Below are 144,179 nucleotides of genomic sequence, written 5' to 3'. Positions count from 1 at the left end.
AATCAACCTGTACTGTAAAGGGACAAATTTAATTTGTTTTACAGTGGGATCACCCTTTTTTTTGCATGACAATGCTAATGAATTGTGGGCGACCCATATGTTGATGCTGGCACATTTGCCATATGTGGTGTCAGACAGCAAATCACGCAGGGGAAGTGTTTTGCACGGCACACAGAGGCCTGCACGGCAGCAGTGCTGCGCACACATCATCGCAATCAAGGATGAGCGCTACTGTTCCTTTTGTTTCCGTTAAGTTAATGGCGTAGATGCATATTAGCTCCTTACTCATCTACATAACAACAACAAGGTCAAGATTTTCGCTGGTTACTACAGAGAGCATCTCTGCATTGATTGATTTGGCACTAAAAAGGGGACGGAGCTCTGCTGTTTTACTCAGATGCAGATGGCTACTGAAGACTACAGAAAAACAAACCCTCATCTCTGATGGTGTTTAGAAGAATGTTTGATCTCAGGTGAATGGTAATAATCTCTTCATGTCTGTAACATAATGCTATAATTGAACTGCAATTGAATTTTTTGTAGCTATAACAAAGAAAGCAATAAAAAAAAAATACATACAAGTATTTTTACAGGGTGCTGCAGGTACTCTACATTTTTTTCTTGCAAAGCTTACATTTATTTTCTCTCTGTCTTTAAGGACAGTGATTTGTCTTTTGTCACATTTGCATTTGACTGACTTCCATTGACCGAGCTTGGTGACACTTCAAGGGCACCTCATCAGGACTTGTGACTGCTAAACGTACAATCTTTCCATTTATCTCTAGATTATCCTGCCACCTGATGACATGCAAGAAAAACAGACGCATCCAAAACAGTAATATTTGCATTGTTTTCAGTGTAAACCTTTATTACTATTCCAACACAGTTTTGCATACAAAGGCACATGTGGTGAGCTCTCATTCGCAGCAATTAGACTGCATGACGCAGATATTGCTGCTCATACAAAACAACAAGCTAATCGACAAAACTTAATAGATATATTTCATCTGCATTTAAGTATATAAAAAAAAAGATTTAGTGCAACTGATTTAATTATTACAGACCAGAATTCATGGTTTTTTATGCCTCTGGACTGATATCAGAAAAGTGACTCTTTTGCTAGAGATTAAAAACATAATTTCAAGCTTATCCAGGCAGATAAGTAATTGTCTTGAGCACTGGGATGTGCATGATTATCAAAAGAATACATTTTCTAAATTAGGCGAAGATAGTCTCCCTTGAATCAATCGCAAAAGCACTGCATAGATTGTTTAAAGTATTATTTAAAAGATTTGCATAGATTATCAATCGTAATAAAAAAAATTTGCCACTTCCCGAAAATTAATATAGAATGAATTAGGCTGCGATAGTAGTTGCCTTATTGCATGTGTGTGTGTGTGTGTGTGTGTGTGTGTGTGCGTGTGTGTGTGTCAAAGTCAAGAACAGGAAATTAAGGCAGTGTTTGAAGCCAATGTATTTGTAATGTCTCAGCCAAAGATGTATCATTACAGTGAAGCAGGAAACTGTTATGAAGCAAACTGTGTCTCAACGCCTGCTGGGAAGCAGGTTTTGATAGCATGGGGTATTCTGTATTCTGGCCTCTATAAGCTACTTCTTGCTGATCAAACACACTCCGTCCTTCAGAAATATTAAATGCTTGAGTCCACATTTATTCAGCCTGGTTCATGGCTGCACAGTAAAATCAAAGTCTGTTATGCCTGCAAATATGAGATTTAATCCATCCACTGATGAAACTGAGCTATACTTTGTCATCTGTCACGCACTCCCACACACGCTGACAGTAATATCTCTTTCTGTATATTAACCATGAGAATGCAGGCTCCTCAAAAGAACAATTTTCTTGATGATGTCTAAAATAATATCTATAAACCGCTAGCCCCAAATGGAAAAAAAAAGACAGAAAAGCTCTGCCAACACAAAAACAAGAACAGTTGCATAGAGTATAAAGACAACAGCTCACTCCTTCGCCATTGTGCCATCTGACACACGGAGCTGTCCAATCGCAGTGCAGTATTATTCACTGCTGTCGTGGGTCTGACATTCACATGTCTTTTGAGTCCTAGCAACTATTACAAAAGATAACATGAAAAAACATGGGCTACAACTCATCAAATTCATTCTACACTAAGTGGAGCCTGTACATTAGCTCAAGACATATATACTGCATCATGTCAACAGAATGCTGTTTACAGGCAAATACACAAGGTGAAATTAAAGAAAATGAAATCACACACCTTTTTATAAGAAAAACATAAAAAATAGTTGTAATTCTGGACCATTGTGTCTAGCTCTTGAGCTGTCGATCATCCATCCAAGCCCACTGGTTCCCTCAATCGTAGTCCATCATGATATTTACTCAACTAAAACACAAAGAGGTGTTTGCGAACAATCCACGATGACTGGCGGATCAAATAATTCACAACCGGTGTCCCACAGCCATGGGAAGAATCCCCACTGACTCATGTGCAGACAGCAGCGCCTTCATCGTTGTTTACTCCAACTGAAAGGCAGCAAACAGCCAGCCAAGGAGGAGTCCTGCTGTCCCCCCATTGTGTGTTCTGTCCATTCTGCAGCCCCCTGACCACCAGCGTTTATCTGTGAAAGAAAAATTACATTAGGATACAGCTTTGATTCTTTTGAGTCAAAGCACTCTGTGAGGCCAATCATGTGAATGTCAAAACAATTATTTAAGACAGTGGACTGAGAATTCCAATTTAAGAGTATCAAAAGAAGGCTTGTCTTCTTCCCTCTTTTAACATGGAAAAAATCACTTATTGGGTTATTTCTTGTGTGACCTAAATCGGGCTGAGGTAAGCGCAGCTCCGTGTACCAGCTGAGAGGATTGAGGCTGAAGTTGAAAGGCCTTAACAGGAGCCTGGTACGCTACAAGCTGCTAATACAAAGAGGAAGCATGTGACACGCCCTAAGCTAGGCCTATTTGGACTTCAGAAGGCTACCAAACCTTTTTTCTTTTTTTTATTACATTTTCATGCAGCTCAGACAAGCAACTTAAACTATTACTGGGGGTCACCAAGTTCAGCATGAACTAAACTTGCAGCCATTGGGCTTAGCAGCAGAAATCAACAATCATCATGCTAACTGATATCACCTGAGCCATTAGCAAATGTCACGTTAGCATTGGCATTTAGCATTGCCATGCTGCCTTAGTGTGTACAACCAGGGGAGGAAAAAGTGTGTAGGTGTGTGTGTGTATGGGGGTAATGGTTGTCAGCAACCAATGGTGGTACAAAAGGTAGTTTTGGGTATTGGTGTCACTTTGAGTTATTGGCATTGTGGTCTTGTTTTGTTGAGAGGACTACAGTGAATACGCTTGTTAATGGTAAATTTACAACCCCAGCATGTGGCCCAATAAAACCAGGGAATAGAGAGGATGATGAGAACGATTGCCTATGCTACTTTCTGTGTGTGTTCAGGAGTGTTTGTGCACTGAGGATGAGGAGGAGGAGGAGGAGGAGGGGGGGGCGAAGTTACAAAAAGGGAAGAGAAACTTGGAAGGCGCCAGTAATTAAGAGTCTAAAAGAGTGTGAGAGAGGCGCACACCCCTCAAAGCAAACTTTGTGCCGAGATTCCTCACTTTTTATCTATGCACCCCAACTCGCGCCCCCATCCCTTTTTACTCTCTCCCACTCTTTACTTGTCTCCACTTGCTGAATGAATAGCTATCACAGTGCTATGGTGTCCCATCTAGCAACAACCCCCCCCTACCGCTTCAGTATGGCTCTGAAAAGGGAGCCGAATTGAGCAAACAGTCAGGCTGTCAACTCAATAGGAGGTCTGGCCATGAACTTGAAGTCCTTCCCAGGCCCCCAGTTTCACATTAGGGTAGGAGGGGTGGTGGTGTTTGGGTAGACAAGAAGAAGGAGGGGATGTGGTGATGGGGGTTTGAAGCCAGACTTTTGGGGGGCCCCTATGTGCCAGTGTTTGGGGGACCCCCTGACACAGAGTTTCCCAAGGCTGGCGCTCTGGCTGGAGCAATGGGGGCAGGGTGCCCCAGCTGCTTGAAAACCCTCCCCTCCCTTTGCAACACTCAGTCTGGGCAGGAGGGGTGCTGATGGTGGGGTTTGTGACAGACAGAACACTGTCTGCACCTTTGCCAAAGCACCACTAGACCCTCACACACACATGCAGATCCAGACACAAGCTGCTGGCCGTGCCCACCCCCCTCTCCTCGATCAGCTCCCAGCCCTCCCAGGCTTCTCATCATCTCATTAGCCAACGCCAGCCACTCCACTGTCTACTGTTTGCATTGTTTTGGGCTCTACATAATTTACACAGTAAATTCAGAACTGCCCCAGCCCCTTTTTGCTCAATCTACCACCTGTTTATAGAAGCCCAGCAGTGATTAGTGCCACTGCTCGACACAGTAAAAACAGAACTTATTAGTAAAGCCAAGCTACGTCTTCGCTTTTAAAAGATGCTTCAAATGCAGCATGACCTCATTTAAAAAACTGGTATTACTCAAAGTTTAGTTTATTTAAATGTAGAAATTTGGGATTTTTTTTCAAAGTAAAACTAAGATTTGTTTGTTTTATTTAAGTCAATTTATTTATTTACTTATTTATTTACTTTAACTTTCTCCTGTTTTTGGTTTTCTCCACTCATTTTAACTGAGAAGTCATTCTTCGATAAACATTATGGACACCATACTGTAAGTTAATATTAGCATAGTCTATCTGACCTCCACACCAAACACAACAATAAAGAAAGGTCTATGCAATGAGGACAATGGTGGACATTGTTTACTGGCTGCATTACTTAATCACGCCAGGCTGATGCTAATTGGTGTTTTGGTTTAAGCGGTTTTCAAAGTTGCGAGCAGCCCCTTTGAAATAATGCTTCATTACAGCCAGCTCACACAGGGAGAACAATACTCGACTTGTCTGAGCATCAACTGCACTCCAGTACTCATCAGTTGCTTAGAGAGGTTTTCTATGACTGAAACTCTGCCTATCAAGGTTTCACCTCTTTACCATCTCTTTGCCATTGTTTCACTCTGTCTTTTTCCCATTTTGTGTTGGTATTCCTACAGTGTCCTTGTAAAAGACAGTTCATATGTATATCTACACCCTACAATCGACTGATGTTCCAACTGTGGCATTCCATATATCGTGTGTGTTTATATTATTACAAAAGGTAGATATCTTCAGGGTCTATGAAAAAATCGGAGCTTTTACGTATGACACATAAATTTATATGCATGTGTGTATACAATAATAGTCTAGCATATTTCACAAGTCGTAACCTGCCAAATTACAAGTTATGGACAGTGCCTCTGTTTTATCTATTCACATTGTATCTCCAAAATGGCAGCCGCCGCCATGTCAGCGTGCACAAGTGAGGATGGCATGAGAAATCCCAAATGGAAAGAAAACCTGGTGCTTCAAGGACAGATGCCCACAGAAAGCCTCCTGAGAGAGGCATTGAGAGCAGAGTGATTTAATGCAAGCACACATACAAAACTCGCTTTCACCCACATCAACTCGCACACCCCCTCCCATCAGTGCATCTTGCAATTAACAAATATATCCGAGATGATTAAAACGCAGGCTGTAGCCCGCTAGAGGAGATGACCCACTGCTCGGGGAGATGGCGGAGGAGAGGATGGAGAGTCTGGGTGGTGCCGGTAGAGAAATGCAGTGCGGTGGGCGCAGTCGGTTTAATGCTCTTTTACCTGGACTGACTGGTCTTCCCACTTCCATTTCATGCCAGCGTTGCTCTAAGATGGTGGCGCGGGCTGCATTTCGCTGTACAGGAAAAAGGGGCAGTCTGCTGAGGATGGAGTGGAGGAGGAAGGGAAGAGGAGGAGGGAAGAGGCGATGCAGAAGAGGGCGAAGAGAGAGGGAGGGCAGAATCAACAGCAACCCCTCCTCCTCCTTCTTCTCTGTTTTTCAGTCTTTTTTTGCCAGCTTTCCTTCACTGGTGTGGTACCCTGCACAGACAACAGGCACACAAAAATCAGGGCGTTAAACAAATAATTTTAAGAATGTAGTTTAACCATCAAAATGGACACAGACACTTCACAGAAGCGAGCATGGCATACACATGAATGCATGTATACACACAGACCCACACACACACACACACACACACCTTTTCATGTCTGTTCTCATGGTACAGTCTGCCCCTGAGCATGCAAATGACTTTCATTATGCAAATGCATGCAAATCAGATCCAACCATCTGAGAATCAAGGGTGGGAAAGGAAAAAAAAAACTCGACACAGAGATTGAATGAAAGAATGGAAGAGAAAAAAGGACAAGAGAAAAAAATCCCTTTGAGTGGCAGGAGGCTGTAAGTTAGGTAAACGTTCTGTGGAAGACAACGACCGCTTGATTGGGCCAGCACAGTTATTCTCTTTTATTTAGTCTATAAGTTTACTTCTAGAATTTGACTTCATGGTTTATGTCAGGAAGCAAATTTACCTTTTGTATTCAATATCAAAGCCTTTCCTGGGATAAACAGTATGTTACATCATACACGCAGATGATCCTCTAAATTCCTGTCACCACATACCTTGCACCTGACAGCAATACTTAAGCATTAGTGACAATAATGCTGAATTTTTAACATCTGAAGAATTGTAAACACTTCTTTCGTTCTGTTGAAAATCATAATCTAAGCTAACCTGGTTTTCATGCAGCTTGTGTAAATAAAACTGTGTTTCTTTTGCAGCATCACAAGCTGACTAAAAGCATCCACTCACTGTTTAAATAATCTGACTACAACCTGTCTCCTAACAGTATGCAGTGTATTCACATATGCATCAGGGCAAAATAACAAGTGTGACTAGCTAAAAGGGATCCATTAGGTTGCAAAATGTCATCAACACTGATACACATTCATCAGATGAAAGGATGTCATTCTTAGTTGTTTGAAATCAGCATGTCTTTTTATTGTTCTCAGTTACCCACATCTGCACATGCAAACCTGTGAATCTAAGCTCATACAAGCACAGTTCACCCAGCTTCATACGTTCAATATTCAAAAGCAGGTGGAGCCTTTATCACACAGGTTTAGCTGCATAGTTCCTGAACCCTTCCATTCAGAGTAATCAACAAAGAAAGCTGACTAATCAGTGAAGGGAGCACACTGTCTGATTTCACTAATACTCTAAGCCCAGCAGAAAGGATCCTCCATTAGCCAGCAGAGGAGGGAGGCAGCTTTTGTCTTTGGGTGTCAGTAGGGGAAGGCTGCATTTGAAACTGGAATAAGGTGGAAAAACCAGAGGTGACTTGGAGTGTGAGAGAGTTGGGGTGGATAAGCAGGGAGAGGAAGAACTACAGGGGTGGGGTACTGCTGAATGGTGGCAAACCTCTCCTAATTGGCACTTGACATTTTTTTGCCATTGGCACTGGAGTGGGCCAGCTTTCAAGCCCTCTCTGGGTCCTTGTTGGAAAAGTGCCTTATGCAAATATGGGGAATGGGCTCTATTGTGAAGCCTCCGATATTAACAGCTCACACAACAATGAAATTGTGTGCTTACGCTGGACACGTAGGTGTGTGAGAGAGAGGGCTAGACAATGGCAGTCAGAGCAGCTTCATCTGAACAGACCCTCCATCGGATGCTTTGCCAAGTCATTTCACCAGAATGGGCTTTTCTGAGGACTGAGGCTCTTGGTAAAAGCTTTATTAATGACTGAAACAAACAAATGCACACACTGTTTTGCTCTAGCTCTGATAGTGTCTCTGTTTGTACTGTTACTGAATGGCTTGATTTATTGTGGTTGAAAATACGGAAGGTATTAACAGAAAAGGCTTCACTCGTACTCTTTGAAAACTAGTCTTCCTCCTCGAACATCATTGTCTCAGTTCTAAATGTGAATATCTATTCATGCTACAATGCAGCGCTGCATTCTCTTTGATATTTCTTTTAGTTTCTTTTAGCTTCTGTGTGCCTTCTTTGTTTACCCTTAACTTGCTCCCTTGGGTAAGCACTGCTTGAGATCTAAAGATATCTGCAGAATCCCTTTGGAGAAAATTCAGCAAATCATGGTAGAAATGTGGATAAACTGAGCAACACTGTCAGCTCAGATCAACCACAGAAAATATATAAGAAGGCCAGTGCTGGAGAGCTATAGCACACACACCTTTTACCAAAACTCCAATGTCACAAGAGTTTGAAGTTTTCTTGTTGTCTATAAAAACAAACTTGTGTAAAAGAAAACAATCCTTATATCTGTATGACTGAAAATCATCAGGAAAGCAAACAGAACATCAGGTCAGACAACAGCAGTCACCCTCCGTGTGGTCTGAGCACAAAGTACACCTGTTACTGCAGAGTTGCAAAACTTAATCTCTTTTGTCTGATGAGGCCCATTGACTTTGCAACTGCCTAAGTTACATTCATTTCTCTGTAAGCATGGAGGGGGTTGTAGAGGGGCTGCCAGTGTTGTAGAAAATAACATAGTCTGGCTTTGCCTTCTCGCCCAACAGTGAAGCCATTTTCCAAGCCCTGTTGGTGTGTTCCGACTAGAGAAAGAGAGGCAGAGAAAAGGGGACAAGAATCACTGGGTCTTATTCAGAAAACTGTCTGGCTGCTCGGACCCGACAAGGCTGAAAGGAAGGAAAAGGGACGCATTGTCCCTTGGTGACAAGTGGACTAGCTCTATTGACTGTAAAGTCTACTGGTGGGGGGGCGAGCAGGACCCAACCACAATGGCTGTTTTTCTATTTGACACTGGGGGTCTAAATCTGCTTGCCTATTGCATGAAAACTAAGACAAACCCACCACCCTCATCCGACTCTTTCCTCCCCCCTGCCTTTCCTTCTACACCATTTCTCTACACGCCTTCCTTCTATTTCAAACACTGCCGTGGGACACAAAAAAGAGAGAGCAAAGGCCCTAAGGTGGTTTTTAGGAACTCTCCAATCTCCATGCCATTTTCAGGCAGGCATAAGCTAAGACGGTCTCTTCTCTGGTGTCCCTTGTGTGAAGTGTTTGTGATATAACTGTGCCACACACTAAGCCAGAACAAAGCATTTGCACCATGACATGTGTCTCCTAAGGCACTGCTTGGGGTGTAAACACAATCTGTCCAAGGTTTCAGTCCCTATTTAACCCAAAAACTGTAACTCACAAAAAACTGAGTGAAATAAACAACTTATCTCTAGAATGGTAAGAATCAGTGTACCTTGTGCCTGCTGAATTCATCATGATTGGTCAGATTTACACCTGCTTGGATATGATCAGACATACTCATCATCACTCATTTTAGATATTAGATCAAAGCCCTGCTATATGATTATTTGTAGGCAAGGTCTGTACTGATAAAGAATAATTATAGCACAAACACACCTACATAGTAGTGGTGATCGTAACAACAAAACCGATACAGAACCAGGCACTACTCCACCATCCAAGAAGGTGACATCTCTGGCTGTCACTTCCTGTCAAGGCCCTCGTTCCTCTCTCTTACTAGCTGAGCTCAGGGCTCAAATGTCACACTCAGCACCTGCAATGCAGCAGGAAGACAGGCACAACTGCAGGACTTGACGAGATTGACATTGCGAGGTAAGGCTGCCACACCAGCTTTTTAGAATTTCACTTCTCTGTACAACTATTAATAATTTGTGCCATGTCGAGCTGAATAAATCCAAGCCCAAGGGAGATCTCTTAGCCGAACCATGTTGCGACAGCAAACCGGCAAGTGGAATATGTATTACAAATGGAGTTCACTTCTAGCCTTGCAGCACCACAGCCGTGAGACCTTGGGAACAATCCTTAGCAGGACTCTCTCAGCAGGAGTGACCCTCTAGCTTTGATGGGCAGAACAGAAATCACACCTTCAATCAGCCATCAGAGGCCTTTACGATGAAGATCTGATTGACCAATTACTCCTCACCATGAGCTCCAGCAAAGAACCTAAAGGCTGAGATTGTTCTCCTTCTCTGTCTCATGGATCTTGTCACTGGGGGTACTTTCTGCTTGATTGCCCCTGGACCACTCCCCCTCCGAGCCTTGCATGCACACACATCAGCATTCAGTAGGATCCCATCAGGCCTTTCCACATGGTAGCACCTCCTGCAATGGAGGCTTTGCCACGGCCCATTCAGAACCAAGCCAACTGTCACGTCAAATCAAACAACAGCCAAAACCCCAAATCAAACATCTTTTTATGCAAAAGGGTGAAAAGGGTAGGTAGGATGGAGGGGGGAAAAAACGGCTAACTTAACAAAACTGGCCCCAAATAAATTCTTGTCTTTTCGCTTAGGTACCAGCAGGGCGTTGGGACGCCAGATTAACTCAGAGGGAGCATTCTTAACTCACACAATTGCATCCATGTTGAAAACATATGTATAATTCATAGCACCGTATGTAGCTCCCATGATATGAAAGGCCCACATTCTTTTCACATTGCATGTCCTCTTAATGCCAAAGATGTAAGGTGTAGAGCTAAAATATTTATGGAGGCAAGTAAAGAGTGTTTACCAACCTGGCTAACAAAACTGATTAGCCAAAAGAGAGTAGTTAAAGGACTTTTGAATCAGAAAAGGCCTTTTTCTCTCAGCCATGTGATACTAAGACTAAGCTCCTGCATGCAGCCTCACACACAGGGATCATGGGGCTTATTAGATTAAAAGTTATCCTGTTGCACCCACCTTACTGTTATGGATCACTGCCACTGGATGCAGAAATATGTGTGGCAATGCCTCATTTTTTAAAAATTATTTTTATTTTACACGTTTGATATCTGTAACCCATTTTAGGATGTTGAGTGATCAAAATAATAGAAAACACCACAGTAAAATTAACATCATCAGTAGACACAGCCATGTACTTACATGATACAGAACAAATGCAAATGTTCACCTTACCTTTTTCTGTTTTATGATCCCATTTCTTTCATAGCGTTGTCCATTTTCTTTCATATAAGGGTTCTTCTAGCAGATAGTTTCTTTTTTTCTTTCTTTTAAAAGGAGGTGCATTTGGGGTCTTGATGCCTTTCCAGGAGTGTAATGGGATTCTTGTTACTTTCGGTTATCTAGCTTTATGAAGAATGTACATCACTCATACAGCTAGATAACCAAAGATAACAATCAACCCCTAAGGCTACCCATCCTCTCAAGCCGTAGGAAAAGAAACATGTAGCAAGTTCTGACCTACAAGCAAAGAAGAAGACCATTATAAAAAAAAGAAAACTATCTAAATATTTAGTGTCCATCATCTTTGACTTTTTAAAAATTATTTAGAGGCACATTAAATAGTTTTTAATTGACTAAAATAGTCTGACTAGAACATAGCATAGCATCCTGAAACAAAGCTGTGACTCCATTGGCTCCAGGCCTTTTTCCTTCACTCAACCCACATGGCCGTCAAACGTCCTGACCCCTCATTTTATGATGTTACCATCTTATCCCCCCACCCAAACACCATCTCGACCAATCAAAATCCTTTCGTTGCCCAGTAAAAGCTTTAATTGGCTTGTGGCTTATATCAAAAGCTCCACCTGTCAAGCATTCGGCAAAATGACACAATTTAAAAAAAAATGCGGACAAGTTGTCAAACCAGTCCAAGCCAGTTATGGCACCAACCTTCCCTTCTCTAGCCTGGCGCCCATCCCTACAGCGAACCCGCTCTACCCACTGACTGGCTCCATGGGAGGATGATGGCTTCAAACACCGCCCCCCGCCATGACCCAAATGCATTTCTAAATTAAAAGAAGATCCTTGCTGTTTGACTACAAAAGAAACTGGTTTGTCTTAATTTACATTATCTGATGCCAAAGCAGTCGGCCAACGCTTGAGGTTGGCACCAAAGCAAAGATATTAGGGTTTTAAGACGCACATGCACACATATAAAGAGAAAAATATGTCACACAGAATGAAGAAAGATGCACTCGATACTTCCTTGTAACACCAAAAAAAAATGTGCAAAAAGTTAACACACGGAACGCTTTGTCACATGTTCGGATGTGGACAAAGCTGCAGCACACATAGATACACACACTCCCTTTCACACATGCCGTGGCGGCACATGGCACGAGGCCCCATCTAATTAAAGCTGCTCTGTGTGCCCAGATCCCTGTTGTGGCAGGCTCCTCCCTCACAAACGCCACCGCCAAGTACAGCTCTACTGACTGAAAGCAGAGACACAGAGATGGAGAGATATTGAGACAGAGGAGGGCGAGGCACACGCTCCTTTCACCCTCCATCACACAAACCTCAACATTCAAAGCTTGACTGGCAACATGCAGGTGTTCGCAGAGACGGCAACATCCCAGCAAGTCTCTCTGGCATTGTTCTCCCTCCAGGTTAGAATAAGCAGCGGGTGTTCTTCTTCTGCAGACCGAATGCTTGTAGAGTTTATTTAAAAAGGTGTTCTGCTGCTGTTTAGAAAGCTGTCAGCATGACACAGATCTTCTTCAAGGTGCTTTGTTTCCATCCACAAGGACACAGCAAGGCCTTATTAAAAACAAAATCATGCCTCTAGTCCCTGAATGCTGCACACACACACACACACACACACACACATGCCACACACTGTTTGAGTAATTTCACATGTTTAGCACATAATTGCAGACAGTATTAGACTACACACACTCATCCAGACATAAGCTCACTCTAATAAACGTAGCCACACACACACGCACACACGCTGCTGTAAAAAAAGAACAAATATCTCAGCAAAATGCATTGGTGATTTAAACAATTCACATATAAAAATTGTTGAACTTTCTCATTTATGTCTTTGTAATTGCCCTTTAATATTTTAATATTTAAAAATACAATGGCAAAAGGTATGCAAAAGGGCCGCAGTGTGTTTTTCTTTTGTCTTTTGTTTGAATGGGAACGATGCAATATTAACGATAAAGCATTAAATTCACGCTGTGAGCTTTATGACTCCTTTTATGCAGATATATTTTCAAAGCTAGAAAAATGAGGAAAATAATGAGATGCAGATTGTACTTATTTCCTCATTATCATTAATAGTTCCTTCATTAAACACTGGCTTATTCATGGGTGTGCTGGAGTTCAAATGAAAGCTTTTAAACTTCAGTATTTCTCAGACGGCTTTTGCTCTTTTAATTTTATTTTTGTTTTTATTTTTTCCCTTTACCTCTTTAAATGTATTTCACTATATTGAGAAAATTAATTGAGGAAATCAAGTTTGTGGAGATTTTGAATTTTGTTCTACAAAAGTTTAATACAGCACATATCTGCTGTCACAGCCTTTTTCTACCCATTCAGAGTTCAAAGTCCAAAATCACGTTTTTAAAAAATGAATGGAGGTCGAGCATCTTGCTTTTCACCATTTAAACAAACCTCATCAAGCAGTGCCATTGGCCAAGATGTGTATGACGTCAACAAATCCGCCCCTTTCTAATGGGGAACAAATTATATGCAAAGATGCAGGAACGACTGGTTAAGACTTGAACTTATCCAGGTCTGATTTAAAACAGACGATTTGATTATTTTACTCAAATGAATCGCATAGGTGGACATTCTCACAATAAATGCTACATTTAGAGGCAACAAAAAGCTTAACTGACACACACACACACACACACACACACACACACACACACACACACACACAATATAATATGTTCACGTTAAAGCCGCATTTAAATGTGAATACACAGATTAGCAGGGAGGGCACGGAAGTGAAGTAAGTGTGTTGGCAACACACTTTGGACTTGTGTGTGGTGAGATGTGTGACAGTCTGTGTGTGGGCTTGTACAACTACTGTAAAAACCCTGCAAACTAATGTTTTGTTTTGTTTTTTGTTTTTGTTTTTTCCAATCAACGTGTTTTTATCGTGACATGACGTTTGTCTTTTCTTTATATTATATTTTTAAATTACCATTTTAGCAATTCTCTTCTTTTTTTTTCTTTGTATATAATTTCTATTATATGGATTGTAATTATATAACTTCTATCAAAGCTTCACTAACAATACAAAACTAAATGAATAATATAAAACATTCAGTTAAATTAATATTTTTTTTTTTAAAAAGTTCCAGAAATGTCCAACTTGAGACTGGAAACCTGTGCGTAATGATAATGGGAACTACAGGAACCACGTTGCGACGCCGCTGAACGTCTCTTCGTGAATCCCTGGTAAAAAGAGACGATCATATTATTTTTCAAACGGGGTGCAAAACCAAAGTTACCCCAATTTTCAGACAGCAAATACTTTCTAAACAGCATTTCCCTTAATCTGAATTAGAAAAGTGCCTTAAAACGCATCATGCTGATGAGTGCAAAAGATTCAGCAGCTCGTTAATGAGCGCGAGGCTTTGCTGCTGTTGTGGATTTTTCACAGCTTCAACATTATGCATAACGCACAGTCGGTGTCGCAATACACTCGTCATAAACACACATTTATTCATCCGTTTATCTGTGTATACACCCAGGCGACACATCTGTGTTTTATGAAGGTGTTTGAGGTGCAACTAATTCTATCAATAAGTTGCTAAATTGTGTTAAATTGTGCAATTTAATTATAACCTAAATTGAGCCACAAATGTACACATTTTTACTCTGATTTGAATTTTGAGCAAGTGTTGCTTTTCTTTTGCAGATTCAGCCTCTGCTTCTCTTCATGCATGCTGATGAACACTCGTGTTAATCATGAAACGCTTCATAACAACCCAAACACCAACCCCCACTTTTTTTTTTTTTCCTTTTCTCCCAGTGGATTTCTACAACTACCCCTTTCAAAGCTTCTGAGTTTCAGTTTTCTGTCCCGGTGAGTTTGTCGAACCACACGTGTTACAGTCACAGGCCTATACTCGGCCTATACACGTGCGCACTGGATATTTGGCCTTGTGATCCCTTTATCCGCCAACTATGAATGTGAACGCCACTACTTTGTGTTATTACGCATGCATGCTATTAATCCTCATATCTGAGCTACATGGACAGAGCTCACATACTCCTGCAAGGGCTTAATTTGGTAAGAAAGAAGGAAAAGAGAAAGGATGTCTCCTATTTTCTCTCAGATGACGTTTGTTAGGTTTGGATTTCATGTGTTGCCTGTTCCCGCTGTGGCGACATGCAAAGCTGTAGAAATGACCCTGCTAAGTGTCTGGGGTGTGAGAAATGAAATCAGGACTGGCAACGCGTTTTTGGCCTTCGTGGCTCCGTTGAATGACGCATAGGAAGCCTAAGTACAATGCGTCACTGAGAGGGAAAAATAGGAACTTTCCTTTTAAAGCAGACCCACATCAGGTCCAATTAGAAGTTGGTCTTTTCACTGATTCATTCAATCACTCACCCAGACAGTGCAGGTTCGTTCCTCCATGCTGCACATGTGACCTTTCCCTGCACCTGCGCTTAAAACCCCATTCACCCCGAAGAGACTAACACAGCTCTTTTACCCCGTCTCTGGAGCATTACATGCAGATTAAAAATAGAACATCAAATCTGGAGCAATTTTGCAAAGCACGGTGATGGTGCCACCTCGCAGTGACTCTCATCACTCTTTGGCTTTTATTTTAAAAATCACCACCTGCTTCACTCTTCAGAACATCCGCACAGAGCAGACAGGGAAATAAGAAACAATACATTTAAACCCTATTAGGGATGCTCAAGCAGCGCCCATATATTCGCCTGCTGCTACAACCCATTTACATGCATCCAGCTCCGTTATTCCGTGCAGGATGGCGGCAAAAGGAGGCGAGGATGCAAACGCGCCGTTCATTTTAGCCAATATCCTGCAAATGTATTTCCCTTAACGCATATCTTGAGAGGGGAGTGGGGAAAAAAAAAGCAAAGATTATATGTGATACTCACGCCGTTGCTTGCGAGTCGCTGCGGCATTCGGTGTCCAAACGCGAGAAGCGAGCGTGTCGGGAGGCTGGGAGCGACTGACTCGCCGGAGGCTGGAGCGCACGCTCTTCATGGCTGCGGCTGCTTGTGACGTCTCTCTCTCTCCATCCATTCAGCTTCCCTCTGATGGGTTTTCCCCCTGTTTTATTATCATCCCCATTATTTCTCTCGGAGGTGGATCTTGCCAGCCCCCCTTCCTGCTGCCCGCTCCGTCCCTCGCGCTCGCCATTCCTCGCGTCAGATGCAATATGAACTTAAAACATGCCTGCTGTAAAAACATATAACACCTCCAAGGCCCTCCCCCTTTATGACACGATGCAGGTCTGTTTTTTTTTTTTGTTTTTTTTTTAATGTCTCCACCCTCTAAGAAATGTGAAAGCATGCGTGAATAAACATGGAAGCTCAAGTTTATCTGCATTAAAGGATCAGAATCCTGGAAACTAATAACCTGAATCCAGATCAGATCTTTTTATGTTTATATGTTAAAATACAAGAGTTGTAAAGGAATCTTGCTTTTCAGTGTGTGCGGGATAGAATCTGATGGGTAGAATCAATAATCATTCAGTAAATACTCATCATTAACGCCTCCGCACCTGCCAGCTTGTAGGTATACCCAGGAGTTTAACACATTCACTATATTAAGTGTGGCGTTTTCAGACACGTTTTTTGGTCCATGTGGGATTATTTCAAGAAAAAGAAAGAAAAAAGTTTCATGTAATCTTGTCTGGCTACTAGTATTCGTTTGACACAAAGCCCCCCGGAGGAGGCTGCGGCCTCCGCTCATGCGCCTGGATCAAGTGAGCACATCCACTATTCTTATTGTCTGCGTCTTTGATACAGAGGAGTCCAGGAATGTGACCAAGGGGCGGGGGGAGGGGGGGTGAAGACCGTGCAAATCAGCTTTTACTGTCACCGCCGAGCCCGGAGTCCGCAGACAAGAGCCAAGAAAGGGGGTCTGGGTCACTTGATTATCATAATAATCAGATCGCGGGGATAAAAATCTCCTTTGAATAAATTACTGCTTGAATAGGAGGCGCGACTGCCAAAGAGACAACTTTGTCAGCCGCCGGTTTGTTGTCGGGGGGCTCTCTCTAGCCTACCAATGTCCCGGGTTCCCCTTTTCTTTCTCTCCAAATTTTGGACGCTTTCCTGGAGATCAAACTCTAAATACAGCTACTGTTTCTCTCCTCCCCTCCTCTCGCCCTCGCCGATGCTTGGTTACCGGCTCCGGGCAGGCAGGCAGGCAGGCCTCGAGCTCCTCTTGGGAAAGCGAAGTGGTTGTTGGTGGCTAATGGGCTAAGGACCGGGCACAATAGACCGTGCACCATCCAGCCGCCCCCCTCCCCTCCCCTCCTTGTCCCCATCACCTCTCCCCCTCCTCCTCCTCCTCCTCCTCCTCCTCCCCTCATCAACCCTCTCTCTTATTCCATCGGCTGCATGGGAACCTGGGCACTGTGGTGCTCCAGGGGCCGCTCGGCATTGTGGTGGCACATCCCAAGTTCATAAGCACCCATCAGGCCATTACTGCTGGCGGGCAGGGCGGCAAAACGCCTCTAACCCCCCCCCCCCCCCCCCCCCCCCCCCCCCCCCCCCTCCCCACTACCCCCCTCCACCACCACCATGCTGTTAACTTTGCAGTGACATGAGTTTTGAATTTTAGCTAAACTTATAGAGATTAGTTTTGTAAACAAATATGTAAACACGTAATGCTGCAAAAACTGATTTAGTACATTTAACAAATGAACTCTAATCCATAAATTGTCATATGAATCTTACACCTTAAAGGGGCAAAATATTGGAACTAAAATGTCAATGTGTGTTCATACCGTCGCTGTCATTTTAACTGTGAGTGGATGGAAACTGTTCTGGACTGCAGCACCTGCTTAAACTTATAGTTTGGGAATACAAGTTTGTTTCTTTTCTTTTCTTTTTTTTATTATTTTGTTTGTTTTAGTCAAAAATACATAATTGCATGTACATTTCGTGGTGACCTTTTTGTGGTTTTTGTTTGCAAGGAGAGAAATCCAAATGCCTCACCCTGAACTTGCACCTTTTTAAAGATACTGTTTGTCTGCATTTAAAATCAAAGTTGAATACAAAATTATTATCAGCAACAGCATCATTATAGCAACTGCATTCGTTTGTAAACAGAATTTTCATGTTGCATCTTAATAAAGTTGTAAATCCAATAAATCTCACCAAACCTAAAACTGCAAAATATTACAACTCAGAAGACCGTTTCTGCTCATTTTAACTCTAGCTGCAACAATGCTGGCACAACTAAATATCAAGCAAACAACAAAAGAATTGATACTATCTTAGTTTTTGTGGAATTTTCTGGGTAAATGTTGAGCAGATATGCTTTAGATTCTTTACATGTGAGCTGTTTCAGCTTTAAAGGGTTAAATATGATATGTTCTACAGAGATGGAGAAATTCTGAATTGTTCTTTGACAAGAAAAATGATCATAGATTATTACTGCACCCTGATATTTTAGGACATTGATATATGGGATTAAGAAAATCCAACTGAAGTTATTCCAGTTACAAGCATTACCAGATTCAGACAGGTGGGAAATAAAAATAAAAAAAATCAGCTTATTGTGCACATTTCCTGTGTATGACTCATCAAAAGACATTTATTTCCAGGGTGAATATAAGATAAAGTAGTAACAACTGAAACATGAGAAAATCCTCTATATTTTGCAGGTTTTCTAAAAAATAAAATGCATTTGCCTCATACTGCAACATTCAGCAGTGGAAGATGGAAAGTTACAAACAGGCTTTTTGAACCAGCCATTATACTGCACCATCAAAACGTCATAACCAATTAAAAATTTGCATCCCTACATTTCCCTGAATTATATTCTATCTGTTGAGATGGAAAGACAACAAAACAGCTGCTCAAAAATGTTTTTCCTCTCTTCAGTTTTTGTCACATCGGTCAAAAAACAGCGACAACCTGAACGACACATTTCCAGCTCTCTGGTCATGTCAGCAAGATGTGTTGGCAAGTCAGAGCCTGAAAATGACAGATATCGTCATTTTCTCCTCTTCTCATTACATATCTCATGGGATGCATCGCTGTCTCATTAACCAAACACTGAACACACATATTACATCTAGTTCAGTTTTATTTTAAATGAGTATTTCTTCTCATTTTTATCCAGAGGAGGACAGACAAAGCTGGCATCTTTTTAAAAATACTAATTTTCCTGTTGTCCATTTGATGTTTGTTTGTTTTTTTCATGTTGCTTCTGTGTTTATATTTGGATTTTAGTGCCTATAAAGTAGCAGCAGGATATGTTTACACCCCACAGTCTGCAAACCTCAGTAGCAAGTAGTTCAGCTGCCGACCAGAATGTCGAAATCTCCAATAAATGAAGGAAGAGGGCCCAGAAAAGAAAAGGAAGAAAAGAAATAAAGAATGGGATCAGTTGGGATTGGCAGAAAACAGGAAGGAAAATAAAGGTTGTCTTGTCAATCTTGGTCTGTTTTTTCCGTTGAATTCTCGTACATCCAACCCTTTCCTCAAGGAGATCAGTTCACAACACTATTTACAGCTTCACTAACACACTGTGTTATTTTCTGATTAATAAAAAAATAAAACATTTTTCAAGTTTTCACTGAGACTGAAATTCTCAAATTAATCACAGATAAAAGAAAAAAAAAAATCCTCCCCATGTTTTTCAAAAGAAGAAAAAGGTAGAAATTCTGCACCATCTATCCAGACCTCCTCATTTGATCTTTTTATAAATTCTCTGCACTTTAAATATATTTTAGCATGAACTGGTCGCGACATAGATTGATGACTTGACAAAACAATGTGGATTTCTCTGCAAAGAGCAGCCCAACACACACAGTGCGACAAACAAAAGCTGCTTTGTCTGGTGGAAGTTTTAGAGCTGAAATGAACTTGAATTACGTCTAATTTATGTTTGAACGAATTAATTGACAGAAAACTTTTCTCATTTGCTTGTCTCACCTGGAACACTTTATTCTAATGAATTACATGACTAAGTTGCATTATTGGCTGCAAAGGCGGCCGTCTTACTGGAATTAACATCTCACAAGCCTTCAAACCAAAAAGGAGCATCAGAATTATCTTTAATGCTCCTCTCTGTATGGGGGGGGGGAGTAGTATTTTCCTGCAACATATCAGCAAGTATACGTTTATTTGTCACAATGAATCAGGAATCAAAGCCCAAAACTTGATACCTGTTGTACTACGATGCCCGTTTGAACTGCTGGGGCATATGCCACTGCAGTATTCTGCATCTCCATCTCCCAGTTTAACATCCCAACAGCCCCAGTACATCGGTGTCCCAATGTCAGAGACGTGCTCAGCAACTCAAAGCTCTGGGTCTTTTGTCCCTCAAAATCTGCCCATATTGTTGCAGCTCTGTGGGAGCCAAACAGCCTTCTTGTGCCAAACCAGACAGACAACCCCCCCACCACCACCACCACCCTCTGCCCACCCCTACACCAACACACACACACACACACACACACACGCACACACACACACACACACACACACACACACACACACACACACACACACACACACTGCAGACATATGCACACTGCCTTCCTAACTACTTCTACAAGCAGTAGTGTGGTTCTTAATTCATAAAAAAAAATAATAATAATACTTGATATAAAATAAAAAGCATTTCAGTTAATAAAGATGTGTGTAATTAATTAGTTTCAATCCAAAAGAAACATTTCTTGGAAGAGGTTTAACATTTTATTAGTCCCATGAGAGCAATAGCTTGTTTTCCTTCCAAGCAGAATTTTTTTTAGTCTTTATAGAAATGAAATAAATACAGAATCCATAAACTGCCTCCTTCACGTGCTGCCATTTTGCATCAGAGGAGCTACAGGCTTCTGACAGGCTTCTCTTGGACACATCAGCACTCACCTCGAACTTGGCTTCTCCTCCAGCATCTTTTCCATTTAAGAAGGAAACCCAAACCTCCTGTCAGCAGGGCTTCTCTGCAGCGCTGGGAGGAAAACATTAAGAGGGGGGGGGGCTGTTGTCGATGCCGCAGATAAACGCGGCCTTTTTCCAAAAGAAACAAATTTAAAAAAAAAAAAAAAAAAGCTCTCTTACTCTTTCTGCATGTGACATCGCGGGATTCCTGTCCAACGAGCAGCTGGAAATGAGACGAAAAGTCCGCTTTTGTTTGGGAGGAAAAATGGAGAAATAAAAATGCATCCTGTAAAGCAGAAACAAAAAACATGGCGGACTGAAAAATCTCCCACGCCAGAGTCATTACCGCTGCAATTAGAAAGTCATTTGCATAAATGCTAATGAGTCAGAAATGCATGTCTGTGCTGGAGGGAAACGGTGGGGATTACTCCCCCCTCCTGCCTTCGCATGTGGACTGTAAAGAGGAAAGATTTTTCACACGGATGAAGAAGGCCTGAGGAGGCTTTTTATTCCCCCCCCACCTAATGTTAATATTTTTTACACTAAAAAGGGCCTACAGTCAGCTCTCAAAGCGTGATGTTGGAGCTGCGGATTTATAGCTCCAACATGCTTTAAGCACCGTTTTTGTTTGACATTATTACATGAAGACGCACTAATCCTGTTCAGGGCGTCACGTGCTGCAGATAAGGCAGGAGGATGACTTGTGGAGGTGAAAGCACGAGGAATCATCACCAAGGATCAGCTTCTCTTTTTTTTTAGATTTTATAAATTTAAACACGTCATTGTGAAAAGATTTGGTTGTTTTTTTGTTTTGTTTTTTTTGGTTTTTTTTTAATGCAGAAATAAACCCAAACACGTCTACATCCAGGACGCACTCAACCATCTCTTTATGATAGTTTACATGACATTGCATCACTTTTATTTGCATAAGAGGTTTACATGCGTGCAGTGCATGTATGTAATGTTTTATTATAAGCTAAAATAAACATTTTGCTTCACAGTTTCCATTTCCAGGTGGAATTACTTTTAACAACGAAGCTCGAGCTTCAGCAAAGACATGAAATTGAAACAGACTACATATATATTTTTGAGAATTATTTCATTCTGTGGAACTTATAGATCCCGTCATTATCAATGCAACTCCCAAATTAAATATAAACCTTTACTTATGGCGTTAATAAAGCTTCATATGTCATTTGCAGATGTTTTCTGTATCATTCTTTAGTTGTAAGCCAGATTATTCTTTTTTTTATTTTTAAAGTGATAACTCGTTTATTTCTCATGAAGCTATAAATTTAAAGTTTTACATGTCAACATCACTGAACAAGGGAGGTATTGGCCCATTAGATAAAGGGGCTAAAAGACAGAAGTGTGGGAACAAGGTGCTTTAATCAGTAGCTGAGAATCTAAACCACATGAACGAGCTCTGTTATTTTATTTATTTATTTTATTTTTTACAGTAATGGAAGAGTTATGGAGCCTCAAAAGCTTTCAGAAATGCGGTCTAAAATAGTTTAATCATTTTAATGCTTGTCTGGGATGAAATGTTTCCCCCTGCTCTGATTGTACACCTACATCTGGAGGAGTGAATTGCAGAAAAAGGAAAAGATAGATGTGGAAACGTCGGTCCCGCTTGTTGCTGATTCCTGTTGCTGTGTGGTGAGAAATGACGTTTTACTTCCAACAGTGGCTGCATGCAGGCTGCAGTTTCAGCCTGATCTGTCTGAGCTTCTGTCATGTGTTTGCTTTTTTCTGGTATACTTCCGATGTGGTGACATGATTATTAAACCACTGAAACAGTGGAAAATGACTTAGAAGTTTTTCTTTTTTTTTTATTTTGTAACATTTCTTTTCAATGAAAGGCTGAGACAAACCACGTCACTGTGACTGAAATTATACATATTACTTCTTCCACATCTGATGAACAACCTCTGCTCTTAATATTGATCAGTAAACAGAATAACATTGATCCGCCACAGATGATCAATAGCATAACTTGTATCTGATATTTCTTCTGCAGTTCGCAGAATTCATCATCACTCATGTTGTTTCCCTTTGGATTTCCTGTAATGGTTTTGGGGAAATTAATTAAAACTGAAGAAGATTTCCAAATCTATCAATGAGTCATTTACCAGTTTAATTCATTATGAATGAGATAAAAACTAAACCATTTTAAACTCCATTCTAAACATTCTTCTGTTTTGTATCTACAGCCTCGATAAATGTCAAACTGATTAATTACCTATTATTTTATAAGGCTTATATTTTTAATGTTTGTCAGCTGAAAATACCTGGAAATGCTTTGAATACCTGTTGGAAGTGTTGGTTCCGAGCTGCCGTGGATCGTTTAGCTGTGAAGTGACTAAAACTCCTCATACAGTCTGAGGAGGAAAAAAAGCATCAGAGACTAAAACAGTCTGTTGTTTTAAAGTCATGGCAGCTCATTATGACCACGGCATGAGCTGCCATCATACACTAGCATATAGCCTATGAGAAGAAAAAAAGAAAAATGAACTGATCAGATGAAGTCGTGAAGTCAGACAATGAAAAGAAGCAGTTTAATGCATCGTTATTTTTTTCCTGCCAGATAGCTGGCCTATTATTTACTTCATGATTCTTCATGTTCTTTCTGACTGACTTTATACCCATAAATCAACATTATACATCAGCCTTAAAATGTTGGATTTTTTTTAATGAAAATATTTGTCACATAATTAGATGATTTGATTTTGGAATTAAAAAAGGAAAATATCTAAACGTGACGAATTAATTTCAATAGATAAGTCTGTTTTAAACAAATAATACCCCAGGAGGGCTGAAAAATATCAATATGATCATTTAAACGGAACTTTCATCTCATTTAAATAGGTTTATAAGAATTAAATTAAACCTAAAATATCTGTTTTTTTATTATTATTTTATAACTTTACGTTTTCCTTCTAAATTAAAAGCTAAACCGACTGAATAAAAAGCTTTATTTTAAGCAGCTTTGACGCGCAAACAGTCGTTTCAGGTAATTCTGTCGTTTTAATTCACTGTAAATAGTAAATGAAAGATAACCGGATAAAAGACGTGTCTGTGTGAATTAGTGGCCGAGGAGAGAGGAAAATGACACACACACACACACACATACACGCGCTCACGCACAATTAGACACACGCGCACGCGCGCACAAATGCATGGCACATTTGCATGTTGTATCCCACGGTGGAAATTACAATGGAGAGCAATTAATATGCGCATAAATTAAAAGTGAGAGGGGTTTCTGAATTCCAGGAACAGGCGGTCATCCAAAGAGGAGGAGAGAGGAGAGAAAAGAGCCTCTGTTCACACGGGACAGAAGCAGGATGAGGAAGAGGAGGAGGAGGAAAAAGGAGGAGAGGGAAGATGGAGAGATGGAGGAAGAAAGGGGAAATTATGATGGAGAAGAGAAAGACCGAGGGAGGGGAAAGTGATGGAAGAGAAAGGAAGGAGTGAGGGTGAAGAGATGGTGGAAAAAGAGAGGGGAGGCCAAAGCAGGAGAGGAGGATGTGGGAGACAAATGAAGAAGGAAGTGATAGATGGGGATGAACAGGAGAAGAGGAAGATGAGACCATTATTTTAATGCAACATTGTGTTTAAAACAATAAAGCTATTCGTTGCTTTTAGGCTTTGCTTTGTTACAAACACAAAACTGCACAAATTATTCTTGGTCTTTATGTGTGTGTGGCTTCAAAATGGAGCTTTAGGGGAGGTGTTGAAGGGAAAATGATGCTCGACATTATCTGGATATCATTGTAACCCACCTGGAAGCTCTCCCATCCCCTCCATCAGCCTGACATCCAGATTTCACATCATCAGCTCGAGATGATAAAGATGACAAGGCCATATTTAGTGTTTCCTAAATAATAACTCCATCAACATTTTCATTTTTAAATATATATAATTAATAGAAATCATATATATGTATATATGCTATTTCTTAATGAAGGCATTTAAATTTCTCCATGCAACATTCAAGCCATATTGCAGTTATGACTAATAATTTTGCCTTTTTGAAGTAAGAAATTTTAAATCTGTGCTGCTTCTGGAAATGAGTTTTTATTTTCTTTGACATGTTGAAGACTTGATGTCATAACACAACAAATTCCCATCCTCCCTGCGGTTTTGGAGTTGAAAGCTTTGCACAGTTGAAGATATTTGACTTAAATTTATTTGTGACTTGAAGTCAATGCCCAGCTGTAGCTCTTTATATTCATGTCATGTCCTTACAGAATTTCAATTTCAAACATTGAAATTAAATCTGAAAGTCACTTTCATTGAACTCTTTCTGATTGCAGTCACAAACTCCAGGCAAACCATCTGAGGTCTGCCGTTCCCGAAGAATCTGACTGTTTGGTGTTTTCATGAGACAGCCCCATCATCATCAGTTTATAAGAGGACCCTTTTTTTTTAAATAAACAAAGTAATTATTTAAAAATTAAAAAAAAAAAAAAAAAAAAAACTTGACAAAGCAAAAAAAAAACAGTCAACTAAGCAAAGTTGCAGATCAAATCTTTCCTTCCCCTTCACATTAATCTGTTCATCATAGAAAAGGCAACTATCTTAATGATTTATTTGACAGAACTGTTATCCTTACAATCATCACATCAGAAATTGCAGTGTTGTTTTTATTAATAAACTTGCTGTGCGGGTGGTATTACATAAAAGCTTATGCTTCTGTACCCACTCCGTTTGAACCTCTGTTTTTGTTTTGTTTCTTCAATCTTTTTTTTTTTTTTTTTTTTTTTTTAAATGTTCAAATAAAATTTTTATTCATCCATTCATAGAAACAGATCACTAAGTTTTAAGAGGCTTCCCATGTCCAGTTAACAGTTTTAGCATCTGTTTTTTTTATTTTGTTTTGTTTTTGTTTGTTTTTAATAAACGATCCATTCTCAGCATTTCATTACGGACCAGTCATCCATACCAAGGACACAAGCAACCAGTACCCCTGAAGCTACAGTTAACAGTAGTAATACGTATAACACGTTAAATGTAAAAACTATACAACTATGCAAGCCTTTTTTCCACATTAAAATACCAGTTAGAACAGGGAATGAATGCACACATCATACCGTACCGAGATTAAGGTTTTCCTCAGTAAACGTGTCCCTTTGCACGCATATAGAGGATTTACTGCCCTCTGCTGGTCAGGCACACACACATACACACACACACACACACACACACACACACACACACACACACACACACACACACACACACACACACACACACACACACACAATCATACTCTGTCAACTTAGCTCATGTTTAGATTTATATGTCCCTCTAGTGGCTGTTTGTTTTTAGTACAACCATCTGACAAGAGGCATTGCTTGCATCTAATCTATGAGCTTCATCCAGCACAGAGCGTCCAAAGTCGGTCCTGGAGGCCTTCTGTCCTGCAGGTTTCTTGCTGTGTTCTTGCTCCAGTACACCTGGTATACATTTAATGGATTCAACATCAGATGAAGCTCTGCTCAGTGGCTCTTTAATTTGAGGCAGGTATGTTGGAGCAGGAATGCAAAGAAAAGCTGCAGGATTGTTGCCTTCCAGGACCAGAGCTGGGGACAGCCCTGAGCTAGCACAACTGCAGGCACCAGGTTTTATCATTTAACTGTCACTATAGTATTGTTATTAAATGTGAAGTGCCGTCACCAAAATCACAGGTTGCGCTGCTAACACACTTCAACATAGACATGAACTGCTTCAGAGAGTGTAAGAATAATCCTTCCCGTTGATAAAACCATGATCTATTAATATTTCATATGTATGTTCACCTCAGGCTCTTGTCAAGAGGCTGGTCAGCTGTGCTAACAGGGGGCCTCAAGACCACATAGTCAGGGGCTGATTTGAGAAAGTGCTATTCAGAATTTGCATTGGTTACGTTTTCAAAAACACTTAAGCTGGAAGACAATCTACAGAGGAACAGAGGACTATGTCACACAGCAAATATACTTTATGCGATCTGAATTCATGTTCTCTTTATCACTAAACATTTAGGAAATGCTTTCCCAAGTCTGACTTTGAAGATAACACGGCTGTGAAAGTTTTTGGAATTTCTTTATGGAGTCATAAAGCAAAAATTTGCAGACTTTTTTTTTTTTTTTTTTTGCATTTAAACCTATTATAAGACATTTTTCCATATTTCTCAGATTTCTTTTAACAGGTAATAAATCTCTTTTCCATCACTGATGCTGATAAATGTTAAATCATGATGTTTTGTGCAAAATTTAGAAGTCTCAGTTGTGAATTCAGTCTCAAGATTGTTACCTGTATGGGTTTCAGCATTAGGTTTAACTGCACTTTGTCTTGTAGTTTGGAACAATAAAGATTATTGTGTGCATTTTGTTATAAACACGGTCATCCTTTTCCATTTTGTCAGGCAGACTTTGTCTTAAAACCCTGACAGAAACTTTTTAAAAAAAAAGAAAATAAGAGCATATTCGCCACAGTATGCAACATAGATTAAGTATATGATGACTACATCCATATTTTAACTTGTTGATTTAACAATTTGCGCGTCTGATTGGGTTGTGCATGCAAGATGGGAATGGTGGCTGTTTATGGGCCCTGTTTTTCATGTTATACTGCTGCATAAAACATCCACTTCATACTGTATCTGTCTGTTCTCAAGCAAGAAACACTTGAGGATAAATTCCCATGAGTCCTTGTCCATCTGCAGTTGAACTGACTTCAAACTGGAAGAAGTTGTAAATAAGCGAACAAAGCTAAGACACATCTGGAGCATGTGGATAAATGAAGAAATAATTTCTAACTCTATTTGCACTCAGTGTTTTTCTCAACCATGTGCAAGTATGTCCCTTATACTAAACTCCCCCAAACCAGTCCACAACCGCTCCTGTCTACCCAGAAATACTGCATTCAATCTGATCCCCCCTTTGTACTTTCATGTGTCACATCTAAACTGACACATCCCTGGCATTAGATGAGGCTAACTGAATGTTTGGCTTCAACCTGAAGACCCCAGTTCCTCTTGGGTCACTCTCTTAATCTACTGCAAGACTCTTCCCTCTTGATTTCCACACTTCAGCCCTAATTGAGGGGTGCAGGCAGAAGAGATGTGGGGGCGTTTGTTGGCTCTGTTTCCATGGACACTGAGCGTTGCTAGGCAGCCAGTGAGATGCTGAGGAAGCAGAGCAAAGGGTCACTGTAGAGAGTGATATGTACTCACACGCCCCTTATGCACAGGGAGACACACAAGAGGGGAGTGGGTGTGGGGTTGGGGGGACAAATTAGGAGAGAGTCAAAAACAGCAAATGAGAAGAGAAAAGATGAGATGGACTGGATGGCAACCACCTTCACACTGATTTGTTTTCTGCTGTGAACTCCAAGAGCCATTGGAAAGTAATTTTTGTCATTACTCTGTAAACATTTGGTACAACTGACTGCAGAGAAGCTGGGGGTATAAAAGAGCTATGTACTGTTGTAGCCCAGCTCAAAGGCAGGCACAAAGTGAGTGCTACAAAAATAAGCTTTATTCAGGAAACCAAAGTAAATTAGACACTAAACCTAAACAAAGCCAACCAAAGCAAAAGCAAATGCCACGCCTGCACACAGCCAGGGTGATCTCCCAACCCAAAACCTGGGAGGCCATCTGAGCTCAGGCTTGGTGGAGCTTGGTGGAGCTTTTAACTTTTAACAGGTGTGGCTCATGCACCTGCAAACACTGAGACAAACAACTACCTTTATGCCAGGAAATGAAAAAAACTCATCAAAATGAGACTCCTTCGGGTCTTCTGAAGGAGGAGACGACCTTGTAGATTTATATTTTGATCTAACACTTTGTTTCGTTAATGTTTCATGTTATTTCACAGCTAAACTGTTTGAAAAACACACACACACACTAACAAAACAAAAAACCAAGTCTGTACAGTTAATATCTTTATTTTCCCATGGTATCCTTTGTTTTATTTATATTTACAATTATTAAAATTAAATTTTAATTAAATCAAGTTAATTTGAGTGTCTTTCCGAATTAAATTTAGGTATTTGAACTAAGGGTTAAATTAGTTTTCAGGATAATCTGTTGTAACAAGCTCAGGTCACATATTAGGAAGTTGTTACACTTTCAGACACAAACCAGATAACATCACCATGACTTATCAGCATGATTGAAGCATTGCAGGGATGCTGCTGAAAACACAAAATCGGGACTCAAATAAAGCAAAAATAAATTTGATTTGAGCCAGAAAAATTCTATCAGTATTTAGGAGAATTTAGGAGTATTAGGAGAATGATTTACTTCTAATAACTGCAGCTCAGCAAAGACATTATGTAGGGAGAAGCTAGCTAACACAGGGATGGGCATCTCCGGTCCTTGACGTCCACTGTCCTGCAGGTTTTAGATGTTTTGCTGTTTCAACACATCTGAATTATTTTTTAAGGGGTACTGGTTTAGGGGTTCTTGGCTGAAAAGTTGCTCCACAGGGAAAACATCTGTGAATTAAACAGAAAAAATTGACATATTACTTTTTTTTTTACAGTGTAATACACTGAACACATTCTGTTGAAGAATTTGTGACTACATAAGGGCAGCTTTTGTGAGCTCAAATGCAGCATAACAGTGTGAATATTTCCACTGCCTCAGACTGTAAAGACTATCTGTACAGAATAAATTTCACAGCAACATTATATGACCCTTCAGATGAGCTCCCGTTAATGTCAGCCTGATGAATGTCAGTCACGCTAACTTTGCTTTACGTTCAGACAAATCTCTCTTTACATTTATTTCCACTCTTCAGAGACAGCATTTTCTGTCCTCCTTGTAAGTAACTTGTTTGTAATGTAATCTCTCTGCATTTTGGGAAACGGCAAGTAGTATCCAAGCCTGATGGTTGAAGGGGATTTTTTTCAGCTAACAGAAAACGTGTTATTACATTAGCAATGAGTTCTGAGATACAGAATCAGCTGATAAATGAGCTTCACGGTTGCAAGTTCAACTAAACATCAAGCTCAGAAAACAGTGTATCACACAATTTTCAAAATGATTTTGTTCTTTATTTAAAAACAAAAGTAAAATCTTTCTTGTCACTTTTGTGGAGAAATGCCAAATCTCCAGTTCTTGCATCATGGAATGCACTTTTGTTATTTGTGGAGAAAAAAAGAAGAAAAAAAAAAACCATGGGAAGACAAAGATCCTTGCAGGTTGGTTTGTTTATATTAACCAAATTGCGAGACTATCTGGAGATTTTTACCTGAATAATGACCGATTTAAACTTCTAAGTCTCGTTCATAACATATAACACTCATAATCTATCATTTTATGTTTGAATAATCAGTCATCTAAAACAAAAAAATAGATACTTTTTCCTTTTTTAAAATAAAAAGTTATGTGACAGAAACAAAGAATGCATAGCCTATCATCAAACATCCCAAATTAGCAGTTTTACTAGAGACAGAATATCAATATAAAGTACAGGAACCACTAAGGAAATAAAGAGATGGAGCTGAAATGCTTGAAGGCATTTTAAGCTGGATGGTTAACTGAGAACATTAAAAAACCTTGGAGCCCTGTCATCCGGCAAGCAAGACAAAAGGAACAGAGTAAATAAACAAGGAGGAGAGAGGATAAGACCAGACAGATAAGAGACAGACCAGGAGAGGAAGCTGGGAAATGGGAGAGGTGAAACTGGTGAGAGATAAAGAAAGATAAAGAATGACAGAAGGAGGAAATAAGATAAGAGGTAAACTGAGACAGAATGGATGTGAAGGTGGGGAGTCTGACAGAGAGAAGGTTACAGAAAGTTGATTTTTTTTTTTTGTTTGTTTTTAATCTAAGTGAGTTTAACTCTGTGATTTGGCAAAATCTTTTAAAAAAGCTTATGTGGTTTGTAGTAACGGGAGCAGAGTTGTTGAAAATAGGAAAAAACAACATCAGCTGAAGGGTAGACAAAATGAGACATTTACAAAGCGTCAAAACTTATGTCTCTCGTGTCCTCGGTTCTTTTCTTCCCTCAGCAGAAAGACAACCACTGTGTGTCCCCTTCAGTATGAATCACCAATTATTATAAAGCCTTGACTTTATCGTGTAAAAGCAGAACCAGTTTAGATTATAAATGGAAGATTTTTTTTTAATCTTTCAGTTTTGTTTTGTTAGCATTGCTTGTTTAATGAGCATGAACTCATCACAGTGTTGCATCCATCAAAAATCTCTTTGCACATGAGAAAACAAGATTATATGAGATATAATCTACGCTCTGGTTATAAAACAGTTAAGCTACAATGTTAAAAAAAAAAAAAAAAAAAAAGCTTTGGTAAGATGATTCCATTGCAGGATGAGTTTTTGTCCTCCAGTGTGATGTTTTGGTCAGAAAGCTGAAGCCATACAGCTAGCATGCCAAAGTTCAGATGAAAACACTCATCTGGCAGCTGGACACTCACAAAGCGAGTCCCAAATGGGGAGGTCATGGCCACCGTGCAACTCTCCAGCACAGAATCATGGCTTACAGCTTAAATCTCATGTTGGGTGAGCACATGTACTTAAGGCCAGTGTTCCTGCACAATAGTAGCAGACAGCACTGCTATCTGCTAGATCTGCTGATTTTGATTGCTTGGGATGCTTGAGATGGTTGAATTATTTTCAACCAGCATAAGTCACAGCTTTGCACTTGGTGATTTCAATTTATGTGTGTATTTAAGTACACATGATGCAATTAAATTTATTTTCATAGCCCTGCTGTGTTTAATACTCGATGAAGGACCAAATGTGGATAAATCCTCTTCTGACAGCAGTTCCCTTCTCCAAAGGATGGTTTCTATCTGTTTGGGTGGTAGTGACAGGGTCTAACTGTTCAATATTACAATACCATTTTTGTTTTCAATTAAATAAAAGCAATCGAGGGTCATATGTTGGGGAGCAGTTAATCCTTTGGTTGGGTTTGATCTTTTTATTGGATTCACTCACAATAAGAAAACAAAGTCACATGGAGTTATCTTGTTAACAGGAGTAGTGCTGCATCCCACTCAGGAGCCTTCTTAAGCTGAGTTTACCTGCCTTTCCTTCACCATCATCTATCCATCCATCCATCCATCCATCCATTCATCCATGTGTCTCTTGAATGATGCACATTTCAGAGTGGATTGCAGCTTTTGCTTTTTCTATCTGCAATGCTAAATTATTCACTTCCTGCATCTTTTTGTTACAATGTGATCAGTGAAAAGTCAGCATTTTTCAGCTTTGCATCGGCAAGCTGTTTTAAACACACAAAGAAAGCATTATGTTAGGAAACATTTGCACAGATGTCTGTTGGACAAAACACTGTTAAAATTAACAACAAAGTGAGAATTTCTTCTCTTTTTTTGTCTGGGTAAGTGTGACTTCTACACTACAAATGTTATCATAACTGCCTTTTGTATTGGAAGTATTTACATCCTCTAAATGATCTCCATTCATGCATTTGGGGGGGTTTCCATTCTAACCAACCTTTTTAGATATACTTTGCAGCTTCAACAGAACAAGAAGTGAACTACGAGTAAAATTGTCTCAAACATTTTGGCCAAAATTGTAAAGAGCCAGATAGTTGAAGCCCTACCAAGTCTTGCACGTTTGTATTTTCATCATGCAGCATAATCCTCTCCCTCTGAGCTTTTTGTTCCATGAAGAACACCTTCATTTACCACAAACAAATATATGGAGCTTTTCTATTTGCTTTAGTCTCAAACATGATTACCTCTGCCAAGGAGGTTATGTTTTCACCAGCGTTTATCTGTTTGTCTGTTTGTGTTCAAGATAACTCAAAACGTTATGCACAGAGTTCATGAAATTTTCAGGAGTTGTTGGAAATGTGAAAAGGAAGAACTGATTAAATTTTGGTCATGATCCGGATCAACGTTTGGATTTTTTAAAGGAGTCCTTAACATTGTGCTTAGCAGAGGTTTGCACTCTCCAAGGGCATTTTCTAGCTTCCAATGAAAAAGTTGCTACAAAGCCTGAGGACCACCAAACCTTTTATGAGCACTCCTGATGGGGACAAAGATGTTTGGATGACAATTTCTGGCAATCAATTAATATCTGACTTTTGATTTAAAAAAATAATGCAGAAAACCACAGAGATTTTACAGGAATGAGGATGCATCTATACTCTGTTACATTTTGAAGCTTTTGCACAAACATGAAGCTGCTCTCCGTGTTAATCATATGAGTGATGAATTCAAAATGTATACACCACCTCCCCCAATTGCATAACAAGTGGTCTTTGCAGCATCTTTCTCCAGCAATCCTGACCTTGTGTCCTAGCAAACACAAGCAATCTTGTCACGATGAGTTGCATGTTCAGGCTCAAGATCAGCAGCAAGGTTGCTGAGCTGAGATCTTGTTTATTCAACAATAATACAAAACAGTCTGTTTGGCACAATATATGTATGTATATATATATATATATATATATATATATATATATATATATATATATATATATATATATATATATATATATATATATATATATATATATATATATACATACATGAATTCAAGAGGTTACAGTTGTCCATCATCACAATGAATACAGAATTAACCAATGTGGTTTATATAGTTTTATTTTCATTATGTTTTCTTCTCTGTCTGTAAAGCGTCTTGAGATGGCATTGCTGTGATATGATGCTATATAAATAAAGTTGAATTGAATTGAATTTTGTCTAATGTTATTTAAATCCTAAATCCACTTATTAAAAAAGCCTGCATCTGTGGACAGGATGACAATAAAGCCTTTACTGTTTCAACTGACAGTTTACCTCAGTTTTCAAACACAGATACACACAAGCTGTGGAAACTAACAGGCAGACAACTGATTGTATTCATTTGTTAATTATTTAATAATCCTATCTGTTTGTATAAATAAAGGAAACAATAGATAAAAGACAATAGAAGTATTAATCTCCAAATGAATTAAACAAGGACCAGGATTACATTGTTAATTATAAGATTTTTTTATTTACAAATCTTACTTAAAGATGAATTGCAAATTTAAATAAGCATACAAGTATTGTCAACATTTTCGGAAAGCAAATTTCAGAGGCTGGTAGACAAAAATGGAAACAGCACAAGAAACTGAAAAAAAACTAAATGGAGAGATTATTAAAAGATGAGTGCTGCATTTATTGATGTTTTTGCACATAAATAAAGTGGAACATGCTTATTTACTCACATGGCTGTGTGATGATAATCAGAAATATTATGACAAGTTCATACTTGCTCAAGATCATGCTTTACCTCTATGCCATGTAGATACGATGCAGGTCTTCGTTGCCACCAAACCCTCCAACCAAATTCCTCTTAGTGCTTTTCCAACTGTCTCTGTGATACCAGGTCCTGGCTATCCTCCCATTCCTGAGAAGACATCACAACCTCTCTCAACCACAAACACTATCCTTCAATCAGGTCACGGATTTAAATACTCAACTCAACTCATCTTTATTTGTGGAGCACTTTAAAAGCAATCAAGAGCTGCACACACACACACACACATAGCCACATAAAATAGTTAAAACACAGGACAATTTAAAATACATAGAATCCGTGAACTAAAAACAAAATATAAAACAGGAAGAGAAGAAAACAATAACAAAATAAAATAACCAGCCTCTCAAACTGATATAAAAGCCAAAGAGAATAGATATGTTTTAGGAGTGGATTTAAAGGCTGACAATGAGGTGGTCTTTTTGATGTTCAACAGCAGCTCTTTCCATAGCTTAGGAGCAACAACTGAAAAAGCATGGTCACCTCTCGACTTCTTCTTTGTCTTGGAGACAATAAACATGAGTTGATCTGCTTACCAAAGAGAACGGGAAGGAACATACGGACGAAGCAGGTCAGCCAGATGGGGGGTGCAAGGCCATGATCGATCTATTGATTCTAAAACAAACTGGGAGCCAATGAAGTGAAGATAAAACTGGAGTGATGTGCTCTCTTTTTTTACCAGTTCAGAGTCGAGCAGCAGCGTTTTGAACCAACTGAAGGCGAGTCATTAACGACTGGCTGAGACCAAGATAAAGTTACAATAGTCTAAACGGGTTGTGATAAAAGCATGGATTAAAATCTCAAAGTGATGCAAAAACAGAAGAGGGTTAACTTTCGCTAATTGTCTCAAGTGAAAAAAGCTGGACTTTACAACTGATTTGACCTGCACATCAAATTTAAGGACACTGTCAATGTTGAAACCCAGTTTTGTTGCTGTCTGTGTCAGATATGGGATAAGGACCCGGATCAATATGGGCTTTGGAGATATCACTAGGTAGGAAAAACATGACGTCTGTCTTTTTATCATTTAGGTGCAAAAAATTTAAAGACATCCTAGCCTTGATTTCAGCAATACACTGTAGTAGCTGGTACTCTGTGTAAGCATTCCCCTTCTTCTCTGATGGCATAAAATGTGGCTGTCGTTAGCATAAAAATGAAACAAGATGCCATGTTTTCGGAGAATACAGCCAAGCGGAAGTAGATACGGAGAGAAAAGAAGAGGACCAAGTATAAAGCCTTGAGGTACTCCACTTGTGAGAGGCGCTGCATGAGACTCAGCAGTTTCAACAGAAACACTGAAACTTCTCTCTGATAGGTAGGACCTGAACCAATGTAAAGCACCACCTTGAATACTGATCCACGTCTCCAGGCCAGACAGGAGGATTTGATGATCCACTGTGTCGAAGGCAGCTGTTAGATCCAACAGAACCAAGACAACAGAGTGACCGGAGTCAGTAGCTATAAATATCATTAAAAACCTTTAACAGTGCCAACTCAGTACTGTGGTGGGCTTCAAACCCAGGCTGAAACATCTCCAAAATATTGTGTTCATCCAACAACGACTTTAGCTGGCAATAAAATATTTTCTCTAGAATCTTGGAAAGAAAAGAAAGTTTCAAAATTGGCCTAAAATTGGAAGGTACAGAAGAGTCTAAGCCAGACCAGTAAATGATCAGTCAAATATAGGTTTTTTTCTCTGACCAGCTTCACCTCCACCAGAAATCTTTTCTCCAGTGACACAAGGCAAGCTGTCCATCCATATCTAGGCTGTACATCTGATTGAAAGAGCTCAGTGCTTAATGTCCATTTTACAACATAGTTTCTCTATGCAATGTTTGCTCTGTGTCTGAAGTCCTAAGTCTTTACATTTGGCAAGTTAAACTTCTTTAAATGCAATAAGACCTTTGTAGGCATTAATACATTTTCTAGTAAAACCACTTTTAAATTTAGATCAGAATAAAGCACAAACTCAGCATTGTTTAGCTGTAGTGCTCCTTTCACTGGATGTGGACCCACAAGACTGATCAGCCCACATCTGTTCATGATGTTTTACCAAACACACATCTCATTGCACATGGACTTGAATCTGCTCCTTTAATAGCATTTACTCTCTTGATCTTTCTACCACATGTTGAACACACTTGCTACCATTCAGTCACAAGGTGCAACTGAAGCTCAGAACTAATATCACAGACGAAATACTGTTTCAGTGCTGATAAAGTTCCTTGAAAATGCTGACAAGGTTGAATTCAGGTGTCTGTGCAGACTGATTCCGTGTTTTTTTCTGCTCCAAATTCACAGGACTCTTTCTTTATTTACCTTGGAAATATAAACAGGAAGAGAAACAATCTAAACTTCAGGCACAAAATTAAGACAATTCCATTGTTTGAGGTATAGAATAAAATGATTAGACACAGAAAAATTTAATTCCAAATAATAACTCAGCTAAATGCTCCAAATGTTCTGTTTGTCTGAAAAAGCAACTCAATCGGCTAATTTAGCCAGCTTAAGGATTAAAACGAGTCTTTGTGCATCATGAAGTGCTGTTTACTGAAGAAGGTCCATTTATTTCAACAGGGGGCGCCAAACTATAGTTATTGATTGGGCTGAAAAGAATATCTAAATGCTGTCATTATTTCGAGCTAAATTTGTAAATAAATTGCAGCATTTATTTGTAATATAAATGAGTAAGAGATTTATTTTAAATCAGTCATTTGAATGTAAATAAGGTTGCCTTTGACATGAGCTGCATTTCCCAGTCTCAGTTTTTATTTCTGACTGTGGGCCTGCTGAGATAGTTTGCTGTCATATTTCCCGCGGCATTTGCTTGACCCTGGGTTGAATGGTTGACCCCTTGGCAACCCAGCTGTATGAGAGAACAGCAGGGACGTCCATCTGACTGCTGCAATTCTCCATCGAAAAACCTTGTCGTATAAGCTTCTTATGTAAAGCAGAAAACACTGTGTAATCTGTCTCTGTCACTCCCTCTCTCAGTCTGTGTCTGAGCTGTTGTCACTGTTGTTACTACTAATACTACTGTTACTACTACTACTTAATTCATTACTTTCATTTAGTGTTGATTTATTTCATCGGCACATCAGTTACGCCTTGCAGTGTTTTGTTTAGAGCCAAAATAATCAAATTTACAGCTTATAAGAAGATTTAACCCACATGTATAATGCCCTCCCCTCCTCTATCCAAGCCAGGTCCTTACACCACAATCTGTCACTCAATTTCTCACCTGTTCTCTATCTGTGAAACAGGACCAAAATAAGGAATTCAAGCTCACAAGTTTAATGATGGGAAGAAATGTGGACAGAATCAGCTGTCCACTGTCTGCACGGTCCTGCTGCTTTCATATGTGAAAATAATGCAGAACATGACAATACAGTCCAGCGGACACGCCTGATAATTCCCCTGTTTGAACATGAGCGGGCAGGTGATATAAGTTATATGATTTTATTGTCCTTTTTCATTATGCATTTTCAGTTTTTTATTGTTTTTCCACACTCTGTTGGATTTTTTATGAGGATTCTTGAAGTGGCTACAAACTTCTTTATTACACCTAATATAGAAGTGGACATTTTTAGTGCAACCTGATGGCATTTGTGTTGTCTTTCAGATTCCTCTTGGGGTTGACCTCGGGTCAAATTCTGCACAGGGTCCCATAACAGCTGAGCTGATATTTCTCTGTCAGACAGAAACACTGTCATAAAACCAACCAACATTTCAATTGCCGGTCGCTAAATGGAAAATCTTAAAGTTGGAAGAGGTGAAAGTGAAGAACAATACGAGATATTTTTATTCTGGGAAGACATCTTCTGTGGGAAATACTTGAAGCATGGGTGTAGTTAGCAAATATATATGAAAAAAAAATGCATGAAGAGATAAAAAAAGAAAAAGAAAAAAAAGAGCATATGTAAGAGCCAGGCTTAAATAATTAACTCTGCCAAAAATAGCTCCAAAGCATTGCTTCCACTGTTGTTTTATTTGTGATACCATTTTTTTTTTATCACTCTTTGTATTTTGACTCAAGTGAATGGGTGAATGTTAACAGCTAGTTGGCCTGTGTTGTCATTCAAAAGCTACACTGGTAAACTCGGGAAGCATGCATTGTGAACATATAAATTAGTAATACTTTTTGGTTTTGTTTATGTGTCAGATTTGTGGTAACATGTGTGATTAATACTATATAAATAAAATAAAAGTTGCTTTATCTGCATTTTCTCTAGATGCAATTTGTTTTGCTCATCTGGTTTAACATGTTTGATGCAAGTTTTTAAATAAACAATATCAATTTCACAATTTGTTTAACTGCAGTTTGATTATGCAGATACATGCTCATTTTATTGTAACAGTTTATGACATTGAAAAAGCTTAAATAACTTTTTATGAGGATTTGTTTTGTATTATTTAGCTTTCCCATGGTGATAAAAAAAGGTGGACAAAAGAAGAGACACACCTTTTATTCTGCGGTGTAACTGAAAGACACAAACACCTGCTCTCATAAGGACCGCGAATTTTACTATTCCCAATCAAACCCTGAACATTATGGGCTGAGTTTATTTCTACTCGGACTTTTATAGAGCATTTACTCATCTGCTTTTACAGATTTATCCTACTTTAATATTTCTCTGCTTTCTCTCCATTCTGGTATTTGTTTTGTCAGATGTAAAGTAGGCTGGCATTGCTTTGACTGACGCTCTTGGTTAAGATTAATCACCTCAAGCACGACACTTGTAACTTTAAATCTCACAGTCGAGCAATTTGCTCTGCACTGACGTAACATGACGCAGTCCGCCGCACATTCCTTAACAAATGGAAACTGTGGATGGTATAACACTCCGAAACGCGGTCGGTTCGTCTGCTACGTCTAGTCTCCCATAAGAGTCTAGTTAGTCCGACAGAATTTTTTTTTTTTACAAACCTTTTTTACTGTTGTGGTTCTGTCACATGCGGCTGTCACTGTAACGTCACCATCACCCGCCATTGTAAACATCGTGTTCCTCCGCCACAGTCGGTGATAAAGTAGGGCAGCAGAGTTCGGACGGGCGCTTCATGTTAAGAAAAGCATACTTGCCACAGGGGGAATTAAATATTATTTTTGTCACTTATTTGGAACTTGCAGCATTTATAAATGCGAATAGTGGGCTGATGAACTGCTGAACCTTATGGGTAGCCAATCTGAAGGAAATCAGAGATACCTTTGCTGATATCTGTTCTCGTTTGACTAGTTTTAGAAAGCTATAAGTCCACAAGTTGAAACGAAGTATTTACAAACTATAGGTTTATTTTATTAGCCCTATAGCATAATTGCTCAAGATATATATTAAGGTTTTATATTAAATAATGCACAGCCAATATTAGCAATATTAAGAGCAAAGTTAGATAGGTATCAACATATAGCTATAATATAAGTAATTATGCTGTGAAGCTGACGATTTAGAAAAAACAAGAGTTTTATTTAAAATAGCCCAAAAATAGATAACTGAATTAATCGTAGTAAGGTAGCGTATAGAGCACAATAAAACTGGTGCTGTAAAGGGAAGCGCTAACTCTATACTCTACCAGTGTGGCTTTATTATTTAGAAAAAACAAAACAAAACCAAAAACAAAATCGGTGAAAGTGAAGTCCTTGCTCTCAAAACAGCACAAGCGGAGGGATATAAACTCTTAACACATGATGTCGCCAGCAGCCCTTCCTACTTCTCGGCTCACCTTCCACCAACTCCACGCTAGAAATTTGATTGGTCAAACCATCACATGCAGCTACCGCCCATTGGTTGCACCCCTGTCAATCTGAAAGCAATGCCACTCAGGATAGATTAGGCACCATTTGCCATAACTAAATAGTTACATTGTACATCAAGTAGGAAGAATTATTTTGATTGGTGGCAACTGCGCTCGGCGGAGAGTTACAGTCCGTCTTCATTTAAGGCTTCTCTACGGTTTGAATGCAACAAAGTGTCACGTTTGAATCTCCAGCCTCATCAAGCAGATGTGGATACAGTGCTCGGGTAAGTCACTCCTCAGCTTGTGTCCGCATTTCACATTTGTTTTTACATATATATTTTTACCCCTTTTCCTGTGTTTTGGTACTTTCTGACAACTGTGTGTCCAGGCTCTGAGTTGCTGTTGAGACATTCACATGCTTGCTCCGGAGTTCATAACCGGCTCCGTCTCAGCAGTGTGGTTATAGGAACTGAGGACCTTATGTCCAGAGCTCGTTGAAGAGCCTGGGGCTTTTCTGACAGTGTGAAACAGTAATAACACAGTCCTTCATGTAGTTTACTAAGTTAACAGTCACAGCTTGTGGCTGCACCTTTCAGTCCTTCCCCCCCACAAAGACCATGTCGTGGCCGGTGGGTTTGAACGCCGTGCGTCAGAGTAATAACAATCCATTAGGAGCTGTCAGAAGCGATTTACGACAAGTGTCATCCAGGTTTGGATGTGATTTCTCTTCATTTGTACAAATGGACTTAATCTCAGAGAAAAGCACGTTTACTTTATTGGCAACTTTTTTTTAATTTTTTTATTTTATTTTTTTTTATCGCGCCATCAATTTCGTTTAACGCGTAAAATGGCAAGTTTACAGTGTGGAGAAAGTGGGTAGAATAAAACCCACAAGGGAATGGACCTGCCCCCCCCCCCCCCCCCCCCCCCCCTCAGGAAAACCGCAGTTATTGGAGATATTGGCATTCTTTATCAAAACCATATTGCATGCTTTGGCTCATATCCTTTCAGAGATTGTGTCCGTTGAATCATTCTATGTCTCTTTCATGAGCCTATTTCCGACAATTGTGCTCTCATTGCTGTGCGTAATTGCTTTTCTCCCGGGAGAGTGCCATCAAACTTCTAATTTCCTCCCTCAAACCCGGAAACCATTTTGCTCGTGGAAGCAGCCTGTAATGATGGCATCAATAAAGCCAAATAAAGCTCCTGTCAAGTCAGCAACGAGTTTTCTCAGGAATGAGAAATGCCTTTTCTGTCTGCTTTTATCTATTCCCAGCATCTTGGACAGACAGGTGACTGGGATTATAGAGGGCAGGAAGACAATGAGAATATGCCTCCAGAGATAAGTCTGGCATGCCAGGAGGCAGGAGGAACAGTATTTATCTATTACATCATTATCCAGTGCAGCAGAGAGGTGTGCTGCAACACCCACAGATGAGTGTGTCAGCTACACCTGCAGGTAAAGTCCGGGTTGCCAAAAAGGTGTCACAGCATCCCGAGGGAGATATTCCAGATAAGGGGTGCAGAGGTGTGCTGATGAGCGGTTGGAGATGAGCAGATTACCTGTTCTTTGTCAGTAGAACGTGTTCTCCCCAGACCCATCAGGTATACCCACAGCTGAGTTTTTACCAAAATGAGACAGGTGATGTAAGAAATACAGGTGTGAAGCGACAGATGGTGTGGATATTTGCGAGATTTAAAATAACTAGTGCACATATAAACTTCTCAGGAACGTCAAATTACATAGCTGAGAATACTGGAAACTGTTTTTATACGTTATGTAAGTGCTGATTAAAACACAAGATTTTCATGTGAAGGTGAAGCATCTCAAATGAGCTGCATCCCGAGGAGTAACAGCTAGAAGCTCTGATGTGAAATCATCAAGGAGGAGTCAGAACTTAGTCCAGGAAAAGTGGACTTGCCAGTGTAAGATCTTCTGTCATTCATATTCAGAAAACTTGTACCTGTCGGGCGCTTTGCTCTCTGTTCAAAGCTTTCAGCGCGTTAAAGCTCTTCACTGCAGGTCTTAGTGCATTGCAAATCCCACCAAACATGCAGAGACCTGCAGGGGGCAGCGGGTTCGGCCACTCACCACAGTTCCCACAAAGGAAGGTGCACTCCAAGCCAATCTCCAAGTTTCTCTTCCTTTATTATACAACTGTGTAATAAATGCACAATATAAATGCATTTTTTATTATTATTTAATTTTAGCTTTGTGTGTCTGCTAGATGATATGAACTCTGTTGTGAGGGAGACCTGACAGTGATGGCATCTGTAAAAAGGCAAATTAATGCATACTAAAAGATACATTAGAAAGTTACAGTCAAAAATTAAACAAATATAAAGAATTAAAAATGTCCAAAGATGGTTGGAAATGGGAGCTTTCTATCAACCCCATAATATCTGTCTTTTGTCTGAGGTGTGAGTGCAATCTGGAGTTTAGCTGATAAAGAAAAATGCTCTGCTGTTTCTGACATTGTCAAGATGTCAGAGCTAATGGGAGTTTAACCCCCCCCCTTTCCCCCTCCGTATCTCCTCGTCTTATATGTGACTGTGGTTACGCTTCCATATATTGACCCATTTCTGGCATTATTAAAGGCTTGCATGACCATCATTATCTCCTTTACAATCCAATGTTCTACTCTTCTGCTTCTTGGAAGGATGGCAGAAAAGCTGATCCTGCACTTAGGTGTGCAACATGATACGTATCTTTACATTTATGCGGGAGAGTGTCTGAATCTCCGCAGCACTTTCCCCCTTCGTGCATGTTTTCTCCCACAGTGCGCAGAGTCACAGTCCACATATTGAACAAAATATTGTAGCTGGACTTGTTCAGTGAAAAGGGCTTAAGCTCAAGATAACTTACGGGCTCAGCTCAAGTAATGGGCTTTTGTTTGCCTGAGAAGCGTGACTGCAGGCGAAGCTGTGTTCTGCTCCGACTACCATAGTGAAGCTCCACACCAGTGCCAAACATAAGGACACTGATTTTTGTTCTTGTGCAAATGATCTGCTAATGAAATTTGCTGACCACCCATCCAAACGCACAGAGTTGTCATTGCAAATGTCTGATGGTCAGCCATGTGAATTCAGTCAAAACATTCATTTGAGGAAACACAATCGCGCTCTTCTGGTGCTGCTTCTTTCTGAATTTAAAATGTGGGCAGTCAGCCGCCACACTCTCCAAACATTAGAGGTTGTCAGGGTCTGTCAGGGCCTAGATGAAGTGACTGAGCGTATCTAAATGTGCAGCTGTGTAGCCTCCTGTATGAATTGGCACATAACAGTTAAGTTTGAGGATCTTTGTAGCCTGTATTTCTGGATGCATTAAGACCTGTAACTTGTGTTTGAAGCTGCAGCTGAGGATTATTTTCATCTCCTATTAACCTGCTGATTATTTTTTTGAATCATTTCATCTTTTGGTCAGTAAGATGTCAGGAAATTGCAAAATTAAGCCACTTGGAACACAAGATTGTCAAATCTATTGTTTGTCCAGCAATGAAAACCCGTCTACTCATTTGTTACCTTCCCATATCACATAGAAGATGCTAACAAGCAAATGTTGAACTTCTTTACTTGATAAATGAAATAGATAATGAACGGTGACCTCTTAATTTTTGTTCCATACTGTGAGTGACTCAGTATTTATTGAGTCATTTTTCACTATAATTCAGAATTTCATCATCAACTTGTTATGACCAGGCGCTCAGCCTCTGTCTGTTTTATCTTTTGGGTGTAGAAGGCATTGTTTCCTCTTTCAGATTGTCTCAACACATTTTTCCAGCCATTTCAGCACATAGAATTGGCGCCGGGTCTATAAGTGAGAGAGATTATTCTCGTTGACAGTTCAGTGTAGCTGCAAAAACCATCATTTCAATCACATACTGTGATTTCTCTGATTTTTCTCTGTTCCTTCTGATTACATTTCTTAATCAGCAGGCCAAGCATTGGAAATGCCACTCCCACAAAACTGTTCTCTCTTGTGAAGTCTTCAGACTGCAAACAAACTCCTATGCAGTGAGCAACATTGGTTTTATTTTGATATGTTATCTACTCAGTCCTTCACTTTCACCTTCTGGAATATGTTTAGGTGCATTCACAGCAGGAAAGTCCATGAGACTTAGTCCGCTTTGGGATTTAGTTCAGTTGGGGGGAGGAGATGTGCAACATTACTCCAGACCAAGACTTGGTTTACGCTGCACTTCTGAAATGAATTAGATCTTTAAAAAAATGTGTTTCAGAGGCAAGAAAATATGGAGCTGCAATCAGATCCTAGTGGTCTGGGTTGATCAAGTTCTTGTCAAAACTTTTACCAAATTCTTCCACATGTGATCAGGTGCTCTTTATCCTGTCCAGAGTGGTTGTGTTTACCGTGATGGCTTTTGCCAAACCCACCTCAGACTTTCTATCGTAGTCCGCTTCCTGTATTTGGTCCACTTAAAGCTGAGATTGAGACTGCTTCTTTGATTCCAATCAGAATTAGTTCGCACTCACAACACTCAAAGTCACATAAAAAAGGCTGGTGTGAATGTGCCCTTAACTAGACCACCGCTGCCTTCTAAACTGGAGATTTATGCCCAGCAGATGAATAGATGCTCCGCTTAGATTGCTGTTGGACGTGGTCTTAAGTGTGTGTGTTTTTTGGTGCCGACATGAAATGATAAATAATGGGCCATTTGGTTTCTGGTGGCATTTGATATTGTTTTGATGCACAAAGTCCTTTCATTGCTTTCATGAGGAACTGATTTATCAAGCTCAGGTTTTAATTAAATGAAAAACAAATCTAAAAGAACATTCAATTTGCCAAGAAGTTAGTCAGCTTATTCTTCACAAACAAAACTACAATGTCTATTAGAAAATGCTTGTTAGCATTTGATATGTTTGCATTGCATGGTTTGCACAGTAGTTCTTGAAAATGTCCAGTTTTCTTATTTATTTTCCCTACAGTTCAAAATATTAACAACTAGGGCCAAAATCATAAGCAGAAGCTGAGTTTAAAACTTTCAACACCTTGTTGTATTGAAGATTTTGGGCTTTTGGAGGGGCTTTCAAGCTAAAGAATGATAATGAATCTTTGCAAAGGATTTAGCCAATTTTGAAACAGTGCAAATATCCACACACAATGGACCCGGCTGCCACACAAACACAAACAAGTTCAGATGACAACACATGTATCTCTCTGTTATGGACATCCTATTTTCCAGTTTGCTCACATATGAAGCCGATGGTTCTTTCTATGGTTTTGCAAAGAAAGAAGAGATGAGTTGAGTTGGAATAAACTACAGGTTTGTTGTTGATGTAATCATTAGTGATATCCCTAGATTTACTAAATCCTACTGCCTACTTGTGTTGATGCTGCCGAGACACTCCATAGCATGGTTTAGAATTAAACTATCAATCCTTCAGTGAATTTGATTTTCAGAGCTCTCCAGTAAAGCTGTCCCTACTTCTACTGTGGAATTTGGAGCTTTAGTGAGCACCGTCTGCGCTCCAGTTTTCATTAATCAACTTGTTTGTTTGTCAGACTGTGTATTGATGTGCTATAAACCCTGCAGCAAACCGTGGAAGCAAAGGAAACATGGACACGTCTTTAACGAAGAAGCTGAAGAAAACGAGAGCCGAAAGGTGTTGGGTTTCAGCTTTTTAGTCGAGACGTTTTTTTTTTACTGTAGCGACCATGTTGTGGAGGGTGAGTCACCTCATTGATTTACCTGTTTACCCTTTTCAACTCACCCTTAGTCATGCCCAATAGAACAGCATCGGTGCTGGATGCGTTGTCTGTGTGTTCCTCGGCAGCCGCACCGCACCGTCATCCCACGATGGCAGAAAAGCTTTTCTTGTACGGCGGGTTAGACAAGCATGCCCCCTGCACCGCTGTCCAACTCCACGAGCCATGCTTCTTTTTATGTGGATAGAAAGGAGAAGGAGCAGAAAGGAGCAATTACTACCTGCTCTGCTCATGGTGCTTTCACGGCCTCTTTTATGTGCTGATTCCAGGGCAGATTTTGTCCACGGCTGTTCCCACACTGAGCGAGGAGAACAGGAAGAACTCAGCCGCACAGCAGGCCTCTGCCTTCTGCTATTATGGCTATGATTCAATCATTGCAGGGCAACACTTTACCTCGGCACATTGAAAGAGGGAAAGAAATGTTCTCACTGCCTCTCTGTTAATGGAAGATGAAGCCAAAGGTGTTTCTGGACAAAGAGGGAACCATCAGCCACTTAACACGAGAAGTAGCTGCAGCAACCTCACCTCACAATCTACTCTCCCCCTGCTGGGATTTCAAAATGGCCTCCCTTTCTTGGCGCATGCAGCCAGAGAAGCTTCAGGAAGGGTGCAGGGACCAGACCAGGCGAGATTTACCTCTCTTGGGTACTGCCTTAGCTGGAGTGGAAAAGCTCAGTGCGTTACATACTTGGATTTCATTCATTTTAGGTTTCACATGCTTAAATTAGAAGCAAACAAAGCGAGGCTTTTCAACCAAAGTCACATGACTCGCAGTAAAATATTTTTATTGGCAGCGACAGTGCTTTTTGGAAACCGTCTGCAACCTTCTGGTAGTAGTTGCTGTATTTAAATGACTTTTAAACCAAAATAGGAATGTGTTAGCTTTTATATTTCAGCAGTTCTGAAAGAAACAGCAGAACTGTTGAGACAACAAAGCCCAAACTAGTTTAGCTTTGTTTTTAATGAAGAAAATAATTCTTATCACAAGTTGTTTTCAATTTGATTTTCCAGTGAAATTGCTATTTACAAGGTCAAGGGGAAAAAATGGATTAATAAATGACTTCCGTAAGAAGGCATAATTAAATAAAAATACCAAACATTCGGGCTTTCTAGTTTAAACATCTGGAGCTTTTATGTTTATGCTGGTAGGCTGTTTTCCCTTCATTTTCCAACTATAACCACTTCTAACTTATAAAAACATATTTATAAGGTGACATGTACTCTGCATTTGCTTTCTAACATTTTAGAAATGGCACTGTAGTGTTGAGAAAGGCAATAAAAGAGATCATTAAAATTATATTTAGTTGGAAGCATAAATGTAATTGTTCTAGCTGAGGTACAGTGACGTCAGGAGAGCAAATCTTCAAATTATTGAAAGGAAAAATGATATTTAGTCACGAACAAAAAAAAAAAAGCAAGTTAAAAAAAAAACAAAAAAAACCTGAAACTAATTGCCTTTTATTTTTACAAAGTGTTGACTCTGCAGGCTAAATCTGTCGGCAGTTTAGGAAATCTGAGCCAAAGTGGTTCTTGTTTTTTATCTCTAGGCATGTGTGAACCCGCTTTACCCTGAACTCTGCTGTAATTTACCAGCTTTTATTGTCAGCTGGGAACATTTGGAGAGGGTAGAAAAAGAAATGAAAAGAAAAAAGAAGGGAAAGAACAGGATCCCAGCATCCGTCCAGCCTCTGATTAGCTTTTGGTTCGGTTTCTCGTGTTAGGCGTTCAAAGCCTTACAGCCTGCTAATAGATGTCTGGATCCACTCATGGGGAAACAATGTTGGGAATGTTTCATTATTCGGTGACATTTTGTTAACCTTTTGCTAATGGGTAAGAAAAACATTCAATCAACTGATAATGAAAACAATTATCAATCATACCTATAGCTGAGACACTCAGGTAAACATGCATGGTGTTATTTTTTTCTGCTCATATTTTCTGTTTGTGAGTGTGCACCAGTGTGGCTTCTCCAGTTTGACCCTCGGGGCCAAAGTGACGGATTAGGGTCCAGAGAAACTGCGGCTGCAAGGCAGCAAACTGCCTTACTTACACAGGACTAATCCCTGTCCTCCAGCAAGCTCTTAATTGAGCCATCATCAGCTGCTGATCTATGGGTTAAACATCAATTAAGGTAATGAGCAGATAGAGTGGAGGCAAGAAGAGGGGGTGGAGGGGGGGATGGAGCAGAGGAGTGGAGGGGTCTTCAGTCGAAAGGGCAGAGAGGTGATGCTGAGGAAGACTTAGGCATGTGTGTGTGTCTGTGAAGTGGTAGCTTGATGAGTGGAGTGAGTTTTTGAGCCACAGAGTGGAGTGTTGATTATGGCAGTGGATGATGGAAGCTGCTTGATCAAACAGCCTGATGGTGTTTTTTTTTTTTCTTTTTTTTTTTGCTGCTTTAGTTGTGTTTGCTTTGGACAGATTGAGTGGCAGCTTGGGTGAGCTCCTCAGCTGCCTCTGGAAAGTCAGAAGGCTTGCTGGGTGATTTGTGAAAATCAGATAAATGTCTATTTTTTCTTAAGGGGAACTTGTGCAAGTATGAGCGAATCTTTTCCATTCTCTTTGCAATTTAGACAACTGTATGGATTAGTGTTAGTTCTGCTTTTTCATCCAGATAATTGGTGTTTTGTTAATACCTACCAGTAAGGGTCCATAAAACTGTGGTAAAATAAACCTAGAGGTGTAATCTCTGACACACTCCAAAATAATAAAAAATGTTAGAAGCTGTGGCGTTAAACAAGATATTAAATCAGGAGAAAAGATGCAAACAGAAAAGGTTTTTTTTAAATCCCTAAAGCTTTTCACTGCATAGTTTGTTTTTTCAATATCAAGTTTGCAATTTACTCATAAGTAGTACAAACAAACATTTTAAAACAAGGCACATGAGTTCACAAATGTCATGCTGTAGCATTTTTTGATGCCTCAGTCAAAACTGAAATTTAAGCAGGATTTTCCGTGCTTTTCTTAGATCAGCTGAATTAAGCAGTAAAAAGCTCAGTTTTGACAAATGCAAAGCCACACAAAGGCCATCCAAAGTACAGAAACATAATGGCATCTCACGCATTGAATTGATGTAAGAGTATGACTATGAATAAAAAGGATGTAGCCTGTGCATTTTTCTGTAATTATTCTAGATTCTACTTTATTTAAGAGACCATAGTTTATGTTAGAGAGGGAAAAATATCAGTGAATTTTTTTTCTTTGAGTTCATGCAGACTAATAAGTCATGTTTATGAGCTGGTTGTTTTAGCAGTCTCGCTTCACCTGGAAAAGTTGAGTAGCATTTTTTTATTTATTGGAATCAGATTGCGATGGAAGAGATTTTCTGTAATTTTATTGCCCAACAGTAAACAAATATAAGTTTAACCAAATTACAATAGCCCCATAATCTTTACAATCTCTAACAATTAGGGAAATGTTTCAAAAGCCTTTTTCTTTAAAAAGAGTGTGTATTGAATGAAATTCTTAAAACTTGATCCTTTAATGTTTTGATCTCCTCAATGTCAATACAGTCTTTGTGATTTTGTTTCATTAAAATTGCCTGAGGCGCCACAAAACCAGATCAAGGTGTTTTGGTTTATTTGACAGAGAGAGAAACAGCCCTGCTAGTGGTTTGAGGAGAGAAATAAAAGTGCACCAATCACAAAAACTTAAGCTTTCTCAAAAGCAAATCCAGCAGGGATGGGATGTCTTTCCCACCCACAGTGTCTGACTGACAGCTTCTTGAAGTGCAGAGTCATAGCAGTGAGCGCTGAGCAACACAGATGGAAACAAAGTTGCACAGAAATCCTGCAAGTTAATGCTTAAAACTTAATGTGTCATTATATCTATCTTTGCCAAAAGCTTTTTAAGGAAATTAATTGGAACATTCAGTGTGAGTTGTTTGCACAAAAGGCTTTTATCTTTATGGAGGAATGCGTTTAAGAATGTTGTCTGTCTCCTGAGAGTGCAGCTAAGTTGGTTTATTTAAATTAAAGTCACTGAACGTCAGAATAGGAGTCATCGGATAGCCTCTGGTATGGGGTTGTTGTGATAAAACCCTACATTTGAGAACATTAAGCCTCATTAAATCCCAAATATTTGAGATAATAAATAACAAAGCCTTTGGGTTTCGATATGTTGCTTTTGTCTGTCTGTGTGTTGTAATTTTACTGTATCGTGAAGTGCTATAGGTCAATGCAATGTGAAACATTCCAGCAAATAGTGTTCTCAACTATATAATATATTTTAAAAGTCCTCATTAATACCCATTTAATAAGCAAAACTTGTAGGATGACTGAAATTGAATGAAATTCTAAATGTGTCTCATTTTGATGTCTGATAATCCTTTTTGTCAGCTCATTCAAAGAGCAAACGCATTTCCTGTTTGGACTGAAACGTTTCAGGTGCAGTTACAAAAGCTAAACTGCACAGCAGTCATGCATGGATGGAAGTTCAGAGCAACATGTTAGGCATCAGTGGGAGTTTTTTTTTTTTTTAAATATTTTTTTCTCCAAAAACTGAAGAGCTTTAGTTTTGAAAGCTTGAAATCTTTTAGTGAAAGTTGAGCTTTGTTTAATGACACCAACAACCTTCTGTTTCTTGGTTCTTTATTTGACTTTCAGCAAAAACCAAGGCCAGCTGTGTCTCCTGCTCTTTAAAAAAAAAAACTTTTTTGCCAAAGGAAATGAGAAAATGTCAGCGAAGCTCCGAAAGTTTCAGGGTTTATAGTTTCCAATGGCCTCAGAACTACCATGGTGTACTTGGTGGCCTTGAATGTCAGAAACAGGAACCGTCAGGTTGCTATGGTGTTCATAAGATGGATTCAAAGACTGACATGTTGGCAATAGAAAAACAGTTTTATGCAATTGAAAAGTTTATAATATGGCTTGAGAAATTCGTCTTGATATTAACCCTGTTTGATATTTAATGTAGATTTCTCACAGCTAATATCCTCCTTCATGAACAACAGAGGATTTAAAAGGCATCTTTGCCTTTATGTCAGATCAGCATAGCGCCTGCGTCGTGGCCGCTGCATTACAGTGCTTCAGAGAGTATTTGGCATAAGGATACACATTAATAGAAAGACTGAAGAAGTTGGAGACTTTTCTACTCAGAAATGTGAAAATGTGTAATTATGACACAGACAGCATTGGTCGCACCAAATATAATGCTTTAATTAACCCCCCCTTCACCCCTGTGATCATAGTCATACAGCAGTTTCTGATTTCATCTCCAGGATTGTAAAGTAGACTGCAGGATTGTTCCTTTGGCTCAAAGTGCTAAAACAGCTTGTGAAACCCAACATTTTACTCAACAGTGTGTGGTTGGTCATTCAGCATGATGAAATTAAGCAACTTCTAAGTAATCCCTTTAGCTATTGCATTGTCTGCTGGCATTAGTAAGCACCAGCTCCGAGGAGTTGTCTTTGTTTGATGTAACACAACTTCCTGGAAGGAACACGTCACACAACATGTTGCATGTCTTTTCTCTGTTTCTTGACTAAAATATTTCCAAATAAATCAAAAATGCTGAGTTAGCAGACTGCGGTGACTTTCTTGCAGAGGGAACTACTAGAACATTTCCATTAACTAGTTTTACAGTCATTATTTTGCCTTATACTTAAATGTGTCATATGACCTGTTCACAGTTAATAGAAAATATCAGACTATGGAATCTAGATCTGTAAGTAAATAGGTAAAGTTACTCCGAAGTCAGAAGCAGTGGCCTCTTGTCCAGGACCTACTCCAGGCTGTAAGCCTCCAAAGTAAGACACACAGACAATCTAAGATGGAATATTGTCTGAAGACAAGTAGCCACTGAGGAATGTGATAACTCTTGCTGGTGTTGGTGCATTGCGGTCAGAACCATTGTGACATGCAACCTTAGAGCGTTGGATGGTCAGTAATGGCATCTACCAGACCAACATTCTTGGCTACTTTGCTTTTGATTCATGCATATTGATTATTTTTGCTTAATTAATAAATAAATGTCTAACGTTCACATGCATTATTATTCTAAATACATTGCTATACTATCATTGTACTATATATTACAATGTTTTTTTAATGCATGTGTATTCAGTTTCAGTTTCACCAGTAAACCTTTGAATGTTATGTTGCTGTGAAAACACCCAGTAAAACCCTGTGGCTTTCTGGGTGAGTGGTAACATTTGGTCTCGGCTTACAGCACCGCACACAGCTCCCAACCTTAAGCGGAAGGTTGAATCCCAATTTTCTGTTTGTCAAATTTTGCTCTGTCTGTTAACTGTCTGACTACCTAAATTAGACTCAGCCCTCTATGGTTTACCACAGACTTTCCATCCACCTCTCATGTGAACAGACAGCAACAGAAAATCCCTCTTCTGTGTCCTTAAAGAATAGTTTCTGGGTAAAAAAAGATGGCCTGAACTTTAGAGAGACTGCCTTGTAATGTGGAATGTCCCTGGTCTCTGTGACCCACTAAAGTATCCCTGAGTTCGGCTCACCAAATGTACTACTCTGATTACAGTTATGACTAAGATATTACATAATTCCCAGTTTATTGTTCAACAATATTGAGCTCATCTGATCTGTTTACTCTCAGTATGTAGCATGTTATGAAGCTCTGTTACATAAATGTTAAGCAGATGTGAGGAAAAAACAGAAACAGAATGGTAAATCCCTTAGTTGTAATTTTTTTTTTTCTAAAAATATCTTGTTCAGAGCACTAAATATATCCGGTTGGCCTCTGAAGAAATTGCTGGAAAAACTTGCTTTGGGGCTGAAATGAAAATCTGGGCTGACCCTGTTTTGACGAAGAGGTGGAAACCGATGAGGAAGTGAAAGCACTGAGTATACTGAACATTTATTGTGATCAGGGGTTGCCAAATCTGCTGAAATCTGGGCATCTCGTTGCATTTTATCTCTGGCTTTCTGGAGTGCTTTGTGATCTCTCCATGCTTTCCTCTGCAGTTGATGCACCGTCTTGCAGCACTTTATCCAGATGATGTTGTATTTTATGACTTTTAATAAATCTGTCACAACCAAAGAGACCACCTGATGCAAAGTCAGTCAAACGGACACCGTATTGGTTGTGAAAAGGGATGAAAAGTCAGTAATTCTGGATCAAGACAACCTGCACAATCTATACTGGTATAGAAAGACTTTTACCTGTTCACCACTCTTTTAAAATGCGTATTTATTCATTTATTTGTTTCTTGACTTATTTATTTATTTAAAACATTGTATTTTGCCATTTTTGCTGATTTCTTTTAAAAATAATTTTTAAAATTGACTTATTTTTTGAGAAAGAAATAAGAAAGAAAGAAAAAATAGCTAGTTTTAGTCAAGATTTAACCTTTAATAACAGGAGCTTGACCAGCGAGTCGCAGCTCTCTCAAGGTTTCTGCCACACAGAGCCAAGCTGGGTTTGACCTTGACAGACCGTAGTATCAAAATCCACTTACATTTAATTTGAATCTCTTTAGTTCAGCTTTCATCAGCCTTCTGCGAACAGACTCTTCACCTCATAATATCTTTATGTTTGAACTGAACAACTTTAAAAGTGGACATAATTAGACCAGACTTCTTGCATATTTATTCAAATAAGAAAGATTTTTTTTTTACATCTGATGTTAACATTGAAAGATACATTAAGCTTCTATATTTAACTTGCAGTGTGAGAAATTCACATCCACATGATTAAAGCACAAACATAATATGCTCAATTTGCAATACATTTACTCAGCTTCAGGAAACATTCTTTTTTAGCTATGAAAACATAAACTATGTAGGATAAGTGCATAGATTACTGTGTTGCTCTGAAGATACAGAGAAGAGAACCGCTTGACACTGAGCACAAACTCAAGGTTCAAGCATCGTATTCTCTGCAGCTCTTTTGAAGTTTTATAGAAAAACAGAATATGTCCTATTTTTGGTATGTGTCATAATGATAACCTTGTTGTCACTGAATCACATGCATGTGAATCATTTCATAACATCAAATTCAATATTTTATAACACAGCTGGATACTAAGGTTACTGACATTGGCGGAAATCCAGTAAGAGCCACAGATACCAGGAGGATTACTGAGAATCAGAATCGGGAGCGTTATATTCAGCTTAGATTAAGGCTTCTCTGCTCAGTGACTCAAGCTGCGGTCTACACTCTGCACACTGAAGGTTTCGCAGGAGGTCTGTCTTGTATTGTTGCCAAAGAACTTCGAGAACGCCGCCTCGCAACGATTAAAAAAGAAGTGAGCAGGAAAAAAAAAAAAAGAAGAAGTTGGGACATGGATCAAGGAGAGCTGCACACCTACAAGACCGCAGGAAGCTTCAAGAGAAAAAGAGATGTAGAAAAGATGTTTTTACTTCAAAATGCCATGCGCCTGTTTTTTTTTTTTTTTTTTTTTTTAAACGTACCAACTCTGATGCATCATTCAGTATTCAGAAAGCACGGATCGTTCTGCCTCCAGAAGCAGAAATGTTTCATAATCAGACGTCCTTTGCTGACTAAAAACTTGGATGTTAACTTGCACTGTAAGTTGCTTCTGCCACGGATCATTTTCATACAGCCAAACCAAAATTTTCAGTCCTTTTGCCACACTGTGGAGCGTGTAGAAAAGCAAAAAAATCAAAATACACTCACAATATCTTTATCTATTTCCCATTTTATATCTTCTTACTGATATGTGCGGGAACATACCAGTCATGAAGGTTACAATTGGAACCTTTTCCTTTACCTAATCGCCAACACATGTTGATGTCAGTAGCACTACTTTCCTTCAGATTTTGTTGTCCTTGAGGCATCTCTCTTAAATCCTGACTCACTTTTTTTTTTTGGCTTCCGTTGCTTTATTGTTTTCTATTTTCCTTACATTGGCTCAGCTACTCTACCTCGGTGCCAAAACATACGATGATCTTTGCAGATAAATAATGTCACATTAGCCTGGTCACACAGTTCTTTTTGAGCATTCGAACAGACGTTTCAGAAATAGAGATCACATATTTGTGTGGCGTTTATTAAATCTAGAGGGAAACTGACATTTTCTAATTTCTAAAATTTATTTTCCAAATTTTTATTTTTTCAGCACTCACACTTATGGGGTAACAAATGTGACCGTTTATAGTGGTGACAAATAAAAATTGGGAGAGTTTCTGTTGTCAATTGTGAATGCAGGCAAAGTGCCGTGCCACCATTCTTGCAGGGTTATGATGGCGTGAGAGCAGGGGCTGCTGGCAGGATCTCCAACACAGCTGAAATAGCATGCAGCCAAGCCAGAAGCTGAAATGCTATACCCAAGCTCCTCACTTTCCCCTTGTTTGTCACTATACCTTCTCTTGCTCTTTCTCACCTCTTTTGCTCTCCCTGCCTTTCTTTGAAACAAAATCCTTATTTGTGCTCTCTTTTCGTTATCATGTAGTCTCTGTCTATCTCCTCACTTCCTCCATTCTGGCTTCTCTCCAAGTCAGACACCTTTTATCCACTTACAGTAAAGCACGTTGAGAGATTTAAGGCCTCATTTGAATATCTGAATGTATATATACATCCTCCTCACTGGGGTGTGGCATTGTTTTACTGTTGCACAGCTGTGGTGTTGTGGAACCATCTGTTCAGGGGTCATCAAGATAGCCACGAGCTTGTAGGCAGAAAAAGTATGCGTAGATGAAGGGAGGAGGATGCTTATTCATCCTAGTTCTTCTGTTGTACAACACCAATAAGTCAGACTTGGGAAAGGTTCCAAGAAGAGAAGAAGTAGTAGGAGGGTGTGGAAAAGTCCCCTCTCCTCTTCATCCCTCCATACTTGCACAATGTCATATGCTTGTGTATTTTTATGTGATTTATGTCTGAGTGCAGAAGTGTACTTGTTTAATAACAGTGCACGTATCATCTGTTGACGTTAGGAAGAATGTGAATTTTTACTGAAATGGTTTTTCACCTTTTGTAATTTTTTTCAGAAAATAATCTTTTAGATTTCTACCTGCAAACATTTGTAGATGTTTCCTGGATAAAAAAAATCTTCTCGCTCTGTTCTGATTGGTCAGTATCAGTAGCTTGAACACACACAGCCATTGGATGCAAAATGTTTAAAATTCCAGTTTTAACTGAGTTTTCTTTTCTAGGAAACTGCAAACTTAAAATACAATTGAGAACACTTACCAAACCCATTTTTAGTGCCACACAATGCAAAATATGTGACAGGAAAAACATTTAAACATCAGATTAGATTTCATGTCATTGTTTTATTTGAAGAAATACAAATTGGCATGTAGAATAAAGCCACTGTGGAGTTTCTTGGCTTGGGTATTATTTGATAAAAACTTTTTCTTTGATGGAAATGTGTTTGGAAACTTTCAGCCAGGCCGCTTAGCAAAGCCTCACACAATCTTCATTCATAGAAAGTAGCGTAGACTCTTGTGAAAAGAATAAAATCACAGTCATGACATCTTGCGAGTCTCTCAGCCATGTGTTTGTGGCCGAGGCAAGCTATGTCTGTACATGTATCAGGTCTAGGTGTGATGACACCACCAGTGGCAGCTCTAAAGAGGTTAGCACAGATGCTAATAGCAACTGTGATGTGATTAGATTATTACAGCTTTTTTTTCTTTTGGTGGAAAAATGTTTTTGTTCTTCTCTCAGCTCAGTTGGCAAGTGGGTTATGTGACTTCTGTCTTATTCTTCTTTTTTTTATTTTAGTTATATTTAGTTGTATTTTAGTCATATTTATTCTTATGTGGAAGGAATGAAAAGTTGCATTGCTTCGCTCGCATTTAAACAGGGAGGGACGGTTACATAAAACATCTTTGTCACAAATCTTTTAGTCAAAGAAACAACACTTCTTTTTCATTTGAACTCTTAAAGGTCTTCGAAGTCAGAAAATTTGTGCTCAAAGACTGTTAAGACGCCCTGATGGCTCTTTAAAGTGCAGCTGAAATCCATTTCTCTGCTCTGATGTACAAACCAGCTCAAGGCATCGGCAAGGAGTGTTTTTTCGCGGGCAAAAACACAGCCGTGCTTTCAGTCGATAGAGAGTGTACTTATTTTCTGGCGGGCCGTGTCAGTGCAGGCATTAGATAACGTTTTATTTGATGGTGTTCAATGGCTGACTCGTCCTCACCTCTCGCCCAGGCCTCTCCTGCTCTCCAGCCCACACGCGCTCCCATGCAAAACCAAACGCACACAGACATCCACCCACTGACTCACATACACACAGTCAGAAAAGCACAGTCCCGCTCTCTGCATCCTTCCTCTGGAGGATTCTGGCAGTTGTTTATGTTATTGAACTGGTTATCACATTACAGCTGGAACACTACCAGGCTCAGAGAGAAAGAGTCCTGCTGGTCTCTTAAGAAAGGAAAGAAAGGCTCCAAGAGTGCAAAGGAAAACAGGGAAGATGAGATAAGTATACGTTAAGATGTGTTGGGATTGCCATGTTTCCCGGCTTGTTTTTTTGTAAACATTACTAAATAGCACGGGATGAGTTTTTACAGACCAGTGGCATGTTGACAATAGCAGCCAATGAACAACAAAATCAGCTTCTTCTCAATGTTTGATCCACTTTCTGATCTGGTTTGCTATTTGCAAAAAGATTTTTTAAATTCCAATTATTCAACAATTTTGATCAGAATTTTTTTCAATTAATGCAATTTAAGCCATAATCATTTATAAAGTTAATCCTGCATCATTGGAAGGTCAAACTGTTTGCAGATCTTTAAGATAAAGAAAAGTAGTAAGATAAAGAAGTCAAGATTCTGTTGCCAGCTTTTGAAGATGTGAATGATAAAAATATCCAAATGTTCAAAACTTAATGTAATAATTTGTGGTGGTTTTATACTTGTTATTTATAAACCTTTTAAAGAATTGCGTTAGAGTTGTGGCACTAGTAAAGGGAAACCTTATTAGTGGTGATTTTATCTGGCTTACTTCATCAGTCAACCTGAACCTTTTGCCTCTAAACCTGTTCTTTTTATTTATATCTGTCCAGCTTCCATAGTTATGCATTACAAGATGATACAGTCAAGTCTTATGGCTGCATAAGACTTATAAAATAGGCATAAAAAATTACAGTTTATACTGCAGCAACCTTTTTGTGCATTGTTTTTAGACTCACAGCACAACTTAAACTGAAATCAGTGCAGTACTCTGTGATTATTTTTCTCATATTTTTTCATACTATTCTAAGTGTTTAATTGTACTACTTAAACCATGTTTACTTTAGTGAGGACTGTTTCCGATTCAGAAAAACTATTCCAGAGAAACATGACTTTAGTCTAATAGCTAACGTTGCTTGAATCAACCAATGTTAAGATAAACTTCTAGTGTTCCCAAGGACAAATCAAATAAAGACAAAACAACTTTGATAAACTAAATAACATCAGATACCAGCAAAGAGTTCAGTTAAACAACAAAAATAAATAAATGAGTGAAACCAAGTATTTTTCCACACAAACTACCAGAGGAGTTTTCAGAGCTGTTATTACTGGGAGTTGAATGAAGGTGTTGCTGCTGTATCCCCTTTACACCGACTCCTGTTTATCTAAAAAAGCTGATTAAAAGACAAGAAAAGGAAAAGTAAAGATTTTTTTTTTTTAAGAAGGAGGACTATAGATATAGGGATGTGATATATTATTATGAGTGGTTTTAGTTTAATAATTGGAGCTATTGTCCATTCCTAGGTCTAACTGTCTGCTTTGTATGCTTACTCAGTGCTGTTTGATATAGCTTTGATCAGAAATAGCAATGATTCAGATCCAGCCACCTTGTTGCAAGTACAGAATAATGTAGCCGCCCTGAATGAAATCCACAGATACCTCCTTCAGTGATGTGTATGAACCCTCTGCTGATTGGTAGACTCCTTATTCTGCAAAACCCAAACAAATAAACACAAAAATCTTACATATATTTGCTCTGTGATATTCTGTCAAGCTGTAAAGTATAAATTAGTGTAGATGAATAATTCCCTGCTACATTAAGAAACTGTATGATGGTACCTTGTTCATATTGAGGGAGAGAATGAGGGTAAAAAAACAGACTTGGTGGTTAAAAACTCTTTACTCTGTACTTGCCATGGAAACTTCTTTTTGCTCTGTTTTGCACATCCAGCAAGAATACATAATCCAGAGATGTTTTTTTTTCTTTTTTCTTTTACCCAATGGTTCTTCATCCAGTCTAAAGAAGTGCTGTGCCTTCAAATCTCCTCTCTTCTTTCCAGCTCTCCTACTTTTTCACACAGATACTCGTCTTTGTGAATATCCTTCCTGTGTTTCACCACAATTTACATGGCAGAAAACTTTGTCTGACTAAAGCATGTGGAGAACCTTTGTGAGGGTTGCTGGTATCTCCTTTTCCTGAATAGCACTTTGGTGATGGAGCCTTTCTGTTTCCATCAAAGCAATTTCACTGTGCAGAGACAGTCTGAATCATTTTTTCTCCTTCTGCACTACAATAATAAAAAGAGGCCGACTCAGAGGTCGATTATTGTTGACATGGGTATGACCTTAGGATTATAAGATCTGCATGCAGTTAAACTGTGATTATGATTGAAGTGAAAACCTGGGTATTGTAGGTTAAAATGATTGTGGATTAAAATGACAGCATGGTTTTCTAACAGCCATAATGCCAGCACCGGCTCCACTGAAGCCAAGCAAAGAAGCTTAGTGTTTTCAGCAAGTAGCTGCGGTCTATGGTAGCATCTGTTGTTACAGTTGAACACAGTGTACACATGCTCCAGCCACTCAAATACATGCAAGAGTATCACAAAGCCCTGCATTTACGCGTGGAAGGAGAGTCACAGTACATGTGTGAGTGGCTGGACGATACAGTATGAAGGAAGACTTTTAACACAGGACAATTCCTCTGGAGTCACAACAGGTGTGTGCGTGTTTGTGTGTGTGGATTGCAGAGGGGAATTATGAGCTGGGCACTAAAAGAAGGAAGCTTATGAAGGGTCCCCTCTGCCCCACCTGTAGCCTGTCAGCTGTTGTAAGCCTGTTAAAACGTCAGCTGTTTCTGAGGAGAAGAGTGTGTATGTGTGCGTGTGTTAGTCGAAGTCAAGGAGCTTGTAGATGCTGGCATGGGGAGGGCTGGCTCTGTGTGGCCCTCATCGCCCCATTGCACATCAAACGCCTTGTCGCCTTTGGGGATTTGTTTGTGCATAACACAGAACCTCATGCCTGCATTGAGTACAGTGATGGTGTGGTCTTCCTCCTCGTCTTTTCTGCTCATTGTTGCCTTGAGTCAACAACTTGGTTTTGACTTGCTTCTTTGTTGACAATTTAAATATGAAATCTTCCTCAAAAGCAAAACTGAAAAATTAAGAAAAAACTAGGCAAAACAGAATATAGTTTGAAATTGTCAAAATAGAGGTTTTAGTAAGCACATGCTAAAATAAACCAAACCAAAACCCACAGCTTAGTTAGAATATGTTTTAATACATATTTTGCACTATTACAGCTTTTTGGGAGGAAACAGAGCAAATTGTTTCTGGATGACTTTTCCTTTTTCATTTAATGAAAAAAATTGCTCTTATAGCCCTCAAATAAATCAACCATATACACTGTAATTCAGTCGGGGAGATAGAAAACACAGTTGCTGTTGTGCTTTTAGCTATTTATTCTGACCATTTAGGTAAAAGAAAAATAATTAGTTATTGTTTACTTTCATAATTAAGTTTACTTTACTTTGATTTCACAACTAATTTATGCAACTGAGATTATGCTTTGTTTTATATTACTGCTTGAATCTTAATATTTTCCATTTAGTTTGTATTTGTGTAATTATTTTATATTTCAAAGTGAGTTTTTTGCATGTGTTTATGTTTGTGGTTATGTCCTTAATAAAATACAGAGTCGTTTGTTTTTTTTATTAGTTTCAGGAGGTTTCAGAGGATGAAGTAGTAACACAGCTTCTGTCTTTGACAATGATAGACAACAGAGGATTAAGATATTGACAATATATCAAGGGACGTCAGTTTCTGTCCTTGTTTTGGTCATTTGGGCATTTTGATCCGGGGTGGGCTCATAATGGGGGCTGACTCCTGTTTTGTTAATCAGGGTTAGGGTTACAGCAAAGCCTTTGCCCTCCCTGTAGCGAGGCGACAACTTCAAAGGCTCTAATGTTTGATTTGTGACCTCACAGATGATGGCATCAGCTCACATGACATGTCTCTTACAGATGCTACGTGCACTGTTGCGTTTAAAGGGGTACAGTTTAAAACCAGCTTCGGTTTTTTGCTTGATAGGGAGCGTAGGCCATTTGATCACTTTAGTTGAAATAACATTACTATAATTTTCTACAAAGCTCTAAAAAAAGAACAAAAGTAATCAAAAGATCAATTCTTCCTCCAGAGGATTATATGTTTTTTGACTAATTCTTTCACCATCAGAGCCAAAGAGCACATCTAATGTCTGGGCTAATTTATCAGCCAAAGTTGGGAGTTTTTCATTTTTGGTTAAAGGGTTGTGTAATGTGATGGTATTTTGGTAAACAAAAATGTTGTGACCCTTCACTAGGCCATTTTAATTAGATTTTTTTCAAACAATATATATAATTTTTTTGTTATTCATAAGCCCACTTCTTTTCCATTCTCATCTGTCTCTATCCAACAAGCTGGCTCTTATTTTTGCCCTAGAAGGAGTTTTCCAAAAGTGTTTCAAACAAACCTGTTCAGTCAGCTGGTGCATGTATATCCACAGCAATTTACAGCGGTGGCAGAAGTATAATAAGCTCAAACTCCCAAATCTCTAAGCAACTGATAGTATTGATCACCAGAGGTTTGAGTCAGATAACTTTAGGAGTTAATAAAGATATTTTGTTACATAGAATGCCTGTTTAATAGATTACTTTCCTCCTTAAAACATCTAAATTTAGACAGCTCTTTGAAATAAACATTGATGAACATTTAATTCCAGACATCTGCTCTTGTCTTTCCGGCCGTAAGCTTTATGTCTGCTGTCTCTTTACTCTCCAGCCGATATGTTGGCGTGGGAGTCACAGGTGTTGAGTGATTTATGGCTTTAATTTGCTTGATGGATTAAAATATAATGTAGGAAGACGTATGCCTCCTGTTTTACTTCACCTCTCTGGGCAGAGAGAAAAGCTCACTGACAAACTGATGCAGTGAAAAGTTGTCCTGGACTGTATGCATTCAGTCTAAAGCTACTTGGTTTGTGCATGAGGTCAGCTTTAATCTAATTTTAATGATAGCGAAATGGAATGATAGAGTTCAACATTTTGAAAAATGAGAGAAGGATGAACAGACAGTGACAGCCTGCATGAGCGGAAGCCTTGGAGCTGGGGGGGGAGGAGGATGGCTGGAGCCTTTGTGGTGGCAGCTGAGTGAAGCAGACAGTTGAAGGGAACAGGTTGCTGCGTCTGTTAGGACTCGTCTTGCTGCTCTTGACCTTTAGCCTTTAGTTGTGACAGCTTCAGGGACTGGGAGATACCAAATTTCCTTAGACTAGACGAGACAGAGACGAGCACAATGCTGCTCACTGCTGTAGTTTAAAAAACCATAAAGGGTTTCAAGGAAGAACTATGATTTTTGGCAAGTTTAGTGGCTGCGATGTAGATATTTATATGGAAACATACATAAGCATAGTTGATTGGCTGTGTCTTATAGATACTATGACTTTTATACTTCAAAGAGCAACTTGATGCAGCTTAAATTTTGTTCCTTGTTTAAAGTAGCTTTGGTGTTAGTTAGAAATTGTATGCTTAACACTACAATTAAAAACATCAAACTAAGTAACTGAAAATTACTTTTAAGCTTTTTTCTCCTATATTGATTGATATACGAGTGACTAAAATTCAGACTGTGCTTTTTTTATTAAGAGTTTGGACTGTTGGCCAGTTCACTTTCGAAGCAATTTATCTGAAGGTAAAGTTAGGCTGTGTGGGGGAGGCCAAAAAAAAATCAATGAATTATTTGAGACGATAATTATCTGTTCTAATAAAAACCCTAAACCACACAAACAAGAACAACAAAAAAACGAACATTTGTTGCTGCTAATGAACAGCTATGGGAACTGATCTATTATGGGAACATTTTGTAATCCATGTTTAAAAACAGGTCTGTCATAGCCACATCTTAAAATGCTTATGCCTGTGAACAAACACACTTTCTCCCCAGTTAATTGGTCCAAAGGATTTTGATGACGTATGGAGACTCCAAGCATGACAAATAAACTGTATGTTTAACTGGTTTCGAAGATGGCATGGTTATTGGCGCCAGATGGGCTCATCTGAATATTTCAGAAACTGCTGATCTACTGGGATTTTCACACAAAACTACCTCTGGGGTTTACACGGGATGGTCCAAAAAATAGAAAATATGTAGCAGGCTAAAAGAACATTTGCTGTTGATGTCAAAGGTCAGAAGAGAATGGGCAGACTGGTTTGTCATGTAAGAATGTTACAGTTAATCAAGTAGCCATGCAATGCAATGCAGAATACCATCTTGCTTTGAACCTTGGAGTAAATGGGCTACAGCAGGAGAAGATCACAGTGGGAACAGGTGCAAATCACACAGGCTTACCAAAATTAAATACCATAAATTTGGAAAATCATTGCCTGATTTGATAATCTGCAACATTCACCTGACTGGGTTAGAATTTGGCATAAATAATATGAATGTATGGCTATATCCTGCCTTGCTCCAACAGTTCAGGCTAGTTATGTAATAATGTGGGGGCTATCTTCTAGGCAAACTTTGGACCCCTTAGGTCAACTGAGCATTATTTCATTGTTCCTAACCATATCCATTTCTTCGTGACTACAGTGCACCATCTTCTGATGGCTACTTCAAACAGGACATTTCACCATGTCACAAAGCGTCAATCATCTCAGGCTGGTTTCTTAATCATGAAAATGACTTCACTGTACTCTAGTGGTCTTCACTGTCACCAGATCTCAATCCAGTTGAGCATTATTGGGACGTGATGGATCTGCAGCAACTGTGTGATCCTGTCATGTCAATATGGCTCAAAATGGTAGAGGGAGGTCCAGTGTGGTACTACTAAATGGAGCTAATAAAGTGTCCAGTAAGTGCATGCATATATATATATATATATATATATATATATATATATATATATATATATATATATATATATATATATATATATGTATATATATATATATATGTATATGTATATATATGTATATGTATATGTATATATATATGTATATGTATATATATTGATATATGTATATGTATATGTATATATATTGATATATATATATATGTATATATATTGATATATATATATATATGTATATATATTGATATATATATATATATGTATATATATTGATATATATATATATATGTATATATATTGATATATATATATATATATATATATATATATATATATATTGATATATATTGATATATATATGTATATATGTGTATATGTGTATATATGTATATATATGTATATATGTATATATATGTATATATATATGTATATATGTTGATATATATATATATATATATATATATATATATATATATATATATATGTATATATATTGATATATATTGAGATATATATATATATATATATATATATATATGTATGTATATATATATATATATATATATATATATATATATATATATATATATATATATATATATATATATGTATATCTCACACGTTCCTCGTTAATAAGGAAAAAAAAAAACAATCAAACATAAGAAACTTGCTGCTTCTAATCTTTCTACCCTTAAACAAGCTGAAACAAGAACCTTGCTCATCATAGACATTGCTCTTTATCAGTCAGAGATCAAATGAAGGCAGTGGGTGAACAACATGTTGGTGAATTGGTTTAATTTAGCAAAGTAATTGTGGAACAATTCACTAGATTTCTAATATAAATGGATTGCTTTTGATGTGAGCATACATGCCGTGAAATGACGAAGCATCCTTGTGTTGATGCATTTTCCATTTGAGATTTTCTTCTGCTTAGCTTTATTATACTGGAAGATTTGTCAAGAGGGTGACAAAAACCTGAAAAATTCCTCAATAATGTAGGTCACACACAAGAGAAAAGCTTGCTGTGGTGCCACACCAAAGAAAACCTTTGTCTTTTTTTTTTTTAATTTACCCCATCCTCTGAAGGAAGGCAGATTTGCATAATCACCGTATTCACTGTCAAACCCTTGAAAGCATATCATGTTTATTCACTAACCTATTAGTCATTTGGTACAAAGACAAAGTACCAAATAAGCTTGTCTTCCACAAAACCTCTTGAGTTTGTCTTTGTCACGGCACATCAGTTAGATGGCACACCTTTCACATGGAATACACAAAAATAATCTTTTTTGCCTGAGCCACTACCGTTCTCAAGGATTTGCAGCTACATGGATGGATGTTTATCACTGCGAGAAATGTAGCTTATGTGCTTTGGTGTTTCCTTTCAACATAAATACACTTGCCTGTGGGCAAAGGAGCTGCTTCCTCTCTGTTAAAGAAGAGAGAATAGATATCCTTTTTGCTCAGTGTTTGTGCCTCCCCCACCTCTCCTCAGTGCCGGATTCCCACCACATGTAGCGAACACCACACAGTCTTGGCCAGCACTTGTGTTTCTGTCAGGAAGAGCGGAGGTAGCCTCATAGATCCCCATTTTAGGCTTTGGGCCAAAATCGTGTGTTAAACATGGTCGGCCCCAGGCAGTCATGAACGCGGATGACAAATGTGGATAGCAAGGAGAGGGAAAACCTGGAAAAGGGATAGAGAGATAAGACCATCTGAGCACTTATGCTTCCTGTGTTCTGACATTAGGATTGTTGTGTTTATTTGACTTGTATATTTTTTTCCATGGGCAGATTTCTTGCTCCAGATAGATGTAGAGAAGTCCCTTCCCCGCTCTCCTACAAGATTTATCCATATAAGTTACTGTTTCAAAATGAAATTGGCCTTTGGAATTTTCTGCCCTTATTTAAATAACCACGCTCTGGGCACATACGTGCCTGTACCCATACATTCATTCACTGTGTTGTGTGGAAACTCAATGACACAACTGTTTAGCAGACTCCTGGCCTCCCATTTCCCACACCCTTCAGGCCCCCTCAGAGATTTCAAGGTCGTGAAAGGGCTCAGGCTGAGATTCATTTCTTGGGAAGCAGAGTCGCTGTCGCAAACAGTCCCAGAAAGTCAGTCTCTCGTTTTACAGTCCTATCCACGCTCATCTAACGGATTTCAGAAAGTTCAGATCCACGAATTTTACTTTTGATTTCCATTGCTTTGGACATAGATCAAAAGTGTCAACAGCCAACTTCATCGGAGCTGACAGGGAGGTGGAAATGTGGTGGCATAGCTGCTGAAGTTTGACAGCACTGGTGTTATTTAAAAAAAATTGAATGTTAAAAGTTGTAGCTGAACGGCACGAGACATTACTGGTGTGTTAAACTCTCCGACAGCTGAGCATGCAAGTAGATATGTGTGTGGTGGCGCTGTCTGTGTATCCGCATGTAAAGATTTAGTGCATTGAGTCGGACGGGGCTTCTAAAGGTCCGGTGGAACAAAAGGTATGTAAGCAGCTGCCCTCCTGCTGCCAGCAGCTCATGATCTAAATGGATGATGTACACTCACACATGTGCATGGGCGACAGATTTGTGTGCGTTGTGGAAGTGACAACCTTCGCCAGGCAGCTATTGACTTCCTCACTCGTGCCAGGCACATATGCATATGCACTCCTTACAAGTTCCATTCAGCAGTCCTAAACCAAAACAAACTAAGGCACCATCTATTTACCATTTGAGAAGTTTTAAAAAAGATATAAACACAAACTATAACCAGTCATTGGTTATTAAAATCATTGTGGGTTTTGACCATTTTATTTAAGTTTAAAGTTTTCTGAAATATTTATCATTCACTAACTAGCAAAGTTTTGACAATTTTTATAATTATAGTAAGAACTTTTTACATAGTTAATAATTACATATATTAATATATAATGGAAATATTACAGAGAAGCCCTAAGAGTACATGATATGAAGTTAAAGTGCTGAATAGTCCTTTAAAGAGGTGATCAACATGCTCCAATATGGACACTGATGAATTGGTAGCAGTTGCTTAAGGCATATTAGGGCAAAGGGTGACCTGGGAGGGGTTTACTGACGAGGAGGGAGGAGATGAATGTACTGGTGGACTGTGATGTGGTAGAAGGGGGGTGGTGTTGGTGGGGGGGTGTCTGACGAGAAGCAGCAACAGCAGAGGAGGGGGCTTGAAGGGTGCTGCGGGGTGTCCAGTTAGACTGGTAATTTGGGGCATCCAGAGTGAGGCGTTCCACCAACAGTTGTCACCTCGGTGGTCCATGGTAAAGTGGCACATGTGCTCCTCTGAGCTGGACCCTTTTTCTTTTCAGGACTATATCCCTCTGATCTATACTTGGACTATCTAATATTGGAGCCCCTCTTTCTTTCTCTTTCTCTTTTTCTTCCACCCTTCTCCCCTAAAATTAGCCATCCTCGGTCCAGAAACCAAAACGGCTTGTTTTTCTGTTTGGCCATAGCACCTCTATTTTTTAACGGTAAGAATGAGTGATTGAGGCATTGCAGCCGTCGGCATGTGTGTGTTTCCACTAATGGAATTGATTTGAACTGACATAAACTCTGAGTCATTTAAAACCATTTAAGCAATGCAATAACTTCAAGAGAACACGTCACAACTGATGGCTCTTTTGTCAGGGTTTGTATTGCCCTGTCCTGTAGCTGAAAATAACTTTCTGCTGAAATTAACTTTCTGCTTGGATTTAGCTAAGTAGTCTTAGAAATATCCCAAAACTCTTTTCTTCTTAGATCAAATCGGGACACCATCAGTGGGGGTGCGCTGCTGGCGCCTGTGATGACTTCATGGGACAGATAGGCAAGGAGTGTGAGGTGACTTGCTGTGTAGCCTGTTGTACATCGCCAGCCGCCGAGCTGACACCATCCCCTGCCCCAAATCCATGGAAAGAGGATCAAGAGCACAGGGTTGCAGTTTGTTGATTTATGGTGGCTTGTGTTCTGGTGCCACTCATAACATCACACCTGTTCCCCTTTCTTTCCTGACATGAAAGCTTAGATGACCATTAATGTGTCATGAGGCTCATGCCCTTCACACCTGTTGAAACTACCTCAAGAGTCTCAAATTCTGCACTTATACAACACTTTGGAGATGCATAGCTGATGGCATTCTGTGACCTTAATGATTGCTTTGCATTATGGATTTTAAAGGCATGTCAGTCAAATGAAAGTTGTCCATCCTAGTACAGCATCTAAGACGTATTCCTTTAGCATCAATGAGGTAACAAGTTTACCTTGAAAATGTCTGCCTCTATATATTTTGATGAGTCTTTTATAATCTGCAATGTTGGGGTTTTCTCCTTTTGAAATGCTTATTTTGTTGTTTTTTTTTTAACATGAGTTTAATACAAGTTTGATAGTTGCCTTATTTCTTGCTACATCTTTAAACCATTTCAAAATAGAGTGGACAGACTTGTGGGTCTCAAAGCAGCTGCTTGACACTTGTTTTGAGGGGTAACTTGACAACAAAACCACCCTGGCTGTGTCTCCTGTGGCCAGATTGAAAGATGCCTCTCTGAGCAGTGGCTGTTAATAACCACTCAAAAGAAAACAGTCATGACTGAGTCAGATTATTTTGTGTCTTTGTACAACAAACAAACAAAGAAAAAAAACACAAAGGAAAAAATGTTTTCTTCAGGGAAGGTTAAAGGATTGCAGTTATGTGTGTGTGTCTGGAGTGTTTATTATCATCAAATGCCTTCTGCATACTTGCAGGGCCAACATTTCATAGTTAATGATGGATAAAGCTCAGAAAAACATTTGTAACTATGATAAATTCACAGGCATTATTGTGACCAAAACAGCAGCATTCCTCCTCCCACCCACCTGCATTCATGAAAATAAACCAGATAACACTTCTGATAAACGGCTGGGTTTAAGTGTCAGTCATATGTCTTGATCTTGTTTGTCTGGCTTTTGTAAGGGGATTCACTCATGAGAGCATGTTTGGTTGGTGAGGGCAAACTTTCATTTGGGTGTCCACACCCTTTTTCCTTGAGTGTCATTGATGTCATTAGTGTTTTGTCTAGAGGGCATTTCCGTCTCTCACAGGCCTTTTGTTGTTGTGCTGCAGCAGGTTTAAGATCATGGGAAAAAAACTGTGAAGGAGGAAATCTGCAAATCATCAGCCTGCACAACACTGTTAGTCCTATGAGAAAGATCTCAAAGTCCCAAGCACTGACTCAAAAGTATTCTCACTTTTTCAGATACTGTGTTACTGTCAGAGCAGCTTGTTTTCTAAATCAAGGTATGAAAATAATCAGCAAATATTGTAATAGATCTTTTTGTCTTTTTTTTTTCTTTTTTTTAGGTACTACCATTCTTAGTTTTTACTTGTTCAGGAATGACCGAAAATTGTAGAAGTGGCTGTCATAAAAACTCCCACAGCCTGTGGGGATTTTTTTCATGGGTTTTCTATGGGTGAAGATATTAAATGTACAGTGCAGTTACATAAACTTAGAAAAGAAAAATAAACAGCTAAAAATCAGATCACGTGAATGTATAGAGCATTATGAAAAGGCAGGTTTTGTTAAGGTTAGGCAAGAAGCTAGTTATGTTCAGGAAAATGTTGTTTGAAATTTTTTTTTGATCAAATTAAAAAGAAAATATTATTTTCTCAAGTATTCAGATCCTTGTTGAGAATAGTCACCAGTTACAGCTCTGCACTGGGTCGGGACAGGTGGGGCAAGCAGCTGTTGAACTTGTGATCTTTTGCAGGATGGTTTGTCAGATCACACTGCCAACAACAGGCAGCAAGTGCCTCCCAGGTTGAATTAAAAAGAAAAAATAAAGGTTTGGTTATTTTTTTTTTTTTTTGTTTGTTTTTTTCCTAAAATTTGACAGGCTTTTCTACATATGTTGGTGCTGAAAAGTTAAATTCATTACCAAAAGATGAACCCATAGGACATGCCACATTTAGAAGGTGCTTCAGATACTGTTTTCTTGACTTTCATGTAACTGTAAACTGAATGTTTTTGTTTTTTGACAATTTGGTGGGAAAAAAAAAAACAAGAAAGGAAGACATGATTCTCCGAGGTGGTGTGCACGTGCGTTAAGTATACATAGATCAAATGGTGGTGGTTTGGCCCTTTTTGCTTCTGCTCAATTTTGTAGCATAAGTTGCCCATCCCCTTACAGGAAAATGGTTCCCTCTTATTGTTGCGGTTGCTTTTCCAATTGGCTCCCATCATTCAGGTTTGGGTGTGGCTTTTACCATGTTCTGTATGTTCACCTTTTGGCTGTGATGTAACCTGACAGGTCAAACCACATAGTCCTTGCTTGTAAAGCAGTCTCAGAGTCAACAACGAGCCACATTAGAAGTATTATGTGGCCTGCCAACAAGTCGTCTCTACTCCACATGCTTATAGCCTCTGGGCAAAAAGTGCACTTGTGTGTCTGTGTGTGCGTATTCACATGCAAGGGTGTATTATAGGTATCATTAAGGTATTTTTGTTGTATTACCGCCAAAGGCTATGAATGCATACAGTAGATCAGCGACAGTTAGGGCACCCTGTGTTATGTGTGTGGGTGTGTGTTTTTCTTCTGTTTCTGTATGTGCATCTCTTTGTCTTTATATTTGAAAGTGTGTGTATATGCTCAAGCAGGCTGTAGTATTGATAGCGCCCCAGCAGCGCGGGTGTGATTCACGAGCCAAGAGGCACAGATCTTGTTACCACCCCTCCCATTCCATCTCATATCCCCCCCCCCCCCCCCCCCCCCCCCCAAACTACCACTACCTCTGAAGTGCTGCCCTTGCAGTGCATCAGCTCTCCTCATGGGTGAGACCTCTCCGAAGTCTCACCCATGATTGGTTAGAAGAAGAAGGGGGGAGGGAAAATCTTATTCCACTGCCAGGGTTGGCAGCCTTGATGCACAGGCACAATCACCACCATAAGCCAGGCCTCAGATGTAAGGCCAGCAGCTCCCCTCCTCCACTATGTGTCACAGTGCCTTTCCATCGCTCCACCTGCTGAAGCTCCTACCACAGTCAGCCATTGGGTTTTGTTGATTTTGCAAAGATGCCTGCTTGGTGACCTGAAGCTCGAGGGTGGTGGGAACTGTGTCCAATGGTTGCCCGGGAACATGAGGCAACAGGCTGTAAATATCGCACAGCTAGTGCTGGCAGAACATCCTCAAGGTTGGGCTGCAAACCGAGCCTCCCGGGTCAAATGAGAGATTTTCAGCATCCCTGTTGCAAGCCAACCTTTCCCCCAACACTTCACTGTCAGACTTAGTGGCAATTTTTTTGTGTGCTCCTACAGGAACTAATCCATTGCTCTTTTCTCTTTCCTTTGCATCTAAAACTTTTCGATTGCATTTTCAAACTGGACAGCTAAGTATGATTCTCATCCATATTGTATGGGCAAGTTTTAGGCAGGTGCATTTAAAAAAAACAAAACTGTTTAAATTGGGAGGGTACACCTTTTGCTCAGAAACTAACCGAAAACAGGTTTGCTTATATTTAAGGTACCTGACCTCTGTGTTCTTCAATAAAAGTTTTTGTTCAGCTTTTCCTGTTTTTTTGTTAGATCAGGGCTATACGGTCCTCTGGGCACACAAGCCTGCAGGTTTTCCATGCTTCCCTGCTCCAACACACCTGACTCAAAGTAATGAGCCACTGTGTGGAAGCTTCATAGGCCGTTGGATCCATTTAATGTAGGCCAGGTGTGTTGGAGCAGGGCATGCAAAAAAAAACTGCAAGACAGCGGTCCTCGAACACAGGCTTCGGACACCCCTGGCTTAGAAAAAACAGCACATAGTAACCTGTTTATTTGATTTCAGGTGAAGTCATCTGAGCGCGCTATTTGTCATCTCGTGTTTTGTCCATCATGTTAGACCTGTTAGATTGAATAGTGAGTGATGAATAAATGTTGAAATATCGATCCCTCTGACTTCAAATGTGAGAGAGATCAGTCATCATCACAGCCTGGTCCAGAAGCCATGACTCCAGCAGCTATATTCAAGCACTCTGCCTTCTTATTGAATCTTAAAACCTTGAGCTCCACTTTTTATCTTACATATATAGATGTATATATATTTTACGTTTTTGAAAAAAACATCCCTGCGATGCAGTGGCGAGCTTTCTAGGCTGTGCCCTGCCTTTCGCCCAAAGACTGCTGGGATAGGCTCCAGCTTCCCCGTGACCCTTAATTGGACTAAGCAGTTAGGATAATGAATGAATGAATGAAAAAAATCCTCTGTGCTATGTATAAACTAAATCTACCTTTTTGTTATTGAAACACAAAGATGCTAGTGACAGACCTCGTTTCCACATAGTTCCAAATCCAACTGCATCAGAATCCATTACTGTTTTGTTAAATGGCCTATATGAGTTAACATATGCACATTTTTATTGACATTATTTTAATTTTTACTCACCAAAAGTTCCAAAAATTACATAGCAGTTTTGATTCAAGAGCAACTTTTTGGTTTATGTGCTCTTGACTTAAAATCTGGTGTTTTGTTGTTGAATAAGACATTTTTACAGCTTCAGGTATTACATTTTCTTACTAATTAAAGAGTTGAATGCTTCTGTAATTTTCTTTCAAACTAGGTCAGGGACAATAAGCTTTGGAATGATTACCAACTCTCTTATTGTTTTCTTTTTAAATCTCAGCTGCTTGCACTGATTCACCCAGGTTGGTATAATCACAGTTTAGGGCACCATGCTGTGGACATCAGCAGTGGGACTGGTTACGGTCAGCTTTGGCACTAGTTGGCTGTTACTGCAGAGGAAAGGAATAAAGCCTCACCTACCAGCTCCCTACCGTTGACTGTTATCTCTGTGTTCCAGGCTGCTCTGGTAACACTTAATGTGCCAGGGCAGCTAAGGATGGACATGCAGGAAAATACACATGCAGACAGATACAAGTGAACAAATAGATAGCGCAGACTTGGGGTTGACTAGTAAATTGATGCATCAAGGTTTTATCCAAGTAATCATTATGATAACGTGTCAAAGATGGCCTAAAATGATTTAAAATAATTACATATTTGGTCATTTATCAAAGAACAACTATATTCTAAGTTGTTAAATCAAATAAATCTGTAGATATTTGTTAAACAAATTACTTAGAACTCATTTGGAGCATTTAGCTCATATTATCTCTGATTATGGTGTCAAATATTATGCTGTATCAGTCAGCCTTTGGTGTTCACACGCAGAGCTTGATCATCATCTGATTACATCACATGCCCCCTTCCATGCAAGCCAACACGATTCCCTGTTGACACAGAGCACGTCTAGCCCAAACACTCTTCTCCTGTATTTTGTGGCATGTAAGTGGTCCTGTTTTTTTTTTTTTTTTCAGCTTGTCATGACTCAGTCACAGCCATGTGCTCCTTCCCTGCAGGTTCTGACACATTCAGCCTGTAGCAGAAGCATTGGTGGCCATGTATCAGTAATATCGAGGGCAGCTTCAGCCTGGAGGACAGCCAGGCAGGTTGACAGGGGTGAGGTCAGTAGTTCATAAACCACGACTGGCTGGGAAAATCTGGTTGACGTGCCCTTTGGCAAGTCACTTAACCCCTGATCGCCCAATCACTTGAAATCACTTCTTTATGTCTGATTGAAGAAGATGGTGGTTGTACGAGAAAATTGTGCTACTGCAGAAAACTTTCAACTTCTCCTCATGAATAAATGTTTAAATCACATCAGTGCCTTCGCAGCTTATGGCTTTCCACCCACATTGCAGACATGAAAGCTTTGAAATACTTTACAGTCACAGCAACAGTTGTCGGGGATAAACATCTGATGTAATGTTTCCTAACTCTTATTTTACACACTAATCTCTGATGGGGCTGTTCTCTTGTCATGACCCAAAATTCCCTCTCTGCTTTGTAGACAAATGTGTACAATAATTAATGTCTTTCTGCTTCCATAATGATGCTCAGATACTTAACTCATGGTTGCCATTATTTTTGTTTAAGAAAAAATTCGCAATTACTTTTTTGTTATTTTCCATAAGACTATCCTTATGGGTAGTTTTAACATATATTTTCCAGTTCAGTGCTGCATAAAAAACCAGAGATCTTCCAAAGACACTGGACTTAGCCCCAGTCTGATTTAGCTTAGGTTTTTTGTTGTTTTAATACAAATATGCTTTAAAATATCTTGCATTAGGGAGATAAGTGGCATCACAAAGGTGCATCAACTTGAGTTTGCTTAGTTTATTCACTGAGTGATTCATTTTTAATCAAACCTTGCAAAGCCAAGATATTGTAGTAGCTGCTCCTAAATACTGTTAAAATAAATAGCATGTAGCAGCGGTGCTTGTAATGCCAGTGCAAACTCCCCAAAAGGCTTGGAATTCCTTCAATAAAGATTTCTCTTATTGTTTTCAAAATGCAAAAATATAGAAATAAATAAATAAATAAATCATAGGGCTTTTCAGCACTACTGAAGAAGAAAAAGTCTCTTAACACATAAAGGTGTTCCCCAGGGTCCTTATCTGGGTCCCTTGTAGATTCCTAATTATCAGCATTTATCTTTTCTGTGTCCAGAGCCTCTTTATCGCTCTCGGCTGTTCAGCGAGGTAGCAGACAGACTCCAGGCCCTCCGCTTCTCATGTGAGAGCAGAGATTCTGCCTGACATCAGACATGGGAAGCAAACTGCAGCAGCATGAAGGGTAAAAGGTCGGGACTTGACCACTCCAGGCAGATAAAGCAGCCTTTTCATGTGTGATCGGCCCACAGCCTAAAGACAAATCCCTCAGTTCGCTGCCTTTGAACTTCACCACAACTGGAGCGAGACCCTCACTGTGCCCTCTTTATTCTCTATCTTTTGTGATTGAATTTAAAAAAAACCCCCAAAAAAAAAACAGCATAGCCACATTTTTTTTCTGAAGGAACACTAATAAGGTGATCCAGGTAGGCTTCATTATCTCTTATTGAATTCTCTCATTAAACCTGTGCCTTTCAAAATGAGCAAGATGGAGGTGAACAGAGGCGAAGGATTTAAATGTCATATTTGGGAAAATGATTTCGCTGAAGGCCCTGAAAGCTCACTAGTGACAAATGTAGTAATACAGTACATTCAGCTCCTGCAGCTCACTGTAGACATTCTCTTGTAAGAGCCAGGCTCAGGCAGCCTCCAGTTCTCCATCAAGCCTTTTTACAAAGCAATTATGACACTTATAACACCCTCTTCCTTCAGCGCCCCCCCCCCCGAACTCTTCTCCATCAGTGCATAATTCATAAGCAGCTCATCGCCAAAGCTAAGCCAATTGCATCTTCTCTAAACGAGCATGCCGTGCAGCACCCACAGCAGCACAAAAGGAATGTCAGTCTCATGACAGACAGTTTCAAGCTCTTTGTTTTATAAGAATGGATGTAAATAGAGGGTATTCTTCTGCTGCTGCTCCCCCAGGTAGAGATAATTTAAACAACACTGAGGAGCTGCTGTTGTGCCTGTACTCCCAGCTTTCTAGATGCTTCAGTTCTGTAATGCTGCCACTTGGCTACCACTGTTTCTGTGTGTGAATCTCTGTGTGTTTGTGTGTGTGTGTGTGTGTGTGTGTACACAGTCTGTATGTATATATAGAGAGCGCTATTATTTATAGCTGAACCACAAATAGTAGTAACAGGGCCTAAAACAGTTCTTGCCTCTGTTGCCATTCCTGGGTTTCTGCCTTCTCATTCATTCATGACTTTGCATGTATTTCCAGAAGCACTTTGGGATTTGTTGCCCTGCCGTACTCTTCTGCAATTTGGAATTCATAATGGACCCATCTTCTGTTTTGGATCAAACACCATAACGCATCTCAGACCACCGTGATTTCATGGTTAGTTAGATGGTTGACTGGATTAGACACACATTTTTACACTCTTCATCTTTCCTGGTGTTGCATGAAATTAGGTCACTGTTCAGTTCAGTTAATAAAGCATAATAATATCAGCCAGCCTGTATTTGAATAGTAAGAGTTGCTTTTGGAATTCTGCCCACTCATCCTGCCTTACTAAACATGTCAGAAATCTGTCCTGAGACTGTGGAAAATCAATTCAACATACAGTAGTTTAAAGGATAATTATTCCCATCCTTGGGGTGTTGACTGTCACACTGATGTAAATTATGTTAAACACAGACCCAGTTTCACGTGGAGGAATCATCATAGGACAAGACAGCCTTTGGAACATGGGAAATGTGTAGAATCCACAAACTTCGTGGTTTGTTTCTGTTGTGCCTCTTGTTGGGGAATCACATTCAGCGTGTCAGGCAGCCCAGGCTGGGCAGCCGGTTGCCGTGGGCGACCAGCAGATCAGTGATGTGGCGGTGATGCCTCTAATGAAGCTGACACAGCACAGCCTCCCTCCTCACAGACCCCTGAGGCCTCTTGCTCTGCATGTAGTGACCCGTCCTCCCTCCACCCACCCTCCATCCCAATCTCCTCTTACTTTTAGCCGAATATGCCTCTGATTTGATGCCACCTCAAATGCATTGCTGCGTCATTTATTCTGTCTTACATGTTGGGTCAAGGCGAAGACAGTGTTTGTAGTAGCTAAATTGGGTCACAGTAGACAAACAAAGCCTCTCTCTGCCCTTTTCAGTCTGATGAATGCCTTTGTGTTGTTTTCCAGGAGCTGCCCAGCTGAGGTGAAGGGGAGGGCAGAAGATCCCAGTGGAGCCTGAGTGTGGATGACCTGCCCCCAAAAACTAGGACCATGATCTGAGGACAGTGCTGCACACAAAACCCCATTCTTCCTCTCCTCCTCCTCCCTTTTTTTTCTTTTTCTTTTTTTTTTTACATCATAGCAGTGAAAGCCTCTCTGCTCAGGTGCTTCAAACAGAGTCGGCGTGCACAAAGTGGACAAAGAGAAAGCAACTAAACATTTAAAGAAGAAAAAACAACAGCCATCTGTGACCTCAGACTTTGCCGCTCCCCCCTTGCTCCTCCCGCTGTAACACCAGAAAAATGGGGAGGAAAAAGATCCAGATTCAGAGGATCACTGACGAGCGCAACAGACAGGTCAGCACCAGTGCTGTGAGCTAACATCTGAATGTGTAACAAATTCTAACTGAACTCAGTCAGGACAGGAATTAGAGAACCACAGCCGCAGTTAACAGTCAGAGGTAAATGCAGAACAGCCGATTAGGTGGTTATATGGTGTGCAGAGCTCTTTGTAGGATTCATAGCATAATATTCTCCATCTCTGAACTGATGCTTCCTTTAGAGACACAATTTAAGACCAAATTGCTCCTGATGGTTGTGTATGCATGGCCAAATCCAAGCTGTTTGTTTAGTCTGAAATCCACTCCTCACTGATTCTGAATACACATACAGACAAATCACAGTTATAAGGGAGGGGTTCTGATGAGAGAGAGGCGTCTTCTTGCTTCATCCATTGGTAGCATCAGGATGGAGTGCTCATGACAGACATGTACTGGTGTCTGTCACTGTCTCCCACGGAAAAACAAGTGTGTGCTTGATGAAAGCTTGTTACAGCACTTTGTCATTTTCCAGGACTACTTATGAAAGTTTAAAGGATAAAAACTATTTATTTTTACAGTGGTTTTACTTTAAGATTTTAAGTTTTAAAAAGCTGTTGAATTACTTTAATAAAGACTAAAGTCATTGCCACGTTACTGATCGAATGTCCCTTTTTCTCCTACTACTTATAATTGATGTCATAACAAGAGTTCTAAGAGAAGATGTGGAATCGCAAATTAACTGAATTTCTGCACGTTTAAGGCCTTTTTTTTCTTTTGAAATATCCTGATCTCCTTCACATTTGAGACGAGCTGAGATTATAATCCTGCTTTTTGTGCATTACTGCCAGAAACACACCTGATGGCTGAAATTCAAGCATTCTTCCCTCTGTGTTTAGAAGGAAGGAAGGTTCACATAGCTTTCAAATTCATCCTGCTGACTTGTCACCTTTTAATAAATAAATCCTAAAATTTTAATCTTTCTTCATCAGGTTATTTGACTTTATTACTTAAATGCTTGCTTTGAGATGTACTGGCAAAATCAATCTGCTTCTGTGTAAAAAAAAAATCAAATTGTGCAGTTGAAAAGTGCATAATTTATTTATAGGCATAGGGTTTTTTTTTGACAAAAATGACCAAATATTTGGTCATATAAAGTGAATTTTATATAAAAATTCGTTAAACACTACTTTAGCATAATTTGTTTTGCATGTAAAATGCAATTAATCCTGCTTAATCACATAAAACCATGTGATCAATTTTGTTATGGAGAAACCCAAGAAGCCTTAATTCTGTAAACACACTGACATAACTAAATCCCACACATTTCTACTAGCTATATTAAACATAGAAGCATGAATCTCCCCCTGTAGTAACATGCATCGTCTGAAATGTAAAAGATTTGCATTACAACACACACCATCAATATCTAACATTGTGCCTTCACACTGAGACTACTGTGAAAGGTGTATTGTTGCTAATTTGGGGTCAAGTGTGGTTTGAGCTGCAACTGAGACTTGTCACACAGCTGGTGTTCATGCTCTAATCCGTTAATATGGAAGCTAAAATGAAAATGATGTCTTTCCGTGCCACGCAGCTGGTATGATGCCAGTCTAAAGCTGGATTTGTGCGCAACGCAGGCGTTTAACACCAGTTGATTCTTTTTGCGTTTATATAGATTTTATATATAATGAAATGGGATTTATTCAACCTGTTGTCTCTCCCAGCTCTTCCCATATTGATGCTTGGTCAACACATGTTATCACTGCAGTAAGGAAAATGCCATCCACACTTCTTGTGACAGAGTATACTGTAATGCATATTTTGATGCCTGATTAAAATGTTTTCCATACCTTAATCAGTCGGTTGTAATGCCAAACTCTAAGCAAATAAATTCAATTCTTAATTTCTGTAAAGAGGTGGAAAGGCAGTTGCAAGTTGGACTCAAACACAAGTCCCTTGTGATACGGTCAAGCATCCATTCCCATTCTTTTCTTGAATGTCAGTTTTTCTGTCACCATCTTACATTGGCTAAGCTGGTACATCACTTAATGGCACAGAGCGATAAGATAGTTCAGATCAAATATTTTCCTGTTTGTCAGAAAGTGCGGTGAATGGGTTTAAAGAAGGATTCAGCATGTGATGAGTTGCACATGAAAATGTGTTGCATTTCTTCTGATCATATGCTACACATGAGACGCGGAGTGGGATGATGGAGCGCTTCGGCTTATATTATTACTTTGCTTTCACTCTATATGTCTCCTTCTTGTCTTTGTTCCTCCTGTCTCAATATGGGTTTTTCTGTTGTTCTTAGAGTAGATTACTGTACATCCTTTTGTAAACACATATTGACTGTTGCATAGCTAAATACTCACATTTAAAGGCGCTTTGGCTTGCAACTAAAGGCTAAACTTGCACGAGATGCACCAATCAGCTGGCCAGTTTACAGCTTGATCAGCTATGACTGGTAATGAGCTGCAATAACAGCCACTCACTTAAATATGCATTGTCACCATAAAGTTTTTTTTACTGTAAGAGAACAGAAAGAACATTCTTTGACATCTTTCACTTCAGATTCTAAATAGTGAGAAAAAATTCTGGTCTTGCAGCAGACTTGATGATTTGGATTTTTCTATTAGAAGTGCTTGTTTACGTTGTTCTTAGAAAGACAGAAAATCTGAATTGCTTAGTCGGCCAAGGGAATTACAATCACTGCATCTCGGAAGTTTTCAAACAACATCTCGAAGGTTTTGTGCTATAACTTAAGCTTCTGCATGATCTAATCTTAAGCACTAAATTTCAGTAAATGGGTGGTTTAACTGGTCAGATTTCTCTGGAAGAATCATTTTAAGATTTTGCAGGAATTCATACGTGAACAAACCCCAGTGTCTTGTTTTGACATGTTGTGTGAACAACATTGTCAGTTTTTTCTTCACAGTGCAACAGAGTATTTCACTGGGATTGTGTTGCATGAGGCTCAAATGACTGCAGTGCATTGTGGGACTGGGCAGACATCTCACTGCCTTTAGTAATAAAGAATAAAAAGTATGGTATTGCCTTATCCCCACCCCCCTCCCAAAAGACAAGAAAGAGAAAAAAAAAAGTCTGTCCTTCTTGTTACGTCAGTGGTATTGTCAGTGAGGATGAAAGGGTAAATGATCCATCTAAAATGAGTCAACTGGTAAATGGGCTTTGCTCCATTGAGCAGATTGAGTAATGGATTTGACGTGCCCACCTTCAAAAGCAGAGAAAGAGAGAAAAAGAAAACAAGATAGAGAGAATGAGGGAGAGAGAGGGAGAAAGAGAGAGAGAGAAGGTGCCTGGCTGTGTAAGACATGAGCGGGAGGTGGCCTTAGGGTCTGGAAAACCATCCTCAGTTTTCTCTTCATCAATCTTAGCAGGTTGTATTTGTATAAATGAGAGGAAACCGCTCCTGCAGGGGGTCAGCGGAGTATGATGGCTTGTTATATATCAACACACAACTGGACATAAAGGAGGAGGGGTGGTGTTGCAGCTTTCCTACATGAAGCAGGCTCTGGTTAATGGAGCCTGTCTCTGCATCAGGTGTCGAACAGTTTGTCAATAAGGTGATGTCCTCTGCGGTGATACTGTACAAAGTCAAAATGTTGCATTTAAAGATTTCTCACAGTCACAGTCAAGTCATAAACCAGGAGAAAATGGTTTCTTAATCACTTTGGTGAACGAGTCACCCTGTTGATATTGAAGGCTTGCATGCACTCAGCTCTTACATTTTTTTATTTCTTCTTTTTATCTGATGTTCTCACGCGCAGAAAAAGCGTATTCAGTCGTTCTATCTGTAACATTTATTGTTTGAAGTGGCACAGAGTATAAAGCTGGTAAAGAAATAAGTGCTTTTTACATGCTTGCTTTGCGTTGCTTCAGCTAATGAATAGTGCAGCCTTTGAAAGGAAATCAAATGAATTTGGAGTACATGCAGCCCGTCACCCTCCTACATGTTGATTCAGAGATGCTGCCATAAGCTCCGCAAAATAAACAGCGTTCAGAGTGTGGGCCCCGGCTGGAAACATGACAGCATCTCAAATACCACATTTCTTTTTGAGACAAAGCTGCGCAAAAAAGAACAGAGAACAGGACTGGAAATGTTGGAATGCTCTGATGGATTCTTCTTTTTTTCCCCTTTACATTTATGAATAGTATTTGTCACATCAAACATAACACAGAAAGAGTTGACTTTCCATTAACACTGTGACCCATTTAAGCTAGAAGATCTGAGGGGAGAAAAGATTTCATCCCAGAAATGAAATAATCATGTATAAGTAATCATATTTATGCCAAGAAAAAGCTGTAGAAGATCTTTAAAATGCCAATTACTCAACAGGTTCTTTGTAAAATCAAAACATCTTTTTAAAAAAAGTCAATAAATTAAAATGTACAAAATATCCACAATGACTACAACACAGGAAAAACAGGGGTGGCCATTTCTGCTGGCATTCTACTAAAATATGCTGATTTATGGACAGGGACGCAGCCAAAACAGTCATCATGTGCTTGCAAACAGACAGAATCCATGATAATGTGCAGGTAATTTAAGAACAGCAACATCTTGTTTGTCATGTAAACAAGATGTTGCTCAGAAGCTATAAGCTCACAGTGACCTTCCATGCCACTTATTAGGTTGTTTGAAAGCTTGCTACACTGTCTGGCACTCATTCAGGAAAAAATCTCATAAATCTGGCATCCTGCAACAGATAAGTTTCGTAAGAAGGAAAACTTCAGTCTAGCTTTATGTTTGTTTAATGTTTTTTGACTATATTTGGTGCACGAGGGTCCATATCAAAGCCTAATGAGTTGTAATAAAAGTCCTGGGAAAATATTTAGAAGCTACCTCACAGTTATTCTAGTTAATAATATTTGGACAACCTGCCATTGCCCCAAAACCCTGCTTGAATATTTGAAGGGATCCCTGGTAAGTTGGAGAAGTTATTTATTTTTGCACTTTCACTGTTCGCGATGTCAACAGAGAAGATTAAAAACTAAAGCTCTGAATACTCAGGTAGACAAACCACCGCGCTTAAAAAGTCTGTTTTTGCTCACTGAACTTGACTTGGTATTGAGTGTCTAATGATAACATTTTTATTTTCAAATAAATTAGGTGAAAAAAAATACTTAAATGTTAAAAACCTTCACATCCAAGCCTTCCAGATGCAAATGTATCACTTGTCTCCATTAAATGTTGATAGTAATTTTTTAATGGCAAAAACACTGGCTTTGTTCTGCAGTGGAGAACTTAACTGTGCTTAAAATAATAGAAGAACAAAGAGATCCTGTTACTTTTATTTACTGTTACTGGTAATTCCCTTCTTCACCTTGCTGAAGTGATTGGTAAACAACCTAAGTTTTAGCTTCTTAAGTCAAATCTAAGCTAATCATTGATAGAAATATGAAAAAAAACAACTTTTGTTTGTGTGTATAAATCAGCCAGGAAAGTTTGGTGTCATTCTCGTAATGGGATGTACCTCACTGAAATATTCTTTTGAAGTTGCAGTTATTTACTTTACTACAATGTGAAGCAGTTTTTAATGGAAGATATTTTCCTGCACTCAGTTTCAGTGTCGATGACACCACCTGCAGCTTTTCTTTTACAGCCATCTAACCTCAACAAACCCTAAATGAGACCGCAAATTTCCCTTTTAGAAAGCAGCCTGTTCTGCTCCCACCCCTTCCTAAGTTTAAGGCATTGTTCAGAGAAAACGTTGATACAGCAGTGAAGAACTAGAGGAAAACTCTGGCCTTACATTTTTCAGAAGTCTCACTATGCCAAGTGATGTTAAAAAAAAATGGTTGTCATGGCTGACATTAGGAAAAAAAAAAGTTTTCTTGACTAACCGCTTGAAAAGTGATTCGACAAACAAAAGCAGCTCGGTAAAACATGTTTTAATTGTTCTGACCTGTTTATGTGAACTGTAAGCTGGCAAATGAAAGGGAGGTTTTGGCTACAGGAAACAGCGAGAGGAGGTTGCGGTTGTCAGTGGTGGTTTCCTCATCCATCTGCCACACAACCACAACCTCGCCAAGACACACATACTTAAATGCACACACACACACACACACACACACACACACACACACACACACTCAAATAAAAACCACTCGCCCCCTTTCTTTCTTTCTCTCCTCACTGAGGATGTCTTATTCTTCAGTTGCTATTGGTTACCTTGCTGTTCTACTCTTAATGCCAATTACCTCCAGCTTGTTTACTCTTTGTGGTAAACGGCGGGATGGAAGCTGAGGCCCTAAGTCGCCACCCTGCTGCCCACTTTTTCTAAGAAAAGCAAAGGAAAGAGAAACACAGGTTTTGTTGGGATGTTTGGACTAATTTTGTTTGTTTTCAGCACTAGTGGGTGACCTTATGATTTGTTAGGGGGGGCAGTTGTTGTTCTCAGTGGTTTCTCTCTTTATCACCAGCCACTCTTGTCATCCTGCACAGCCGTAATTTCCTCCCTTTCCAGCATCGCCACATAATTTATCTGCGCGATGGGTGTGTGTGTGTGTATATGTGTGTGTAAGAGAGAGAGACACAGAGAGAGCGAGAGAGAGGGAGGAAGAGGAAGAGGGGGGGTATGTAGATGGGCACAGAGATAAAGATGACGCGGCGGGAGGGAGGTGGGGGGGGGGCGAGGGAGGTAAAATGATGGTAGTAGTGTGTGATGAGGTGGGAAATATGGGGAGGTTGGGGGGGGGGGCGGGAGACGGTTGCCCATGGATACGACCCCGATATAATTTGATTTGTGGCAGCAGGAAGCAATGAGTGAGCGAGTGCGAAGGGAGGGAGGGGGAGGGCGAATGGGGGAGAGGATGTGGAGAAAAAGCAACAGAAGAGAGGAAGAGAAAACGAGGGCGAGGAAATAAGAGGAGCAAAGGAGACGAGTGATGAGTGAGGCTTAAACATGTCAGGTGCCGAAGCAGAAAGGAGCATGAGACAGAGAGATGGAGTGATTTCAGCAGAGAGAGAGAGAGAGAGAGAGATGGAGAGAGAGATGGAGAGATTGAAGGTCTCATATGGTTGCTTCTCTTGCGTCTTCAGTGTCTCTATCTTATCTCCACCTCTCTATCTTTTCTTCTCCTTTTCTCATTCATTTCAATTACAGTTACAGTTGAAAGTGTGCGGCTTGCTGAGCAGCTTTCAGCTGGAGAAACACAGGATGTGTCAGTGGGGGTAAAACTGTTGTCAACATGATTACATTCAAAAGAATGCTTTTGTTTTTCTTTGGACTCTGAGCTTAGAAATGTTGGCAAGAAGCCCTTTTTCCATCATCTTATTTTAAACAGATTTAAACTTCTCAGCCTGGAAAGTAGCGTCTGAGCTTTCAGAGAAGGCCAAAGGTCCACCGCTGTAAGAGAAGAGAGACAGTGGACTTTTAATGTGATAATTGCAAAACAAAATAGAGCACAGTAACTGTTTTATCTCGGTAATCATGCCTTCATTTATGATTGTAAAAACGAACCCTACAGCAGCTCGGGCCATGTTCACAAAGAGACAAGTTTAGATGTAGTTTTCATCATTTGGTCGCCTCTGCTTCGAAGCGCCATTTTGGGAGCCAAAAATTTGTCATTTTTTTAAACCTGGTCTCAAAGTGAATAAATCTGAAATTCTACTGGGTTTTTTTTTTCTGTGTTTACTTTCCATATGGATCTTTCCTGAACTCATAAATATACAGGGGGGTCTCTCCTTAACATGCATGTACAAACCCCACCAACAGCTGTGACAAACATACATTACAGTGTTGCATTCATGCTCCAAAATATCCAGAGAATGCAAAATTTGTTTAAAAAAAAACAAAAAAAAAACACCTCATCATTTTTAGGGAAATTCTCAGTTTTCTTTTCATGATTGTTTACATCACATGAGTTAATGCTCATGTTCCATGTCTTATTCTTTATTTTGTGTGTTGTTGTGGCAGGTGTGCAGCACTATTTACAGGCCTGGGGTACACGCTACAGCAGTTTTACCGATTTTGTCTGGATAAACACATTTCTTGGAACGATTCTGTCTTTTCAGAAAACCTTTTGAAAATAAAAGTTACTTCTCCATCTGGGTGTAGCCTCTCTTATGGTCCACTTAAGTCCAGCTCCAGTATAAGTTGACATTTGTACCATTTATTCAGTCATTTTGCTATTTATCAGTTGACTTATTTTAGCATATAATTTGGTGAGTTCCTGTGCTGAAATTTGTTAATAAATGTATTATATATATATATATATATATATATATATATATATATATATATATATATATATATATATATATATATATTTTTTTTTTTTTTTTTTTTTTTTTTTTATTTATCTTTTTTTATTTAGTAAATTTTCCTATATCCTGGCTTGTCTACGTAGACACGATCACTTGATTTCTAATTGCTTTTTTTTTTTTTTTTTAATTTGACAGAAATAAATCTGAACACTCTCTTTTCATCCTAAGAGGTGCCAATCAATGCTAAAGATGTGGGGGTTAAAGTGATATGCTAGACGATGGACCTGCCTCCTGGGTCTGGGTCATAAGTGATCAACCCTGAACTCTTAAAGCTCTTTCCAAATCAGAAAACATCAAGGCTTACTTACAACTTAAACTTGTTTTCATTTTGAATGCTAAAAATTGGGGGAAAGCTCTGAACTGGTGTAAGAAGATGAGTAGCGACCACCTTAGTGGCACCTATCGGGTATTAAATCCACACACATCTGGGATTGACATGCTTTGTGTCATTCATGCGAACATCTCAGAACTCAGTTCAGACAGGGAAGCTAAAAGAAGCCACAAAAGAGTAAATTTGAGCTAATTTAACAACTTCAGTCTCAAAAATGATGTAGCCGAGGAATCATGATGAATCACTGTTCTCAACCAAAGAGCTTCCATTTTCTGCTGTACCACACACACAATCCCTGTGAAAAGTCTTATACCATAAGAGCTGTCTCTGGTTTATTGCATAACTTACTATCGCAAATTTTTTATGGTATATATAAATAAATGGTATACCACACTTTTACCCGCCAGGATTAGCAACACTGTTATTTGCACTAATTACCTTTTTCTGTGGCTCTGTTTTGTTCTTCGCTACCTCTTAATATCTATCAGAGATAGGACACTTCAGATCAACTGACCCCCCCCCCAAAACGGAACATTTTTTTAGTTATTTTAGATCACATTTAAATTTGAATTAAAACATGCTGCTTTTCTGGTTACAACCCTTATCTGATGCTACAGCAGGCTTATAACTTCCTTTTACATGTGATGGAAAATGTGATGTCACTGGTGGGCATGGCCTAAAGTGCAGCGTGTTTAAACTTTTTCTGCCTTTTCTACACCAGCTGTGCCGACATTTACTTTTAGTCTGCTTGCTCCCACATCAAATAGCAGGAATTGTAGCAGTACCTGAAGCCTTTTCCTCTTGTCCCTCTGCTAATCTTTTTTTCTCCTTGTGTGTGTTTGTGTTTGTGCAAGCCTGTGTGTTTAATCCAAACAAAGCCAAATCTCCTTGGATTGTAAATACCAGTTGGTTAAAGCAGAGAAGCGCTTCCAAAGCCAATCAGCAGACAACAAGGGACCCTGTGCTTCAGCAACACTCCCAGTTCTGTTCTGCATGTTCACAACTGAGGGGGCTTGTACAAGAGTGTGCGTTTGTGTGTGTGTGTGTGACGAAGAGAGGAATAATGTGTGACAGAAGGAGAGTGTGGAAAAGAGAGCATGAGAGCATGTGTGACATAGAAAGAGAGCATGGAAAAGAGCATAACAGAGTGTGAAAAACGACAGGGAGGGTGAATGTGACGGCGAGGAGATGATGTGGAGGGAAGTGAAAGCCAGTGCGTGCGCAAAGTAAAAACTGAGTACATGAAGAAAGAGCATGTTTAGACACCCTGTCTGGAAGTCTTTTTCCCTGGAAGAAAATGTCTCCTTCTTGTATGTTTAAGTCAATCTCTCTTTTGTCTGAAATTGCCAAAGCGTGGATGTGCATGGTGATAAAACGCTGATTTCAGTCTTGAAATGCAAAAAGCTCCAATCACTGGTAAACTGAGGATGAGCTGGTTTGAACGGCTCTGCTCTTGGTTGATATGAGTCAAGCCTTAGGCGAATAGCTCAGCATTTTGCGAAATATGTTTTTTTTTTTTTCCTAGTTTCCTGCCAAAACTAAGAGTCACAGCGAGGTCAGGCAACTGAAAATTGCAGCTTGTCACTTGTAGTCTTTGGGTTTTGAGCAAATATGAAAATTTATGAAGAATGTAACAATTAGTTAGCCTTTTGGGTGCTTAGGGCTGATGAAAGCTGTTGTACGTGTCTTATTTTTCAGCTTCATGTTTAACCGTTGCGCCCCCCCATTTCTTTCAATTTAGGTAAAGAATACATATAATCTTTCAAAGACAGCAACATAAACACTGTTCTGTTTTAAAGTAAAGGTTACATTTTTGATTAGCTTTTTATGTGAAGTTGTATTTTTTTGTACTCATGATCATTTCCAGAATGTATTAATGGCATTATCTGGAAGATCTCTGTCTGAACGTATTGTATCTGTCCACACAGACATCCAGTAAAGGCTCCGCTTTGCGCCTGTTAGCTGCCTTTGTCAAATATATCACAAACTTATTGGGCTAACTGTAGATTTAGAGCCTCAATCTAACCTTTTTTTGTGCATAATGACTTTTTTATTGAATATTTATGATATTGAGGTCATCTCACAAGAGGAATAGAGCCCAAACCAAAATGTAAGCGTACAACTGAGAGTTGTTAGCAGAAGAAAAAACTGGTTTACTGTTTTTACAAGTGAGGGATTTGTCTGTGAAACGTTTTCGCGTCTGCCTGAAGCAGATACTTTTATTGGTGCTAAAGTGATTCAGGCTGAATCACAGGAAAAAGTGAACTTGGTCTTATTATTATTAGCAAGTTGCACATGCGGAGGGTACTGGACTTAAAGCATTAACCAGTTTTAAATGCAATCTAATCTTTTTTATTTTTTTTTAATTTTCCATTTGTCATGTTTTCCCGTCACCAGGTGACGTTCACCAAGCGGAAGTTTGGTCTGATGAAGAAGGCGTACGAGCTGAGCGTCCTGTGCGACTGCGAGATTGCTCTCATCATCTTCAACCACTCCAACAAGCTGTTCCAGTATGCCAGCACAGACATGGACAAGGTCCTGCTCAAGTACACCGAGTACAACGAACCCCACGAGAGCCGGACTAACGCCGACATCATCGAGGTAAAGCGCGGAAACGGGAGTGAAGGGCAGTGGGTAAAACAGCAACTGTAATATATCTTTCTTTCTTTTTTATAACACACTGATACTTGTTTTAATACTTTTTCTATAAATGATCTTCCATTAATGCCTTGAAGAAGACCATTTATTAACTCTGTCCCTGCTTGTTTACACTGAGCCAAACAGAGGCAGCATAATACTGAGCTGTATCCGTCTGGTTTGTTCTAAGCGCATAACTCCGCTGAGCATAGATGTGTTTTCTGAAGGGTAAGACGACTGTCGGATCTCTCCATCTTACCTGTTGGTTTGCTGTTATCTGTTTTTCTTCTTTTTTAACACTTGATTGCAGATTGAACATGTCTAACTGTCTCATCATGCCTGCTTTTCTTTTGCGCCGTGGTCAGTCGGAGTCAGTTTATCTGCAGGAAGGAGCCTCTCCCCCTTTTTTTAATAAATTCTACACAAAACAGTAAGACTGAAGGAAAACTTAACCGACTACAAGTTGATAAAAAAGATTTACAGCTTCGCAGAACTATGATAGTTATACAACTGTATTATAGATTATATCTACAAGTCAAAACAGTTGTCTGATTCCCTATTGATGTTTGATCAATATCATTTAAAACATGTTCATTTATATGAATAATGGAGATGTGTCTTTAGTCGATGTATCCTACCACGACGTGGTTTTCGTTTGCTTACCAGAGGGATCATTACAATTTAATCTTAAATAATCTAATCTAACCCTCTCCAGACCCATATTCTGACATAATTAAGTCTCGTCCAGTTTATTAAGTCTAGCTTAGTTCATTGCTGTTGAATCTGTTGAGCTGTGTCTGCTGTCTGGGGTTGGGAACAGTATGAAGCTGATCACTAGATCCAGTTTTCTTTTACCTTTTGTTTAAAAAAAAAAGCCCTGGATTTTCCGTTCTTCAACAAGACCATTAATTCTTGGTGTGCCAACAGGAAGTCCAGCTACTCATATACAAGCCAGGAGATAGAAGTAAAATTGGAATGACTTGGTGGGATCAATTCAAACATTATTTTATGCAACTACCAAAATGGCTACCCTTGCTTTGTTTGAAGTTGTAGAAGTTCACTTTTAATGTATTTTCTTGTTTGTATAATCAGCTCACAAGCTTAGGTGTACAAATAAGGAAATATATTGTTTTTAATGGCTTGTTATGTCCTTTGAATCCTGGTTGCCGTCTGCATTCAAGCCCAACTCGGTGTGTTTTAGTCTGTTGTTTCTCGTTGCTTCAGTCGAGTCATGCTCAGGATTGTGAAACTTAGTCTGTCATGGTGTTCTGGCACAGTGCCTGTTGTCTTACTGGGAGAGCAGAAGTAGGGACAGCTGCCCCCCCCCTCCTCTCCTCTGGCATCAGCCTCATTGTTACCCAGAGACCCCTCCACCAACAACAACATCGGCAACAAGCCAAAGGACAACTATTGGAAGCAATTAGAAGCCACCTCAGCACAAAATGGCCTCAAAGCAGATGAAGAATCTCTGCAGAACGGATGTTGATTATTTTGTATACTGGTTCAGGGACATGATATAAAGCGAATTATTGAGTTAAATTTGGGATTTTTTTCTTTTTATTTGTGATAAGAATTAATTTGCTTCTCTAAGTCTTTCCTCCTTTGGGACAGAGCTTTGCTGAAGGTTTTCAGGCGAACATGGAGCACATTCACATGCCTAGCTGACCCTTTTATACATAATGGCCCTCTCATGAATTGAACACGAGCTGGTTAGGTATGATTCAGCGAGCCGTGTACATTGCAGTACGGCACTAATGCTTCCTATGGAGCGTTGACTTAAAGCTGGATGTGGCTTGGTCTTTGAATAGTTTTCTCACTTGCTTTTACGCATTTTGCTGCAGGACTTTGTGACCAGTCTACTGGAAACAGAGTCAACATGAAGGCACCACATTTTTTTTACTGTCATGTTGACTGCTCAGGTTAAAGTTCCTCAGTGGTGCAGACATCGGAGCAAAGAGCTACCAAAAACAAGACAAAACAGCTCATGTATGGATTTGGGATATCTTTGTTGGGCACTCATAGGACCTCAGATGTTTCAATTTTCATTCATTCATTCATTCATTTTCTGAACTGCTTAATCCAATTCAGGGTCGCGGGGAAGCTGGAGCCTATCCCAGCTGGCTTTGGGCGACAGGCAGGGTACGCCCTGGACAGCTCGCCAGTCCATCGCCGATGTTTCAACTTCAGCTTCCCAATCTGAAATTCACACAATTTAACCTCCAAATTCAATGTAAAATGGCATTAAAATCATACAGTGGCGGTTATTCCCATGTGTGCTGCAACAAGCTGCCCCATAGAATCCACAGTAATCCAACAGCAATAAATATAAATTGCAACGTTTTGTTCTTTGATTGTTTTTTTAATTTACAGAATTTACAAAGTAAGCTATACCAGCCCGCATCCCTTGAGTCATGAACTTTGTCAGCAATAGATGAATTTTATCTCCTGCTTTCAGGTTATTTTATCAAACAAGTTATTGGAAGAAACCCAGAGGCTTCAGAAATTGTTGGATCCATCTGGGGAAACACATATGACCTTTGACTGCTGCTTTAAGGCATCACTCTTTTCCAATATCTCTGAAGCCTCCTACAAACGTCTAAATCAATCACTGGTTGGAGTTATGTGCTGGAGATGTTTCAAATCTAGCTGATGGCTTTTTCCCGCTATGTGCACTTTTGTAGGAACCCAGGAGCTCACCTGTTGCCCTTTAAAAAGTTAATATATTAGGATTTTATTGAAGTTGCTCTAATGGACCCCTCCCCTCCCTCCTACTGGTTTTTATTGATTTGTGTCTGCAGAGTCACATTTCCATAATTCCCACCCATTTCCACTGTGAAATCCCGCATCGGGTAATCTAGTATTGCTGCATTCATTTTTTTAAGCGATGAGTTAGTTGTTTCTGTTTTGCATAATGTGCAGAGTTTCAAGCTACTTTATGCAAATCATTTGCCTCCATAACTGACCCCAGCAACCAAAACATCCAAGTTTTTGAGATTCAGTAACAGCAAGGTTCATTTTTAGCTTCAGCCTTTTTCTAAAAGATCGTTTGGTCAACTATTTTTGTGATGTAAGGGAAAATTTATTAATGAGGTGTGGTGCTAATCTAGGTTTAATTCCAGGATAACACCCATAAGAAAGAGCATTTTCTCAGTTAGGAGTGCTCCAATGTCTTTTGCAGGGAAGGAGAGCCCCTGTCAGTCACTTAATGCAAGCCTCTGTAACGGTGCACTGATAAAACATCCAGCTGTTACCACTCATATCCAAAAACAACCCTATTCTGAAGCGTAAATAACTCTCAGACAGGTGCTACCAGAAAGTCCTCATTCTCTAAACATGTTTTATTTGTATGCATCAGAATGACATGCTCACATTCTGACCAGAAATCTGCTTTCCTCTTGTGTCCCTGCAGACACATCTGTAAACTTATCATCACAGGTACCTGACTTTGCTAACCCCTACAGCTGCTTTGTGTGCAAAGCAGAGGTTTCTCAAAAAGATTAGTGGCTGCAGTTTGACTGTGATCTGTTATAAATGGTGGAAAAGGTGAGCCGAGGTGCTCAGGGCCACAGCACAATGCATCCAAGAACACTGTCCAACCCAGTAATTGCTGAAATCTCACTGAAAGTGTTGGTGAAGCAGTTTTATCTTTGAGTGGGCTGAAGGTAAAACTAAGGTGCTGGAGTTCGGGGCTGTATTATTTCCTTGCACTTCTCTGTCTCGCCGTGTTTGCCTCCTCTTCACCCTTCTTCCATTCTACCCCTCTTCCAAATCTCCCGATTCACTCGGTCACGACAATTTCTCCCTTTTTTCCTGTCCTTCGCTTGCCGTCTGTCTCAGAGTGTCAGCGGTAAAGCTTTTCTGTAGGCTGTATCTCTGACTGCAGATGGCTCTTAAGTGTATGCAAGCGTGTGTGTGTTTGTGTGTTTGTGTTGTGGCAGGGCGTCGGGCAGCTCCGGGCCACATCAGCTCAAGCTCCACTGGCTCTGTTTGTGTGTGTGTGTGTGTGTGTGTGTACTTGTGTTTGTGTCACTCTGTCTCTTTCTCTCTCTTTATGTAAATTCATCAGTGTGTGCGTACGTGCACACATAAGTCCACCTTTTACTCTCTCATTGCACGCTCTGCAATGGCCCATGAGAACACCTCATACAATATTCAGTCTTGGTGAGCCTCTTGGTTGTGTGTTAGATACTCCGTGTGCGTGTGCATGTGTCCTACATGGAAGCTTCCCCCTGCTTCGGCCTTTCTTCTCCACATCCCACCCACCCACCTCACTATCTCACCCATTCTCTCTGTAGGCCAGGAGGCATTCTAAGACATTTGTCCTCGACCGTTCCCTTCACCAGATGTGCTGCATCGCACACCTCCTCATTATGTGGGTGTTAGAGTCATCCACCCCACAATTTTCCATTAATGCTCATTATAACTTTTTTTTTTTCATGTAAAGAAGTAAACAAAATTTACTTTAGCTTTTTGGCAAAAGTAAATGTATGTATGAACAGTTTTTTTTTAGGTAATACTCAGGAGTAAACCAGGCTGTTTTAACTGGCAGATTAATCTCCATTTGATGCGCTACCTAATACAGTCCAGCATATGTGAGTCAAAATAGTCTACTACTGTCCCTGCGTTCATGGTAATGAAGGAAGCTGTCACCCAGTGCAACTGTGTGGCTCACCGATGTGTTATTAATAGGTTTTGGACAACAGTGGAGCTCCGTGGCACAAAGGAAGGACATATATCAGGTTTGGATGCCCATATAATAATGATAGTTCAGTGTTGCTTTCAGACAGTGTGACTTTTTTTTTTCTTTTTCTCTTTTTTTTTTGGGGGGGACGGTAAATGAAAGACAGGGTATGGTCAGAGTTTTCCTTTATTACAGATCTTGTGCTGTCTCTGAAAAGTATTGCTTTTCTTCAGCTCAGCTTTATATGAAATGCAGCGTTTTTAAACTTCCAGCCTCTGAATTTGTATTATATTTATTAGTTCAGCAATCCTCGTTTATGCTGTAGGCCAGGGTTGCCCGAATCTGGTCCTCGAGATCCTCCATCCTGCATCCTGCTGTAGGCTATCCACATACATACATGTATGTTTTGGTGTATTTCAAAGGGCTTACAGATGCATACCCAGATGGAGCAAACATGCTACCGCAAAGAGATTATTAAGTGAAATTAACTCTTTAATTTCTCAACACATTAATGCATGAACAACAAAGTTATCAATCATGCCATAATACTAATTTATCATTACAGTAGCTGATGATTTTAGACATGTTGCTTTGTTACAGCGGGAAAACAACCTGCTTAAAAAAAAAAAGCATTTTATCCTCCTTATTTACGAAGTTTCTGATGTCTTCCAAGCCTTACATTTAGTGTTTTTATCATCTGGTGTCCAGAAACAAAGTTATTACAAGTGCTATTTTAAAATTCACAATTTGGCCGTTTCTCAGCAAGAGAAGCTGGTTTTTGGCATTGGGGTGCTTTGTCACAGCTGTTAACAGAATTCAGCAATAAAACACTTTATGCTCCTTATTTATGAAGATTCTTGCAGTTCTCAAGCCTTACATTTATTTGATGATCACAGAGGGTATGGGGTGTGTGTGTGTAATAATAATAACATACACACTCGTATATTAACTTAATGATTGTGACTTAAACACTTTGGGAATTATTGGTCTGGGGGATTTGTTGACTAACAACGATGCCAATGTAAAAGAAACATGGCAGTAATGTTTGACTGCACTGAAATGAGCGTATGTAGGGGAAGGGAGTAAAAATGAGGTGTTTTATGTGAGGATACAGTTTAAACAGACTTTCACTGGAGGGTCAGCATCCTGCTTGGTGCAGAACTGCTTTACCTTCTTAGTTACAGCTACTTTTACCAGATATTTTCCAATCAGCATTAAAAGTGCATTTTAGGAGGACAGAATAACTTCCCTTTCCTCCTCTCTCCACTTCAACACAGACATGTTGAGTTTCATTTAGAAAAAAACAAAGTAAAAACGATCTGAACTAGTTAATTCCATGTTTTCTGACTATTTTCTGAAACCAGCTCTGACTAAACAGAACAGTTTGTGTCAGAGCAGGACATTTTTACTTCCACCTGAGATCTGGAATCACAAGGAAAGTACTGCAGAACAGCTTCTGCTCTTTGTTTTTGTTCGGATCAGAAGGAAGGGGCTTGTTACAGCTGAAGGCCGTGACCGTGGCTGGTTACAAAAACACTTGACATACAGTGTTTAGGCTGACAGTGCAACCCATTAGACTGGAACAGCCAATGTGACAGCATGGATGAATTATACAATAATTATTAAAGATTATCTGCACTTGCACTTGGCTTAACACCACGGGACGAGGACTGAGCTGAAACATACCAAGTGACAGAGAAAAGAGGAAGAGGAAGAAGATAGAGGGGATAATTGGATAGTCACAAAATGTGCCCATTTGCTGCTCTGCCTCTGTGAGTCTCTCCGAGCAAGTGCTTTTGAGTATAAATTATGAAGTGTGGATGTAGTCACGCAGGAGCACACATGCACTCATACGTGCACATGCATATACACTTCTGGTATGCTTAGTGGATGTCACACTGCTTGTCCCTGAATGCTTAGAAGCACTTTAGTTCACAGCGAGGTTTGTGTGTGTGCTCGCATAGGCTCAGTATTCATCACACGGTTGGACATTCCTTCACTTCAGTGCAAGCTTGAGAGGCAATACATATGCACACACAGCCTCTCTCCGAGATGCACGTGCTGCTTTGAAAGTGCGTTTGTGTGTGTGTGTGTGTGTGTGTGTGTGTGTGTGTGTGTGGGCAGGCTGCCTCTCCTGTCAGAATGTGTTAATCCGCTTGACTGCAGATCCCAATCAGGGCAAAGAAAGGAAGAGAGCTGGAGACAGAGGGAACGCGAGCGAGCGAAACACTGAAGGAGTGCCGATGAATAGCTGAGGAGAGAAAGCAAGATGGGGGGGGGGGCGGAGGGGGGATGCCCTTTTCTTTTTCTTTAAGCAGCTCAAGCAAGGCAGATCTCACCAGCGAGCTTCGCTGCAGGAGCTTAAAGACTTTGGGCACAGCCCCGATTCTCCTGAGCAGCAGCCAGGGCAGTCTCACCTATCTCCAAACAGCACTTTGCCATATTCTCTCTGTAAGCAACTAGCTTCTATTAGCTGCCTTGAGCGCTTCACTACTTCAAATTGCACAAAATGGATTTTTGGTTGTGTCATTTTTTCTCCAGACATGCACACCCACCTGTTACCTGATCCCACCTCCCAAAGCTCCTACAGGTTGAAGGTGATGCCTTCGTTGCCCTGTAGATGCTCTTCCTTGGATAATCCTCCTTTGCAATGTGAATTCTGCGGACTTCCATCTTAGACCTGTCATATCCCGAGGTCCTAATCTGGACTAGATGAGGTTACCAGGAGGCCACTCCTAGAGACGGGTCAGTTAGGGGCAGTTTATTTATCAAAAAACTTGAACTCTTAAGTATTTAGTAAACACAAGCACCGACTCATATTAAATCATGTTTTTGATTATATTTAGAAGAATTTATGGTTGTTAAATTGCTTGACATTGTTAAATGTTTGCATGTGTGCATCTAAAAAGATTTTTTGTTTCTTTTTTAATCTAAATCTACTGCAACGAGGAAATTGAAGTACAATTGTAGTGATTTTTAGCTCTCAACCTGTGACATTAAATAAGACGATGACGTAAAAATACACAGTTTACCCATATATGCAGTAATACGATTTATCCAAATAAAAATATAATATAATTCAATAAGATAATTAAAGGAAAATTTCGACTCATGACACCAGTAAATGTCTTTTTCCGCCAACAAAAAGCAAAGAAAAACTTCAGAAGGACAACTTCCATTGCAAATAAGTTTCTTTTTTCAATTTAGGATCTTAGCTTCATTATTTTATTTTTTAAAAGTTTAAATACAGATGGGATGACTGGTTTGTCACTTCATTAAAATGAAATCCAAATGAGAAATGTAATTCCTCATTACTTTGTTACTGCCTCTCTGTTGCAAGTCAAGGTTAAGAAAACAAACATCTTCTCCTGTCAATGTCATTCCACATGTTCAGAGGATTCTGCTCACAACTGGAGTCTTTTTCATCAAACAATTAAGCACCCTACAATGCAAAGGAGGCAAGACTCCATTAGAGACATAATAAGTAGAGGAAGCCCTTGATTGACAAATTAGTGACTCACTTCCAGACTGAAGCATGCAAGTACATACTGAATGATTGGTATCTATCCCCCTGAAAAACAAGCAGAAGCCCATCCTCGCCTTTTTGTTCAGCTCTTTTAAGTCAGCGCAAACACACCTCAATCAAGCCTGAGATTTTATCTGTAGTGGCTGACAGGCGGTCTATCGCTGAGGAGGGATGTCACACACAGTCAACCTTGTTTGTTAAGCAAGAGGCTTCCAGAGGTGTCCTGAGGGCCAGTGAGAGCAGAGACCCATTAATGTCCTGGATTGATGATACAGGTGGGGTAAAAGCTAAATAGCTAGTTTAAAAGAAATGTTAAAAGTATCAAACAGTATCCAAATGTTTATGTAGTAAATCCAATTTTACAGTTTAGTTAGAAAAGAGTTAGTGAAACTTCCAAGTGATGAATGTTTTTGTCAGCGCAGTTCAGTTTTACAGCGGCAGCTCAGCATTTGCCTCTGAATAAGGTTTGTCATTGATTGTTCTCACAAGGGAGCGCAATAAACACTGTGTGTGACTAATCATAATGAAAGATTTTAGAAGAGCACGAACTCGGCAGATACATTTCTTTTAGAGCAGAATATTTTGGGACAACCTACAGTAGCGACTTGTTAGCGCGTTTTTCATCAGCGCTAACAAGACAGTTTTCTGACGCATCAGAGCTTGGTCGAAAAAAGGAAAGACTGCTGATCTATAATACAACATCTTAGGAGCTTGCAGCTGTACTGAGACTGGACACGATGTCCCATAAGACTGAATAGCGGGTGGGGGTGAGTGCAACTTGCTTCTGCAGTGCTGTATATGACATGCCACAATGGGTGGTGACATTACATTGTGCTTTGCTCTGACCTGAGAAAGACAGCAGGGAATCTGCCATCTATCCAAGTCCTGCTCTTCTTTTCTTCATCGACACATAAAATCTGCTCTTCTCAAAAGCTTTAAATGTTACAGTGAAGATTACACACACACATATTATCATTAACAAAATAGGTAAAGCAAAAGGGGCTGGGTATGTTTCTGACTTTACCAAAGAGAAAGTCGTCTTGTCAAGTCAAATATGTGATGCAAGTTTTTTTTTTTTTTTTTTACTGCTGTCAAACTTTGTCAAAATGCATGCAGAGAAAAAAAACTAAATGTTCACGAGAACAGTTTTCATGAATAAGTCAACAGAACTGTCAGTGTGGTCAGACATTTCGTAGCTGTATTTTCACATCATTGTCAAGCTTGTTAAAAGCTAACTTTTTTTTAAAAAGGAAAATGTAAACTATGCTAATTTCCATTTCTGCTTTATTGTTCTTTAGAAACTGCGGCTTTGGAGTGAATAAATTGAGTTGTGTTGTGCCTTCCAGTGATATTGGTGGCTTTACACATGACTACTAAACCAAAAGGAAGGGGCAGTGGAGGAGAAAGTATGGATGTAGATATCGTGACATCACTCACTCATGCACTGCTGCTCTGAATTGGAACATTTTGGCCATTTTCATTGTTGGTCTTTGAAACCAAAATCTTCCAAGGAAGGGCGAGTGTGAACTAAGAGATATGGAAACTATGTGGGTCAGCACTGTATGTTGCAACTTATCAATCTCCATGAGCCTAAACATTTGCTTCTTTTTTGTCTGTTCTACATTAAATGTCATTATGTGTAACAAAAGTACTACTTTCTAGTTTATTGTTCTTCCTCGCCTTCCACAACATAAGTGGTTTTTCCTCCAAAATGAACGCTTAAACTTGTGTTTAAATTAACAACAAAATGTGTGAGTGTTCACATTGAGCCTCTAAAGTCATATGGCGATTTCATCCCCATTCCAGGAGGAGAATAAAAAATGAACTGCAAGAAGAAGGAGGAGTGGAAAGAGTGATTGGAAAGCTGTGGGAACCAGAGACGGAGCAGGGCAGAAGAGGACTCAGGGACAGCAAATAGAGGAAAAGAAAGTAACACAGATGTGAGAGATGAGAAAGAAGGTACAGGAGTGGAAACAAGCAACCAGGGAGGTTCACATATGGAGGCATCAGAAGGAGGAGAAAGAAAGAGAGGGATGTTTAGGGCAGAACAGCACCGAAGAAAAAAACAAAGCAGGACTTTGTGATTTTCTGCAAGAGATGCGTTGAAGGTGGTGGGCTGGGAGATGAGAGATGAGGTGAAAGAAAGATGGAAAGGAGAGAACAGCAGCAGCATTTCACGAAGAGCTGGAAAGAGAGGGCGGACGGGCGGACACACGGGTGGGCGAGAGAGCGAGCCAGAGGGGAAGGGAAGGGAGGGAGGTGGGGGTGGGGCTTGTGAACAGCCGCAGCCAGTTAGAGACTGGTGTGGTGCTCTGCAGGGTGAATCTTACCCTGGCAACACAATGGAGAGGGGGGAGAGGGGGGAAGAGGGGGGAAACGGTGGACAGGTGAACAGATGGCTGACTGACTGAGAGACAAGCTGATCAGTGCAATACGGACGGTGTGTGTGTGTGTGTGTGTGTGTGTGTGTGTGTGTGTGTGAGAGAGAGAGAGAGTGAGGATGCGCATGCACTGTAATGTTCATGCACATAACATTCACTGCGAGTGAGAGTGGGAATGAAAACACAGAGCCTGAGAGGGAAAGTTGCCCATGCTTGAACTGTATACTTCATAAAATATCAGTTGCAAGCCTGTCAAGTAAAAAAAGTGTGTGAATAAATAGTACTTATAAGTAGGGCTGAAGTATAAATCTTCTTTTTTAAACATTGCAATTTAAAAATTGCAATAATGAAATCACAAAGGAGCGCTACTAATTGTCATGTTACACAGCACCTGGTCCAGGTTTCAGACCCACAGCGTCCACCGCTTCACAAGTCCACTCGCTTCAGTCGTCATTCTGGAGTCTTTCTGCCACGACAGTCATTTAAAAATCATGTGACAGCTGTGGAGTCACATTGCATCTCAGACTAATTCTCCATAAATGACTGGAAATGCTGTAACAAAAGGCATCAAGTTCAGATAACAGTCCAACATGAATATAGATGAAAGGTCATATCTCAGAGAACATGTTAATATTCTTATTAAACTTTTTTAAAGCTATATTTGAAGCTGCAATGTGGCTCCAAAATGACTTTGATGACGGTAGTTTGAGCTTGTTCAGCATAACGTGTGTGTTTTCTCCAAGTCCATGGAAGAGGATCAAAATAATTATTATTTCTGCTTTTCAGGCGGCTGAAGCAACATATTTTCTAACATGCAGTCTCTGACTGCTGGGTTTCCCAACCTGTGGTTCTTGGACCCCCCCCAAACGGGCCTCCAGAGAGCACAGAGGTCCACTAAGCTTTGAATGTTCACAATTAGTGTGATCCAAATGAAGCTTATGTCCACACACAAATGAGTTGAGCTGTGTTGTTTTTTTTTTGTTGTTTTTTTTAATCTTTTTAGTCATTCGGGTGTTCCTTTCACACGGAACCAGTATTTTGGGATTCTGAAAATGCTAACTTTGAAACAAAGTTGCCAAGGTGAATAAATGGGATTAATCAAAAAGTAAGAGGTACTTATAAGGCCATACCTTGTGTGTTCGAACGATCCTGGTCCGTATGATGTGTGGTTTAGTCAGCGAGCTGGTGGAGCTGCTGTAGTGTTGTTCATGTGTGTCCTGATAACCTTGACTTTTCCTTCACCATTTCATTAATGAGGCATGTCTGAGGAACACCACAGTGCATATTATTTGTCCTTATTTTAAAGACAAACAGGTTGATAATTACCTCAACTTTATTTTGATCAAAGGGGAACTACTCAGCCAGAATGCAGACTAATGAAAGCTCAAAACCAAGCATGCTTTCAGCATGGGTTGGGCGGGGGGCGGCCCACATTGTTTTGGTAGTTGCATGAACGAGGTCTTTGGGAAAATAAGCTCACCTGAGTTCAGACACATGCTGTGGTGTGAGTAAGATAGATGACATCACACTGTTTATAGGACAAAGTATAAACCTGTTCCAGAGGAAATGTAACCTGCAGGCTTCAGTGTTTTGGCCACAGGTTGCATCTTGCAGCTGCTAAAAGAAGCCATTCATGTCTCAACTTTCCATCCTTGCATCAGAATAAAGAGCTGATGATATGTTTATGTCATGTCTTTCTGTGTGAACAGAAGCTGAAATTTAAAGGGTTTGAATCGCAGACTAACTTTGTAAGAAAGCATGTTGTATAACTGTTTGTCTCTATGTGTGTGTGTATATCAGACTTTTGCACTTTTTATGCATGATATGCAAAGTACAGACAAGATAAAATGTTCAGTCTGTCATGTCTATTTTCGTAGTTGGGAATAATCAGAAAATCACCTTCATCTGAGTTATTAAAGAATAAATAATTGTTTTTAAGATCCCAGTTCATAACATTTACCGCAAAACTTTAATGTAATGCAATTTATGAATATTTTCATTAGTGTCGTATTTCATGGAAATAATTTTCATTTCCTTAGAAGATGAAATGAAGATACCCAAAAATGCACTTGCGCTACACTGCTTGGCCATGCAACTACAGAAGCCCAGAAAGGACCAAGGACCTAAAAGGACCACTCTGTCTCAACAGTGTACCTTTGTGTTTGGTGTTTGGAATGAAGTACAATTGCTTAAAATAACTAATACATGTCAATGGCAGGAGTTAGACTTGTTGACCATTCTCATAAAATCAAAAATGTTTTTTGTTTTTTAAGTATAAATGATGAACAGACCAGTATGTGACCGATCAATGATGAAATTCTCCTAAATGGTATGATGAAGTTTGTAATTTTAGGAAAAAAATTAAAAACTAACAATTCATCCTGTGGTCTGGGTGTACGTTAACTTTGTGCCCAAAATAAAACATGCATTGCTCCACGCTCTGGAGATGACCAATCAGGGCACATTGAGCTTCAACAGAGAGAACCAGCTTCCCTGACTTGAGTTTTTATGCATACAGATGCTTAAGAAAATGCTGCGGCTCTGGCACTTTAATGAAGACATAGAAGATTAAGAAAGAACGGAACATGAATGTATAAAGGGTAAAGTGCATTGTGAACGCTGTGCCATTCTTGTGAAGAGACCTTAAATGTGTATTGGAGGCTTTTTGGGCATCTGATATACTGTATGTGCTAATCAAAAATAACTTAATAACTCTTTAAAGTTGATATTTGTAAAGCTAGACCTCTAAAGATGCTCAGCAATGTCTGATCATCTGGAAGTTTGCTCCTTTGCATGTTTATATTTTTGTTGATGTGGCCACTTATTTTTGATGTGTTCAAAATAATCATAATCAACAGAAGTGATGATTAAATACAAAGGTGGGGCCAAACTTTTAATGAATTTGAGTTATCCCAGCAGCCAGTCCTTGTTGAGTTAAGCAGGCGCTGCTGTACATGCTTTGGAAATAGGGTCAATAATACGGTCAAAATGGTTTTTACAATTAAAGATTTGCACCACGACATGGGAACAGCACACCAACACGGCTCCAGTGTCATCACAGTTTTGTTAGCATACTCTGCATCTCTTTGTATCCTGACAGTTGGGGCAAGAGGTCCACGCCTCGATCACGTCTTCCATGCAGCCTTCTGTCACATGGCATCATTGTCAAGCTGAAAATTGGTGTGTTTATTTTATATTCCCAGCGATTCTTTTATTCCCCCTCATTTTTTTTTAGGTCAGGGCACACACTTATCTGCACAAAAACTGCCACCGCGGAGTGTGTTTTCCACAAACTGTGGACAACAAAGCGTTTGGTGGTGGCTCCTGTGCGTTAAATTTGCATTAAGCTGCAGATCACAGGGCCGGCTTGTTCTGCCGAGACCGAACAGCTGAAACAGGAGACAGTCTCTGTGTTGGAACAAATCTTTCTAATAACCCGTTTCCGTGGGTAGATAAAACGCAGCTTTGACACTGCGATGATAATAATGGCTTTGAGTTTTAATGAGACTCATATCAAAAGGCACCATTGTTATTAACACTGAAAGTCTCTTTACCCTTACATCCAAATGGCATCATTACCCTCTTGCCCTCACCTGTTTTTTAGGATTTGAGGCTAATTCATCTAAAATGAAAGGAATCTCTCTCTCTCTGCCTCCTCTGGGTGTAATCTTAAGCTGTTGCAGGTACGCGTTTCCGCCAGCTCCACTTCCCAGGCTGAATTGCATGCAGTTGAGTCATTTTCACTTAGCAGTGATTGTGCGCAGCAGGAGTCATGAAACATGTGTCTTTGTTTTAATCAGACTGCTATGCGACTGCCGACACACCTGACACAGCGGGCGGGCGTTAATTAAATATAGGGCGTGTGAAATATTAAATATGATCTGAAAATAATTTGTTTCACGTATAATCTAGTGAAGGATTCACTTGGAAGGCGTCCTTCTTGTTAAGTTTAGCTTTAATTGAGTCTCCTATCAGAGGATTTGCATGCTTGAATCATGCAGTACCTGTTTTTTTTTTTTTTTTTTTAAAGTGCTCCATTACGATAAAGATCAACTTAAAAGCATAATTAATTACATTTCTCTGAATAAGCGTGATTATGTCAGATGTGAAAGGTAATGTTTTTTCATTTTCACAGCCTCAATATTCACAGCGTCCAGCTCCTTTTGTCAGCATCTAAAGAGCAGCTGACTAAAGATGGAAACTGCGATTTGTATTTACTTTCTAACCACAGGAAATTATAGTCCTTTTTTTTATAGGTTTCATTGCACAGGATTTCTTACTTTTGGCACCATTTTGGGCTAAAGCTCATATTTGGACCACAAGACGTTCTTCCGCTCCAGTTTTTGATCCATTTCACTGCAAGGATATAACTGCTTGGCTGTATGGTCAAGGGCCCACCAGGCAAAGCTACTTAACAGCAAATCTTGTTTAGCAGAATCCTCTCAAAAATAAGAACCTTTTTCTATCCGTCCCTCTCCCCAGCGTCCCTCTTTCTCTTCTCACCAATTCCAAAATTGTGCCAACGCTGTCACAACCTGACCGCCGTTATCTGACACCGCTGCGTGCTTCATGGCTCACTCTTTAGCCTTTAGCTTTGCTTAACCACTTTTCTCCATGAAAAGCTTCACACTTATTACCAGCACTGGTGATTTGGGAATGAATGGAAAGGTGCAATTCCATGTTGGTGTCTTCTGACGTGAGGCTTGGGTTTAAACTCGGTTTTATTTCCAGTGCAGCTGCTGCATCCGGCCACTTTGTGAAGATAAGGGGGATCTTTATTTTTTTGTTTATTTGTCTTTAATTTTTAGGCTCTCTCAGGTTGGAATAATTTTTTTCACCTTCAAATCAAGACCTCTGTGAAGCACCGGCTTGCTGAGCAAGTGCAGATTTAGTGGTAATAACTTGCTTTCATGAGGACAACAGATGTTCCAGCCGTTGACCTAAGAAATCAATTCAGGTTTATCAGAGACAACTTTTCTGCTCATAGAAGATGCTTCTAAAAAAAAAAAAAAAAAAAAAAAAAAGCTCTGCTTTATGCCATCATTTGGGTCAAACTGTTCATCTGACCCCAACTGCCTCATTTTTAATTCAATGAACAGCGTAGGAGTCGGCTGCAACCATGTTGTTCATTTGTGTTTGACAAACAAAGCTGGTTTTACTTGTTGGTCTAGAAAATGGTGGTGGGAAGTGAAAAGTGTACATGACAGATTAAATGTAAATGTGCCTCCCCCCCCCTCTCCCCCCCCCCCTTCTCCTCCTCTACCCTTCTCTGACCGCTTCAGACGTTGCGAAAGAAAGGCTTTAATGGCTGCAACAGCCCCGAGCCAGACGGCGATGACTCCATCGACCAAAGCCCGCTAAATGACCGCAAGACCGAAGACCTGGACAGCCTCTTCAAACGCTACGGCGTGAGTACCGTCACACTTTTGTCACCTTAGCTAACCTGCTCTTTCTGTTCTCCTTCTCCTCTTTCTCTATCTACTTCCTCTCTGTCTCTCTCTCTATGTGCCCTCCTCCTCTTTTGTTTGGGGAACGAAGGCTCTGAACAAGAAAGAGCACCGGGACTCTGAGAGCCCAGACCCCGAGGAGCCCTTCTCCCTCACCCCCCGCACTGAAGAGAAATACAAAAAAATTGACGAGGAGTTTGATAAAATGATGCAGAACTATAGGCTGTCAGTGAGTACCTCCCACCACTCTGTGTAACCCTGCCCCCCCCCCCCCTCCTGCTGCTGCTGCTGCTGCTGCTGACCGGACGAGGTTTCCAGCTGCTGATGGCGGTCTGATTACTCACAGAGCACTCGCCTTCACCATTTCCCCACCAACCCACCCTTTTACCTTTGTCACCTCGCCTCCTACCAACAGCACCTACTTCCACCTATATAACCCCCCCCCCAACAAACCCCCACCACTCCATCAACCGTGTGTGCCTGAGAAAGATACACAAAGCAGAGCTAAACTAGCAAAGCAGTAAATGACTGTTCTCATCACTTAGTAACCCTGATCATTTCAATTATTTTTGTTTTGATGACAAATATCTTAGCCAGAAATGCTTCCATTACGCAGATATGGTTGAGTCTAAACTAGTTTAACATACTGAAAGAAAAAAATTGTAAAGGAAATAAGCATAGTTTACTTTATTTTACGACTATTTGCAGTTTTTTTCCCCCAAGTTTCCTGGAGTGGAATGAGTTTAAAATAATCCTATGCAGGCTGATTATACTTTCAGTGAATACAATGTAAATTATTCACATTGTTTCAGAGGTGCAGCTTTGCTAATAAAGCAGATAAAAGTAATAAAACAAGCAAGACTAACAAGATATATGACAAGCTTTAATGGGATTATTCATGTCAAGTTATAATCTCCACAGTCAAGAGCATCCTCGGGAGAATCGCTGCTATAATAAACTGTTTCTGGTGCCTCTAAAACTTAACTGAACTATAAGACTCAACAGAGGGAGACAAGTGTTAACTAGGCTCCTAGTTTTCATGAAAAGTTGGCATAGCAACCGGCATTGTAAGGGGAAATCATATTTTATGGTAATAATAAACACTTTTGGAGCTTGGCTTTGAGCTGTCGGCTTGCTCGGCTGAAAATACCATTCATATAACACAAAGCAATATTAAAGGGAGAAAAAAAAGTGGAGCATTTGCCAATGCGCAGTGTGTACCATCGCTGAGGATGCAGTTATGAACTTGTTAATAGTGTTCCTGAGGTCAGTTAAGTCTCAGTGTAGTTGTGCTTCTCAGGCTGGATGTGCTACAGACATTATCCAGGTTCTGCCTTCTGACTGGCTCTCTGCCAGAACCTTTTTAACCGCTTGGCTCCTTTGCCAATTTCTCAGTGATTCATTTTTTTCCCTCTGTGCTCAATAATGCCATTAATGTCACTTTAATGAGTAGCACTTAATTTACAGCCCCATTCCTGTCTCCCTGCCTGTCTGATTGGTCATTTGGGATGGGATGCAGTCACATTTAGGCGCTGCAGTAGAATTAGGCTGCAGGTTACGATCGTAGCACTGTACCTTGGTGAAAAGTCTTTTGTCTGCTATGTTGGTAACTGTTTTTTAATTATAACGTGACTTCAGTGTAGTACTGCGAAGTAAAAAGGCAGATTTAAAACCAGGTCTGTGAGAAGAGCACAGTGTGGAACATTCATTGGTGATTGTTACTTTTGTTGAAGCAAAACACAAGTATAAATGTATTATTCATATATTTATTCATTGATAGACACGTAAGCAGTTTGAGGCTATTTTTATGAGTAAAAGCAGCGTTTCAGAAAAAGTGTTCAAGCAATTTTTGCACATTACACATCAGAAGTGACTTAGCAGAGAAAACAATCCGCTACTCGTCTTAATCAGATTAGTGAGTTCCTCTCCTTATAAATCTGACCTAGCCTTTTTTTTTTGTGCTATGTGAGCTGAAAGGAATCTTAAAAGCTTTTCTCCAAAGAGAAAACCACAGCAGAAGGAGAATAGAATTCAATCTACCTCCTCATGAGACGTGCAGCTCCCGGTGCACAAAGCCTGGATGCTAGCTGCTATATGCTAGCTGAATGATGCTGGCAGGCTAACATCCTCATCACCATGCTGCTGCTCAGCGTCTCCACCAGCATGTCTACCTGCCTGGTTCGTCCAGTGCACCTTTCACTGGCAGCGAGCAAGCGGAAGTGTTCAGCACCACCCACCACTCCTCCCCTCTTCATCATAATCCCCCTGCATGACAGCTAGGGGCCGGGATATACAAGCTTAATCCCACTTGTACTAAAATGCCTCCTGAGGCAGGGAGAGAGTGGCGAGGCAGAACGGGCAGGACACTTGGCTTAGTGAGGCCCCCCAAGCTCACGTATCTGTTCTGGTACTCTAGAAAAAGGGCTAGGCAAGAAAAAAGGGAGCATTTATATTTGTTTTTTTTTTTTTTCATTGGCAGGTCTCTGGTTTGATCCCTTTCTGGCTGTGAGATTCAGGGTTTGGAAACTGAGTATGGAATGGATTTATTTCTCTTAACAGCCACCTCCATGGTGGCCCTGAGCAAAAGGCAGAATGTTTAGTCTCCATTTAGTGGGAGTATCAAAGGAAACATGGTCTTACTGAAAATACCACATAATATAATTACATAAAAACGATTTTCAAATGTTTAGCTTTTAGTTTGCAAGAAAAGGATTGGTGTGATCACTCGCTGAGATGTGACAAGGTATCAGACCTTTTTGGAAAAATAATAATAAATAAGTTAAAGAATTCAGCTAATGTTGATTTATCGTACAGCTGTAGTCGTCATAGTCAACGTATCCCAGCAGCTAACAAATATAATGCGACAATGCTGAAGTTTATTGTGATAATAGATGAAAACTTTCAAAGGCTTCCAGGACAAGAGGAAAGCAAAGGGAAACTAGGTCAAGAGTTTAATTCATTCTCGTTTTCCCGTTGCATCTGGGAAACACCCTTCTTGAGAAAGCTTCTGTGAGGGATAATAGATTTTATTTTACTTCTCTTGCTAAAAAAAAGCCTTGAGCGTCTTTACACAAACCTCCAGAAAAGCTCCAGGTCAATTATTTACCCAACTAGATCTTATTTCTCTTTCTCGGTTCCCATCTTTGGCTCTAAATCTGCAGGATGATGGACAGCACCCAGTTCAGTCTTCTCTCTGCAATTAGGAGCACTGGTGTTCAGTGGAGTTAAAGTGGGAAGATGTACAATCACTTGTAATTCCCCAACAATATGATTACTTTTCAACCTAACAGAACAGGGAGATGATGGAGTTAAAATTCATATTAACACAAAATATGAGGAGGTTCTGCAGCTGGGTCACGAATGCCATTGCAAGCAGGAGCCGGCATGCTCACAGGAATCATGCAGAGAAGTGAGCAACACATCTCTGAGAACCAGATGCGAGTTGTTGCAGTTTGGCAGCAAATTTGCTCATATTAGGACTAAAATATGCAGTGTTGAAATATGGTTTCTTAAAGAAACTTTCAAAGCCTAAGGAAAGTTTTTGATGAGTAAAACATTTCTGTTAAGCAAAATATTATTTATTTGTAGAATAACCAGAAAATGTATAACGTTTGCTGAAATATAAGATTAAATTATTATTATTATTATTATTTATTTATTTATTATTTATTATTATATTTATTTATTATTTATTATTATTTCGATTAAAAAATGAAATTATGTTTTCATTTATAAATATAAATGCATATCTATTCCTACAACTTTACCATTTAGGCCTCCCTGTGCTTAGTGTTCCTGTTCCAAATGCTACAATATATAATTTATTTAGTCTCTTTTTCATCTATTTCTGTATATTAAGCCTCTACATACACACACTTTATCAAACATTTAATCTGATCCAACCTTTACTGCAGTCTAGTAAATGTATTAACAGTAAAAACTTAAAAAAAAAAAAAAGAAGAGAAACCATGAACACAACCATCCACCTCTGAGGAGACGTATTCTTCCCTGCCCCTGTGTCTACCCCCTCAGCATTAACCTCACCTCCCATACACCCACACCATGTATCCCTTCCCTTTCCCCTCAGCTTGGGCAGCGTGTGGTGGTGCAGTGCTGTTAGCTGCTATCTTCACCATCCCAGGTCACCACTTACAGCTCTGGCTGCGCACTCTCTTTTGCAAACTTCCTTTTTGCAGTAAGATGGGTGGATTTGGAATCCAAGACAGCTTTAAAGCCTCATTGGTTTGTGGACATGTGGACACTACAACGTCAGATGACCTTCGTGGCAAGAACGGTTTCAGGGGAATTATAAGCATTGTTTATGAACTGTGGCTCAGTAATTGTGAAAGTAATGAATATAGTTTTTATTTTTTTGTTTATGAAAAAAGGAACAACTGCCATATGTATGAACTGCCATATATTTGCTAAGGAATTAGAAATGATAGACACTCACAGCACTTTCTTTAAAAAAAAAAAAAAAAAGTAGTTTGGTCAGAATTTCAGGTTTATCCATTTTAGCTGCTTTTTTTCCCCTTCCTGTCGAAAAATTAAGAAAAAGAATTCTAAATTTTTCAGCTGGAAAAGAGGTGGAGATCAAAGACAAGAAGGTGCCCTTGTCCTCCTCAGCATTAAACTGGGTCCCAGGCAGTGTGAGTACAGTGCGGAGCAGCACTGGCCCATATTCCATATATAGAAGTCCTTATTTCAGATTGAGTTGGGACAGGGTGAAATGGGTTGGATGGCTGGACAACCTCGGGTCCTTGGCCTTTATTTTTTAGCACCTTGTGCTGCCTGGTCATCCACTATTAACAAATCAGGTGATAAAAGTTCAATTTAAAAGGAAATTTTTTTGTTCTGTTGGATAACTAATAGTAATGCTGGGCTTTGCTTTTCAAAGCAAGCTTATCTAGGATAACTCCTGGAATTCCCAGTAGCACATTTCTGGAGGGGGGTAGTCGTTGCTGCAATGTGACACGCACAAAGTGAAATGTCACCAATAACTTGATGCAATAACCCGCTGCTGCTACAAGACTTTTAACCTGGCATGAAAGCTGAAAGACGACACAGCTTTTTGGCCTTTCCACCAAGTCACCTTGCATGTGAAAACTGAGCGAGTGAGTGTGTTCAGAGAAGGATTCAATAAGTTTTTTTTTTTCTTTTTGAAGAGTTCATTTCCAAAACTATTTATTTCAGTTAAATTCCAATCCTTTAGTAAATGCAATCCTGAAAATACAAATGACAAATATTTTACTGTACAAAGAAAACCTGTGTTGATTGTTTGTTTTTAGGATGAAAATAATCTAAAACTTGGTGCAAAATCTTTGATTTTATGTAGTATTTAGTCAACTATTCAGAAATACCAACTTAATCCTTAAATAGTTTTGATATCACAGTGAAACAGAAAAATTAGCATTAAATCTTAACTCTCACTGATGGCAATGCATTTTTTTCCCTAAATATATAGTTTCCAGTTAAAAAAAAAAAAAACTTTCGTAAAAGCTTTTAGACGTTCCCAGAAAATCAGTCAGATGGTCAGCAGGTTATATTTTAGACATTATAGGACAGCAATAAGGTGGGAAAATATCAGATTTTTCTCTTATAATTACAAAACATTACATGTGGTTTTGGAAAATCTCTTCTTGTGATTGGTTGAGTTGTTGCGATTGTGTTTGCATCACTTTAAAACTCGTTTGCACTGCTGCTGATCACTAACTGGTCACCTGTTCATCACAATACATATCTGTGAATTTATATGTGTGTGATGGATCGTAAACATGACCACACTTTAAGCCCTCTTCCTGTTTTCTCCATCAGTCAACAGTCCCACAGCCCACCTTTCCCATGCCAGTCACCGTGCCAGTATCCAATCAGAACGCGGCTGCGGCGGCAGCCCTCCAGTTCAGCAACAACCCTGCTGGTGCCCTGGTCACCACCACCTCCTTCGTCACCTCCACCCTCACAGATCCCCGCCTCCTGTCACCACAGCAACCTGCTCTGCAGAGGAACACTGTGTCACCAGGGTTACCACAGCGACCAGCCAGTGCAGGTAAGAGACCATGAGGAACACAGCTGGAATGCTTTGGTTTCTTTATACCCTCACAGCACATTTCTAGCTTAGAAAATCAATAACTGGTGGCATTTTCAGATAAATAAGTGTTCTGTTGCAGTACTTGCTGCTCAGTGTAAGATCCTCTGCTACACGGCAATGTTATGGATTCCTGACAACAGCAGCAGCATCCCTTAAAAACCACAACAAAAATGCCACGCTAACAAATCTTGGAACTTTAAAGACAGTTAAAGGAAGACAACTTGAGACCCAATGACTACTTTTTGATGAAAAGTTATAGATATAACTTTAAAAAATTACAACACTGAAGTTTTTTGGTTTTTTTTTAAATTTGTGATCACAGGAAAGGTCACTTTTTACACTTTAACTTCTAGATCATCGGGCTGAAATCCTACTGTGGAGTATTATTTTATGTAGAAAGGGCACATTATATGTGCCTGTGCTTATCACATTGATGATTTAATAAAAAAGATATGTACATATGAGCTTCAAACATAAAATGTAAGACTTTAAGTAGCTGCATGACCTCTACTGTAAATGTGGGTCATGCTGGGTTGAGTGCTAGTTAGCAGCATCTGTCAACACTGTTATGTATGTGGAGCTCAAATCCCTGTTTAAACTTGTGACTGCAGTTCCTCTGTTGGCGACAGTTTCTGTGTTTTTGGCCTACTTTTTCTAGTTTTGTGTCAGAATTTTCTGAAGGGTTTTCTTTCACGTTTTGTGTCCAAAGCAACCAGTTTTCAGCCCCGTCTTCGACACATGTGAGAGTCCTTTTTCCTAAACGACTCCTGTAATTGAATTGACTCAAACCACCTTTTGAGACATGGTTGTCATGGTGATGTAGTTGCTTAAAGTCCTTTTTTTTTCACAAGCACCATCTCAGTGAAATTACAGTTTATATAACAGCAAGTTTTGTTTTTTTTTTGGTTTTTTTTTTTGAGAATTTTGGAGTTGACAAGCTGTAAAATAACCAACAAAATCTGTGTTGGTATATTAATGTTCTACCCAGCTCGCCTGCTCAGCCAGTGTGTTTATCTCCTTCTCTCTTAAATAAGTGCATACTGCTCAAAATGACAGAAATCCATCATTTCTTTGACTTAGACCGGATGATTCCTGCGTGCACTCACTGCTTCTGTGTGGCAACCCAATCACTCACCTTCTGACTAAAAGGATTTGTGCCCCATTTTTGCTTCTCAGACAAGGTTACTTATCAAGCTTTGTTCCGACCAGCATAATCTCATTGTAAGTCAGAATTAGGTGATGTAACGTACAACAAATGCATTACGGCATCTTTCATAACATGCAGTTCTCTGAGGCGGGTGAGTTTTACATAGCTTTAATGGACGCTTCTGCAACCTCCCCCAGCACCCTCTTCTCTTCATAATGCAAATACTCTGCTGTGTCTTTACATCCCTCATTACTATAGAAGTATTAGGCTCATCAGTTTTTGCTTATTGGTGTTTTTTTCATGCATCTGTCCAGCGAGATATTTTCAGTAAGCCCTTATGACCCAAAGTTTATACTTTGCTGAAGAGCTGTTTAGTCAATAAACTAAATCTGCACCAAAGGAGGGAAAATAAGTGTCAGTGCAGAAAAGAAACATCTTCCATTTGAGGAAAATGTGGGTATAATATTTGCTAGAATGAAGACAAAAGTAAATTACCCCTGTGCTTTGTTTAAATGCTTTCTGTGTCGAGGGGAGCAGCAATTCAGTTTGCAACAACATTTTAAAGGAATATCGTGTTTCGAGCATGTTGTTTGCATCTGTTTAGGAGAGCAGGATATGGAACACCTTATGGCGTTTATATGACAAGTTAAAACATCTGGTAGACGCAGGATTTGGAGCAGCGTCCACCCGGTGAGCTGTTAAAAGAGACTGAAATTAAACATTGTTGTTGTGGAACGTTAAACCAAAACCAATGCTGAAAGATTTCTTTGAAGAATTTCGAAGAAATCACCAAAGAACAGCTCTCAGTTCACATTCGCAACCAACTTTTCAGGCATTTGGACCAAAAATAAGCTAGTTAAGAACCTTAAATATTTGTCCTCCTGCAGTACAAGATGCCAGTTGTGTCAATATTGATATCATCATTGTTGTGAGTGTGTGTTCTTAACCTGAGAAACTAAGGTTCTGGGTTTGATCCTGCGAGCCAGATGGAGCCTTTCTGTGTGGTGTTTGCATGTTCTTCCTGTTTCTGCAAGAGTTTTCTCTGTGTGCTCTGGTTTTCCTCCCACAGCTCAAAGACATGCATCCTGGGTTAATTGGTGATTCTAAATTGGCTGCAATTATGGGCAGAGTATACCCGGCTGCTGCCCAGTTCAAGCTGGGATACACTCCCCCCTGAACAAGATTTAGAGGTTATGGAGGATTGACATGTTCAAAGATTGGGAAAAGCAAACTGCATGTAGGAGTTGGCTCTGAAAGCTATATGAGGATCGCTTCTGGTGTTCTCTAACAGAAACGGTCCCTGAAACGGAAGTTCTTGTTAAAAAGTGCTGTAAACGACAGTGGAGAGCTGATTTTGATGGACGATTCGGGGAGTTTACATGAGACATTTAACATGTTTAAAGTAACATATTGGAGGAGAATGAAAAGCGTGGTAAATATTTACAGTTTCCAAGATGAAGCTGTGTGGAACTTCCACTGAATTTCTCAGCTAATCAGCTGTTTTCATCCATGGTGTGAATCACTGTCTTATTAATACACCGTTGCCTACCAACCGACTAGTAGCATCCCATCACAGTTGCATAATTATACTGGGCTGTTTCTGGGGGTGCTCAGTTTGACTTATTATCATTATGAATTCAGCTCTACTTGTGGTTTGCACTGGTGGTTATTTTTCCCAGCAGAATCCTTGTTGTCTTTCTTGAAAGAGTCAGTCTTCTTGAACTGTGTCTGACTTTATGAACAGTAACTGTGAAATTTGCATTATTTTCCAAATATAATATCTATCCACTCATCTTCCGGTGTTAAAGCAGACTGATTTAACTTCCAATAAAGATCATTTGATTTTCACAAACTCATACTATTAAATGCTGGGGTTTTTTTTTTTCTTTTTATAAAATGAGTCTGACAATTTTCCTATTTAGCCAAAGTACCACTGAGAACTGATGAAACCAGCACTTCAATGCTAACTGGAAACTCACCGTTCAAACCAATTAGTCTTCCTGAGAGTGAAATTAGTGTCAATGACAGAAGCTTTCTTATAATGACGTGCTTGATTAAATGATATTTTTAGAAGGGGAGTTGCATCGTTCTTTAGATTAGAGCTTTTCAGGTTAACCGTTTTATATGAGATGATTTAAATGACTTTATATTTACATCATTTTCTTGCCAGGTGCTCTGTTGGGAGGGGATTTGGGAAACTCAAATGGAGCTTGTCCGAGTCCAGTTCGTAAGTAAATCTTTTCTTTTCAAATGCTTCACACACACACACACACACATACAGTATTTTTATATTATGTTACCCACCATGCTGTTTTCTGCTTTTAGGATTTCAGACGGTTTCTGTGCTGAATATTTATGCTCGGCTCATAGTTGCACACACATACATATGCACAAGTATGAAAACACCTGTTGGCTGACAACAGCTGGAGGTCACACAACAAGCTGCTTGTAAACAGTCTAAAGATGAGAAGAGGTTTCAGGGTGTGGGAGAAAAACACAACCAACAGTTCAAATAGAGGAAAAGAAACCAACTAATTTCCAGAGCAGCTTGTCGGAAACTCTGTTAGTTTTCTTTTGCTACTTTTTTCCAGAATTTTAACTAAGAATATTTTAGCTTCATTTAGTACGTTTTGAAACTCTGGTATCCTGACTGGTGGGGTCTGCTGTCTGATTAAAACGCCTCTGAAAGTGAGGTCACCATTTTATCATCTATTGAAATTCACATCAGGATTTGTTCACAAACCAGACTTAGATTTAGTTCAACGCCAACAACAGTTACTGAAAAGAACATTTTTTGCCCCCATTTCTGTTATTGTTGATCCAACAAAGTATGTCTGCAGTTTGGAAATGTTTCTGTTCTCCAACAGCTTTCATCCAAAAGAATAAACATCAACCTGTCTCTAACTGGGACACTTTTCTGGAGTAAGTAACACCCAGAGTCGGGCTGAACTGGCAAGAAAGGAAACAAGAGAGCCTGCTAACATCATGTTGGAAGGATTTTGTTTATAAAAAAAATAAGTTGTTTAACTTAAAAGCTGATTACAAAACTTCACTTACATCACTTTTAGTCACAACAAGTATTTTAGAGTATCGAGCGATGAGTTTGGGGATTTTTCTCAGCACAAATACCAGTGAAAACTGTCAAAACTAACACTTAGAAAAATAGCTGGAAATGCAGAAGTGAAAGAGTTAGTCACTTCTGATTCCAGAAGTCATGACTTAATCAATGTAGAAATTGAATTTCAGAGGTGTGTTCATGTTTCTTACATCAGTCTTAAAAGCTGTTATTTTCCAGTCCAAATACGTTCATTTTGTAGAATGCATGAAGATTTTTTTAACTTGTCATTGCCCAAGTCAGTGAAACTGGATTTCCTGGAATACTTCTGGACACTGTTAATATAATATTCAATTGTGCAAGGGTAGAAAGGGATGCATGAAAGAATACTGCTTAGATTATGTTAAATTCATACAATAGGTAGATCTATCTGAGCTTTTATATCAAAATATAATAATAAATAATAAATGTATTTAATAATAAAGGTAAATTAATCTCCATTCTAGTATTAGTCTGCTTAACTTTCCTGGCCTCAACAGCTTCCAGTGGACTATTCCTCCCCTTCATCCATCCATCTGCACCCCCTTCTTTTATCCTGTTTATCTCAGCTGTTCCCCCCCCATCTTCTCTCTGGAATAATCTACAGCCCTGCCCCACCTCCTCACCGCTCCACCCCACCACCCAACTGTCCCTCGTCTTGGCACAGGACCCTCCTCAGAGGTGACTTTGACACTGGCCAGAGCTCTCCCCTTAAATCCCATTAGACAGGGCAGATACTGCCAGCTAGCCCACAGTAATAGATATGGTGGGAAGGTTTCTTTCTAAATTCACTTGATAAACTTATTGTCTCAGGGTAAGGTGAGCCAAAATGAATCAATACATTTATATTAACTTCCCTGAAGTGTATGAGAGGAACACAACACAGCCAAGTTTCAATATCGATATTAGTTTTGCAAGACCATCACTGAAAGAGGATCCACCATCTATGAGGTCAGGTTCTTTAAAGGAAACTTGAGATTGTTTACTGGTGGGTACGTTTGGTGAGGTGGCCGAATCAACTTTTCTGTAGGTTTGATGTGTTGTATGTCAGTAATTATCTGCGGTGGGATTTTTCCAGCTTGCAAGAACAGCACCAAGAGTCCTACAAATTTCCCAACATGTAACAGCATCGTCCCAGAGCGCCGCTGAGCCGACCTGATCCATCCACATTGCCACTCCCCTCCTTCCTCCATCCTCTCTCTCCTATGTCCCGACCCATTCTCTCATGTCTTCATTCAGGTTTTTCTGTTCCCATTCCGCTCTGCCTTGTCCTATTCTGCTTTTTCATGCCTTAATCAACTCTTCTTCTTCTTCTACTTTATTTTCGCTGCTTTCTGTTTTATTTTTACTTGAACTTTCTGCCCACAATAATCCTCTCCTCTTTTTGATTCCTTTGAATAGAATTTGTTCCATTTTACTTCTTAAATCAACCCACTCCCGACCCCCACCACACACACACACACACACACACACACACACACACACACACACACACACACACACACACACCTCGCTCTTTTTCCATACCCTCCTCCTCTTGGATCTGTTGGCTTCAGCTGTTGTCCAGGGAGTAAGGGCTCCGGGAATGTCACCATTGACGTCACCCAGCATTCCACACATTCCCACGCCCAGGCCCGCGTAATAGGAGACATCACACACATACTCACACGCTGAGGATACTAACACATATACACTCATGCAGTGAGAAGAAGCCATGTAAAGGATAGAAGAAAATACAACAAACAACCGTTTACATCCATAAAGCTCTGATTTAGTCAACTGTTTACCTTAAAAGTAGGAACGCTTTTTAATAAGCCGTGTTTTTTTTTTTTTTGTTTTTTTTTAACAAAGTCACCACGGATACAATTTTTTTTCATCAGGCTGTTTTGAAATACATAGGACAATTTTACATAAAGATAATATTTGTTGCATTTCCTGCTTGAACAGAGCAGTGATGTGTCGGAAATCTGGGGTAGGTGTATGACATGCAACACGGGTCAGTGGTTCAGTTGAAACCAGGGACGTTGCAGTAATGCGGCATGTGCTGCAACCATGTGGGAGCCACAGATACCACTTGCCATCTGTCAGTGCAGATATTTGTCTATTTTGTTGTGTTAGTCCTCAGATTTCTGCCTCCATGTCAGGAGAATGGAGGTGAGCGAGATTCAGGTTTTCGGGTTGAAAGCACTGAGATGGTCAACTTGGGGTGTGTGGATTTTTCTCACGTTGTCTCTTTGCTACTTTGAAGAGAAGCACAGTGTTTGCAGATCAGATATGCAGCAGAATGTATGTTTACCAGCTGCACCTACAACAGAAGCATGATGTGGGGCTGTGTGAGCTGCAGCCAAGACAAGACAGAGGGCTTTTTGCTTTGTGGTAGTTTTGTGCATTTAGTTTTCTGATCGCGTGCAGCATTGTGAGATGTCCACTTTTTACCTCACCTCAGTACAGTAGACTATGCAAGGAATGAGATTACTCAGCAGCCACCACCTGGTGCCCGCTAAATAAATGCTGTGAGGTGCTGGAGTCATTTCATGTACACCAGTTGTTTAATTTAAAGATTACCTTGTTTTCAGCGGGCTAAAGTCAGCACATCACACTTTGCAGAGCTAATCGCCGCCTGATTCCTGTAAAACAAAGTTAAAAGACACAGATAAAGTGGTGTCATGCATGGCAGTTTCAAGCTAACAAGATAATGAAAGACATCAGTCTCTTCAGTAAAGAGACATCGAGTGACACAAATTTATTGGTGTACAATAATGAGAATAAAGTTTGCCGGTTAGACTCCAGCACCGCATCGAGGGAAAACGTGACACGACAGATGATGAGGAAGGACTGGTGTTCACATGCTGGTGGACTTAGAGGACAAATATTTCTGTTGCAGCTCCTTCTTGTGGAGGAGGTGGTGTTGGGAAAGGGGGGGGGGGGGGGGGGGGGGATGTGAGGATGACGGATAGAATAAGATTTTAAAATGACAGAAAAGAGACTGATTGGCTGGGCGAAAAAAGGAAGAAGGACGAGAACAGCAACATCGTGATTAATGCGGAAGGTTTGGGGGGGGGGGGGTGTATAGAGTGACATTAAAGATGCCAACGACTCTACTTGTCACCATTTTTGGTAATCCACATATTTCTCATCTGAGTGTGGACATGACATGAGCTGAGTCTCAAGACATGTCATTTCCTCAGGTGAGTCATTGTTTCTGCGGAGGGGACATTTTGGTTGGTGTGGCGGCAACGTAACTTGAACATAATAGAACATGTTCTGGCCACTCTTGCAGGACGTGAGGTTTCTGACTCGTGACAAAAACGAAGCAAACGGATACAAAAATTATCTCCGTTTATTAGACAAGCAATAAAAAAGAAAAACGTACGTGTTGCGTCCACAAAACAACTACTTAAACAAACAAAAATATAAAAATTATTTTCTTCTGTACGGTCAGAAAAACTGTAGCTCCTCGTCCTGCTACAACAAAATATGGTTCCATGATAATGTTAAGTACAAAAACATACAAAATAAGCATAACTTTTACATGGCTCTAACAGTTGGGACACAATTAAGATCCAGAAGTGCTGAATGAAGAGGCATAAATGTTGCAAGACTTTCGCAAAGACTATTTAAAGGAGTAAGAATGTAATCTAGGAAAAAATACAAAGGCCACTTTATTTTACTGTTGTCACAATAGGAGTACTCCACATACAGAAGGCCACATGTTCAGCACAATCACCGTTTAAATCTTCAGTGCTTCCAGCATCCGTATCAGTATTTTACTCACATTTACAGTATTCTGGTGGAGACTAAACCTCAGCTGATAAAGTCAAGCCTTTCATCATCATTGCCAGATACCTCGGACAGCATGTGATCAGTTTTATGCTTCAGCGTTTGTGTGGAATCAAACTTTTCTCCTTCTGTAAGCTGTAAACGATTCTAAGTGGGCAGCTGAAATCTGGCAAGTTCAACTTTACGAGACCCAGGAAAAGAAAGTACTCAGCGACTGCCAACAGTTGTCTGTCAATAATGTGTTCTGGGTCTTTGTATTTATTTTTTTTTTTTTGTGCACATTTGCAACAAAAGAATGCATGTAGGTTTGGAGTAAAGCTGCCTTCGTGAGAGAGCAAAATACTAAACTACTGGAAGAATCTGCAGCTGTGAATTCACGCAAAACTTAAACTACACCTATATAAACAAAGATGTCAGCGCTGTGGGCTGAAACTCATGTTGGCCTGAGAGCACCTGTATAACACATGTTCTTTCCAGAGCTGTGTGTGTTTGTGTGTGTAGTTCTCAGAACTTTGGGTCGCCACAAAGCCGCTACCCTCTTCCTTTATCCACAAACATGAACGCAACGCAGGCAGCAGCAGATTCCTGTCAGTCAGTGGCGTTCACGTGTAATCAGAGGGTGGGAAAGATTTCCCCAGGCGGTACTGATGGAGGGAGCGTCCACCATGTGTCAACAGCACACAGGTGATTCTCATTGGTCAAGCGCCTGCTGGGACACCAATTCCCTTTTCCATCTCTAGTGACTCCCTCTCTTTTCCTTCATCCCTAAAATCCCTTCCACCTCCTTTTGTGCATCTGTTCTTTCCCTGTTCTTTCCTTTCATTAATTATGTCTCCCTGTCACTTTCCATTGCCTGCTTCGAGCCCTACCTCTTTCCTCTCATCCCGTCGTCCTCTCTTAACCCTGTACGCCTTCCTCGCTTCTCACCTTACTTTTCTTTATTTCCCCTTTCTACCGCCTGCCTCCTCCTGTGGTTCTCCTCTGTTCTTCCTTCTTTATTAACCGGCTTCCATCCTCCCCCTCTTCCGCGCTCTTCCTGATTACAGCCGAACTGATCTGTTACTAGTTTCTATCTAAATTCAACACATTTTTTTTAAACAAAAGAAAAACAAGTATTGCCTTGTATGACTACACCCTCAAACATCTTCCTCGCCTTGCAGTCGCTCCTTTACTCTCCATGTTTTTAGCTGCCCCCTTCCCCTCCCCTCCCTTTCTCTCTGTCTGCTTTCCCTCCTGCTGAACTGATAACAGAGATAGCATTTGTGTTGTTGTTGTCAAGTTGCCTTTATAGTGTGTGTGTGTGTGTGTGTGTGTGTGAGTGTGTGTGTGTGTGAGACTGAGATGAAGCAGAGTCACATGCCACTGTCATCTGGAGGCAGCGTCATGGAGAAGTGCTATCTGCTATCACACACACACCCTTGTTCCTCACTTCCAAGGGGAATACTGTATCTGTGTGTGTGTGTGTGTGTGTGTGTGTGTGTGTGTGTATCAGGACTGGGAAAGTCCCCACTGTCCCGTTTTTATACACTCTATGGTTGAGTCTCTGTTTGAATCTACTTGTCTTTTAACCTCAGCTGCACGGACAGGCTGCTGTCTGCTGGAGTCTTGTTGTCATGACAGCCAGACACCCCCCCCCCCCCCCTCCCCTTACACCTTACGTCCTCACAACTTTTTTTTTTTTTTTTTTTTTTTTTTTATAAAACACACCAGTTTGTTATGCATGAGAACAGTTATATGGTTAAAATGTATTTGTAGTGTGGGAATATGTTGCAGAAATGTGCGAAAGAAGAAGAATTTCATGTTTAAAAAATGTAAAATAGCATGTTAACGTTTAGGTGTTCACACGCAGGCAAGTTTTGCTGTTCTGCAACTCGAGCTTGTCACGTACTGGGTGTTGTTGTATCTCAGAGTAACCGCCGTGTTGTCATGTAGGTGATAGGAATGTGACAGTTGCGCAGGTTCAAAGAAGGGTGTGTTCAACTGTAATATTCTGTAAAGCGACCTGACGTGCTGCAGGAACGCCCCACTCAAACACAAAGACACCACAAATTCTGCTCAAAAATTTGATTTTGTATTGCAAATCAGATTATATTTTTCTTTTTCCTTCTTTTTATCAAACCTAAAAGAAAAGACATGAGGACAAGAATTTTTACTTGCAACTAAAAGAGCATTTTTTCTTCAGGGTCCTCACAGAGCCTGTTTGTTATGACACACTGTTGCTCAGGGCAACGTCTTCCTTTGGGTGTTTTGACTCCGTCCAATACAAGCAGCAGAAACATATTAACCCACAGATGAAAATACTTTTCAAACTCCTTGTTGGATCATTTATGAAACATAAAACTACATGTTTACTTTTTATAAATATTGTTCACTAACAGACTACTTTGAATTCACATGTTTAAAAGTCAGTAGATTAACTCACTGGTTAAACAATTTAAATCTAAAACACTAAAAACTAAACTTCTAATTTAATCAAGGATGGATGAATTTTTGTCTTAAACTGGCTTTAAACTTTAACAAGGGTGAATTTTTGACTAAGCCTAGTCTCAGCCTTTAATAACAAAGTATGCTCTTAACAATTATAAGGTATTGAAAGCCGAAACCAGTAATTTCATTGCATTTGAGAACTTTACACTGATTGATAGAGAATTGTTCTTCTCAGGCTCAGTGACAGAGATACTGACTGCATAAGAAGGATATTTTTTTACAGTGTGAGGTGGAAAAAGCCCAAAGACATTTGTCTGTTTTTGTGTACACCGAGTCGAGACGTGTGAAACAAAAGAGGCGAGACGAAGACAACGAGAGCAGAAATAAAATAGTTCTGGAGAAAGCATGACACAGTTTTGATGTGAATGAGCTGCAGAGCATCAGAACGCTGCCAAAAAAAAATTTTTTTGTGTGTGTTTGAGCTGCAGAAATGATGAGGAACGTGTGGTGCGACAGCGTGATCCAACTCGCTAATGAGAACAAAAACACACACAAACAAAGATAGATAAGTGCAGACAGTTCACAGGTAGATACAGATCCTGAAAACATCAGACGAGACGAACACCTCCTTCTACCTTTCCTCTTCACTAAACCTCACTCTCTCCATTTGTGTCTTTCCAGCTAATGGCTACATCAGTGCCAGGGCCTCCCCTGGCCTCCTCTCTGTATCCAATGGCAACAGCCTGGGGAAAGTAGTCCCGGCTAAGTCTCCACCTCCACACAGCCCTCAGATGGTCAACAGCTGTAAGCCAGACCTGAGGGTCATCACTTCACAGAGTGGCAAGAGCCTCATGCAACTGGTGAGAAGCCTGCATCTGATCGGGAAGAGCAATTAAGTTCAACTGGAAATTAGTAATTGACTACAAAGTGTCTGGCACATTACCAGGGTAACACTGTTGCTTTTTTTTTTTAAACCTAAGCAGTAGCAGCAATCTTTTTTTTCCTTCTACATGTCATTGTGCCGTTGGCTTGGAATCTTATACTGAAGGTTTCATTCAAGAAATGCTCTCATTAATAGATTTCTACACATACTGTGTGACTCTGATATGTAAGAAAACATCGCAAATTCAGCTAAACTGTGTTTAACAGTGTTTTTAGTTATAAAACTTTGAATAGCTGTCACGATGAGTGGTAGGGGTGTGGACCCAATTGCAGGACGGGAGGCAGGAATGCAGAATCTAGACGGTTTATTCCAAGAACTGAAGCAAGACAACGCCGGTGGCATGAAAACACAAGAAGCTAACATATGACTAACAGAATGAAGCAGCAATGGGGAACAGAAATGAAGGGGTATAAATACTGAAATACAGAACAAGAAACAGATGAGAAGAAAACTAATCAGATCAGGTGAATCTAATTAACAGGAACAAAAGTTAAACAAGAAACAAGTGAACTAAACAGGGAAAACTACAAAATAAAGCAGGAAACCAGGAACTAAAGAGAACACAAAACATCACATCATGACAATAACTTTTTCAGTCAGTATAAACAGCTGTGTGTGGGCAGAACAAGTTCAGGATTTTTATCATTTGAACTATTTCATATATATACGAGTTGTCTGAGGACACTCCCTACAACCCTGCAATATTAATATTAATATTTTATGTATCTTAATATATAGTATTTTTGCCTATTTAGTTCTGACATCAGGACTGTGATGTTAAAATCTCAACTTTGTCTGAGTTACATTTCTGTTCACTGAAAACTAAAGGTCACATTTTACAGCAAATTATAAGCAGTTGATGTTAATGATGTCCACACCCACTAACTACCAGTTTGTATTCTTCTTGTTGACGCAAAGTTGTCCAGGTTTGAAATTCCTTGAGCTTTGAGCACATGCTTCAAATTTTAGCACTACAAACCTACAAGCCACTTGTGTGAAAGTGCATCTAGATTTCTGGTTGTTATGTAGTTGAGATTTCTCCTGCCAAACACTAAGAGGTTTCTGTCCATCGAGTGGACAGCAAAGTTAGCCTACCATTTGTCACAGGATGTATGGTCAGCCTTTTGACTGTTTTCTTTCCCCTCTGCACTACATCTGACACCCATCACATGCCCGAAGGCATCCGTTGATCTGTTTTGCTGATCTGTTTGATTTCATTATTGAGAAGTTCAACTTAACACCATCACTATGTGAACATACTCACATTTTTTTAATTTTTTCTTTCTTTTTTTTTTTTCTTTTCACATTAGTTCACATAACTTAACAGTCTTTTGTATTTTTTACCCCCCCCCATCTTCCACCTGCCGTGCAGACAGAAGAAGAACTGGAGTTGGTGAGTGAGGTGAATAGACTTGTAGAGTGTCAGCCTCATGGATGTGGTGTCAAACTCTGTGTGATCTCACCAAGCATGAGCGTGACGCAGTCAACACTCGCATCCCATCAGGGCTTGCTTACATAGCTACAATGCAAAATGAAGTACAGGCACTGGAGCATCAGAGCAATGTACAAACCGCTGACAAATGGACTGGTTGCCTCCATTTCTGGAAGATAAATGGTGTCGGAACTCAGGATTCACTGGTTGTTTAAAATGTGGACTTGGAAATTTGATTCCCAAAAGAATTGAACTTTAATTAGAAAGATCTAAAGTTATATAAAATGAAAAATGTGTCATTTGCAAAAAAAAAAAAGAAGTATCTTTGCTGGTAGTGAGAGAGTACAGGTTTTATTACACATAGTCAGTTTTAATAAGAACATGTTGCATCATTTAAGAAGATTTTTGACCTTAGAGTTTCCCTGCCTATCTTGCAGTTTCTGTCTAAAAACTTCTCCAAAGTTTACACATATGCTTATTTGCATTCATGTACAGTGAGAGTAGACAATTGTTACCACTCTGACTAGTGATTGCCTAATATTTCTTGACAAGAGCAATGTAAAAATCTACCTTATTAGCATAAAAAAGCTACTGGAAAAAACTTTGTAGGCCCCGTAAAAATAAATAAATAAATAAAAACCCTCTCCAAGGATCTTCACATCATACTTACACTGTATCTGCCAATTCCATCTATCTATGACATTATAGATGTACATATTACTGTTTTTTCAAGTTATTGATATAAATAAAATAGGAAATTAATGGCAAATAAGCACAGATGTTGTCAGTATTCTGCTCGCTGTTTGCACAATAGCAAATTCCTCTTAGAAATAAAAAACAGTTTGAATTGGGTGAGTTTTCTAAAACATTTCCCTTTAAGGTTTAACTTTGACACCTTAAAAAAAACCTGGGTCCCATAAAATGTTATTTTCACATGAATGGACATGAAAGCAACTCCAGTATCTGACTCAGTCAAGGGCTTATACAAATGTGGCATGATTGGACAAACAAAAGTCAATTTTACAACCATTTATTTAAATCCCAGCAGCGTTGTGTACACAGCTAGTGCTTCTGTTTTCTAGCTGTATAAAACTGTTAACAGTTGTTAAGTTATGGGCAAAAATATAAGGAATAGATTTTAATATCATGAAAAAATAATTGAAACACTAATCGATGATTTGAGTTAAAATGTTTCCTAAAACCTGCATTTTAAATCGGTTCCAGTTAACCAACAACTTACAGCAAACGATTTTAAACTTCTGACCCATTGAAAATGTCTGTGGTTAAAAGTGTTGAGTCTTCCACCAACAAATGACAATAAGCAGCCATGAATGAAAACAATTAGCATGCAGCTCGTGTTCACTGGTGTGTGACCATTGGAACTGGTCTGCACAAACAGGCATTTTCTTTCTTCATTCTTTTCTTTGGGGCCTAAAAAGGAATGTTGGCGTAAATATTCCATTAGGAGCACCAGCATGTTTATCCTAATGAGTAAAGAAAACGTGGATGACCACAGTATTTCATAAGAGAGGCTGGCACACATGGAAACAGGGATGATTTAGTGGCTTAGTGGCCATCAGTTGTACTGCTTTTATGAGAATTTTTATCCTTACTTTTTTAAATATAGCTGAGTCTACCTGGCCTTCATGATGACATCCTCATGGTTTGAGTCTACATCTCAGTCCTTCTAAAGGTTTAAATGCAATTTTGCTTCACAAAGACTTAAAAATAACATATTAACTTCAAAATAATCACGTTTTAGTAGTGCTTCTTTTACAAATCATCCACTTCTAAGCACTTAATGAATTTATGTTCAACAGGCAAAATGTTGTCTTTTGTATCATTGAAATAAATCAAATAGTTTTTTTTAGATAAACTGAATCAAAAATCTTCAAAAAGTTTATGAAGCAGCAGAGCATGGCCTAGAGTGATTTGGTGCAACACAAATAGACTACAGAGAGGAAACATTGAGAGAAGTGGAGCAACCAGCTGACTCTCTGCTGTGTGTGAAAGCTGCTCAGCATGTGCATGTTTGGTTTCATCTGAGTGTTGATGCTCTGAGGATCAGAGAGAGGAAAGCTCACAAAGTCTCCAACCTGGAACACAGATGGGCATGTTAAACTCAGTTACACTGACCCCTTCAGTCCTCCACATACACATGCATGCATATTCCTTTTCATAAATATACACACACCTCAAAACAAACACAACCTCGCTTTGTGTTTTCATTCCTGGCATACTTGTCTGCTCGCATTTTCCGTAAAAAAAAAAAAAAAAAAAAAAAAAAAAAGCAAGTTCTTAGACACACGGACACACTCATCCCTGTTCATCCCACCTCTGTCAGCCTTGGCAATGCATGTGTTCCTGTCAGCATGATTCTCCAGCACAGCGCTACCTCTCATAGCACCTTCCACCGTGACTCTACACAACACATGCGCCGGGGCCCTGGCGACAGCGTTGCCGTGCCAACGCCACCTTGAGATGCGAGAAATTTCTCATCTTGCACGTCGATGTTAAAAAGTGCCACAGTAAAGTCAAACAGAGAGAAGAGAGGTGGCGGATTTTCTTGCAAGGAGTGAGGTGTTTCTGTTTGATGGGTAAAAACATTTGCAATCAAGTGATCTGTTTACGAGGATCCTTGAGTTTTAATCTGCTGAACAGAACTTTTAAAGCAACGTGAATACTGAGGCCTTAGATTGTGCTCTTGTACTTGAAAAAGCAGAAGTTAAAATGTATTTCTTTTTATTTCATCCAGGAGTAAAACTAGCTATATTTGTTGTACAGTAAGTCAGCTGTAGCTGAGTTGTTCTCATTACAAGGTCTCTGCATCCACTCTGCTGTACAGTGGATGGCACATGCTAGCAATTATCATTATTACTGTTGAAAATGGATGAAGTCATGTGCCTTGAACTTCTACACTCAGTCCATATAAGGAGAAAAAGGCAGGATTTGCTGTGGAACCAGACCAGGTTCTCTCTCACGACATGAAGTCGCTGCTCTGAATCTGGGGGTCTGCAGAAAAAGGGATTCAGTGTAAATCTCTAATGGCTATTTAAGAGGAAAATTTCAGATCTTGTGCATATTACAGATTCCCTAACCTTTTAGAATTACATCAGTGCCAGATTGCCACAGGAAATAATATTTTAGCATGAATTAACTACACTGCACACTGAGGAGATGCAGAGAAGTGCCCTTAGAGTAAATCTTATGCCTTTTTTATGTAATAAATTCTCATGAAATCCAACCACACTGGAGTAGCTGAACATCCCTTGAAAATGCAGATCCTTATAGAGTCACTGTGGCATCAAACACTTCTTCCCCTGTCAGTTACCAAATCTTAAATTTTATCTTTCTGTCTTCCCAGAATGCTCAGCGGCTAGGAAGCTCGCAGGTGGCACAGTCACTCACCACCCCGGTGGTCTCCGTGGCAACACCCAGTCTTCTTGCACCCTTCTCGGGCATGCAAACGGCTTACAACACTGGTAAGTCATTAAAGGCAGCATTGCCCCACACAGCAAGAGGGAACATTTTAGGATAAATTGAATCTGTGTTTGCATGAGTTCATCAGAGACACATCCTAACAGAATTTTTTTTTTCTTTTTTTTTTTTCTTTTTTTTTTTTTTTAAAAAAGGAGGAAACAAAAGCAAATTAAACAATATAGAGTTAATTGCATCATGAGAAAATCTTGAAAACCTTGCAGTGTGATGCCACAAACCACTATGAATATTCACTTTGTTCATTGTATGAGAGCTTCTGGAATGATTCCACTTCAAAGGTCTCCATTAATATGGATTAGCCGTGATTAATATTGATGCAGCAGAAAGTTGCATGATGTAAAACAATCCCCCTCACCCCTCCTCTTCATCTCCTTTCTCTCTCTCTCTTTCTCCCTCTGTCTCCCTCTCCATCCCTTAATCCCAGAGTACCAGCTGACGAGTGCAGATCTCACAGCGCTCCCAACGTTCACACCACCAGGGCTGGTGCCTGGCAACATGGCTGCCTGGCAACAGCAACAGCAACCGGCCGTCTCCCAGCAGCAACACCAGCAACAGCAGCAGTCACAACAGCTGACTTTGGCATCACTCAGTAACTTAGTGTAAGTTCACTTTCCTACATGAGACATTCGTTTAAGATCGTTTTTCATTCATGCCGTGAAATTTTCCCCTTAAACATCCGAACCGTCGACATTTTACCAGAAGTGCCCCGTCAGCTGATTCAGTACGACTACCAGAACACGTGTACAGAAAACACTTAAAGCACCTCTCATACGAAGCTGTAACATCACTGCAACTGCAGTTGATTCATCTTTGTGGTGACCTAGATACCCCCCCAACCCCCCACATGCTCCAACTCCCACTGCAGTCCCACTCTCATTTAGCTCCCAGTAGCAAGGACAGGCTGCTAGCTGTGTTTTCCGGCATCTTAGATTTTAAATTCCATCGGATGAACTGGCTTACAACAGCAACAACATGAGATACTCTGGTTTTACTGGCTTATAGTAACTTTAGTTATACGGATAGTTGCTCTTCTGGTGAGCATTGCTAAACTGTCCTGTGTTTAACTTTCAAGTGGAATTAACCTTGACACACAACTACACCTATGGACCACGCACGCAGGTCTGCCAAGTGTTCCTTTTAGCGCTATCCTGTTATTTCAGGTGCACCTGTGGAACAGCAAAAAGAACAACAAAGGTTTTTGTTGCAAGTAGGTTGTAAAAGTGGGAAAACATTGTGGAAAGGCAAGCGTAACAGTCTGAGAGCTGAGCTTTTAGGTTCTGATTTCAGGAAATTCTTGCCACAGCTGCTTAACGGCTGACTACACGTAAAAACAACAAGAGGAACTGAAAATACCAGCAGATCAGACTCAGCCATTTCCTGTGAAATCATATTATAGTTTATGTAATTATGACTCTGAAAGCTACTAGTTGTACAGTTGTGTGCGTAACCTATTGCTGAAGGGGTGTGGGGGGGGGGTTAGATTTAGGGCTGCATTATATTAGGAAAACATGATATGCAACATCACTGAATATTGTGAAGTTTAAATGTGTTAATGAATGTTGCATTAAATGTGAGTACAGCTGTGAAAAAAATCTCCCACCTTCTATTTATTGCAGTTCAACCTGTCCTGTGATTTCGATATTGCACATGTTGGTATCTTTGTATTGTGCAGCCCTAAATGGAGCTATTCTACGGGGATAAATCATTTCTGACACCTACACTACAAAGCTAACCACAGCGTAACACCACCCGACACATTTCTATCTGAAAGATTCGGTCGTAGAGCGAAGTCTTTGTGTGAACAGTCTGGCTATGCCTGGCTAACCTGTGGTTCGAGGAGCAGCTTGTAACTGCTTCTTGTTTTGTCCCCCCCCCTCCCCTCCCTTTTCCCCTTTTTCTCCACAGCATGTGGGGTGCAGAGAAACAGAATGCAGAGATGGTTAACTGCATCTCCAATTTTGCTGCTAACCTGAGGTGAATGACTTGATAGCATCCAGTGCTTTGCAGATCTGCTTTCCTGTTTATCTGTCAAGCTATTATACTCACACACAGTGCATAACAACCTGACAGCGTGCGACCAAAATAACCCAAACAAAGTGCAGAACAGATGCAAATACATGACAAACATGATATCAAAGCATCTCTTCTTTTCATTCGTATGTTGGATGTGATGCCTGTTGCTTTACTGCGTCTTTGCTCTCTCAGTTCTGTTGACGGAGAAGCGCGCTTTTACCCCTCTGAGATTACCGGATAACTAGTTTGGTTCCAAGAGTTTTTCTGCCACCTGAAGCTTAGATCTCAAGCTCCATGGAAGTGTCAGGAAGAAAGAGGATCCAGCTTTAGTGTGACAGCAGCAGCACCTTGCTTGGTTCTCAAATGAAAGGAGTCTTTGGGTGGCGCTTTCAGTCCTCAACACTAAATCAGTGCTCAGCTGTGCACCACTGACACCCTGACTGCATTAAAATTTCACTTTTCTGCCGTTTAGCTGTCACTCTCAGCTGACAGACATCAGATCCGACTGTGCAGATCCATGTCAGCCCGAAAATTCCTACAGCAGCATGACTGAAAGCACAATTTAGATGGAGCTTAGCTTTAAAGTCAGTTCAGGAAATAAAAAGCATTTATTGATGTACTTTTGTAATCAGTTGAAAGTCTGGGACACTAGTGGGTCTGATCTTAAAACAATCTTAATGGTTGCAGTCTTTGTTCAGAACAATCATAGCTGTAGAAATATCTCATAATTCAGCTGGTTTCAGAGATGGCAATGAACACAATAAGATAAAAATGTATTTAAAAAAAAAAAGAAAAAAAGATGGCTGTCAGCAGAGAGACTTATTTGTTCTTCTGTCTGACAGGCTGAAAACTGTCTGAAAATATGATAGTAGTTTGTTTGTTATTGTATACAGCAGCTGTGTCTTCGGGGGGTTGAGCATCTTTGAAAAAGCAGCATATAGTTAACAGTCACCGCCAGCTCATGCATAGCTGGACTCTTCATATCGCCTTGTAAATGTTAACAAATGGCAGTCCAGATTGCACGAAATCCTCCTGCAACCTGATCAGTTAAACCACTCAGATTGTAAAAGCGAAGAAAAAAACGCAGCCAGCAGTCTTTGGCTCTAATGATCCAACACAGATGCCAACGTTCACACTGATGCTAATATTGAATATTTCTCCCATCAGATTCCAGTTTATTTATTAAATGTCTACCTGCGATGTCTAAAATCATGCAATTTTTTTTCTGAGCCAAATGTTCTTTAGTTTAAAACCTTTCTGAAACCAGCGAAGAGCAGAAGTGAAATATACTTAATTTAATCATCACACAAATAAGCTAGACATTACATCATAAACAGTTTTGTTACTTGTATTTCTGGAAGTGAGACCTTATATGGGATGAAAACCATAACAGAGCCACCATGACATCATCCACTGGTTTGTGGACTCATATTGTAAAACCTCATGTTCAGACTTGTGTTCATGTGGGTCATGTGGTCTTTTAAACTGAAACTTGGATCTGACCAAGAACAGTGAATGTAGCTCATAATCCTGAAGTAAACCTTCCTTTATCATCTGTTCTATTTTAAATGAGCAAAATTCATGACATAAATATCAGGGGGCACGTGATTATGTCAGTAATGAAGAGCATAAAGACTAGAACGTTTGCGTTTGAGGTAACAAACTATCTGAGAAAAATGATGAAAAATGAGGTCATTTTCCTACAGGGTTTTACACAAACTGACCTCTTTTTGTAACCAGTGGCACCACTCCCTGCTAGTCTTCTGATAGATTACGAGTCTCTGATAAATCAGCAGGTCTTTTGTTTGTTTGTTTGTTTCTTTGTTTTTTTCATTCTGCAGTTAAGTTGAGAACAGACAAATAATTATCATTTTGATCAAATGAAAGTTGATGTGCAAAACATGTTGCTTGGCATTTCTGTAATTTTGTATATATATAAATATATACATATATATATATATATATATATATATATATATATATATATATATATATAAATATATACATATATATATATATATGTATGTATTTACTGGGAAATGGTTTTCTCTATTCTCCATGACTGTAAAACAAGATGTGTGTGAGCTTCACACAAGGACCTTTGGGATCTTCCCATGTTTACAAATGAGCAATAGCAAGAAAAATCTATATAATTAGCATGAATAAAAAAAATAAAGTACAAGCCTGACCACTTAGTAGTAAAACATTTACATCAGAGTCTCTGTTGGGCTGTAAAATAGCCAAGAGATTCTTTCTAACACTGAAAACAATCATTATTCTACTTAATAAACAGGATTCAAATTCTGTCTGTGATCCTGCAGTCCAGATGCAGACTGAGGCAGCTTCTCAGCTTCTGCACATTTGACAGTAGAATCAGCACCAGGCAGCTTTTCAGCGTTGTGTGTTGGATCAGAATAACAGAACTGCTGTTGCTGAAAACAAGCGAGCGCCGCAGATATGTGGGAAGCTTTCCCAGCGCACCAAACTGTTCTCACAGCATAACGGAAAGACTGCGTTGTCCTCGGACGGCACAGGCCAGACGCGAGCACTTCTGCAGCCCAGTCTGCTCTGCTTTGTTTTCGATTTCATCGCAGCACGGCCACACGGCGAGCAAGCAAGCCCTCCCAATCAAATGGTGATTGACGGCTTGGCTGCGAGCCTCGCCTTCGCTGTCGTCTACACTTTTGCTCGCTGCAGGCTCCACGAGGAAATTATTCCTGTCATCTTACTCTCACCCATCCCCCCCCCCACTTTTAATCACCCCTCTTCTGCTACTTCCGTCTTTCCTCTTATTTCCTGCTCTTGTTGTCAGGCTCGGTTAATTTGGTGTTACACCTGTTGACTCTCATCTTCCCCTGACTCCCCAATCTAAATGTTAATGACACGGATGGCCCCTCCACCACCTCCCGGCAGAGCCAGCCATGCTCTCAGCCGGTTTGTGTGTGTTTATGTAGAAGTGCTCACCGGATACTGTTTGTTCCCGGACATGTTGTCATTGTTTGTTTCCTCGCTGAGTCGATGTGTTATCAGCAGACAGGACCTCCAACGGGACACTTGAGCAGGAAATAGACAGAACTACTTCTAGTAATGATATTTGCAGTTATATTAAGGTTGTTTTGTCCTCTTGATCTATCTGTGTAAGGTACATAGAGAGGAGATAAGTGCTTTATAATGCTTATTTGATCATTTTCTTTCATTTTTCTTGTCTTTTAGGGGTTTTTTTTCTTTCTAAAAGTGGTTTAAGGAGAAATTTTTGCTTACACTGTTTGTCAGCTATTAAATAAAAACAGGTCAAAATGAGAGCGAAAGGTTATGCCGTCTCTGATAGCCTGTGTGTGAAATATGCCATTAACGACAGCTTAACGCTGCAGATTTCCACCAGCTTCATCACAGTTACAGGAAAGACAGCTATGTAAATTCATTGGAGCTGCATGTGTATAACCATCAAATTTGTGTCAGCAGGCTCTCACACCTCCCAGCTCGACACAACTCTGCCTCTAACAGCATCTCAGCGTGACTGAAGCAGCTGTTGAGCCTTGTTTTTTTTTCCCTGGTAACCATGTCTGGATCGACCACGACTGGCCACCGTCTCAGTGTTTCCCTGCTGTTTCAGCTTTTCTTAAACTTACTTGTCTCTCTTTTTTTCTTTTTTTTTTTCTTCTCACCTCCTTTCGCAGCTTGGCTTCTCAGTCCAACTTGCTCTTTGGCAGAGAGGAGGGCCTCTGCTGGTACTGTACTCTTTACACCGTAGACACACAGCTGCAGCCTGCTGTATTCCCAAAATGTCTGCTGCAACAAGGATCCCCCCCCCAAAAAAAAAAAAAAAGATTTGAGCATTTAAATGGCTAAATTACTGGTGAAATTAGGTCATTGTTTGTTTTTTTTTTTTTTAAGGAAATAACGGTGCTGCAAGACTACAGCCATAAACTCTCAAAAGAATGACTTTTTTATCCAGTTCCCTTCGTCAGGATCTATTTTTATAGGCTGACAGTGATGTAATAGGCTGTTTCCTTATTTAGTAGCGCTGATTCATGATGGCAGCAACATTTGTGCTGGTGTATGTTCGAGGCAGGAAGGGAGAAAAGGGGTATTAAAAAAACCTGTTATGTCAGGCTGCATGTTGAGACCACAGTGCCATCCTACCAGAGCCTTTTTACCACTGTTGCCTGGTTAGCGTTGGTGTAATTGGTGTAAAAAAAAAAAAAAGGCTAAATTAGGTGGAAATGGTTCGAGATGGAGACAGCAAAATGGAGAGGAAATTAATCTTACCCAGAGAATATTAATTGTGCTGCCAAGGGACAAGATGAGCATCTTAGATTAATATGCTGTACTGGAACGGTGACACTGATGCACTGCCTCCACTCACCTTCCTGTACGTTAAAAATTACAATTCGAATACACTTTGCCAGTTTTGTGGCAACTGTGTGTAAGATTTAAATGTTTATAAGCCCATGCTGTGCCACAATCCGATCCCCTGCTAAATCTAACCTCTCATGTGATTCATTTCAATAAGTTTTAATCGTTTCAATTTGTTTCATCTGCCATTAGTCAACACAGTTCCACACTGACCTCTTTGCAAGCAAACTTTGTGTTCCTGTAGCTCGTGTGAGACACATTAAGTGAGCATGAGCCAGAAAAACAAACTAAAAGCTCCATGTTTGTGTGCAAAGGATGCTTTGGGAAGAAGTTCTTCAGAAGAGAGATGGATTAAAACTCCTTTTTGTCTTGTGATGCATGGAATGGTTATTCTGTTTGCTAATGTGCATGACTAGGATAAATACGTTGGGGAGGTCACAGATGGAAAATTCTGAATGGAACAGTGTTAGCAAAGAGCATTAGTGGAATCAGCAGAAATCATGAATTGGCCTTTATGGGCTTGTTTTCACAGGATGAGTTGGACTTGCTGCGACTCACACAGCGATCTTCATCTGTCACACGAGACTTGCTTTTGTGCGTCCAACAACAAAAACACTGAATTGAAAACACATTTAAAACATCATTTAATTAAATGAAAGAAGCATTATTTGGTAACTGGTTCATCCTGAGAGAAGCAGAGTATTTTGGGTATCAGGGCTGCAGCTCACCACACCCCACCGTAACCAAGTGTCTGCTACTGGCTGTGCTCGCTGTGTTGTTAGTGTTCGGGGAGGTTGCCTGCCTCTCTCACCTTCATCACTGTCACCGGCCTGCTGACTTGGCCGTTTTCACTCGCCATAGCAACGGCACCCTAGTGGCACCCCCATCCATCTACCTGCGCCAGCCCGAGCCACCTCGCACAGGTTTGATGAAGTGGGCACAGGGAGAGACAGAGTGAGCCTCGCTGCCACTGATCTGTGTGTGTGTGTGTGTGTGTGTGTGTGTGTGTGTGTGTGTGTGTGTGTGTGTGTGTGTGTGTGTGTTTGTGTGTGTGTGCGCGCACACACACAGAAAGGAAAAGGAACTTGTATGTAAGACAGAAAGACTGCACGATTTTAAGTGTGTTTGTGTGTGTGTGTGTGTGTGTGTGTGTGTGTGTGTGTGTCAGACGAAGAGAGACAGTGAGCGCATTGGAGTGCCGCAGACCCAGATCGCCTGGAGGAGTGCTATCTTAAATTCCCCTCTCAGTCTGCCAGTAATTGAGCGAATATTAGAGATACAGTGCTGCAGATGGCTCATGATATGACATATTAGAACACACCCGAGGGGCCAAACGTAGTAATTGGGAGCTTCAAATTCAGATCTACAATGTCACTCTGGGGGAGAGGAAGAGATGGAACGAGCCCCAATCCTAAAAGTCATGTCGACACGGTAACAGGAGCGAGCCGCGGTGCAGCGTCATCAGCCGGTGTCAGCCTCGGTGACAGGTTCGACTCAGCCTCCAGCCAGCGGAGGAGGTGAAAGCTGAGTGTGAGGGTGAAGGGGCTGATCAAAGAGTTGTGGCAGGTAGAAGCGCAGACGGTGACACAAACAAAAGCATTGCGCTTTCCTTTTATTCTCTTTTTGGCCTCAGCGTCTTAGGGAACTTGATCTGAAATGATCGTTTTAACAGTTTAATCAAAAACAGGAGCGTGTTCTCCTTCAGGCTGTTATCACAGATCCAAAACTTCAGATCATTTCAGATATGTCAGGATTGTAACTGGGTGGTGCGAATCTTTTCCTAATGAGGAAGCTTTTGGTAGAAAAGCTTTTTCTTTTCTTCATGGACATGGCAGAAGAGAAATACGTTCTTGATGTATTGTCGACCATTGAGGATTAGGTGAAGTATCCGTACTGCTGATGGACACAGCTATGTAACTATGTAACTGCTATGTAACCAAAAGGCAGAAGATTTAATGTAAATCACAGTAAAGTCCCTGTAAAGTGTGTAATAGCCTTCACTTTCCTAAAGTAACAGATCAAAGGAAAGATTACTTGATTTATTATCGTCTTGACAGCTTCCAGTTGTCCTTTTTCCAGATATTATGAACTTTGTTTGTGTTTCTTCATCTAATAAGCCTTTAAAGACACACCCCTGAAGTTTGGAAGAACTCTTTAGCACTTCCTAAAAGAGGCTAATTTAGCATCAATCTTGCATCATGCTCTATTTATAGCTCTCTCCTGTCACTAAAAATCTGCTCAGTTGTCCAATAAATGCTTGTATTTTTATTTATTTATTTATTTTCCCAGTCAGCAAATGCTCACGTCTAGGCTACAGCTCTTTAACGCAGCTAGACCAGGTTTAAATCCCCTTTCCTGTCGACCTGCCATACAGTGCAGGACACTACAGCCCACACAGTCTTTAGAAAGATCTTCCTGCATGTGGAGAGGATGCATTAACGATGATGTCATCACGAGTAACTATGTGGGATGCAGTGTGGGATGCAGTGCCATAAAGCAAAACCCAGCTGTCATGTGATGCTCTGGGCTGATTTAAAAAGAAAAGTTGTGAGATGCGGTTTCTTGGTTTTGGGGATCTTCAAAGCAATGACAGGTCTATGAAATAGTGTAATGACTGTTAATGTGTGACTTAAAACAGGTTAATCACAGGTTTAAGGTTGTAAACTTTTGAAATATTAAAACTTGAGTGTATTTGCACAAATATCCTTCATGTTTTCCATTAGGTAGAATTTTTCCGCCAGCAGGTAGAAGAAGGAACCCTCAGATTTTATAGAAAAGTTTGTTGATACCAATAAACAGAATTTGCGAAGACATGTAAAGAAAAGACGTAACGAGGTCATTGGAATGAACCTTCTACTAAACGATGTGTGTCACCAGGCTTCTGATCAAGAATAAGGGAACTTGCTGCCAAAAACATAATAAAAAACCTCAAAGCTGATGCTCATGTTCAGCCGTTACCTTCTGATATGCAGGAATGTTTGGACTGCATGGCTTACTGATTGTGCTTTTATGTTCCTATGTGTCCTGTTTGTCTTTGCTCTCCACGTGCTGAGGTCTGCCGAGCCTACGTCCGCCTGGTTTAAAGCATTGCCTGGGTGTTTTGGGTTTTTGTATCTAAAAATGGCAACCTGTTCCTTTCACACATCTGGTGTATGTTTTTACGGACATTGTGTTGCATTCGTTCTATGAATGTTTTCAAAGATGGCTGAACCCTGTGTTTCATCCCCTGCAAATTATTGTCTCATGAGACTCTGTTATGTCCATAAGTTAGATGTTTGGTTGCTTGTTGGCATGATGGGTTTTCTTGCCTCTTGTGTCTCTCCAGGCCGGTGGGCCCAGTGCCTCAGACCGCTGCACTGACCGTCAACACGAACCCCAATGTCAGCATCAAGTCCGAGCCCGTCTCACCAAACCGTGACCGCAGCACTCCCAGTTCCACAGGTGGAGCAGGAGGAGGTGGAGGGGGTCAAGTCCAGGGACAAGGTCTGGTGTCAGTCGCCTACCCCGGTACCTTGCGTCTGGAAACAGGAGGCCAAGGCCGCTCACCCGTCGACAGCCTCAGCAGCAATGGCAGCTCATATGAAGGCAGCGACCGGGACGAGGGTCGGGGTGTCGGTCCAGACTTCCACCACCAGGGCGGCGCCGGAGCCCAACAGTCCACCATGGTCCTCCTGCGGCCTTCCTCAGCTGAGCCTCCGGAACAAGACGGGACAAACGTCAAGAGAATGAGATTGGATGCGTGGGTCACATAAAGAGATGGGATAGGAAGAGAGGGATGAACAGATGGAGGATGGAGATGTGTACTTGTGGCTTGTGTACATGCCGCCACCTACCCAATGCCCCGAAACTCCCTCTTACATACACAGACACATATGATAACCACCACTGACCCAATAACCTGCCGTCCACAGAAGAAAAACACACAACACAAGCACGCAAACACATCGTGACACGTGTGGACACTGACGCTCACTTGTTTGGCAATCTGCATTCACATTTGAACTGTAATGTACTCGAACTCGGAGTGGGCCGAGCCACCAAAGCAGGGATTATTCATCAAAACGATCAAGTTGGACCTGATTCAGCTGCATTTGAATACGAGTGAATGAATATGTTTTTAATCAGGCCTCAAAATTGGCCACGTGGACTTCTATTCGACGTGCCGACTGTTGCCAATGGAGCAGACAGACAAACCAGACTCAAGTTTCCCAGCATGCCCTGCATTTGGTTTGCGGCTGGTGGCGTTCGGCCACCCTCACATCATCACTGTCTGGTAATCCAAAGTTTATTTTGATCAAACATGGCCACGCTGTATTAAAACGGTTATGCTGAATAAGTCCACATCTTCGTCCACATGAGCCCGTTGTCAGTTGTGTCGCGATCTCTCCGGATTCTTGTTTTGTCTCTAAGAGGCTGAGCAGATCTGCTCTGTCTAAAGTTGTAGAATTTTGTCTTTCTGTCTTGACTATTTAGAGTTTGGAGCCCTTTCAGATTTAAATATGAAGACACTAAAGGAAAAGATTTCCTCCCTGCCGAGCCGGGGGCTCCCCTCAAGAGGCTGCTGCGTTGGCCTCATACGAGAAGCGGGGACCCCGCAGGTCCATATTCAATCAAAACCATGCAGATTAGCTGTAAAACGAGGAACAGGATTTGTTGCCGAAGTAAAAGACTGCTTTTCTTTGAATCAGGGATGAGCTTCCACAGCTCAACGACACATGACACAGATACTCCTCGATTCACCCGCATTGTGTCGACTACAGATGCTGAGAAAGGCGTGTGTGTTTGGTGTGTGTGTGTGTGTGTGTGTGTGTATACGGGTTTGTTACCTCAACTGGTTTGTGTTTTTGTTTTTCTTTTATAGTAAGTGATTTGGACAGATGTTCATTCTCGATTTCATCCTTGAACACACACCTGCAATGCACACAGCTGAAATTATTTTTATGATAGCTGATGTTCACATAAGGGGTGGTGGGGGGGGGTATTATGAGGTACCATGTAAATAAGCAATCTGTAACCTTTGTGGCTTTTGTGTGACAGGGATAAGGTGTTTTGAAGGTTGGAAAAATAGATCATATACAAGTATATATTTAATCAGCTTCATGCAGTTGCAAAGACAGGTCTGCATCCGGGGCGAGAGGTAACAGACGACAGGGATTGTACATACAAACTATATATTCGGCAGGATGTCCCTTAAGAGAACAGACAAAGCAAATGTTAATTCTCAGTGGATCGGTGTGTTTGTTTGTTTTTTTTTCTAATTTTATTTTTAAATTATATTTATGCGTGTATATAGAGTGTAATGTGTAGACAAGCCAAGAGAGGGTGCTGTTGAGGCAGAAAGGGAAGCCGTGGTGACTCGGGACTGTTTTTGAGTGAGAAATGGTTTGGACTCTGTCACTGATGGAGCGCACTTTACCTTAATCCCACCACTGACCCCTTCACACACCCCAGCCCATAAACACACACTCACACGCTGAGCATGCACACAAGGGTGAGACTGATATAAAACACTGAAAAAGTCTGGGGATACGCAGATCTGAGTAGAATTTTTACATCTTTTATTTCATTCTGGTTTTGTTTTAGTTGAAGTTAATTTATTGTCGTGCATGAAGCAGTCAGGGGTCCTAATATGACCGGTGCTGTCAGCTTACGCAAGCTGCCTGTTTAAAATGTTTAATTTAAGTTTTTTTTTATTTAAAACAGAGTAAACACTCAAGTAAAAGAAAAAAATAATTACAGGTTAAGAAATACATATTTTGTGTTTTTATTCTAAACTTTATTTAATATTAAAATAACAAAAAGAGTAATTACATATGAAAATTTGTCTTTTTCTTTTTTCTTTTTCACAAAATAGCTGAATAGGATGATTGAATGAATTTTGACTATAAATGTGCTTTTCTTTTCCAGCTGTTATCATTTAATCATTACTTCATTTTAAAGGTTTAATTGTACCACTGAGCAGCTGCTTCCAACTGGAAAGAGATCAAGCTTCATCACCTTCAAACTGCAACTCATTACTGCATATTTTATAGTATATCCATTTGATTTTTTTGAACATGTTTTGGTTTTTTATGTCAGTATTATGTTACAAACATATCAGTCAAACTCTAGAAGGCACACACACACACACACACACACACACACACACACGTGCAGATAGCAAAAGACTAAACAAGCCAAGGAAACTTTCCCGTCTTCTTTTTCTGTTTGTGTTTCTTTTAGAAATTTACCTTTTCCTCTTATTAAAAGCCATGTATCGATATTTAAAGGACTCTCCTGTTCCTGTCACTGGTTGGCTGTACTTTTCTATCGGAGAGCTAAAGTTTAAAAAAAGAACTTAATATAATGGATAAGAAATGTGAAGGATGTCATTTTTTACTCTATAAAAGTGTCAAAATGGTGAAATAGGGTTTAGTGGGTAGATTTTAAAAACCATGGCGGTCAAAAGTGCAAGTTTGTTTATTCATTTTTCCTAAGAGCACTCTCTGACTGTGTCCATTTGCTTGAAAAGCACTGGAGGCAGAGTTTGGGGATCGTTTGTCACTAAGCCGGAGGTTTCAAAACCATTCTTGATCTTTTAATGACGACCTCCCAAAGCCAGCGCAGACTTGTCGACTTTGGGTTTCACCACATCCAGCCACAACATCTCTCTCATCACCTCCCTCTCGCCCACTTCACTCACTCCGTTGGCTTTTATTTCCTCTCTGGATGCTTAATCTCGCATCGCCTCAAACACACACACACACACACGTTTCAAAGCACGTCCGTCCAGACAGCGGGTGTCAGTGCTCAGATGAAGTTTAATTATCATGGGGTCATTTCCATGGAGGACACAGACACCCCCCACATCCACACACATACACACACACACTCCTTCTCTGACTACTCCCGTCATCTTTTCCTCACTTCATCAACGATTTCTCATTTCCTTTTATCTCTTGTCTGTCACACACTCATCCTCCACCCGACAAGTCTCAGTGTCAATAATGCTTTTCTGAGCGCGTGGCAGAGAGAACGTAAATCCCACGAGTGCAAACACTGACTGTTAGGACTGTTGTGCCCTGAGCGTCGAACAAAACGTAAACAAAAACTCAATCCCCATTTTGAGAGCACAAGTTTGCCCAAAAACGACGTAAAGCGGCATCCGTTGTGACAAGACTCAGGGGAGTTTTTGGTTGCCAGTGAGCAGGAGAAAAGCTCCTACGAAGCCCTGAAATCTTCTGTAGAGCAACACCAGGAGTCGCTGTAATCACTAAACTGAAAGACAATCGTGCTGAGAACTTGCCCCCCCGCCCCTGAAGAAGCGATACGTGCTCCTGTATAATGATGTTTAGAAGTCTCACTCACTTTTCCAGTGTTAATTTGTGCTGGTGACAGTCTGTTTTAATTGTTCTCTGAGAATTGATATTATTATTGCTATGATTATCATCATTACCACAGCCTTCTCTGATGGTAGATGTCATGATGATATAGAAAAATCTGCGTTTCTTTGTGTAGGTTAGACATCTTGTTTTATTTGGGATTTGATTTGATTTTTATTATATGAAAAGTATCCTATGAATATATTTTTGTTTTCTCTTCTTGGGGTTTGTTTTCATCAGAAAATAAAAAAAGCAAGAAAAAAAAAAGGGTGTTACTAATGTTGCACGATTTTTATGATATGAGACAACACAAGCGTAGTGATTATTAGTACACGTGTGGCTGTGGATGGAGGCGCCGAACAAGTCGACTGCACCGAACCGCTTCAATGCTGCAACTTTTAAGTCCAATGTAAAAATAAAAGAAAAACCTTCTCAGTCCACATATATAGAAATATGGAAAGGGTGGGGAGGGGTCAGCGTTTAACTTATTTCTAAGCAGACACAATGATATCAGTGCATGGCAGTTTCAAAATGAGAGAAGAGTGAATCGTGTTATAGGAAATGTAATATTGACACAACTACACGTCACACAGGATTACTTTAAATAAAGAAAAAAAAAACTACAAAAATGAAGAAAAAAGTTTTAAGTAAATTATAGCTAATATATTGTGTTCGGCTAGTCAGCTTTTTTTGTTGTAAAGATCTTTTTTTTCTGTTGTTTTTGGAGAATGATATACAATTTGTGTATATTTTCATAAATAAAGTATGCACTGATATGTTATTACAAATTCTATACTGCTTTTACAAAAAAAAGTGTTTGTTATTGTACCAAAGTATCCATTGGTCCCCTCTTACCCTCCTCCTCTTTTTGCGTATGTTTTACCGTATTTTATATATTAAATAGACAAGTTGACCTACAGAAAAAGTGAGTTTGTGTCATTTATTTGATGTTACAGGTATTACCCCAGCATGGCCACTAGAGGGCGATGCAATATTCAGTATTGGAGGTAATGCTGGAAAGGATATTGAAACCTCTCCTTAGTGTTTTTTTTTTTTTTAAATTTATTTATTTATTTTTAGGTGTAAAGTGATCAAATAAAAAAAAAAGTGAATATATTTTTTGTTTTTAGTCTTACAAAACATTTAAATAACACTTATAGAATTCGAAGGTATAGCTTTCTTCTGTTATGCATCAGTTATTGATAGATCTGTTCTCATTTTACCCATTAAAAATATCACAAAACCACATTTTCGTAAATCCAACAAACATATTTATTCTTGAAAAAATCATTATTAGTTGTATGATAATGGAACAGCTTATATCTTCAGAACAGCATGTCTTATTTAGCTGATGGTTACACAGACACTGTGTCAATAAAAATTGATTAAATGTAACACTATTGATCTTTAAACAGAAATATTAACTGCTTTCTCTTCATCCTCTTCACAAAATCGGTAAAAGGCCAGGAACAAATTCAATCTACTAACTGAAGATCCAGAGTAGTATCTTTTATTTATATTATTAAACTCATGAGGGAAATCAGTGTGTTTTAGTCATACACATACATATGAAATAGCATTTAATCACTCTGTACCCAAAAGAATACTATTTTCCACCCTTTTAATGATAATTATCTTCAAAAGTGAATAAAAGATAATGCTGAATAAACCCCAACTGTAGTTATGTATCCATGCCACAGCCGTAGTTTTCCTGTTTTATGTTAAAAGATTTTTATTTGGTTTTTTGTCTCACGTTCCCTTACTGGTGATGAATCACAGTAATTTGTTTATTCTTGTACAACATTATCTCAAAATAAGTAATTATGTATCCCAACACATGCTGTCAGAATGTTAGAAAGCTAGTTTGATGATAATGAGTAAACAAACTCTTACACTATGCAGAAAAACACCCCTATATGTCATCTTTAATGATCGTCAGAAAAATAAAAAGAAATGTTCTTTGTTTCATTTGGATCCCCATTAGCTGCAGCAAACCTGCAGTTACTTTCTGTGTGCACCCTCCCCGGCTCATCACTCCTCCCTGAGTTGGAATCTGTTTATCTCAGTGCATCTAAAGGTAACAGAAGAAGCAGTTTTTTTTTTTTGTTTTTTTTTTCAAAACATAATCATGTGTGTGTGTGTGTGTGTGTGTGTGTGTGTGTATATATATATATATATATATATATATATACATATATATATATATATATATATATATATATATATATATATATATATATATATATATATATATATATATATATATATATATATATGTATGGTTTTTTTTTTCTCATTGCTATTTATGTGTTTCAAATCTTTGTTCAATAATGGATAAAGGCAGACCGATGAGTATAACCTTCAATACACAATGTTTGATTTAATTAAAGAAAAAAAACATCAGCTGCTTGTTTTTAAAAATTCATTTATTTTTTTAACACAAACTTTTATCAGGTTAAGAAATCCATTAGTAAACTAAACTGACTCTGCCTAACACCTGCCCTCTCACAAACCCACACCCCTCACAATGTTCTGTATACAGCCTTGTACACAGAACTCTACCGAACTCTACCATCACATTATCACCAGAAATGACTGCAGGAAAAGGACTTTTACATGGGATATAAATGTGAAGAAAGCTTGTAAGACATGTGTGACAATGAAGGGACTTCAGGATTGCCTAAAGTGACCACAGTCTGTCACAGCTGCTAGACTCATGACTCAGACACACACACACTGCCCTGCCTCAACATGCCACTAATAATAACCACGCACATGCAGCCTGACGGTCACACCGGACAGCCGGTGCATTGTTTCCTGGATAGTCAGCTCCATTTCCTGCAGCTGAGTGTGGACGACACCCCACTATGTTGATGCGAACCTGTTCTCACACACGTTATGAGACATAGATATGTAGGTAAGAATTAGCATGACTTTAATGTAAAAAGTTCATGCATAAAATCAGATCATGATGAATCTTAAATATAAAATATAAGCAGAAGTTGTAGGTTGAAATTACTTTGCAGATTTTGTGGCGATCAGCCGCTTTTGTTTTACATATGCTCTGCGACAAATCAGCCGTGGATGCAGTGGGAACAGTTGTCTTCATCTGTGCCATCTGACCAGCTCTCTGTGCTGGGCGTGTCTGCAACTAACTCAATTTCTGCGCATGAATTAAATTACTGCGTAGGCATCTGCTATCAGACACACACACATGAAAACGGAGGAACCAAGCTTTACTGAACTCTAGATGCTGATTACACTCATTACAAAACATGGAAAGTCCAAATCTAGTGGCTTTATTTTTTGCTATACAAATCCCCTTTAATGCAGAAAAACACAATGAACCTTGTTTTACCATTCTGTTTCATCATTATGTGAATAAAAGAAAAAAACCAAACATATCTTCTACATAATTTACATTCATAAACAGGTCGAATCAATAGAACATATTTGGTTTATTTCCAGGGATAAAAACAGAGAAAACAATAACAAAATAGCATAACTTCCCTAATAAGTGTGAAACAGCAGAATGAACTCAAACAACCAGGTCACATTTCAAAGGATTATTCTGGTGGATGATCAGACTTTACATCGTCTATAAATGAGGCTTTATTTTACTCTTAATAATCCTGTACTACTAAAAACAACTTGCTGACGCCATTAACAGATTGCACCCCACACTGCAACCTCGCTTCTATTTTAATACATCCTTGTGACTGAGGTTTAGATTGGCAGGGTCTGATAGTGGTGCGGTAAAGTCGGTACTAATGCAGCTACTGCTTCTCAGACAGGAGATGAGGAAGTGTGCATGCAGTAGCACTTCCTCTTTTTGTATTTTTCTTTTCTTTTAGAGCATATAAAGTACATTAGCTCTTTGTATGATGATTAGGTACACAAGAGGTCAATAAGTGGCAGGGAACACTTAATGAACTCTAACGGGGAAAGAGCAGTTTATCCTGCTAACTGTCTTTAAATGCTGTTGATGTATTATGTGTTTCTATATGAAAGGAAATATTCAATTTAGATAAATAATTTCTTTTTCAATTTAAGAAGTGGGGATATCCCCTTTGTGGCCTGTCTTTCACATCCCCCTTTTTGAGTTTGACGGAGATCTTGGGGCTCAGTGTGAATAATGCTGCAACTTGGTTTTGTGGGATACCAGCTTGAATTTGCCTTACGGCACATACCCTCCCTATACAGCTCAGTTAAAACTCAAAACAAAAGTCAGTAGCAGAATAGGTTTTCTTTGCAAAACAAGGTTGTGCAAGTTTTTAATGGGTACAACCTCAATTCG

General features: G+C 39.8%; 1 protein-coding gene across 21 annotated transcripts; it reads left to right on the top strand.

The window, feature by feature from the left end:
- The first annotated feature begins 39,866 nt into the window (after window positions 1–39,866).
- Window positions 39,867–140,511, top strand: mef2d (myocyte enhancer factor 2d). 21 transcript variants are annotated; one of them, XM_079240078.1, is made up of 16 exons: window positions 66,728–66,988; window positions 67,257–67,337; window positions 75,189–75,305; window positions 76,099–76,487; window positions 87,469–87,672; window positions 103,579–103,704; window positions 103,835–103,972; window positions 109,558–109,789; window positions 113,149–113,205; window positions 120,961–121,139; window positions 122,595–122,624; window positions 126,019–126,136; window positions 126,577–126,751; window positions 128,058–128,126; window positions 131,843–131,893; window positions 135,847–140,511. In XM_079240078.1, exons 4-16 carry the CDS (start codon window positions 76,434–76,436, stop codon window positions 136,271–136,273), a joined length of 1,860 nt encoding a protein of 619 aa, XP_079096204.1. In that variant the 5' UTR covers window positions 66,728–66,988; window positions 67,257–67,337; window positions 75,189–75,305; window positions 76,099–76,433; the 3' UTR covers window positions 136,274–140,511. The 21 variants fall into 21 exon arrangements, with proteins under 21 accessions (XP_079096205.1, XP_079096204.1, XP_079096203.1 ...); XM_079240077.1 differs by lacking the exon at window positions 75,189–75,305 and having other exon boundaries at window positions 67,257–67,323; XM_079240080.1 differs by lacking the exon at window positions 75,189–75,305 and having other exon boundaries at window positions 122,595–122,615.
- Window positions 140,512–144,179: the final 3,668 nt, after the last annotated feature.

Source organism: Telmatherina bonti, assembly GCF_933228915.1.
Source record: "Telmatherina bonti genome assembly, chromosome: 5".
Classification (NCBI taxonomy): Eukaryota; Metazoa; Chordata; class Actinopteri; order Atheriniformes; family Telmatherinidae; genus Telmatherina; species Telmatherina bonti.
This window is presented reverse-complemented; position numbering and strand designations above follow the sequence as displayed.

What these genes read in the sequence shown, in the direction of transcription:
- mef2d (XM_079240079.1), top strand. Translation starts at nt 76,434, where the DNA reads ATGGGGAGGAAAAAGATCCAGATTCAGAGGATCACTGACGAGCGCAAC. An exon ending in CTGACGAGCGCAACAGACAG is followed by an intron (nt 76,488 to 87,468) that starts GTCAGCACCAGT and finishes TCCCGTCACCAG; the next exon opens with GTGACGTTCACCAAGCGGAA. An exon ending in AGAGAGGAGGGCCTCTGCTG is followed by an intron (nt 131,894 to 135,846) that starts GTACTGTACTCT and finishes GTGTCTCTCCAG; the next exon opens with GCCGGTGGGCCCAGTGCCTC.